Genomic DNA, 144,179 nt, shown 5'->3' with positions numbered 1-144,179 from the left:
AAACAATTTACATTCAAATATGGGGAAATTATACAAACCCTTATCATCATCAGGGGTTGTAGAGATAGTCTAATTAGAAAGTTGGTCTAAGTGTAGTTTTATTCTGTTTTGATTGAACAGATGAATGAAGTATTGTTAAAGAACTTAGTAGGTACAAAGCACAGCACTAAATGCTGGTGCAAATAGAAAAGCCGGGCATTTCTGCTCTCTAAAAGTTCACATTCTAAATATAGAAGACAACAGATATCTAAGAGGAAGAGTGGAAAGAGAGGGTAAGAGGAATGCAAGGGGTGGGGAAAGGAAAGAAAGGATGTGGAAAATGATATCAAATAATCATGGCATACAAATTGAAGTCCACACGAAGAGGAATGATAGTCCTTGAACCCCACTTTCATTTCAACTTGCCAAATTGGAGACTACATACACAGAGTTGGGTACCCAAATACATTTCATTCAATAGAGAAATAGCAGGGAAAGAGTCTCTATGGTGGGACTGGGTTTTGTTCTAAGCAAAACAAATCAGAAGGATGTACAAATGTATTTTTAACAGCTCTTTCTGTAGAGGCAAAGAATTGGAAACTGAAGGAGTACATGTCAATTGGGGAATGACTGAACAAGTTATGAAATATAAATGTGATAGAATGCAACTTTGCTATAAGAAATGTTAAGAGGAAAAGTTTCAGAGAAATCATTATCTCATCAGCAAAATGTGAGAATTTCATTTTTTCTTTGTCTATGCTTATTCCCTCAATGAATTATTCTAATCTTAATGCCAAAATTATTATTTCTAAATTATATCAAATAGTACTGGTGACAAAGAATTTCTCTTATCTCATTGTAGATGCCATTTCTGCTTTGGAGATATTGGTGGCTAGTGGTTTTGGATAGACATTATTTATCATATTAAGAAATTTAATCCAGTTTTTCTTATAACAACAAAAAGGTAAAAACTGAATGTGGAGGTCATGAAATTATGATTTATTAGTAAATGCTTAGTGTTTTATATACCTACATACTTAGGTATATGGGTATCTCAAGCAAAAAGGGACCACAAATGGAAAAAGTTTAAGAAGCCCTGGTTTAGAGAACCCTAAAGATTCAACTAAGAAATTAATTGATGAGAATTTGGATAGAAAATACCATTCACATCTAGAGAAAGAACTATAGAGGCTGAATGTGGATTGAAATATACTTTTTTTTTTTTTTCCTGAGGCTGGGGTTAAGTGACTTGCCCAGGGTCACACAGATAGGAAGTGTTAAGTGTCTGAGACCAGATTTGAACTCCAGTCCTCCTGAATTCAAGGCTGGTGCTCTATCCACTGCGCCACCTAGCTGCCCCCCAAATATACTATTTTTACCTTTTTGTTGTTATTATGGTGTTTTTCCCTTTTATTCTGATTTTTCTTTCTCAACATGACTCATATGGAAATATGTTTAAAAAAAATTATTGTACATATATAATCTATGTCAGTTTACTTGCTGTCATGGGGAGGGGAGAGGTAAGGAAGGTAGAGATAAGGAATTGAAAAAAATTAGAATTCAAAAATCTTACAAAAATTAGTGTTGAAAGCCTTCTTTATAGTTGGAAAATTAATATACCATTAAAATGTTTTTAATTTAAAGAAATTAATTGAAACCATGGCTTAAGCCATAAAAATAATATAATAATATAAAAATTAATCCATAAAAATAATTGATCCTTGTGTTACCAAATGAATACAGAAGGAAAAAGGCAGAAAAAGAAATTCCATTTAATTAACAACAGAATGCATAAAATATCCAGGAATCCAGACAAGACAAAATATAACTATAGTAATTTAACTACAAAACAGCCTTTATAGAAATAAAAACATGTAATTGATCAGTGGAAATTATGAAATAATCACATACATTGTTCAATAAATCCCCAAACTCTAAATACTGGGAAACTTTTGGAGAAACCGGAAAGCATTCTGCAAGAAATCAGTTCTAGACCAGTATCTCACACTGCATGCTACAATAAGCTACATACTTAACATACCTACAAATGATCATTTCATTCAGGAAGAGGAAGAATTCTTAACCAAATAGTAGAAAGGATCATGGAAGATAAAATGGTAAGATGGGTTATTTTATTTACATAAATTTGAAAAGTTTTTGCACAAACAAAAATCAATGCATTTAGAATTAGTAGAGAAACAGTTAATCAGAGAAAAAAAATCTTTGTAGCAAATTTCCCTTTTTAAAAAAAAATTATTAAAGCTTTTTATTTTTCAAAACATATGCATGGATAATTCTTCAACATTAACCCTTGCAAAAGTAGTCCAATATATGTTAAACATGTTAGAAATATATGTTAAATCCAATATATGCATACATATTTATACAATTATCTTGCTGCACAAGAAAAATCAAATCAAACCAGAAAAAATGAGAACAAAAATAAAATGCAAGCAAACAACAACAAAAAGAGTAGAAATGCTATTATGTTGTGATCCACATTCCCACAGTCCCCTCTCTGGGTGCAGATGGCTCTCTTCATCACAAGACCTTTGGAACTGGTTTGAATCATCTCACTGTTGAAGAGGGCCAGTCCATCAGAATTGATCATCATATAGTATTATATGATATAATAATCTCCTGGTCCTGCTCATTTCACTCAGCATCAGGTCATGTAAGTCTCTCCAGGCCTTTCTGAAATCATCCTGTTGGTCATTTCTTACAGAGCAATAATATTCCGTAATATTTATATACCACAATTTATTCAGCCATTCTCCAATTGATGGATATCCACTCAGTTTCCAATTTCTGACCACTACAAAGAGGGCTGTCACAAACATTCTTGCACATACAGGTCCCTTTCCCTTCTTTAGTATTTCTTTGGGATATAAGCCCAGTAGTAGCACTGCTAGATCAAAGGGTATGCACAGTTTGATAACTTTTTGAGCATAGTTCCAAATTGTTCTCCAGAATGTCTGGATTAGTTCATAACTCCACCAACCATCAGGGTCTTAGTTTTCACAATCCCCTTCAACATTCATCATTAAATTTTCCTGTCATCTTAACCAATCTGACAGGTATGTAGTAGTATCTCAGAGTTGTCTTAATTTGCATTTCTCTGATCAATAATGATTTGAAACTCCTTTTCATATAAATACAAATAGTTTCAATTTCATCATCTAAAAATTGTCTGTTCATATCCTTTGACCATTTATCAACGGGAGAATAGCTTGGATTCTTATAAATTTTAGTCAATTCCCTATATATTTTAGAAATGAGGTCTTTATCAGAACCTTTAACTGTAAAAATGTTTTCCTAGTTTATTGCTCAGGTGAAGTTTCTTATTCAAGTTATACATTTAATTAATACAAATATATAAGAATAAAATCCTTTATTTGCCAACAGATAAATGATAGTGAGACACCTAAGTCATGTAGTGACCAGAGAGAGAAACTTGGAGTCGATTTCAAATCCATCCTCAAACAATACTGGTGTGATCTTGAACAAATCACTTAACTTCTCTCAGTCCTAGTGTCTTCCTCTATAAGATGGAGACACTAATAGCACCCAACTTACAGGGTTATTTTAAGAATCAAATAAGAAAATATATGTGAAGAACTTTGTAAACCTTACTTGGAAGAAAAATGTTTGAATCACATATAAGGGAAATGTAGATACAAACAACTCTGAGGTCCTACCTCATGCCCCTAAGATTGGCAAACCTGCCCAAAAAGGAAAACTGTTGAAGATGACATGGAAGGACAATTAGTCAACTAGCATTTATTAAGTGCTTACTTACCTAGCACTAACTGATGAATGGATGGTTGCCTCAGTCAACCCAGGAAAGAGATAGCTTATAAAAGCCAAGTTCTCCCACTGTGTCCAGGGCCATCTCCAGATATCCTGATCTAGATCTGGCTACTGAACCCACATGGCTCCAGAGGGGAAGTGAGCAGATGACCTTGCCCAACCCTGCCTACTTAAAATCAATTTATTTGCATGTGATGCATCATTTCTCTGATGTTATAGTCTTCTTCAAGAATGAAGGACAAACAGCTATGTACAAGGGACACAGTAATGTGCTGTAGGTAGAGCTATGAATTAATCCAATCACTGAATAAAGCAGTTTAGAACTATAACTAAAACGCATGTACCCTTTAACCCAGGGCCATTAATCCTGGGCATATATTCATTAAAAAATCAAAGAAAAGGGAAAAAAACCTATATATACAAAAAATATTTATGGAAGAATTTTTTTGCAGCAAAGAACTGAAAATAAACCAATTGGGAAAAGATTGAACAAAGTACAACTTATGAATATAATAAAATACTAAGTTGTCACAAGAAATGACGAAAAAACATAGATTCAAAGAAACTTTGGAGGAATATAAACTGATACATAAAGAAGTAAAAGAGTCATGTGATTTTTTTTACAATAACTATAATGTAGTGAATAAAAACTTTTTTTTAAAAAATTAAGAACTCTGTTCAATGTAATGACCAATCATAATTCCAGAAGTTTGACGATTTATCATAATTTCTATTTCTTGTCAAACTCTTGGCCAAATGAGACATACATAGTCAATGAGTGAATCTGTTTGCTTTTTTAATATTTATCACAATGGAAAGCTTTTAATTTGAGGGTTTGGATTGAGGGAATAATGAGGGAACAAGTACTGATAATAATGACCTCCAAAAGAAGAAAGAAAATAATATGAATAAAATATATAAAACAAGTATAGAAGAGATCAATTAATATTATACATGCCAGTGTTATTAGCATTATATATGGACTACTATGATAAAATTACTTTAAACTTAAAAAATAAATTATATGTAATATTGATTTATAATTTTAATATGGAATCTTCTTCATTTATATTTTGTAAATAAAAATGATTGTGTTGGGTGGTATTTATTAAGATCATAATAAAAATTGTGGATTTTTAAAAAATAAGATTTAAAAATATCCTTTAGGTACATTCAGCACTAGTCAAGTGCTAGAATCTTTTAATAGTTTCATAGAAACTTTGGAAAGAATTCAGAGAAAAGAACTGAAAATAGACCCACACTGTATATCAATGTAAAAGCACAGGAAGGGATTGCAAAATAGATGAAACAAATTCCCCAGTGATCTTGAAGATTGAACCCAGAAGAAGCCCATTTTTTGAAGCAAACCACATTTCTGGTCAGCTGAATTAACTATTAACTTTTCTAAAATAAGATAGAGGAAATGAATGGGTATAGTGAAACTCCATTCCCTTATACCACCTTAAAGCAATGACAAACTAGCCAAATACAATTAAAAAACATAAGGTATTAGGAGAAAAGTGAGGGGGGGACCTCAAAGAAGAAAATTCTGTGAAAAATGAACAGAAATCAAAAGTATAAATAAGCTATGAAGAGTCCTCAATACAATGAATAAATATTATAGGATAAAATAAAGTGATGAGAAGGCCCCAGAAAGAAATAACAATACTGGAACAACTTTTATATCTCTAGAAATGAGAACTAAATGTCCTTTCAGAATCTCCAAAATAGTTTAGAATCACAGAAAGCAGCAGAAAGGAAGATTAAAAAATCTTTAACATATCCATTATCTGATGGAAGGATTTCAAAGATGAAAATGAAGACTGACAATATAGAAAAAAAAATTTGGAAAGTTTCAGGAAAACAGTAAACTCAGAATTAGAATGAAAAAGCAATGACTGAAGAACAAAGACTAGAGGAAAATCTATAAATGGCAAAACTTTATTATCTATAAATGAAAGCAACAGAACTAGAGGACAAAAGTTTGATAAGACAATTGAAAATCATTTGTTATTCAGAAAAAATGCAAGAAACAAAAATCCTGTATGTTATATTTAAATAAGCATGCAAGAAAATTTATTGGTAATATTGGAAACAAAGGGCAGAGTGCAGAACAATATAACATGTAAAATACTGATAGCGACAGAAACAATTAGCTCATTCAGAAATATAATCATTAAGTTTCAGAATTTCATTGTAAAAATGAAGTTTCTTGAAAGCAGACAAGAGCAATTGGCCTATCATACATTCAGAGTCAGCAAGACTATTCAACAAGGACAAAGGAAAAGGCAAGATTGAAATATTACATGTTAAAAAGCAATGGAACTTGACTTGCAAGCCAACATTACCTGTCTTGAACTATTAAATATATGTATCACAAGAAATTGTTTCTTCAGGAAGGTTGAAAGTTTTGATTCGTATCTGAAGAGAATCCAGAATTGGGAGGGACTTTTGTAATATGTATTGAGTGAGACTAGTTTATTTGGGCCAGAGGAAGGTTTTCTACTATAACCTAGATTTTCAAACCTAACTCAGCAAGTAGCATTAACTAGAAATACTAGGAGACTACAAATGAGCATCTGGAATTGGATTGGTGAACCTTCAACTAAGTAAATTGGTGATTCCATTCTTTGCTTTATAAGACAAAACAATGTATCCCAAGAAATGCAAAATAAAAATCTTTTCTTTGTTAAAAAAAAAAAAAAAAAAAAAAAAAGTATTGAGTGAGTAGATGAAACTTTAAAAAAGTAACCTAGAATTTAATGTAACTAAGAGGTAAGGTTGCTTTCATATTAACATGGAATAAGGATGTCATAAATTTACTGTTTTTTATGTATTAGGACCACTAAAAAGATAAAAGCTAGGTATTCAAAGAAAGAATTTCCCCTCATGCTGCTATTTCAATGAAAAGATTGTACAATATTAATTACTATTACTATAATAGTAATAGTAAAAATTATAATAGGTAGCACTTAAAGGTTTTTAATATGTTTCAATACATACATATAGTTATATAATTTGTAAAAGAGAACTCCCAAGATCATGGTGTGGATATGTGGGTATGTTGGGAGGTTATGATTAAAATTTTATCATTACAAAGCATGATAACTATTATGAGTTTTCAGTATTGGCAGTAGAGGGAGGGGGATGTGCATCATTAGTTCATGGAGTAAGACTACACTACATGGTTTCAGGTCTAGAAATGCTATTCCTCTTCAATCCTAATCTCTTAACTATTTCCATTGATATTCCAGATATTTTGTTCCTCCAAATAAATGTTGTGACTATATCAAATTCTGTAAAGATTTCCTTTGACAGTTTGATTGTAATAATCTAAACAAGGCTTGGTGTGGTTTAATGAATGTCCAGATCCCTTAAGATGGAGTCTGTCTGAGAGAATCCATGCTGTTCCTCTCTCATGAGGGAAGGAATAGTGTCTTTTTTTTGGCTGAGGAGCTGGAACAGGCTATATCTTTAAAACTTTGAGATTGGGACAAACATTTTCACTTTCCTTGAGCACTCAAAAAAGGTAAGGTTATTTTCTCCCAAAGCAAGGGTGCTATGAGTTAATTTGATGAAGGGAAAAACTACCTTTTTCTTCTCTCTCTCTTCACCCTGTGGCCCCAGGATTCAGGGTTGGGATGATGTTTAGATCTGTTCTGTTTCATTTGTCTTTTGCAGTTCTAGGCATAAGTAGTGGAATCCCTACTGGACCCAGAAGCTTATATCCCAGGTAACTTACTGGGCTGGCTAGCTGTACATCCTATCTGTAATTCTGCCTCCACGGTTGCTTTGCCCCTGACTTCTTATTCCAAAGGACACCTCAGATTCCTCCCATGGATCCTTGCTACTGCAAGAATAAACCCTATGGAATCACAAACTCATCTATCAGGACAAGATAATTAGGATTAGTTAGAGAATTATCTAGAGAATTAAGAAATTAAAGAAGAATGTTAGCTATTTGTCGATTTTAAGCATTATTACCCTAAAAAATTATAGGACATTTTTGTCTTGCAAAATGGCAAGCAGCTTGTCTTTTTAAATTAAAAAAACAAAAAACAAAAAACAACTAAAAACAAACATTTCTACTAGACAGTAGCAATCTGGTGAGTCTACATTTCTCACATTAAATCAACACATACAAATTCAATGATAAAGCATCAGTATTTAAACACTGAAACAAGTAATAAATGAAAAATTTGCAAAATTAAATCAATAAAACTGACTTAGTGAAGGAACACAGAAGAAGAAAAACGGATCATGCAATTACAGCCTAGGATTTTTTGTTGTATTTTGTTGGGGGGTTTTTTGGGGGAGGAAGGAGAGATGGTTGCCACTTTCTCTAGGGTCTCAAAGTCTAGAGAATCTTAAATTAAAAATCCTAGGTAGAAAATTTATACAGAAGTCCCTGCATTTAAATGTAAAGAGTCTAGTTTTATCATAGTTGAGCCCCTACATGTAAGATCAATTATCCTGGCCTCTGCTGCCTAAAGGTCTAGTGTATTACATTCACCCATTCAGTATTTTTAATGGGGTTTGAGGGTGTTGAAAAAAAAAAAAAGTTGGATTTAGATTTACTAAAAAAAAAAAAGTTAGAAAAAGTTGGATTTATTAGATTTACCAGATCTACACAGACTTCTGAATGGGAATCATAGAGAAGTGTTAATATCTGATGCAATGAAAACTTTAATGGATTTGGCATCAAAGGAACAGGTTCAGTTCCCAACTCCATTATTCACTATTCTGTATGACTGAGCAACTGACTTGAGTTCCCTGACTCTCAATTATCTTTATCTATAAAATGAGTGGCACGAACCAATTGGTCTCTGAGGCTCCTTGCAACTTTACACTCTGACTTTTCAGGTTCCGAAGGGATTTAAATAAAAATTATTCACATGCACAGAAATTATTCACATGTACAAAGAACTCATAAACGTTAGAAAGGCAGAAATAATGACTCACTTATATAGCACTTAAAAGTTTGCACAGTTCTTTTCATAGATGATTTTGTTTAGTCCTCACAGCCTGTCTGTGAAATGGATGACCAGGGATCACTCACAGAAAGGAAGATGTGTGGCCAGGGAACCTTTATGAAAGGAACAGAGTCCAGGTTCTTGCAGGCAATGTCTAAAGGACGCATGCATAAAGATAATTTTTTGTCACCACAAAAAGTTCTTCGGGAAGGGCAACCAATGCTGCCTTGTGGTTATTTCGTCAGCTTGTAGGAGGCTGAGCTGGAGGTTTCCACTTTTCTCTTGGTGTTGCATTTGTGGCTGCATCTCTGAGGATCTCATGGTAAGTGACCTGCTCTCTGCTACCATCTCCTGGTCCTTAGCTCCATCTGATCTGTGATCATCTGCTAGAGCACTAGACATACTAGACTCTCACTGGGAAAGAAAAGCTAAAATGCTTTTCGTGCACAGATTATGGCCATAAGTGACCCCCGTCAGCTAGGCAGTTAGCAGATGCCAGCAGAATGTCCCAGTCTGACCTAGTCTGTTCTTCCATCTCCCTAATGCCCCCTGCCCCATGTCAACTACTTTGTATATATATATATATATATATATATATACATATATATATATATATATATATATATATATATAGTAACATGTTTAACATATATTGAATTGCTTTCCATCTAGGGGAGGAGGTGGGGGGAAGGAGGAGAAAATCTGAAACACAAGGAAGACTATGCAAAGGTCAGTGCTGTCAAATTATCCGTGCATATGTTTTGAAAATAAAAAGCTTTATTAAAAAAACAAAACCAAACTACTTTGTATAGATGCATTGAGGCAATTATCCCTTTTAGAGTTTAGAAAAATTTTTCTTTTAAAAAAATATTTTATTGGTATCTTTTTGAGACCTTAATTTCCCTCAGTATCCATCCCAACTCCATTCCCTTCCCAGATAACCATTCCATATAATTAATAGTATTTTAAAGAAAAAAAAATAAATGAAATAAAAGAAAAATAAGGGAGAAAAACCCAGAAAAAGCTTGGAAATATTTGCAATGTACAATACTTATAGACAAGTGGGGTATTTGGGGGATGTCATCTCCTTATTTATTCTTTCAAGTCATGATCTTTCTTCATAGTTTTGCTACATTCATTTAAATTAAACCAATTAAGTTAAAATAAGTTTTCTTGTTCCATTATCAGGCATATCTACTAGCAACAAAATTAGTGACATCTATATTGCATTCTGTTCTGTGCCAGTAGTCCAAGTGTTTATTAAATTACACTCACAGATAAGTGGCCGAGCTTAGATTTGAACCTAGGTCTTCTGTCTTTCTGCTATGCTATTGTCACTGTACCCATGTCGTAAAAGGTAAGTTAAACTCTTTCTAACAAAATAATACTAAGGAAACCACTTCTGTCATATTTGCCACTCTGCTGTTCCCCACGAGGGACACTAGTATGCAGTTAAAATAGCTACTTGGGGGTTAAAACATGAAAATGATTTTGATAAACTGATTGTTATGCGTTGGAAAACAATATGTAGGAATGACTGCTACATGAAAATCCAGTATTATTAGCACAATAAATATTTTTTTTTAGTTCAAAACAACTAGAATCAGAGAAGAATCAGAAGAACAGATTGTGAAACAGGACCTGGTTGCCATGGTATGTGAGTGACATGCCAGTAGGAGTTCCAGTAATTCATTATCACAATTGTAATTTTAGAAATGTTGTCAGGTAAAGCTTATCCTTTGATACTGTCTAGCAGCTCTATAGTTAAATCACATTTCCTTATCACTTTGTTTTTTTACTAGTACTATTGCTAGTCAGTTCTCCAATTTTATCATGTTTGTCCTAGCTTTCCTCATTAATAAGTTAAAATCTTGTAATATCTATAATGTCTTTAAAGAAAGATTTGAGAGAATCAAGTAGAGATTATATAATACTGGTTGCTACAAATAGTGAAACTCAGACTGTGTTGACATTTAAACTGGAGAAGTTGGAATAAAGTAAAAATAGCTTACATTTGGATTCCCTAGGGAATTTTGGTATCTTGGAAGTTTACAAGAACAGTTTTTCACTTCAAACTAGCTATGGTAAAATCATCTGAATTTCTGTAGAAGGGCCAAGTGGAAATTTTTTCTCTCCCAAATTGGCCAAATATTTCATAGATATAAACTTTACTTTTTGCTTTAGATTTTGTTGTTTAGCAGAAGTTAGGAAACTTACTTCACCAACAGTTAATGATCTTAAGGGTTTTTTATGACTTAGTATTATGTTAACATAAAATGAAACAAGCAAGTAATAGTATAAATAGATATTGCAATGTTTAATAAACTTGAAGAGATGAAAAAATACCATATTCATATCTAAAACCTTGTTAAGATACAAAACTACTTCTAGAGTGTTTATAGTTTTATTAATTGTACAAAGTATATATGAATTGTTCAGTGAAAAATGCAAACAATACTGCTTTTAGTTAATGAGGTAATAAGTGCAAAATTTTTGCCTTCCAGTAAAGTTATACTGAAAGGGGTGAATCAGAAGTATGAAGCACAAAATATAATAGAAATAGATCTTGAAGATCATCAAGTACATACCACTATCCCTTACATTTTAAAGATCAGGAAACTAGGACCTAGAGAAATTAATCAATAATTGCATAAGTGGCAGAGCTGGGATTTGAATCCATGTCTCTCTACTACTGTTGCTGTTATGCTCTCCTATAGAAGAGGAAACCCAAAAACTCTGAAAAATCCTCCTTGGACTCAGCCTCAGGGAGGGGACTCCACCCTAAGCACAAACAGTTTTCATCTTTGTTATCGGGCTCAGTCCGGAAACCCATGGAATTCAATTCAAATTCTAACCCTGGCTGAAACCCAGCCTAGAGCCAACCTGGGACTCCCCACCCACAAGCCCCCTTCAGCTTGTAGCCAAAGCCTCCCTATTATAAAAGAGCCAAACTGGAGTTGTCTCTTTGCAGAGGTCCTAAACATGGCAGCCTTATGCCTTCCATGTCAAAGGATTTCTGCCCACTGGAACTCTGATTCTGGTGCCTTTTATCTCAACCTTCAACTTTACTAACTAGACTCTACTTCCAAACCCCATAATAAACCTCTTTTATCCATCTAGGTTTCCAGGTCTGTAAATTCCTTTACAGGGGACTCTTGCGACATTTCTAGATCTCATTTAACTCTGTATCCTTGTGCCGAATCTGAAGGGGTTGCAGGAGACTTCCACTTGACTCCCTGTACCCCGAATCTGCCACTAGACCTCAATTAACCCTAATTAGTTACCCCTTATCTATATCTCATCACTATCCTCAGTATTTTATTTTGATGTAAGATGTTACTGATAAAATTTAATCTCTTTCAAAGTGTGTCATGAATTTTTTGGGGGATTAAAAATCCTGTTCCCTGAAGGAGTTTGGATTTCCAACTTGGCTCCTTGGGTAAAGGAAAGGGAGACCTTGGACTCTGTTCTCAGCTTTGGGAAAAGGGCCTTAGCACAATCACATACTTTCCAGTCTCCAGAAGAGAAGGGATTAGAGACTCATTTCTCACCAAGTAATTTTTCTACTTCATTAACTGCTCCACACGTCTAGCATCATATCTTTCCCCTTCCTCCCTTTCCTCCTTTTACTTTTTTTTTTTTTTTTTTTTTTTTTTTTTTTTAATGTACTGTCTTCATCCAATAGATTGTAAATTCCTTGAGGCAGGGATTATTTATCTTACTTTTTCATATCTGTATCCTCAGCCTTTAGCTCAGTGCCTGGCACACAATAGGAACTTAATAAATGTTTATACTATTGACTCACTTCTAGAAGTGGAATATAGCCACAGCATGTTTACTCAGATCCCTAATATTGACTAAACTAAAAAAAGTAAAAAGCTATTATTGCTTGCAGAAAACACACACACACACACACACACACACACACACACACATGAAACAAAGATTTAAACAGAATCTAAATAAGGAATTAGGACAAAATCTACTTGGTCCAAGCTGAACTAAAACAACAGTAGCAAAAACAAAACCATAGAGATAAGTGTCATAATTTCAGATTAGACAATTACAAAAAAAGACTTAATTAAAATAAGTAAAAAGGGAAATTACATTTTGCTGAAAGATATAATAGGTAATGAATTCATTTCAATACTTGCTATATATGCATCAAATGGCATAAACATTTAAGGAAAAAACTAAACAAATTACAGAGAAAAATAGTTAACAAAACTATAATATCTGGGGAATTCAATATAACCCTCTAAGAGCTTAAAAAAAACTAACTAGAAAATACATACGAAAGAAATTGAGAATAGAATTTAGAATTTTAGAAATATTATAAATAAATCCCTTGGGACTTCTAGATGGAAATAGAAGGGAGTATATGTATTAGCTATGTTTAGTACTTTTACAAGTACTATGTTTAGTATGTTTACAAAAAGCAAGTCTATATTCACGCAGAAAAGCATTAATATTAAGCATATCATTTACTAGTCAATGCAATATAAATTACATTCAATAAAAAGTCATTTAAGAAAGTTCCATTTAAGAGGTGGAACCAAGATTGTGGAGTAGAAGCAGAAACTCAGCTAAACTATCTCAAAGTTCCCTTGCAAACAACTTGGAAATAATCCTCAAATCTAATTTTGGCCTGGCAGAATCAACGAAAGGTCAGGTTCAGACTTTTTTTTTTCCCCAACTTTTGAATACTTAAGAGGCCAGTAGGAGAGATCTGAGTCTTTGGGATGGGAGCTGGCCCAGAGGTCACATAGCACCAGCACCAGCAGGGGCCTTGGAGGTAAAAACAAGAGCATCAGCATCAGTAGCTTTGGGAACTTTCATTCCAAAGATGGTAAGGAGGTTGGACAACTAATCAGATAGAGATTATAGGGGACCCTTTGCTGACATTGGGTGCAGCTGTAGCTGATCAACAACTATACTGCATATATGTAGTTCTGGGTCACAGTTCCAGGATGGAGAGCAGTGATCAGTTATAAGGGACCAGGGGCCCTGGTTGCAGTCCCACCATAGAAAGGAATTCTGACACTTGCTACTATAAGAGAACAAAGATTCTGGTCACAGTTTCAAGGCTGAGAGGAGAATTAGTGTTTGTGACTGCAGAGGAGCAGGGGCCCTTTTTAGGAAGGGACAAATAGAGAGCAGGAAATGCTTACATCTCACCTCTTATCAGAGAGGAAACATATACACAAACATACATTCAGTTGGGTATAGAAATCTATCTTACTCAACTGGGAAATAGGAGAGGAAAAGGATAATATAGTAAAGGGGTGTTGGTGATTTAAAAAAAAAAGGGGGGTAGATTAAGGGAGGCAGTGGTCAGAAGCAAAACTTTTGAGGAAGAACAGGATAAAAAGAAAAAATGAGAAGGTAAAGATCAATCCATTATCACTTTCTCATTGATCCTATTGATAAGTAATTAATCTTGTTATGTAACTGTTTTTGTCCTATCATTGCTTAAAGCATGATTCTCTGTCTCTGAACTTAGTTCAGAGGTCAGTTGCCATGTTGTGGGTTAAGTTTTAAAATCCAGCTCTCTTTGCCTCAAGGAATTCTGCTTCCCTTGGGGAATGTGTGTGAAAGAAAGGGAGTCAGACCTGATACTTTTACTCCACCAAGCTATCCTTCCAGGAGGTCTGGTCCCCTGTCCAAAAGTGTGGGCTGCTATCTTGTACTTGGACTCAAACAATGAGCTGGGAGGGTCATTACTGGCCTCCCTCACCAAACTTTAGGCCAATCCTATTCCCAGCTTGGTAACCAATCATATTGCCCTCAATCCTGTGGTGAATGAAAGCAAGGATTGCAGCTCGAGAAATTCTCTCATGAGAATGGCCATGATTTCCCTTTTTGAAACCCTATTCCTACAAAAATGATTCAGAATATATTGCTTGGGATTTCTGCCAGCAATTGGTTTTGTAAACTGAAATCCAAAATATCCTGAATTTCCATGTGCCCTTTACTGTGTGCACAGGTTTTCCATGTCTATCTCCTAATAGTTGACACCAGGGGATCTCTTTCAAGTAGACGCATCTATTTGACAAAATACCTTCCTGTGAGAGTGAAAATTAGAAAGCTGCAGTTCAGATGCAGATAAATAGAAAAGGGAGAATTCTATCACAGCCAGAGTCCTAATAGAGAACTTTCCTTCTGGAGAAGTTTTTTGTTAAGAATCTAGAGTGCAAGACTCCAATTCTTTCATGGTGGCCATAACCGTGATACTTAAAAAGGTTCAAGTTTCTGAGTAATTTAATAAGGTCCAAGCATTATTAATAAAAGGATGGTCATTTAGCAGTCTCTCTTAGACCAAAGACCATCATACTGACATGCTCACAGTTTATATATCCTTCGGTGGAGGTTTTCAAAAAGGGGCTGACAGTGACACCCTCCAGTCTGAGCAGTTATTTCAAGAATTTATTCCCCATCCAAGGCTGAACCGAACACAATGGCTACTCCATTAAGTGGAATCTGAACAAGAAAGCTAGTTCAATCTCATTAGCAGCAATGTCCTTCAAGAGATTAATTTTTTTTTTTTAAATCAGGACTTTAGAAAAAAGGGAAAACTCTGGCTCTCCCCAAATCATTGATTATTAATAATCATTTCTCTCAATCTCATGATGTCACATACCATGTGCTATTTTTTGTTCTGAACTCCCCAAACCCTTTAAAAAGGTTTCGTTTGGAGTCTTTGGCATTAATGTAGGCAATCCAATGATCCATTTATTGACATATAGCATTCCCTTGGTATGAACTTTTACTTGGTTGGAGGTCTTCCTCAGTTTACCCTTTTGTTAAATTTCAGTTACAAAAAAAGGATAGGCAAAAGAAAATGGAATGGACAAAAATACATGATCATCATAACTGTCAATGTTCTCTGAGGTAGTACCTCACATCTGTCAAAAATAAATTGTTGGAGATGAGAGAAAATAGGTAAAATTCTTGTTTTTGTTGTGTACAGCACTGATCATTCTGAAATACAATTTGGAACTAAGTCCAAAGAGCTATAAAACTGTGTGCTGTTTGAAGCAGCAATACGATTGCTAATTCTATACCCTAAAGAGATCATAGAAAAAGAAAAAGGACCTATATGTACAAAAAGATTTATAATAATTCTTTTTGTGATGGCAAAGAACTGGAAATTGAGGCAATGTTCATCCATTGGGGCACAGTTGAAAAAGTTGTGGCATATGACTTTGAAGTGATATTCTTATGCTGTAAGAAATGAAGGGAATGGTTTCAGAAAAAACATGAGAAGACGTATGTGAACTGATGCAAGGAGAGAGCGCTGTTGCAAAGAGAGCAAAAATAGATCATTGCACACAATAACAACAAAATTGTAATAATGTTCGACTGTGAATGATTTAGCTGCTCCAATTATTACAAATATCCATGACAATTCCAAAAGACTCAAGATGAAAAAATGCTATTCATATCCAAAGAAAGAAGTTATGAATTCTGAATATAAACTGAAGTATAATTTTCTTAGTTTAAAATTTTTTGTTGTGATATGGTTAATATGAAGCTTTGTTTTACATGATTTCATATGGAAAATTGATATCATATTATTTGCTTTCTCATTTGATGGGGGAGGAATAGAAGGTAGGAAGAAAATTTGGAACTCAAAATATAAAAAAAAGAATGCTGAAATAAAGGAGTAGCTAATAGCAACAAAAAAAATAACAAATTTGAGACTAAATAACTTACTTCTAAAGAATTAATGGGTCAGTTTAACATATATGATTGGACTACTTGCCATCTAGGGAAGGATTTGGGGGAAGAGGGGAAAGTTGAAACACAGGGTTTTGCAAGGGCTAATGTTGAAGAATTGAAAAAAAAAATAGCTTTAATTAAAAAAAAAAAGAATGGGTCAAACATTAAAACTTTTATATAATTTCATTAAAGAAAATTTCAACAATGAAAGTATATCAAAATACTGAAGATGCAGCCAAACTAATATTTAGAAAAAAAAACAGGCCAATGAATTGGAGATATAACCAAAAAAATCCCACAATACCCTAGAACACAATTTTTTATTCTAGATGAACACCAAAACAAATTCTGATCATCAAAGAAAAAAAATTAATAAAGTTTAAAGCAAAAACCCATTAAATTAAAAATAAAGCTATAAGATTAAAAAAAATAGAATACTTAAATGATTAATTAGTTTGGTTTTTAAGAGAAAGAAAAACCAAATTATAAGCATCAAAAATAAAAAAGAATTCAAAACAAATGGAGAAGAAATAAGGGAAATTATTAAAGATGATTCTGATTATCCAAATGCCAATAAAATAAATAACAATGAAATTAATAAATATTTATACAATATAAAATTCTATAATAAGAGGAGAATTTAAACTACTAATTCTTAGGAAAAAAAACAACAACAGAATGAACCATAAATTAACTCCCAAGAAAAAAATAACCTGGGATTATATGGATTTACAATAAATTCTAACAAAAATCCAAGAATGTTTTCAATTCCAATATTAAACACAATTTGCAAAAAATAAGAAAAGAAAAATCCTATAAAAGTCCTTCTGCAAAAAAATATGCTCTTGATACCTAAACCAGGAACAGTAAAAACAGAAATAAACCAATATCCCTAGGATACATTAACACAAAAACTTTAAAAATATTAGTGAAAAGACTACATCAAAATATCAAAAAAAGATTATACACTATTGCCAAATTGAATTTGTAATAGGAATATAGTATCAATTCAATATTATGAAATACATATATACATAAATATTCATGTGATATTAAAATCAACAAAAATCATGATTGTATTAATAGATGCAGAAAAACTTTTTGAAAAATATGGCACCCACTTTATTAAAAAATCTTTTTAAGGAATCATAGGAATAAAAGGATCTTTCCTTAATAATGATAAGTATTATCTACCTAAAAAATTAAAAGTCAACATTATATGTAAATGAGAATAAACTGTAGCCTATTCCAATAAGATCAGGAAAGAAGCAAAGATGTCACCATATTACATATTGTCCCTGTAGTGATAAAACAAGAAAAAGAAATTTATTGAATACTATAGACAAAGAGTCAATAAAACTCTCATCTTTTGCAGATGATATGATGGTTTACTTAGAGAATTCTTGAGTAGTAACTAAAGCATTTATTAAAATAACAACTTTAGCAAATTTGCATGATATCAAATAATCTACATAAATCATCATTTCTGTATATTCCTAATAAAACCTAGCAGGAAAACTTAGAAAGTGAAATTCCATTAGATATTAAAATAATTATAGAAGTTTTAAAATACTTGAGAGCTTTCCTACAAAGGCTTGTACGCCCTCCTCCTGCCATCATCCTGGCAGCAAGCAGCAGTCTTCAGTTCTGCCCACTCACATGAATAAAAAGTAAATAAAGGATAGTCATGGATAGCATGCTAAGGGCAGCAGTGCTCAGCAAGAGAAAGAATTGTGTGTGGAGTTATACCAGGCCTGAAGGAAAGGGAATTGGCATATATCTAAGCCAGTTCTGTCACACAAAAGCCCTCTGAGGGAAGACTGAGGCTAGTGAAAAGTGAATTTTCCAGCAGAGGAAAAGGCTGAGATGGTTTTGATATTGAGCCCTCAGGGATTTGCCATCAAAGGAGAAGTGAGTGATCACATAGCATAAAGAAAAAATTCAAATTACCAAAGATTTTTGGAAAAGGAAAACTTAGTTCATGCAGATAAATCATCATGATTAAAAGTAATCATGAGTAAAACAGAGGGGGAAGTAGCCATAAGAACATCTGAATGACTACAAATATCTCTAAATAAATATAATACAAAAGAAACTGAAGCAATATCTGATCAAAGAGACCTTAATGAGCAAAAGAACATAGAACTCCAGCAGGATTTTTCAAAATGGTTTGAGAAAAATCAGAATTTTAGAAAAATAAGTCAAAAGGGAATAAAAGGCAGAATTTATGGCCTTCAGAACAGAAATAATTAGTTTAGGAAAAATGTATAGTGTCCTCTCTTAAGAGAGAACAATTCATTGAAAAAGTAAGATAATCTGGAAAAAAATAAGAAAAAGCAATAATATTAAAAGAACATGTGTTCCCAATAAAAGCAAAATGCATTTGTTTTAAAGATAAATGGAAACAACTTAATAGGCCCCCTGGAAGAAAGGAAACATGTATTTATCAAGCACTACTATATGCCAGACTCTTTATCATGCTCTTTACAACTGTCTTATTTGATTCTCACACTACCCTATAAGGTAGTTGTAACATTAAGGAAACTGAGGCAAAAAGAAGTTAAATGACTTGTTCACGGTGACACGGCCAGCAACTGCTTGAGGCTAGATTTTTTTTTTTTTAATAATTTTTATTTACCAGATATATGCATGGGTAATTTTACAACATTGACAATTGCTAAACCTTTTGTTCCAATTTTTTCCCCTCCCTCCCCAGATGTCAGGTTGACCAATACATGTCAAATATGCTAGAGTATAAATTAAATACAATATAGGTATACATGACCAAACCAGTTGTTTTGCTGTACAAAAAGAATTGGACTTTGAGGCTAGATTGTAACCCACATCTTTATGAATACTGGCCCAATTCTTTATCTACTTGGACATTTAACTACCTTTACATAATCAAAATTCAAAAAAAAACCCAAAAAAACCCCATGAATTAAAAAAAAAAAATCCTGAAAACTGCAATGCAAAAAATAAGGGGCAATTAGTGGATGGAGTACTGGTTCTAAAGCCTATATGCGTCCCCTCTAACCTTTGAGATCTCCCAGGAAGTGACTCCTTCCTGCCTTTCCAGGGAGCTCTATGTCAGCCCACCTGTGGCTGCAGGGCCGCCTTCTATGCGCTAAAGGCTGTTTCTAGAGCAGATTCACCTTGAATTGCCAGATCCTGCCTCCTGTCCGAACTTGAGTAAGTTATATAAGCTATATTTTTCCTGCTCTTTCCTGCTATGACAAAGATACTTGTCTTCATAGATCACAACCTTACCACTGGGATATGAAAGAGGTTCTTAACCTGTTTATTACTTGCCTCCCTTTCTCTAGCCACTGGACTCATCCCTCGGTTCCAATTGCAAGTGTCTTCTGAGATTGCCTCCTATTTACACAGTATATATCTTGCATATACATCCTTTTTTGTAAAACATATAGCCAATTAGACAAAGCCTGAATTTTTGCCTTTCTTTAAATTCTCAGTTTTTAGCATAATGTTAACACAATAAATATTTACTAAATGCTTGTTGATGGACAATGATGAAGGATGCTACTGATAGCCTGGGGAGTTCGCATCTTGTGGCTTAACCTCCAGATTGTATAAGGTAATGGTGGGTGTCAGTACAGAATGGCTTGCTCTATCATGATAATGTTAGTACAATATGATTCCACAGGGTCAGTTTGTTCCTCTCTGGGACCCACTGGGTTATTACCAGGGATGTGGCCTTTTTCTTGAGTCCATTCACCCCATTTTTTTCCTTTTGTTTTGATTTTTCTTTCACAATAAGACATATGGAAATATGTTTAACATGTATAACCTATGTCGGATTGCCTGCTGTCTTCCGGAGAAGGGAAGGAAGGGAGGGAGGGAGGGAGAAAAATTTGGGAAATTTTTCATATAATTGAGTTATCTAGACAAAATGATTTGTCTCTGCCCAAGCTTAAGTAGAACATATTAAATTCCTGGTAAGAGTGAATAGGGGCTGAACAAGATCAGGAGAACTAATTCAATGCCCTTCAAGAGGACTTAAAATTAGATTTTAGGAAGGAGAACACTCTATATCTCCCTAAAATATTATCTCACACTCTTGGCAGAGCCAACTTGCTCCAGATAGAATTGCGCCTTCAAATTATATTGTCTGCTGTATTCTCGAATGAATACATTCTTTGATTTCTGTTTTACTATCAATTTGGATAAATGGGTGGATTTCTTTGCAATTTGCTGTGTGCTCATTGTGGAGTCTGGCATTTAGATACAAAACTTGGGACTTCCTTTCTCTTTCCCCCCCTTTTAACAGTATTTTATTTTTTTCTAATTATATGAAAAGATAGTTTTCAACATTCTTTTTTGTAAGATTTTGAGTTCCAAATTTTTCTCCCTCCCTCCCTTCCTTCCCTTCTTCTGAAGACAGCAGATAATCTGATATAGGTTATATATGTGCAATCATGTTAAACATATTTCCATATGTCTTATTGTGAAAGAAAAATCAAAACAAAAGGAAAGAATGGAGTGCATGGACTCAAGCAAAATGCCATGTCCCTGATAATAACCCAATGGGTCCCAGAGAGGAACAAGCTGACCCTGTAGAATCATGTTGTACTAGCATTATCATGTATAGAGTGAGCCATTCTGTACTGACACCCACTATTACCATATACAAGCTGGAGGTTAAGCCACAGATGCTAACTTCCCAGGCTATCACTATAATAACCAGGATGGCCATAAAAACTAGAAGATTTACTGATATACATAATTAACATATTTTGCAACCTGGTTCTGAGGCCTTTCTCATAAAAGGTCCCACTTCTCCCCTTGTTGTGAGTTAAGAAATTTGCAAATATGTTTAGAAATGCACAGGTTTAAACTATATTGGATTACTTGTCTGTGGTGAGTGTAGGAGGAGGGAGGAAGAAAAAAAAAATTGGAACACAAGGAACTTTGTGCTTGTTAAAAGCATTACAATAAAGCTTTGCCCCTTAACCTGGAGATGGATTGAATCTGTGAATGTATTCTGGATGACTCCCCCACCTTTGTGACTTGTTGGACTTCTTCAAAACCTTGATAGACAAAAGTTTTTTTAATTTTATAATTATAAATTTTTTTGACAGTATATATGCATGAGTAATTTTTTTTATAACATTATCCCTTGTATTCATTTTTCCAAATTTTCCCCTCTCTCCCTCTACTCCCTCCCCTAGATGACAGGCAATCCCATACATTTTACATGTGTTACAGTATAACCTAGATACAATATATGTGTGTAAATCCAATTTTCTTGTTGCACGTTAAGTATTAGATTCCAAAGGTGTAAGTAACCTGGGTAGATAGACAGTAGTGCTAACAATTTACATTCACTTCCCAGTGTTCCTTCTCTGGGTGTAATTGTTTCTGTCCATCATTGATCAACTGGAAGTGAGTTGGATCTTCTTTATGTTGAAGATATCCACTTCCATCAGGATACATCCTCATACAGTATCATTGTTGAAGAGTATAATGATCTCCTGGTTCTGCTCATTTCACTCAGCATCAGTTCATGTAAGTCTCTCCAAACCTCTCTGTATACATCCTGCTGGTCATTTCTTAAAGAGCAATAATATTCCATAACATTCATATACCATAATTTATCCAACCATTCTCCAATTGATGGATATTCAATTCATTTTCCAGTTTCTAGCTACTACAAAAAGGGCTGCCACATTTTGGCACATACAGGTCCCTTCCCCTTCTTTAGTTATTTCCTTGGGATATAAGCCCAGTAGTAGCATTGCTGGATCAAAGAGTATGCACAGTTTGATAACTTTTTGGGCATAACTCCAAATTGCTCTCCAGAATGGTTGGATTCTTTCACAACTCCACCAACAATTTATCAGTGTCCTAGTTTTCCCACATCCCCTCCAACATTCATCATTATTTGTTCCTGTCATCTTGGCCAATCTGACAGATGTGTAGTGGTATCTCAGAGTTGTCTTAATTTGCATTTCTCTGATCAGTAGTGATTTGGAACACTTTCATATGAGTGGATATAGTTTCAATTTCCTCGTCTGAGAATTGTCTGTTCATACCCGTTGACCATTTATCAGTTGAAGAATGGTTTGATTTCTTAAAAATTAGGGTCAGTTCTCTATATATTTTGGAAATGAGACCTTTATCAGAACCTTTAACTATAAAAATATTTTCCCAATTTGTTACTTCCCTTCTAATCTTGTTTGCATTAGTATTGTTTGTACAGAAACTTTTTAGTTTGATGTAATCAAAATCTTCTATTTTGTGATCAATAATGATCTCTAGTTCTCCTCTGGTCATAAATTCCTTCCTCTTCCACAGGTCTGAGAGGTAGACTATTCTCTGTTCCTCTAATCTATTTATGATCTCATTCTTTATGCCTAAATCATGGACCCATTTTGATCTTATCTTGGTATATGGTGTTAAGTGTGGATCCATATCTAATTTCTGCCATACTAATTTCCAGTGTTCCCAACAGTTTTTTTCAAATAATAAATTTTTATCCCAAATGTTGGTATCTTTGGGTTTATCAAAACTGAGTAGCTGCCCCAGAGCTTACATTCTTTTGGCAGAAGATAACCCGAGAAGGGGAAGGGGGCAAAGTCCAGAGTGTTTCATTTCAAATTTAAAATTGCCAAACCTGATTACATTCTTTGATGTCCTTTAATAATATTAAATTTAAATACTTAACTATTAATGTGTAATGTCAAGAGTTTAAAATTTAACAAACATTATTTTAATATTTAATAAAATATTATAATAGAATTATAGTTCTAGCCTGGCATTTTCTCTCTCTGAGGAGCATAGAGAAGCTCTCTTCTGGACCTAATTTCCTGTTTCCCTTCCTGGCAGGAATCAAAGTCTTCTTTGGAGAAGCTGGGAAAAAGGAGTTGCTAGAGAAGAATGTTGCTATATCTTCATTTGGCCTTCTTACCTCTTTATTAAAGTTGTTTTGAGAAACCTGTAATTTCATTCAGTGCAGGGAGCTTCTGGTGGAAACTCCCATTACTTAACCATACCAGAACCTTAAAACTCATGTTTTAATAGCTTAGAAAGTTGTTTGGGGCCATAAAAAGTTCAGTTGTTTGGTACCATCAGGCTGGCCCAGGCTAGCTCCATAAACAGTATTGTGTTTCAAAGCATTTACCTACCATGTGTCAGGAACTGTGTCCCACATACACACAAAGCAAAACCAATCTCTGCCACCCAGGGAGCTTATCTTGTATTGGGGGAGATAACATAGGGATATAATCAGGATCCAAATAGAGGTGTGAACATAAATAACTATATACAAGCTAAAATGGAATAAAAACAAGAAAACCTCAGAGGAGAACCTCAGAGCTATTAGTGGCTGTGGGCTTCTAGGAAAGGCCTTCTGCAGAATGGGTTAAACCAAGTCTTGAAAGAAATGAGATTCTACAGAGATCCTCTGTGGAAAACACATAGGAATATTATTGTCAAATTTCAAAATCTCCAGATCAAAGAGAAAAATTTGCAAGAAACAAACAAGAGGGACAAATAATTCAGATTTGCTGGAGCTACAATTAGAATTGTACAGGACTTACCAGCCACAATAAAAAACCACAGGTCCTGGAATAATAAATTCCAGCAATCAAAAGAACCAGTCTGTCGCCAAAAATATCATATCCAGCAAAATTATCCATAATACTGGATGGAAAAAAATGGACATTCAATAAACTTGCTGATTTTCAGGAATCTGTCTCAATTAAACTCATACTTAATAGAAAATTTAACATATAAGAGCCAATATCAAAGATTAATTTCAAGTAACTCAACATGGATAAATCATTTGTTTCATACATGGAAAATATACCATATATTTAAGATTGTCATCAGTAATTGGATAGCTGAAAAGAAAGATTGGGTCAGAGTGTTATCTTAGTCTGAAAAGCAAAACTTATCTAGGTAAAGGTAAAAATAGTAATTATTACAAACAAATGAGGAGCAGAGGAGTCATGAGAGAGGGGAGGAGGACTTATAGTTCTGAAACTTACATCAGAAATGGGTTAAATAGGGAACACTGTGTGTTTGTACATATACATACACATATACTCTGTCTCTGTGTCTCTCTCTATATATATTTATATATATATAAATATATATATATATATATATATTGTAGTCTGTTGGGGGTAAATGAGGATGAGAGACAAAAGGAGAAAAAAATAATAAAAGTGCACAGCAGAGAATTAAAAAATAACCTACAAGGAAGAAAAGATGGATACTCATGAACATAATCTTTTCTATTATATATGCTTTCTTGAAATGAAAATTTATTGTTATATATTTTGAATCTTCCCTGATGTTCTGCTGGGCTCATGAGGTTTTATTTTTTTATTGTTTTCTTATTTTTGTATTTAGTTCAATTTTTAAAAATCCTTAAAAAAGAAAAGGATATGAAAAATTCAAACAAATATATAGAAGTTGGAATATATTAAGCTATTCATGGTGAACAATGAGAGTAATGATTTTAAAAAAAAAACCCTACTTGATATCAAACTTATAATTTTAGCATATGAAACATATAGGATCAAGTGGTAGCCCTGGAATTAGGAAAATCTAAATTCAAATATAGTTTCAAAAAATTACTATATGTATGACTGGGCAAATTACTAAATCTTTCTGCCTCAGTTTTCTTGTTTTGCTGTACAATGAGAATAATAGCAATCCAAGGTTGTTGTGACGATCAAATTATATATTTGTAAAGTGCTTTACAAACTTTTAAGTGCTCATTTCAATGATAGATCATGAGCAAAAAATGATGAAATATGTTACTCATTTAAAAGATTCATGTGGTTTTGGACATAGCATATGTGGGAGTTTATTTTGCTGGATTGTATATATTGGAGAATTTTTTAAATTTTGCTCAATTTTTTTTTCTTTTTTTTTGGGGGGGAGGGAGAGAAAGAGAAGTGATGGGTTCCTGGTCCTTGGAATTTGGAAGCCAAAATACTCCCAGAAGAAAGCAGAGAAGAGTACTGATAGCATTATAAAACCTTTTGTTATCCTAAGGTCTTTATTGTTGTAGTCTCCTGGTTGAGGCCCCAAGGTTAAATTCCCAACCCAGTTTGAACTGACAAAAATCATCATAAAGCTACAGTTACTGTATCTAGTCAGAAAGCCAAGTTATGATGTCAACTCCTCAGGTTATTTTTCTTTGCTAACTCCTGTAAGGAATCTCATGATGAGAATTATGTAAGGGGTAACCCCTTTTGGTTTGGTGCAAAGATACATATTTAAATGCAGTCTAGTGACAACGCAGAGTCCCCTGTAAAGGAATTTACAGGCCTGAAAACCATGACTGATAAAAAGGTTTATTGTAGGGGTTTGGAAGTAAGGTTAAAAGTAGAAAGAAGCCAAGGCCAGAGCTGGTCGCCCGGTGGACAGGAACCCTTACATGACCAGTATAAGGACACCATGTTTGGGCTCCTGCAAAGAATGAGCTCCAGGGTTGCCCCTTTTTATAATGGGGGCTCTTGGTGATCTTCTAGGTGGGTGAAGTCCCAGGCTCCGGGTGGGTTTGGGCCAGGGTTAGCACTGAATAGAATTCAATGGGTTTTTAGATAAGGAAGAAGCTGTTTGTAGAGTTGGAGAAACCAGAGTGGGGGGCTGGGAAAGCCCAAGTTAGCTCAGATCCCGTTGGGGCTGGGAAAGCTGGGATATCATTGGAAATCAAAAGGATGCTTTTTTTCTTTTTTTTTTTTCCTGAGGCGAGGGTTAAGTGACTTGCCCAGGGTCACACGGCTAGGAAGTGTTAAGTGTCTGAGATCACATTTGAACTCCTCCTGAATTCAAGGTTGGTGCTCTATTCACTGTACCACCTAACTGCCTCGAAAAGGGTGCTTTTTGACCAGGATTTGTGAATCAAAGATCCTAGCTTCTTCAGCCATGGGGGGGTCGGGAATCAGAAAGGAATCTTAAAGGGACCTCAACCCACATCACTCCTTTTAGGGTTAGCCTGCCAGTCAATGGCAAAATCTCCAAATTGTATGCTATTTTATTAGGAACTATCCATTTTATGGCAGCAAATTAACTTTTCCAGTCTGATAGGTTTCCCCCATGCTTAATTTTGAGTTCTGCTAGGGAATTTACATCTTGCTCTCCCCCACCCCTTGTTAACTGCTAAAATTTCCCTTTGGAGCTTAAGCCCACCAGTCAATGGGGTAGTAATAAAATCTTAACCTCTTGGAGATGGTCTAACCTTACAAATCCTTTTGAAATACCTCATGACACTACCTACAATCCCAAAATACCTTTAGGTCTCAACCCCTTCTCCCTAACATTTTGTGGTATGGATGGAGGAGTCCTGAAATCACAACATTTTGGGGGATTCAGTATCTCTGCATACTCTTACCTCATTATTTTGGTGGCTCTCTTCGGGGAGAGTCTGGCTGCATCTTTGTACTTCACCAGAAGGGCAGAATTTTTTTTTCAAAGCCCCAAAAAGAAACCCTGAAAAATAATCATCTCACAAAGATCAAATTAAAGAGCAAAGATGAAATTAAATTCACACAGTCCTAAGCATTAGTTGCCTTCCCTTTGTAGTTTTTTTGGGAGGTGATTTCGGGTATTGCTTTAATCTGTCCACTTATTGTTCTGATAACTGGTTCTTCCTTTAGGAATCTGTTATTCCCTAGAGGTGAGGGTTCTCTCATTCAGTCACAAAATTGTTCTCTGATTAAGCTGGGGGAAAAAAGAATGTCTTTGTCCACTAATGTGGACATCTGTGTATTTGTATAAAAATAGAGGCAAGCCTTGATTCAGTGAGAGTAGCAGAAAGAACATTATACTTGAAATCAGGAAGACCTAGGTATTAATCCTAGCTCTGCTGTTGTCATTGTCCTTTATTCTCAACATAGATTTGACTTGAGCATGAACTGGATTTAAATGAGACAGACACAAAAAGTCCTCTGCTTCACTCTTACCTTCAGAATCATCCAAGTCCATGGGCAAGACAAGGCAAAACAATTGCCTAGGATGCAGTGAGTGGCCTTGGCCTTTTCCAGATCTCAGTTTGTCTGATCCAATGCCTAATCAATGATTATGGGCTAGGAAAGAACTGAAACAAAAGATTACCCAATGTGCCATCAGAAAATGATCAATCTGGAAAGGGAAGACTTTTAAGAGTTTCTGACCAGAACAGAAAACAATTGTTATTTACACTCATTCCAAGGCATTGATGAGGAGTAAACTGAGGTCTAAACCAAGATGGGTCAGTTCCTTTTCTCTCTCTCCTTCCTTCCCCAAAGTAACCAAGGGCAGGTCGGCAGCACATGAATTTGCTACTTAATGCTGTATGGAAACATCGTCTTTATTGATTAGAATGGAAACACCCCAGAGCCAGTGGGTGCAAGGTACAAGGCCAATTTTGCAAAGAATAGATTTTTGAGGACTCTGTTTTATACAAGAGCACAATCATTCAGATGCAATGATGTAAGGAGGTTCAGGAGAGTGATGTAAATAAGATAAGGATTCTCTTATTACCTTTTGGGGAGAGACAAAAGGAATTTCCTGCTGGCATTTGGTCTATCTGAGCAGATTAGAATGGGGGCTGTAAAACCCCAGCCAACTCAGATAGCCCAAACTAGTTTGACCAGATCTTGTATCAAAGTTCCAAGTCCCAAAGGAAGTTGGAGATCAAACAAGGAATATCAAGGGGCTACAACCCCCAACATTACTGATGAGGTGTGAGAATTGATGGTAAGAGATCCTCTCTGGTCCTTTGTGAGAAAGAATTCACAAACCCAAAGTTTGTGGCAAAAAAAAGACAGCCTTAGCAGGCAAATTCCTGATTAGGAATTTAACAAAGAGGGCTGACACTGAGAAGAAAATATCTTCATCAGTGGGCTAAATTCCAGAAGGGCATTTACTTTATTTAGTAAAGCTTTGGGGTTCAAAATTGTCTTTTATTAGCCTTCTGAGGACTGGGGCTTCTTTGATCTTTGGCCCCAATCTCTGGATGAATCCTAGAGACTGATTTTCAATTCAATTCAATTCAATTCAAAATTGAATTAGATTACTTATCTTGGGAGTTGTCTGGGAAAGGTGTGCCCTTCCCAGAGGCCAGGAGGGTTTGAGAGTCAGGAGAACCCTTGCCCCCAAAGGGGACACAGTTTACATCAGGGCCCCCCCAAAGATTAAAGGGGACATAATTTACATCATTACCATCACTCAATAATACCATATAACAATCCTATGAATATAACTTTAAATATCATGTAACTTCAGTAGATCTTTTGTTAGTAGGGTGGGGAAAACATACAAGTGATGGGGGTTGAGGTCCCTTTAAGACACCCCCCCCCCATGGCTGACCTTTGATTTACAAATCCTGGTCAATGGGCTTTCCCCATCCCCCACTGGATCTGAACTAACTTGAATTTTCCCAGCCCCCACAGCTCCCCATTAAATTCTATTCAATGCTGACCCTGGCTGAAAGCCCACCCGGAGCCTGGGACTCCACCCACCTTCAAGATCATTGTAAAAGGGGCTACTTTGGAGTCCACATTTGCAGAAGTCCTAAACATGGCATCCTTATGCCAGTCATGCCAAGGGTTTCTGCCCATCGGACCTAATCTGGTGCCCTCTTATCTCTACCCTCCACTTTACTAACTAAACCTTACTTCCAAACCCCTACAATAAACTCTTTTTATCAATCTAGGTTTTCAGACCTGTAAATTCATTTACAGGGGATTCTGCGCCTTCATGTGACTATCTTTGCTCCGATCCAAAAGGGGGTTCCCTCTCCCTAACTCTCATCACAAGGATGCAAATAACAATTCATCCAAGTCTTCTGATCTTGTATAATTGTTCCTGTCTTCCCCAAACTTTGCCACAGAAGGTTCACAGCACCTGTGAACTTCTCACCTCCATAACTCCATGTGGTTTGTTTATATCCCTCCTTAGCTTCAGCCTCTGGTTTGAACTTTTCCTGTTTTAACTGTAGTAACCTAGTTTTTTCTTCTTTCTCTATCTCAATCTGCAGTTTAACCTGCAATTCTAGCAACTCTTTTTTAATTGTTTGTCGTTCTATTTTTAACTCAACTTCTAGTTGTCCCATTTTATACTCTATACTGTCATACAAACACATTAGCTCTAGGTTGCTCTCTCCAAGCTATATTTAATGGGTGTGGGGGTAGCCGTCTCAGAGCTTGATTACAAGCTTCCTGCTGTTCTTAAGTGGTGATCTTTGTTAAAAGATCTTCCATCTGGGTCTTTAACCTATTTATATAAGCATTATGTTCAGCTGTATCCTTGAGCCTGATCCCAGAGTTACCTGGGTCCCTATTGCCTCTCTGCCTTCCCTCCTAGGCGACGTTTCTACCGGATCTTTCAGAATCTTAATTCTGAATATTAAATATTAATTTTCAAAACCTGATAATTTCTGATGTACCACGTTCAGGTGCCATTTGTAACATGCACTCCTGGCAGTTACAATTACTAGTGTGTCTTAGGCCCAACGGAGTACCTTTGACCACTGACCTTTGCAGTGTCAACTTTACCTGGCTCGCCTCCTCTGAGGCCTTCGAAGGTCTCTGGCCACAATCTCTTGAATCTATAGTTTAATAACCAGTAGCGTGCTCAAGAACAGCCACATGTAATCTTAAAAGCCTTTATTATACCTACTCACATAATGCCCCGACTTGTTAGCTCCCTAGTGAACACCTGGTCTGAAGACCCACATATTCAGTACCAAACTCTTTACCTCTTGGCTATCCATCAGCTTGGCTCAGCTACCCCAGGCTAGGGAGCCAGGTTAAAGAGAGAGACTAGCTGCAAGCAGTGGGCTTATAAAAGGCCTGTGAGGTCATACACACAGCCAACCAGTGAGAGAGCTGTCACCCATTACGAAGTTATCTCAATATGGCCAGGATCCCACCCACAGGGCAGTCCAATATCCACAGAGATTACTTCTGGGCCACTCAAATCTCCTGTTGCACTGTGGCCACCCATTTAAAGGACCATTATACCTAGAGAACTTCCAAATTTAGTTCTCTATACCATTAATTTTTAAAGTTTTGACAAAGATGCACTGGCTCCGGCAGACAGGTTTTATAACCCACCGGAAGGGCAGTGTCTAGTGTGAGCAGCTCCACCATCTTTAGATAATCTCCAGGTGATATGGAGAGACCCAGAAAGTGGTGAATGGAAGGGACCAGATAGATTAATTGCTTGGGGGAGAGGATTTGCTTTCAGCTCCACAGATGGAGAAGGAATCAGATGGGTGCCAATGAGCCGTATTCACCTTATCCATCGGAGAGAGACGGAGCAGACCCTTGAAATGAAGAAGAAAACCCAAGAAACATCGGGTGGTTCCATTGCTGACTGTGCCCACCACTGAAAGAACCTGGCAGTTATGGCATTTGACTCGTGAACATCAAAAACTGTTGGACTTGAAAATCCTCAGAAATCATTGGATTCTCTGAGATGTGATAAGACTATTGTAGGACTGAAAGTCCTCAGGAATCATTGGATTCTCTGAGGCATCATAAGACTGTTGCGGGACTTCAAAACCTATAGGGATCATTGGATTCCCTAACATATAAAAAGACTGATGCAGGACTTCAAAAACTTGTGGGGATCATTGGATTCCCTAACATGTGAAGCAATGGACAATAGATTGGTTTTGGACAATCTCCTGCTTGCTGAAGAAGGCGTATGTGTGACTGATGTTTCCATACCCTCCTTCTAGGACTTCTGGAAATCTTTTACAAAACCGTGTTGATTTATATTGTTTGTTATATCATTACTTGCATGTACAATTCCACACCACATCGAGTCTGCACTGACTCTGGGGAGAGTCATCACTAATAGCCTCTGCGTTACTGCTATGTGCTTGTGTAATAACTCCCATGCTGATGGGTTTGTGCATACTCGTCTCTAATAAGGCCCTTCAACCCAGAAACCCGCTAGCAATCCCCACTTCCCTTTGGTGCTTTTCATCTCCCTTCCTGAGATGTTGGGGAGGGTGTGATTATCTCCTTTTTAGTGCTTTCATCTCCCCTCCTGAGAAGTCAGGGAGGGGCGTAATCACCTCCTTTTTGGGGTTCTCACCTCCATGAAAAGTCAGGGATGGCATGACCACCTGTGGTCTAAAACAAAAGAAAGTGGGAGATGTAAAGGGCTAGAACTGAGCAAATGCACTTGGATAATGGAGCACGTGAGACTAATTGCCAATTGGATGGTTCCATATTAACTTGTTTGAAGGTTGACCCTCCCCAGCTGTTCTGTGCTGACTTGATTGGTGGGACAAAGAGGGGGAAGTGACGTGTGTGGGAGCAGTAGGAGGAAGAAGAGGAAATTGAGTCGCTCACCCTCAATCTCTCCTGGTGTTTGAGGGAGGAAGGTGTGTGTGAGATTGCTAGACCTAATCCCCTGACCTTGACCGTAAAAGATCAAGACGTTTAGTGATCCTGACTCCGGCTGATTTCTGGTTAGACAGAGTTCCAGCAGTCCAAGCTGAATGAGACCAGGAGAGATTTCTTGGAATACTGTTGGATGGACTAGGTCAGGCCTTAGGTCTAAGTGTCAGGAAGTAGACAGCGTTGTTGACCATTGGTCAATAATTACTTCCTTTTTGTTCATCCAATGAATTGAAAATTCAACAGGAAGGGGGTGTGTAACCCCAGCTTTTCTGCTATATAATCCATTCTGCCCTGCGCCACCCATTATGCTGGACTGCCCAGTTGATGTGCTTGGACCTCTCCTTGCAAGAACCAAATAAATGCTTTCTGTTTATATCTGGAGAAGCCTCTGAATGGTCAATTTGGGTAAGGGGAGGGGGGCAGGCCTAGCACATCGACCCACAGAGTTTGTGGGGATTCCTTCCAGGATTATGTGACTTTCCTGAGATGGCCAGGATACTAGCACAGGCACCCAGCTGAGTTTTCACCAACCATCCTTAAGATGGGACTCCCGGTCTCTGTCTGTTAAGTATGGGCTCTATAGAGGCAGAGACATACAACAAGTAAAGTTTCCGAAGAATCCAAGGACAAGAGGGCAGTCAAGAAATTTATGTGATCATAATCCAGAGGTAAGAGCACTACCTGTGGGCTTGGGCCGTCCTTAGGCTTAATGGGGACCCTGGGACCACACTTGGTGATCCAAGCTTAGTGATTCAAGCAAGACAGAAGTACCAATAAACAGCACAGAAGAGGGGTGTTCTGAGCCACTGCTGGATGGGAGGACCTCATCAGAGTGGGGATGGAGTGGAGAAGTCAGTTCTGTGCTTTACATCAAGTCATTAGATTAGAGCTGATCTCCGTGAAGGGAAACCTTAAAGGGGAAGGAACAGTCCAAAACGAAATCTTCGGAGCAAAAATCTAAAATATGAAATGCTAGAGTATAAGGAGAAATATAAAAAGAAAATGATGATATTGCTATTTTTATATGGGGATGGGACAGTCCTCTTCCATGTCATTTTTTCTGTGCAGAATATGTGTCATATCTGTTCTGTGAGCTAGATTTTGTTACCTGGAAAGATTTAAAATGCAGCTAACAAGAAGAAAAAAACTTCTATGCTGTAGTTATAACACTGGGAAAAATTTAACAGTCTTGACTCCCATCTTAAAACAGGAGAAAGCCTGAATTTTCCATGAGCCCCAGCTCTGGCCAAGCTGGGGGCTTCAGAAATACATTGATTAGCTAATTAAAATTATAGAACTGCTAAAATCACATCTTAGCAGATTTTCAAACTTTTTAAAACAATGCTTGGAGAGTTTGGCAATTGGTCATTTAAGAATTTGGGAATTTCAGGAAAACAGAAAAGCAGTTCACTGGTACCTTAAAAATGCTGGCAACAAACAGCTTGTTTTGAGTTATAGAGAGACTTCTGAGGGGCCTTGTCAGTAGAAAACTGGCACTTTAACCCTTTACTGACTCACAAAAGAGAAATGGTTTGTGTGAACTGGAAAATAACAAAATGGCAATTCAGTCTGCCTGGAACATTTAATTAGAATTTAGGGAATCTCATGAACTAAAGTTAAGCCAATTTTTAAATCTGTTCTATTTCAGTTTTAAGAATTGTTTTTTCTCACTTAAAAAAACCCAAAACAAACAAAATCCCAGAAGGATTGATGTGCCTGGACCTCTTTTTGCAAGAACCAAATAAATGCTTTCTGCAGATGCCTCTGTGTAATCAATTTGGGTAAGAGGTATGGGTCTAGTATCCTAACCCTCACAAGGCCATAGGTCATCTCACTGGACTGAAGCAGCAGTGGGATTATCAGCCCCCTGGGTGTCTGAGCAGTCTTTTTGAAGGAGCACCTAACTTACCACTTGGTGTGAGGAAGGGGCTAGAACAGGTACCCTAAAAATTATCTGCTTCACCCAACCCTGCTTGCTTGTTGTGGCAAGTGGGAATCCCATTCTACTATTGAATCACACGCTAAAAAGTACAAAAATGTTTGCAAAGATGATTCCATTTACAATTGGAATTTGTATATTCTTAAGGACAACATGAAATCCAATAGACTTGAAAGACAAATAGCTCTTCTGACAAGAGGATTCAGCAGGTAACATATCTAAATAACAACCTTGAGCGAAATAAAGATGACAAAAAAAAAAAGCCAGCTTGCCAAAGTTGGAGCTGGATACTTGGAGTGCAGTGGCTAAAATAAAAGGAAGTGAAGTGAAGCTGGTATAGGTTTTTGCCATCAAAACTAAGCTATTCAACAAGGTTGTATGTCTACCAAAAGCAGTAAACAAATAGTCTCATGACAATGTGATTGCTAGTTGGAGGAAAGCTCCATACTGCCATTAATGCTTAGTATGGAACCATGATGAACATTTTAAGAAGATCTGGAGAACTTCATCATCAAGGTGCTGCAAAGGGACAAACTCATAATTCGGGGTAACTTTAATGCAAGAGGAGGCACAGACTATCAGATATGGTAGGAAATTCTTGAGAAGAATGGAGTTGGAAATAAGAGTAATGGTCACTTACTACTGAAGACATTTGCATCTCATGACTTCATTACTGACACCATCTTTCGTTTTCCTAAATGCAATAAGACTCACTGGATATAGCTTCATACAAACACTGGCTTGTAATAGATGATGTGATTATAAGGAGAAGAGACAAGCCAGAACATGAGAGTGATGGAGGTGATGTATAGTACAAAGTGCTGGACATCCTCTCTAAGCTAAATATTCACATTCAATGAAAATGGCAGCCTCAAGGCAAGAAGTCTACCAGAAGACTTTATACCAATAGAATAGCAGTCCAAGTCAGAGCAGTTTGTTACTACCTTAAGAAGGAAAGCTGAGCCAAGACATGGCTGGCAAAAGTGAAGAAGAGTGAGCAGCTTTTAAAGATTGTAGAGCATTCCATTTATTCAAGTAAGTTAGAACACTCAGAAAAATGAAGGTTGGTTTGATGAAAATGTTGGGGAAATTCAAAAACTGCTAAATGAAGAATAAGAACTCCTCAGGCTTTATCAGTAGCATAGTTTATTCATTTTAAGAAAGCAGCATTTAACTTCATCAAAAGTAAATTATATACACACATATACTGTATCTAGGTTATATTGTAACATATGTAAAATGTATGGGATTGCCTATCATCAAGGGGAGGGAGTAGAGGGAGGGAGGGGAAAATTTGGAAAAATGAATACAAGGGATAATGTTATAAAAAAATTACTCATGCATATATACTGTGGAAAAAAACATTCTAAATTAAAAAAAAAAGTAAATTGCAAGCAAATCTCAGAAATGCATTCTTGGCTCAGTAAAAAGGCAGATTAAATTCAGTTTTGCAAAACTACAAAACACTTGCCACAAAAATAAAGTCATTTAAATAATTGGAAAGACATTAAGTGCTCTTGGATAGGCTGAGCGAATATAATCAAGATGACAATATTCCCTAAACTAATCTATTTATTTAGTGCTATACCAATCAGACTCCCAAGAAACTATTTTAATGGCCTAGAAAAAATAACAACAGAATTCATATGGAACAACAAAAGGTCGAAAATTTCAAGGGAAGTAATGAAAAAAAAATTAAATGAAGGTGGTCTAGCTGTACCTGATCTAGAACTATATTATAAAGCAACAGTCACCAAAACCATTTGGTATTGGCTAAGAAACAGACTAGTTGATCAGTGGCATAGGTTAGGTTCACAGAGCAAGATAGTGAATAAAAATAGCAATCTAATGTTTGACAAACCCAAACATCCCAACTTTTGGGAAAAGAATTCATTATTTGACAAAAGCAGCTGGGAAAACTGGAAATTAGCATGGCAGAAACTAGGCATGGACCCACATTTTACACCACATACTAAGATAAGATCAAAATGGGTCCAAGATTTAGGCATAAAGAATGAAATCATAAATAAATTGGAGGAACATGGGATAGTCTACCTCTCAGACTTGTGGAGGAGGAAGGAGTTTGTGTCCAAGGGAGAACTAGAGACCATTATTAATCACAAAATAGAACATTTTGATTACACCAAATTAAAAAGTTTATGCCCAAACAAAACTAATGCAAACAAGATTAGAAGGGAAGTAACAAAATTGGGAAAACATTTTTACAGTTAAAGGTTCTGATAAAGGCCTCATCTCCAAAATATACAAAGAATTGACTTTAATTTATAAGAAATCAAGCCATTCTCCAATTGATTAATGGTCAAAGGATATGAACAGATAATTTTCAGATGATGAAATTGAAACTATTTCCACTCATATGAAAGAGTGTTCCAAATGACCATTGATCAGAGAAATGTAAATTAAGACAACTCTGAGATATCATTACACACCTGTCAGATTGGCTAAGATGACAGGAACAAATAATGATGAATGTTGGAGGGGATGTGGGAAAACTGGGACACTAATACATTGTTGGTGGAGTTGTGAAAGAATCCAACCATTCTGGAGAGCAATCTGGAATTATGCCCAAAAAGTTATCAAACTGTGCATACCCTTTGACCCAGCAGTGCTACTCCTGTGCTTATATCCTAAGGAAATACTAAAGAAGGGAAAGGGACCTGTATGTGCCAAAATGTTTGTGGCAGCCCTTTTCATAGTGGCTAGAAACTGGAAAATGAATGGATGTCCATCAATTGGAGAATGGTTGGATAAATTATGGTATATGAAGGTTATGGAATATTATTGTTCTGTAAGAAATGAATACAGGATGAATACAGAGAGGCTTAGAGAGACTTACATGAACTGATGCTAAGTGAAATGAGCAGAACTAGGGGATCATTATACACTTCAACAATGATACTGTATGAGGATGTATTCTGATGGAAGTAGATATCTTCAACATAGAGAAGAGCTAATCCAATTCCAATTGGTCAATGATGGACAGAATCAGCTACACCTGGAAAAGGAACACTGGGAAATGAGTATAAACTGTGAGCACTCATTTAAAAAAAAAATTAAAATTCAGTTTTGGATAGATAACAATAATTCAAAACACTTTTATGAAACCCTGAAGGATGTTTATGGGCCAAAGACTTTTGGAGCTTTACAACTACTCAGACACTTTGATTAGTGATAAGGAGATAATCTTGGAGAGAGAAGCTGAACACTTCTTTTTGTTTTGTTTTGGAAATTCGAGTTAAGTGACTTGCCAGAGTCACACTGCCAGGAAGTATTCCATGTCTGAGGTAGGATTTGAACTCAGCTTTTCCTTACTCTAGGCCTATGCTCTATTCTATGCGCTATCTTGCACAACCTAGCTCCCTAGAACACTGCTAGTGTTCATAACAGAATACCATTAATCAATCCTGAAGCCACTTACCATTTACCTTAGGTTCAAGTCAAATCCTCCCTAACCAAATTTCCAATTGAATCAGTTTTGAATGCCCTAAGACTACTCTCCTTGATGTGGGTTGAGGTCCCTTTAAGATCCCTTTCTGATTCTCAACGCCCCCCACCAGACAGAGCTAACTTGGGCTTTCCCAACCCCCACTCTAACCATCTGCTCAGGTTTCCCCAACTCCCACGACCCCATTATAAAAAGGGGCAACCCTGGAGCCCATTCTTTGTAGGAGCCCCAAATATGGTAACCTTCCTGCCATGTAAGGGTTCCTGTCTGCCCAGCGACCAGCTCTGGTCCTGGCGTCTTTCTACCTTTACCCTTACTTACTTCCAAACCCCTACAATAAACCTTTTTTTTATCAATCTAGGTTTTCAGGTCTGTAAATTCCTTTACAGGGGAGGGACTCTGCACGTCACTAGACTGCATTTAACTATGCATCCTTGCACTGAACCAAAAGGGGTTACCCTTACCTAATTCTCATCATCTTGTGGTGAAGCAATGGCGCTGATTCTATTCCAGCTGAGATTTACAAGATGGGGTCCACTGTTGAAACAAAAACTGATGAACATTTTCTGGGTTGTATGGGAAGAGGAAGTTTCCCCCTAGATTCAAGGATTCCTGCATAATACATTTCTATAAAGGGAAAGGAATAGATTTCTGGTGACAATGACAGAGGAGTCTCTTGCTTGCTGGAATTCTCCATAATAGACTGAATCTTGATTGAAAGACAATTCTGACGCCAGTGTGGTTTTGGAAAGGGCCGAAGAATGGATGATATGTTGTCTGCTTCCTGACTCCAGAAGAAATGCCAGGAGCAGAACAAGGGTGTGTACATAGACTAAGGCCTTTGATATTGTCACTTGTGGGGTCTTGTGGCAAATTAGGACAAAATTTGGTTGCTTGGAGAAGTTAATTCATTTGTGCAGTCAATTGCTATCTTTATCACCTCAAGACTTAATTATGTAAGACAAAAAAATACCAAGTAATTTGCCAGAGAGAAGAACCAAGAAGGTAGATTGCCATCATTCAATCAATCATTGATTTCAAGTTGATGAGGTGTGAGAATTGAGGGTAAGAGATGTCCCAACACCAATGGGATCCCCTTAGCAGGTTGCACAAATTTATACAATAAAGCCTTTAAAAACAGGCTCCAGATTTGTGGCAAAGAAGGGATTTATTTACATTAAGACAGCTTTTTTAGTAGACAAGGTCCTGTTAGGACTTCTGCAAAGATGACACTGAGAAAAAAATATCTTCATCAGTGGGCTAAATCCAGAAAGGCTGATTAGGAATTAGCAAAAGTGGATTAACACCTCCCTCCCCCCCTTATAATCCCTCCAGTCTTGGCCTTTGAGCTGGGGGCTCAAACTTCAGGTTTGAGCCACTCAATATGCCTCAGGCAGAGATTTCCAATTGTTTACTTGCTGTGGTCTGGAAAAGATGAGCTTCTCCCAGGGTTTGCAGAGTCAGGAACGCTGCATCAGGGCTTCCCCCAAAGGTTAAAGGGCACACAATTTACATCAAAGTGATTCAGTCTTGGACCCAAGGCAGATAAAAAACCATAAAAACAATTCTTGCTCTCAAAGAATTTCCATACTTATATACATGTAAATAAATAGATATAGTAGCAGAAAGGAAATTATAGAGGAAAAGGCTCAAGTGGCTTCCGGGACACACAGAAAATAGCATTTGAATTGAATTTTCAAAGAAGCCAAGAGGGAATGAGCGAGAACATTTAAAAGTTATGGGACAGCTAGTGCAGGAGGTTGGAATATTCTGGTACGCAGTTAAGACCATAGAATGGGTAAATGTGAGTGCTCTGGAAGGTAGAAAGGGGGCAAAGAGCCAAACGGAAATTCACATTTTCTCCTGGAGGCACTAGGAGGCTCAGTCTGCCAAGAAACCCTCTTTAGCTTTTCACTCGGCGCTTTTCTGGGGACGAGAAGACAAGGGAAAGCTTAGGTTCATCTAGAGACATTCATTTGAGACACATGCGAAACGTGACAGCACTGGAAACTCTGGTTGACGGGGAAGACTAGGAAAAGTTTGGGTAGAGAATGGCACTTATGCTGACGAAAATCAGGGCTTCCGAGAAGCGGAGATGAGGAGGGGTCCATGATAGGTATGGGGCACGGACGACTAAAAAACAGCACTTGTGTGGCACACGTGAGTGTGGGCAGGTGACGAGCCTGCCTCACGAAGCCGGTCACCATGGAGGGGGATGGGTGGCGGTGGGCTTTCACTCCACCAGGAGAGCGGCCAACTCGAGGGATCCTCCTGCTTGAGGCCCTTTCCAACTCGGGATCGTTCGCAAAAGAACTCCCCCCCCCGCCCTTCCTGGGGGACCCCGTGGACGCCTTCACCGGAACAGAAGCCGCAACATGAGAAGGGGCCCGGCTGACTCAGTCCTACAACGTGGAGACGAGATCTGCGGAAACTGACTGAGAGCACTAAACTGGGACAGCCACAGCCAGGGCCGGGACCAAAGACACAGCCTTCGCGCGACCAAACGGACTGATAATACAGGAAGGAGGGCTGGAGGCGCGTAGGGGGCCGCGCTAGGGCTCCTGGGCGCGCCTCACTCGTCCTGGCGCGCACGTACGTGCGGACGCACGCGCTCTAGCACCACCTAGCGGCCCGCAGCCCCCGCCCTATCCCGTCCCGTCCCACTAGGCTCCTTCCTTCCACCCTCCCCTTCCCCCTTTTTTCTTCTCTTTCCCCACCCCACTCCTTTCTTCCCTCCTCCCTCCCCTTCCTTTCCCATTCCGCCGGATCTCAGTCCTTTCTCTCTGTCTTTCACTCTCTCCGCCCCTTCATATTCAGCTTGTTCTTCCACCTCCTCCTTGCCTCTCTTCCATCCCTTTCCGCTTCCTTCCCCAATCGCTTTCTTCATCCTTACTCCTTTTACACCTTCTCCGCCTCTTATTCTTTTCTCCCCTCCTCTTCCGTCTCCTCCCCGCCTTCTCCATCCTTCTCTCTGATTTACTCCTTCCCCCTCCCTTCCCCGCTTCTCTCTTTCCTCCCCCTCCCTCTTCCTGGCGCTCTCCCCCTCGTCCCCCTCCCTTTCCTCCCCCCTCCCTCCCGAGTTCTCCTCCCCTACGATCTCCTGTGCCTGGCGAACGGCGTGGTGCTGCGTCATCGTCAGGGGCCGGTTTGAATGAGACTCAAGAGTCGCGCCGGAGCCGCCGCCGCCGCCGCCGCCGCCGCCGGATCTCCAGCCCAGCCCGAGCCGCTACCGCCGCAGCCTCTCCTGCTCCTCTTCATTTTCCTTCCCTTCCTCTGTAGTCCCCAGGCCCGGCCTTCCTGTGCCGTTGCTTCCCTCAGCCATGCCGCTCTTCTCAGGTGAGCTCCGGCCGGGGCCTCTTCCTTGTGCTTCCTTCTCCAGGCAGTTCCCCGGGGCACTAGGCCTCCCTCGGGCGGAGGCAACATCTGAGCCCGGCCTCTGGGGCGGGAGAGAGATGTGGAGCAGCCCTTGTCCTGGGACGCCTGGTCTCCGCTCGGGGCCTACGCAGCTCGTCCGGGACCCGTCCGGGGGTGGCGGAGGGCGGCCCTGGAGGCCGAGGTGAAGAAGGAGCGGGCCTCGGCCTCCCCAGCGAGGTGACTTTGCAGAACGCTCTTTGACGTTTGTCACACCGCGTGTACACGCGCGCACACAGACACACAGGGACACCAGCCCTTTCCTTTCCCCTCTTCCCCCACGGCCACATACACCAAACATCACCCTGGGCGGTTGCAAAGGGAGCGAGGCTTCATTGGAGGGTTGTTCCCGGAGCGAAGCGGCGACTAGGGCTGGCGAGCCGCAGGGCGTGCCGGAGCTCCTGGGCTTTGCCTTGCCTTTTCCTTCTTTCCCTGCCCCCCTCCCCTTTCCCGGCCCCATTTCATACTCCCAACGAGAATAGTTGCTATAACATTTCTCAATTTTTCATCTTCCTCTGGTCATTGGCTGGGCCCTATTGGGTGATAGTAGTAGTTCTTCCCGGAAAACTGCACTCCTAGGAAGTGGTGGCAAGTGATAGTGTTATTTTCTGTCCGGCTTTCTCTTGGCAGGTGTAAAAAGCTTCTTTTCTATGGCTTTTTCCCGGTTGTGCTCAATTCTTAGGGTGTTTCAATACAGTTCTTCAAGAATTTTAAGAATTTGGTCTCTCTTTTGGGGATGTAATATCAGAATCTTAGATTGGATGGACCTTGGAGGTCATCAGGCCCAAACCCCGTATTTTACAGATAAGGCATCGGAAGCTGGGGAAGGTTGTGGGGTAGGGCTCAGTAAGCATGAATGAATGCCCACTTCCGTACCAAGTACTTTACAGGTTTCATTCGGTCCTCTTAACTCTCTGGTAGGTGCGGTCACCATCCCAGTTTTAGAGTTGAGGGAACTGACTTGACTACAGTCTCCTGTGCAATCTCTACAGAGCAACCAGGCTGCCTCAGAGCCAAATTAGGATTTGGACCCAGATCTGATTAAAAGTTCAGCATTAAGGAACCCTTTCTTTACTGTTCTAATTTAAATCGTTGCCTTATCAAAGACTTTCTGAACCAGAGGACCTGGCAGCATCTCAGGATAATTTTATGCTGAAGAATGTCTTTTCTTTAGAGAATGACTGTTAGGGGACTAGAACCTTGAATCCTGTAATAGAGATTTCCCAATTTCTTTCCTATATCACTGTAATTTCTGTGTATTGCATGGAGCGCATATAGACCTAAAAATACTAGAGTGGTATCATTTATGTTGGAAGATGATGGAAGGGTAATAATAAAAACTGACATCTTAATTTGCTTTTGAAGTTTTACATACAGTATCTTATTTAATCTTCACAACAACCCTATAAAAAAGGTATGATAATTTTAGCAAAGTGAGGCTCAGAAACAAACTTTTGCCCATCTTTACCAGCCTTCCCTGGCTTTTCAAGCCCAGAGCTTTCCCATTGCACTAATTTGTTAGGTCTGCAAGTCTATTTTCTGGTTTTCTTTTTATTAGGGGTTTCTTAATTATCTTTAGTTGCATAATAATCTTTAGTTGTCAAATTGTGTCCTTTGAAATCTTCTAAAGCCTATTTTAGTTGATTGGAATTCTGAAGTTAGATGACATAAAAAGCTTTTTTATAAAGATTTTTTTAAAGTAAAAGTAATATCATAAAGTTTCTTTATAAATCTTTTTTCACACAACCTTTTTTTTTTTTTTTTGGTAATAGCTTTTTATTTTTAAAATATCTGCAGAGATAATTTTCAGCATTCACTTTTGCAAAACGTTGGTTTCAAACTTTTCTCTCTCCCTTTCTCCTACTCCCTTCTCCTAGACAGCATGTAATTCAATATAGGTTAAACCTATAAGCAATTCTTATTTTCACATATATCACGATGCACAAGAAAAATCAGAGCAAGAAGAAAAAAATAAGGGGGGGGGAAAGCAAGCAAACAACAACAAAAGGTGAAAATACTATGTTGTGATCCAACTTGGTCCCCATAATTCTCTTTCTCGATACAGATAGCTCTCTCCTTCATAAGTCTATTGATTGAAATTGATCTGAATCACCTCATTGTTAAAAAGGGCCAAGTTCATCACAGTTGATCATCACATAATCTTGTTGTTGTATACAATGTTCTTTTGGTCCTACTTATTTCACTTAACATCAGTTCATGTAAGTTTCCAGGCCTTTCTGAAATCATCCTGCTGATTATTTTTTTTTACAAAACAATAATATTCCATTACATTCATATAACATATTCAATCATTCCTTAACTGATGAGCATCCACTCAGTTTCCAGTTATTTGCCATTACAAAAAGATCTGCAACAAACATTTTTGTACATGTGGGTCCCTTTCCTGTTTTCATGATCTCTTTTGGATATAGACCCAGTAAAGACACTGCTGGATCAAAGGATATGCACAGTTCTATGGCCCTTTGGACATAGTTCCAAATTGCTCTTCAGTATGGTTGAATCAGTCCACAATTCCACCAACAATGCATTAGTGTCCCAGTTTATCAACATCCCCTCCAACATTTGTCATTGTCTTTTTCAGTCCTCTTAACCAAACTGAGAAGTGTATAGTGATACCTCAGATTGTTTTAAATTGCATTTCTCTAATCAAGCCTTTTTATAAAATCATATGCAAATATATCTCAGGGCAACTGAAATGAATAGAAAGCCACTTTCAAAGTATGTAATTGCTCTAATTTCAGTTTCTCCTAAAGAGGATGATCAAATCAAATAGCTGCTACTCCCTATGATGATTTTTTGAAGGACTAATTAGTATATTCTGTAGAAAAACTAGTATATTTCTGGCATGTGAAAAATAAATGATTCTTTGTTGATTTATTTTATCCACTGTTTTTGCTTCATACAGAGTTTCATCATTTACATTGTCAGATCATTCAAAGAATTTTTTTAGAAGTCAGATTTTATACTCTTCTGACTTTCCACTGTAGAGGGTTTTTTTTGGTAGGTACATGAACTATTTAAGTTTCTTCAATCTTTCCCCCTGCACAATTATTCTTTAATGATCTAAAATACCATATTGTATAAAACATGATTTCCCCTAAGATTCTTCCTTACTCTTTTTTTACCTTTATCAATAATATCTGCTGTCTTGTAATTTGCAATACTCTTAGAAATTTCTATGGTAAATACTATAACTGAATGAGTTGTGTGAAGTCAGTTTAATATAGATAGAAAAGTATTTGACTTAAGAGTCAGTAGATCTAGATTTTGACCAACAGTTCTCAAACCTTTGGTCTCAGGACTCCTTTTATTCAGTACCCTTGGAAAGCTTATATGAACATTGACTAATTACCTTGCAGACTGGAAAAATTAAGATTTTGAATTTTCTTAATCTCATTTTTTTGTTCCAAAATTTTGTGATGTTGTGAATCAATACAATCATATTTTCACCTGCAGTTAATGTAAAATGGGGAAAAGAGAAGTTTGATGGTGTGGAACTGAATACTGATGAACCTCCCATGGTATTCAAGGCTCAGCTTTTTGCATTGACTGGAGTCCAACCTGCTAGACAGAAAGTTATGGTGAAAGGAGGCACTCTGAAGGTAAAAGTCAAAACTTTTTTCACCCCAATACATAGTAACAATAATTAGTGTTAGTTTCTCTGGTATATGAGTATTTGTTATACATTTCATTCTGGATATATATGTGTAAAATGTATAGTTTCCTTTCTGGATTTATGGTGATGGTGAACAGAATTATAGTTAATCCCAAATATACCGTACAAGCATTATTTTTAAATTTTTTAAAATTAAAGTATAAATTGACATTTGTCAATGTTGTAAAATTACCCATGCATATGAATCTATATATGAAGTTACTTCAGTTTTTTTCCTAATATTAATTTGCCTTTCCTGGACCACCAGCAGCAAGACCATAGAGAAAAAGCAAGTGGTACTTTGCTAGATCTGTGAACACATCCATGTGAAACTAGCTCTGTCATGTACATCATAACCCATCCATGACTTTTTATCTTTGTGACTCATTTCCATGTATTTCTCTTAAGTACTTCATAGAAAATCAGTGTACCCAAAGGACATTCTTTAGGTCTTTTAATATTTCATAGATACTAGTATAATATTCGGACAACAATCTGCATGCACTATTTCTCCCTTTTATGCCATGAACAGCTCACTTTCTTAGCAATAAATCATTGTTGATAATGTGCTTGTTTACATGTTAGTTACAATATTTTAGGTATTTCAGAGCACATTTTATGAGTCAGCATAAATGTAATATGGAATGGTACTTATTTAGCTCTCTATATTCTTCCTTTGACTGCTCATAGATTGCTATATGGTGCACTTGGGCTGTTCATTTGTTACTTACTTTTGACCATAAATTACATGGTGATTGTTAAATTCAAGTAGATGATTAGATCTCAAGAAATTTGAAAATAATGTTAGAAATATGGATCACTTCTTAAGTATATTAGATGTAATGGAGAGGGCTCTGCTACAAGATAAATAAGATCATTTTCTCTTCAAGTATTCTACAGTATAATGGGTAACTTATAACAATCTATGAACAAGAGAAATAAAATTTTAAATCATTGTAAAAATGTACATTAATTCAGAAAATATTAACTGAGCATATTGGATATTACAAGGTTCATTTTTTTCCCCCCCATATTGAAAATTGACGCTTCAGTGAATTGATGTAATGTTCAGGCTAGCTTTCTGGAGGTCCTTGGGATCAGCCCGAGTCTTTGGTCTCAGCAGAGAAGTGGTGAAGGCAGGACAGCCACCACGAGGCTGCTCAAAGAGTGAATGTCTCATTTCCAGTCCTTCTCAGCCCTTAAATACCCCATTACAATTACATCATAATTACTATGTGTGAACTAGAGAACCGTTATATCACATGCTAAGTACTAAGTATATGTATACTAAAGAATCATCATCTCATCAATTCCGCTGAGTTAACACCTTGTTATAAGTATCCTTGTTACAAGTATACTTCTCCAGAGTTCCAGCCCTCTACAAATTGGTTTAAAGGGAATAGTTACATTTAATTTAAAATTTAAACTTGTTTATTTGGACCTCTGATTTTATTGGTTATTGAACTCTCAGTAAATAAATTCTTTTTACCAATGCATGTTGGCCAGTGAGTGATCTGCAACCTCTGTAAGTTGCTTAAGGTCAATGAGAGGTTAATTGACTTTCCTAGGATCATATGGCCAGTACTTATATGTGAAAGGGAATTAGAATCCCTGACCATGAAGCTATTCACTATACATGTCTTCAGAATACATAGTGCTTAATACAGGGGCAGTTAGATGACTCATATAGTAGCTAGGTGGCTCAGTGGATAGAGTGTGGAGCCTGGAGTCAGGAAAACTCATCTTCCTGGTTCAAATTATTAGCTGTGTGATCCTGAACAAGTCACTTAACCCTGTTTGCTTCAGTTTCCTCATCTATAAAATAAAAATGGAGAATGAAATGGCAAACTATTCCATTATCATTGTTTAAAAAAACCCAAATGGGGTTATGAAAATTCAGACTGAAAAATGACTAAACAAGATGATTCAGTGTATACAGCACTGAGCTTGGAATTAGAGAGACCAAGTTCAAATCTGGTCTCAAAAACTTATGAGTTGATTTACTTTGGACAAGTCATTTAACCTTTGTTTTCTATAAACCATTGGAGAAGGAAATGGCAAACCACGCCAATATATTTCCCAAGAAAACTTCATGGATAAGTGTTGGAGTGCTTTGGTCCACAAGGTTGGGAAGGTTGGATACAATTGAATAACTCTGTGTGTGAGATTTTTTTCAACATACCAGTTTCTTGATTAATGGTATGAAATTGTGAAAGTGTTGAGCTTGGTTCCCAGAAGTATACTTGTAGTATATAAGAAATTTAAACATACTTAGGGGTGGTGTAGGGAATTGGGGCAAATCAGGACCATACTTTTATTAGCTAGGTTCAAATCTTTTAAACAGTTAGCTTTTGGAGTGGTACACATAAGCACAATTGATTAATTTGCTAATTTTTATATTTTCCCTGTGGACATAAGCCACTTACTAGCTATGACTGTTCAATTATCTTTTAAAAATCTTACCTCTGAGTTTTCTTAGTGTTGGGTCTTTTTATTCTTGGTGTTAGTAGTGCTGTCTTCTACATAAGAAGCCAATGAAAGGGGGATATATTTGAATTTAAGGAATGGGGTAGAGGAAAAGATAATTGGGTGAATAGAATCCCATCAAGAGGCTTATAGGTTTTTGTTATCTCATTTTAGAAAACGTATTTGTAGAATTAATAGTTAACAAACCAGATATTAAGGAGTTGAAATTGGACATTGTGATAGACACAGATGCTAAAAATTAAAAATAACTTTTTTTTTCTTTAAAACAGGATGACGATTGGGGGAACCTCAAGATAAAGAGTGTAAGTACTAATAAGATTTAATTTAAGAAAAGGCTTATTTCATTATTAATCAGATGATTGAGGTACAGATATAGAAGAAAACCATAAGAATCATTAATCTTAATCCCCCATTCCATTTTTCATATTAAGAAATTGAAGTTCAGAGAATTGAATAATTTACTTAGTTACAAAACTTAGTGTTAGAGCCAAAATTAGAACCTAATTTTCTGGTTCTGATAATCTGAAAAAAGGCAGAGAAGATATGAGAGAAAATAGTAAAAAAAAAAACTTGTCAGAATTTCTGATGTAATTTTTTTATCCTTACAATAAAAAAAAAATTCACCTAAATGTTCAGTATAACTATAAAAATTGAGATAAATTTCTGATATGCACATAGTCCATGTTATTTCTTTAAATTTATGCCAACTAATCAGTTTCCTGTTAGAGATCCTTGCTGTGTGTGGAATACAAGATGCTTAGAGTAATGTACTGTGACAAATCAGCTAAAAAGGAGAGGAAAACCTAGGTAAATGGAATATTTAAGAGTTGGTAATTGGATGTGGAGATGTAAAAAGGCAGTCTTTGAATCCATTTTAAAGACTAATGGTGTCAGATGTTGAATCTGATTTCCTGATCATTAATTCATTTATTCTACCCAAATGATTTTCAGTATACCACCCTAGTTTCTCTCTGATCTGGCATAACCACCTGGTTATTGGACATATCAAAATTGATGTCCTAGAGATATTTTCAGTTCAACATGTCCAAAATAGAACTCATCTTTGCCTGCAGTTTCCTCTCTTGGACTTCCCCTCTTACTATGAAGGGTACCACTATCTTTTCAATTGCCCAAGTGTAAAATACTGATGTCATTGTTCCCTTTTCACTCATATTCCATGACTGCTCAGTTGCCAGATTTTTTTTTTTTTAAATTTCCACAACATCTATTGTATATATCTCCTCTCTACTCAAGCAGCCAATGATCTAGTTTAAGTCCTTTCATCTAAATTATTGCATTAACCTTCTAATTGGTATCTTTATGTCATCTATTGATATCTGCACTGCTATTAGTAATTATCCAAAAATCCAAAACTGACCATTTCATTCTCCTAAAGGAGAATGATTCCCTTTTGCATCTTGGGTTAATTATAATTCTTTGACATTTATGGGTTTTTACAAGCTAACCTTTTCTTATCTTTCCAGTCTTTTTATGCTTATTTCCTTATACTCTTTGATCTACCTATACTGGCATACTCAATTGTCTGAAGATTCAGTGTTCAATCTTCAGATTCCATGCTTTTTCACTGACTATCATGGACTTCCTCCTCTCTTCCACTTATTGGAATCCTTATTTTTCTTTAGGATTCTTTCCAATCACTACTTTTTTCATGAAGCTTTTCCTGATCCCTTCAGGCACCCTCTCTCAAAACCATTTTGTATTCATTTTGTAATATTCTTTATTCATTGTGTTTGTTTTCTCTCCCATTGGAATGTAAGTTCCTTGTGGTTAGCACAGTGCCATAGTATATTTGTTCATTGACTAGCTGAATTGAAGAATTTTATGAGATAAGCCAGTAGTGCATGAATAGGATAAATGACCATAGAAAAAAATGACATTTCCCATTTGTAGGTTATAAATCGATTCATTTGATATGGTTTAAATATACTGTGTTATCTAGGATGAATTAGGTGCTTAATTATTATAATAATAAGTACTCTGCAGTTAATTTGCAGTTGCTATTATGTTCTATAAAACTGAAGAAATACCTTAAAACTGATGACTATGTAGTGTTTTTTTTCAAGTTGTCAAAGTACTTTATATACCTTGTTCTGTTTTAACCTTATAACAATTACTATAGGAATTATATTTCTCTTTTTTACAGATAGAGACAGACTTAGAAAGACCTGTTTAAAAAAGCTAGTAATTATCTCATGCAAGATGTGAGCCCAGGTTTCCAAGTATAGCACACTTTTTAGTCCACTAAGCTGCATTTCCTGAGGTAGATTGTAAAAATTAATGTGTATTTTTAAAATAATTAAAATTAAAAAAAATTTTTTTTGATAGAAAAATTATAGCAAGCTTAACTTCAAGTATCATAACTCTTGATTTAATTTGTTTACTTCCTAGATTTAATTTAAAATATCTATGTGTATAGTTTGGTCTGAACCTGTGATTTCATCACTGTCTGGAACTCCTGCTAAGGAGCATATCAGCAACTAATGCATATCAGTACCTGTTTTCCAGCTTTATTCTTGTAGATTTGCTACTTGTAGGCTCTAAAAGGATAGTATTTGCCCCAGGATCACACAGCTGGTTTTTGTTAGAAATGTAACTTTCGGATTTCAAAAGAAGAGTTTGTTTCATTCAACTGGTCTTATATGACTTACATGTAACATTGTTCTAGAGACAATTCTGAAAAAAGAGTTTCAAAAATATTTTAAATGATGACAACATTGTTGAAATATAAGTGTTTATTTAGTCTCTTAAGATAGATGGTTCAAAGAAGAACAATATTTTTGGGGGTGTATAAATTCTGATATGCTTGTTTTAAAATGAATAAAATTAAAGCCAGTCTTTACTTGTAAGGTACATCTTTATAGAATCATTTTATGTTTTGTCAGGCTTATGAGCTATGCATGTTTTATCCCTCAGTAGAATATAAGTGTCTAGTATTAGTATAGTGCTGGTCCATAGTAGTCACTTCATAAATGCTTGTTGGATTGGCTACAATGGGAAAGTAGGTTTAGAAGTTTATGTCTTTTATTTTTGCATTTTATATATGATTTAAGTATTTACAAATGAATATTAAATCTTTAATTCTGGGGAGGATTTAAAGCTTTCCTTTTCTTTAGAAATGCCAGCATATTTGGTATTTTTATGATTCTAAAGGTGAGATCCCCTTTATTCACTTAAAATGTTTAAGGGTTACGAATATTATCATTGTCATAGCCTTTAATGTGAGATAATTGTCATAATTTTAATATGGCAATAAATTGCCCATTTCCCAGTGAACAATTTTAGAGTTGATATGTAGATAGTCTTAGTGGCATAATTGTTTGGACCATTTAGGAGTATTAGACATATTTTTAGAAGTTGTGCTCTTAAGGTCAAACAAGTTTTTAAAAAGCATGATGCTTTGGCATGATGTAGTTTTATTTATGAGTGATACTTGATAAAAGAATTAGTTAATCCAGATAAGTGTCTTTAGATTGAAGGGCAGGCAGTTCATTCTATCCATATATAGGATTGTAGTTTTTAATTTTAAAAACAATTTAAATAACATTCTTGCGTTCTGTTTCTAAAACAACTGCAGGGGACCTGTTGAGTATGTTTAGAGGTGAATACTTTCTTTGAGTTGTTGTGTTAGTTAGGTTTTATTTTGTATGTATATTTAAGTTTTATTGTTGTCTTATTTCTATAGTTTTTTTTTTTTTTTTTTTTTTATTAAAAAAACTGTTCCCACATTGATCCCAATCTTGTAACAAAGGAAAAATCCAATAGACATAGGAATTGTTGGTCTCATAGAGAATAATAGTACATATTTATACTCTCCTCTACTCTTGAGAAGAGCTAGGTATATTTCATCATCAGTTTTTTAGAATCCCATTTTATCATTAGAATTAATGAGCATCCAATTGCCTTTTTAGCATTGTTTCACATTGTTCTAATTAGCTTAGTTTTAGAAAATAATTTTCCTATGAATTACTATTTTCTGGTTGAGTGGAATACTCTTTTCTTGCCCTTAATTTAAGGAGTTTCATGTAAAGAAAATTATTGTTTTACTGGGAAATGAGTATGGACCACAACATACCATTTGCACTCTTTCTGTTGTTGTTTGCTTGCATTTTTGTTTTTCTTTCCAGGTTATTTTTACCTTCTTTCTAAACCTGACTTTTCTTGTGCAACAAGATAACTATATATATGTAAATAAATAAATAAATATATATATATATATATATATATATATTCTTATTTTTTCTTCTTTATTTTAAGAGATGCTCTCTGGGATGGCAAAAAGGGAAAGATGCTATAAAAATAATCAATAAAAAAAATTTTAAGCAAAAAAGATGAAAAAGCTTTGCTGCACCAAAAGAATTCACAACTAGGTAATTCCTCAATCAGTGTTACCTACTGGAAGCCAAATAGAATGACTATGTATATACACATATATATGTACACACGCACACATATATATAGTATTTAACATATACTTTAGCATGTTTAACACATATGGGACTGCCTGCCATCTACGGAAGGGTGTGGAGGAAAGGAGGTGAAAAGTTGGAACAGAAGTTTTTTGCAAGGGTCAGTGTTGAAAAAAATTACCCATGCATATGTTTTGTCAATAAAAAGCTATAATTAAAAAAATTGTTTTAACATACTAGTTATTTTTCTAAGAATGTGGAAACCAGAGTCATTCTATTTGGCTTCCAGTAGGTAACACTGATTGAGGAATTACCTAGTTGTGAATTCTTTTGGTGCAGCAAAGCTTTTTCATCTTTTTTGCTTAAAATTTTTTTTATTGATTATTTTTATAGCATCTTTCCCTTTTTGCCATCCCAGAGAGCATCTCTTAAAATAAAGAAGAAAAAATAAGAAGTTAACAACACATCAACCAAGTCTGACATATTCAATGTTATATATTTATATAAGTCTTCCACCCCTGCAAAAGAGGAAGCAGGAAGGCAGATGATGCAATAAAAGTTTTACTAGAAAATAGTTAAGTGTTATATATGGTACAGAAATACTTTTCAGCTGGCAAATTTTAGTGACATAATTTGGTAGATAAATTTTTTTATATCACAGATTTTACTAACCAAATAAGAGTTGGGGAAATTTAGTTTCATATTTATGTTTTAATGTAAGACTTGGTTGAGGTTCAGTTAAGAAATGAGCAAAATAATTTCCACAGGTTTTTGTGTATTAGGAAAAATACTGTGTTTGTCTTACTCTGTATTTTCCCATTTGACTTATTTATATAGTAGCTTGGTGAGTATTTTAGACTTGTGAAGAATGAAAATCACTTTATTGTTTTAAAATTTTTGAATTTGCATATATGAAAATAACTTCAAAAGCCTTTAATTCCCACATTTAATCAAGATGATTTACATTTGAGTTCATTTCTGATCCTAAGAGAAGTAATAGGTATTTTGGTCTTCATTTCCTGTCTAAATGTTTACTTGGGCAGCATCACATATCTTATAATCTGCAAAGGCCCTGGTGTAATTAAGAAATGATTATGGATGCATCACATGCATTAAAAGTGTTCTAAAGTAGTGAAAAAAAGAAATACATTTCTGATACATTTTATAATTTGATAATTCTCATTCTAATTGATTTATATCATAATATAAATGTTATTGATGTATAAAATTAATTTGGTAATTTTGTGTCAGACAGTGGTCACAAGAAAAACTGACTGGGGTTTTTAAAAAAAATTCCTTTCTTTTCACATTATAGTTGTGGATGCGTGAGATAGTATCAATTTAGATGTACTTGGATCAGAAATGAACATGCTCTGGGCAACAGGAGATGTTTGAAGAGATATTTCTGAACATAGACATTTAAAGTGAAAATCAATTCAAAATTAGTTTGTACTGCAGAGAATGTCCTAAATAAAACAAAATCTAGATGGATAAAGAATATAGAAGGAAGAATAATAAATTAAGCCCACTGTTATCTGTATACATTCCCTTGAAAATATGTTATTTTGTTTAATTTTAAATCCATTAGGAATGAACCATTCTATGTTTTTCAGCATTTCCCTTTTTCCTTGTAACTTTTAATAAATTTTTGTGGTGATATTATTTTTTTTATTCTGGGATTTCTCTAAAATTCTAGATTTATCCTAGTGATTCTGCCAGACCCCTTGTGTTTTCTTATTTATGGAATTAATATTATTAATCTTATAAAGATTTTTTATTTTATTTTTTAAAGTAATTTGGAAAATATTTTCATCAAAAAATAGATTTTTTTTGTGTAGACTATGCTTATTTCTGGTATCATAATATTTTTGACAGAAAATATCTTAGATACTTGTGGAAGAAAATTCTATTCTTTGTATTTTAGGTTCACACCATAGAAACAATTTTTATTGATTTAGATTGCTGTTATTGAGTTCTTTTAGTTATGTTTGACTCTTAATAGAGTTTTCTTAGCAAAGATATTGGAGTGGTTTGCTGTTTTCTTCTCCAGCTCATTTTACATATGAGAAACTTGAGGCACACAAGGTTACTTACCTACAGTCACATTGCTGGTAAGTGTCTTGAGTTTAGATTTGAACTCAGGAAGATGAGTTTTCCTGACTCCAGACCTAGTGTTTTATCTACTATGCCACCTAACTGTCTTATTCATTAATACTTTGCTCTGTCAGATAGAAAAATAAATTTGTTATAGTCACATTAACTTTCTGCTTACACTGGTGAGTTATTTTTCTAAAACTTTTTAATGCTTTTTCAACTATTGTTCTCAAGTGTTCTCATCCTGTTGGTCAGAAGCAAACACAGAAGATACTTCTGTTAATCTAAATAATAAAAAATCTTTTCCATCTTATAGTCTCATCATGGCCCTCATCTCTTCAGGAAGGAGTCCTTCCTAGACAAATCTGGACATTGGGATGTAAGAGTAGGTTTAAAATTTGTTAGCATTTGGCAGGTAGGTGGTTTAGTGGATAGTGTGTTGGGCCTGGAGGCAGAAATATCTGAATTACTTCATTAGTAAAGTGAAATGGAGAATGAAATGATAAATTGCTCTTTTATTTTTGCCAAGAAAACCCTAAAGGAAGAAGTATAGCTTGACTTGCCTACCATATTTCTTCCACAAAGAATGGAAATTACTCAGAATTGAATTCTATGCAGGAAATTGAAGAAAAAGCTACAGTGAATCATTTTACTTGATCTGGATTGCTTTGGGAAATAGAATCCAGGGGTCTGGTCAGGAGCATACCGAACGTTCTAGCACCTAAAGACTGAAAGAGGGCCAAGACTGGACCCTGGGACAGGAAGAGATTCCTAGGGATCTCTGCACTAACACAGGGTTCAAAAGTGGGTGCTGTCTTCCACTACCTTTAGATCCAGGGCAGACTGAGGAGGGGACCTGAGTGAGAAACGAGTTCAAAAGCAAGCAGTAACTGTATCTGATCATGGAAGCAGGGTAGGGTCTTATTTCTAGCTTCTAGCTCAAGCTAAAGTCTGTAGTAGAATAATCAGAATATCCTGTAGCTTTGAACTTGGAAAGCCTCCCAATTACTGAGTTGAGCAACAGTCTACTGAAACTTCTAGACAGGGACAAGCCATCAGATGTAAACCTGGGTCAGGAATTTAGAGAGCTTAAACCAGGAGATCATTGAGTAGATTGGTGAAAGTAAACAGAAAGATGCAAGAAGACAGAAGCCTTATCTAGTTGTTCCCTTCAGAAGTTCATAGAACTCAACCCTAATATAAAATTCAAAGTTAAGAAGAGGATTGGAAAAATGAGCAAACAAAAAACAAAAGTCCACCATAAGAATGATTGTGGTAACAGGGAAGCTCAAGCTACAAACTCAGAAGAAATTGATTCGAAAACATTCATAGGCATTGCCTTTAGAAAAAAAAAAAAAGAATGCAAGCTTGTACACAAGTCGAACCAGAATTTCTGGAAGAAATAAAATGGGGTTAAAAAAAGACAAAAGGTGATGTTAAATGACATTAGTATAGGAAAAAAAATGAGAAATGAGAACTCTGGAAACCATGAACAGAGCATTAACAGCTGTTAATTTTGTACTTACTTTGCAGTAGGCACCAAACCAAACTCAAGAAAATAACTCCCTGAAAATTAAAATTGATCAAATAGCAGGTAAAAACTTCATGAGATTGATGTCAAAGAATGTTAAAACAAAATCCAAAGATTAATTTAGGAGGAAATTTGAAGTACCTTGTAACAAAAATCAGTCAAGGAGAAATAATTTAGTAATCATTGAATTACCTCAAAACTATGACAATACACATATATACACACCTTATAAGAAATTGTAAAAGAACATTGTTCAGATCTCTTAGAATCAGTGGGTGTCAGGGGAAATTTAACAGAAAAGTAAACTGAGGCAGGTCTTCCAGCAAGACATTAACCAAGGGTATGTTGCTTGTCAATAAATTGGTTTATTATAGTTTACCTCATTGTTAAAAACTGAGCAAAAATAAAGTTCCCCTTTTATAAGTTGTAGGGGGTATAGAAAAAAAGGGTAGAAGATATGGGATTGGGGAGAGCATGATGATTACTTGTACTACTAGGGCACAGAGGACAATTGGTTAAAAGTTTGGTAATGAAAGCTAGTAATAACTTTTTTCTTCTTCTCTCCTGAGACTAAGAAGTGTTCACTTGAGAACAAGTACAATTTCCCTTATTCTCACCTTAGGAGGTCAGACTTTTGAGCAGCAAATGAAGAATGGCTTGGTGGTATTAGCCCCAGCTCCCTTGTGCTCAACAAGCATACCCCTAAAGTCAGCTAAATTCATTCAGGTAAAAATTAGCAGGAGAGCTGGATCTTTAAACAAGTCATTGCAGACCAGCTGAAATAATATTACTTAAGTTCAAATATAGAGAACTATAATTTGAAACATTTTTAGAACAAAAAGATTGATTGTAAATAAAATCAATAAGGAAATGATATAGGATCAATCTTAAAATCTCAAGAATAAAGTATAAATAGGAAGAATCCAGTAGTTATCTTCCAAATAAAAGCTACCAGAAATGCTATAGCCGAAATCCAGAGCTGGGTCAAAAGAAGAAATTCTTGAAACATCCATAAAAAAGGAATTTCAAGTACCAAAGAATCAGTCATACAAAATTTAACAGCCACTATAATAGAAGAATAGAGAATTTGGAATATGATACTCCAAAAAGATTTATGCTCACAACCAAACATAATTTACCCAGTAAATGAGTATAATCTGTTTTTCTTTTAAAATTTTTTTTATTATAGCTTTCTATATACAAAACACACATGGGTTATTTTTCAACACTGACCCTTGCAAAACCTGTTAAAACTTTCCCCTTCTGCCCCTCTTCCCCTACCCTACATGGCAAGTAGTCCCATACATGTTAAATATGTTAAAGTATGAAACAGTATAATCTTATATAGAAAATAGATAATAAAATGAAAGTGTTTATGTTTCTCATTCAGATAGATTGATAATGTTTGCTGTGGGCCAGATATTGTGCTCAGTACTGATGCTACAAATACAAGAAAATTGAGATGGTCCCTAATCTAAAGAGCACACATTCTGATGGGGGAGAGAAATCAACCACTTTGGAAAAAATGGGCAGAGGAAGGGTCCCTGCACTGGTAGACCAGTCTGGAGAGGGAGTGAACTGGGGACAAAATAAGAATGACTGGGGTTCCCCAGTAATGGTAATCCTGGTCTGGAATTCACCAATCAGGACAATAGTTAGGATTGAGTCAGATTAGACTAATCAGGTGTCAGGTTAGAATACTAAAAAGTGTGCTTATTTCAAAAGAGGGAGGCTAAATGTATTTCTACACTTGTAAAAACAAGAGAAAGTAAAATGTGAAAGCATTAAGACCGTTCCATGTACTAAAACTTGATATGTTCATTATGCTAAACCCTTGGGATATGAATATAAAAATAGTGAGTGTTAGTCCTTGTCCTTCCTCTGTCTAAAACCATTTAACAGAAGAGACCGCTTCTGAGAGCTGAGGAGGATTATTTTGATTTAGAATTTATAGAGATGGAGAACAGTCATAGTGATGTGGACTGATTTAATTATGTTCTAGAATTGGGAATGGTTCAATAAGAGATAGTGGAAGGGAGCTAACTAGATATATCTTGGAGTAAACTTGACTAGAGCTGGCCTAGATGTATTGGGAGTTGAAATGGTTCAGACCTCTAGGGGTTAGATGGGAGAATAAATGAAACTAATGAGAATTAGAGTAAAGACTAGACCAGTGATATGATTTATATGCAAAACCTATACTGGTTTCTAATTTATAATCTTAGTTACTTAGAGCAGGATCACTACACCAGGCATGTGGGCCTATTACTATATGGCCTTTGAGCTAAGATTGGTTTTTAAAATAGTTGAAAAAAATTACAAGAAGAATAATGTTTTGTGACATGAAAATTACATGAAATTTAGATTTGTACCCATACATAAAGTTTTATTGAAACAGTCATGGTGATTCATTAATGTATTGTTTGTGACTGCTACAATGGCAACATTGAGTGGTTGAGACAGAAACCATATCATGCTTACAGTTTCACACTGCTGCACTATGAATTACAAATCACTAACAGTTGTAACTATTAAGTGCCCACAGGTATCACTGCATCATGACATTTAATTACCAATCATATCAAAAACAAGAAGAGAACTCAGACATGCTTTTAAGGCACAGTGAAGTTTGGATTATTATGAGTTAGATGACAAAGTACTGTGTTTATTCTGTGGTGATAGTATAACTGCTAAGAGAATACAATATTTATTGATATAACCAGAGTAAGCACTTACCACAATATTCCCATCCACCAGAAAACAACAATCAGGAACATTAGGATATTAAAAATGGTATAGCTATTGCATCACAGCAGGATTCTTGAAAGAAAAAAACATTTTTTTTTTAAGTGAGCCTGCAACCAAAATAAGTTTCTGATTGACTCTTTAGGTAAGCAAGGAAAACCATTTACTATAGAGGGCTAATTAAGTTGTGTTTGAAGCAGTAGCAGAAGAGAAAAATAAACATTTTGACAATTAAAATCCTATGTTCATGGATTGATACTAATATTTGGCAGTATCTAGTTGAGTAAAGACACTATTAACTGACAGTTGTGATCAACAAATAGTTGATGATAGAGTACCCTAATTTTGAATCCTAATTAGTCAAAATGTTTTCTTCCTCACAATTCCATTCTTTTCATTACATTGATATTACCAAAAATTATATTTAATGATATTTTAAATTTCATCAGTTAAAAAAAAATATTTGTTTTGTTTCATTTAAGTACCTACACAATAGCCTTGATTTTGCCTCTTGGCTCACAAAGCCTAAAATATTTTGTTATTTGGCCCTTTACAGAAAATGTTTGCTGACCCAGGCCTAGAGCACTGAGATGTTAAGTGGCTCAGGGTTAGACATAACCCCATGTGTCAGAGGCAGCACTTGAACCCAGGTCTTCTTGGCTCCAAGGTCGGCTCTCTATCCATTGTTGTACTTTGCCTTTCACTTAGTGAAACTTAAGGAATAAAACAAGGGGAGAGAAGTGGGGAGATTTTGACGCTTTGATTTATGTCTGTCTTATAGTTATCCCTATCTAGCTATACCTTCATTAGTGGAAGGTATAGTGGTTGTTGCACAGTGTGTCCATCCTAATTTCACCATAAACAAATTTTAATATCAATTGTGAATGATGGGGAAAAATAGACTACTACTAAGAGATATAGAGAAAGTTGAACTTAATTGTTTATCAAAAAAAATTGCCACCCAAATAGATATTTTTTGACATAACTACAAACTCTTTATTTCATAGGATTATAGATTTAGAACTGGAAGGAGTATTAGAGATCATTTAGTCCCTTCATTTTACTGCTCTCAAGTATACTGCTCTGCTTTAATATTTTACAGGGGAAATATTGATAGCATTAAAGTTTTTCATATTTCTCATAGAAGCAACATTCACAATATATAGAGAACACTTAAACACATTAATATTAGGTATCAATCAAACGAATTTAGGCAGACTTAAACTACCTTAAATATCTACCATCTGTACTGCTTTTGTGCAATCTTCCAAAAAAATTAGTTTCCAGATATAAAAAAAATGGCATGAGGAATGATTTTTTTAAAAAAAATAAATTTTTTTAAATATTTTGAAATACGTGCAAAGATAGTTTTCAACATTTATCCTTGCAAAACCTTGTGTTCTAAATTTTTGTCCCTCTTCACATTCCCCCTCCCTTGGAAAGCAAATAGTCTAATATAGGTTAAATATGTGCAATAAGAATGACTTTTTTGATATTGAAAAATTGTCTTATAACTCATAATATGATATTTTATGTCTAAATTTTTTTTCTATTTTTATATCCTTTAATCTTTTACTTATCCCTTGACTCCATTTCTATTTTGCTGTTTCACTGAACTTTGGTTTTAGCTTTCACTGTTTTGCAGAAGTTTTACTTCTTTCACTTAACCTTAAAGAAATATCAAAATTAGGGGCCTTAATATATGTGGGGTATATAGGTTTTGTGTATAATATTATGTATCTTACTTTTAGCTATTTATTGAATAGAAATGTGCCCTTAAAAGTTTAGGAACCATATGTCAGAATTCCCTAGATAGGTACTTAAAATTATTTCCCTTTATGTTGTCTTTAAATGTTATATATAATACAATTTGTGACTTTATAGAAAATGATTAAATAATTATTAAATTGTTAAAATTTAGGTTTCCCCAGAAGTAATCTATTAGTCTTATAGAAGTTGAATTATCTACAGAAAATGATGTTATTCAATATTTAATATTTAGAGAACTTCCCCAAGAGAAACTAGGAATTTCATTTTTATTATTATTATTTTTATTAACAGGGAATGACTCTGTTAATGATGGGATCAGCAGATGCTTTACCTGAGGAACCCGTAGCTAGAACTGTTTTCGTAGAAGATATGACGGAAGAACAGCTAGCATCTGCTGTAAGACATTTCAGATTTCATAATCTATTTGGATCACTACTTATCAACAGACATTTATTAAAATGAGTTTCAGAAAAATGACTTCTGACAGTTTTGAAGTTCTGCTTGGGATCTAATAGTTAACGGTCAGTATATGTGTATTCAATAACCAATAGGATTTTATTGCTTGTAAGTTTGGTTTAAGGCAGACCTATGTTGTCAGATGTTTTATGAGCTCAATCTGTTTCTCTCCACACCTCAATAATTTTTTTTTTTTTTTTTTTTTTTTTTTAAAGAGTTTCATAGGGGGCAGCTAGGTGGTGCAGTGGATAGAGCACCAGCCCTGAATTCAGGAGGACCGGAGTTCAAATGTGATCTCAGACACTTAACACTTCCTAGCTGTGTGACCTTGGGCAAGTCACTTAACCCCAGCCTCAGAAAAAAACAAAAAAAATATAAAGAAAAAACAAGAGTTTCATAAAACTCAGATTTATAGATCAGATTTATAGTTTAAATCTATCTTTTTATCCATAATTTGAAGTTCAGTTCTCTTGACAGTTTTTCTTACAAAATAATCATATATATTTTAAAATATATTTTAAATATCCTGCTAGACATACACATTTATTACTATCTAATTTTTTATATTGTGCTTTATGTTTTTTTGAGTTTGCATCAGTCTATTATTTATTTTATTTTCTGAATAACCTTTTAAGACAGGTAACATACTAGGAAACTGAGGCACAGAAAGTTTTTTTTAAATAGGCATTAGATGATATATCTAAGGTAAGGGTAAATTTGCACTTAGAATCTTAGGTTTTCTAACTTTTCTTCTAGACCATATATCACATTTAAGTACTCTGGTTTAGAAACTCCCTACCCCAAAAAAAAAGTGGAATATAACTGTAAGATGTGATTATATGGAAAAATGTGTTCTGATAAATTAAGGTATAAAGAAAAAGTTAAAAAAAAACCCTAAATTTATCTTTCTTCCATTTTGCATTTTGAAATTAGAGAGTTTATGCTGGGAGAATAGTTGAATTGCTAACTTTAGGCTATGCCTCCTCACTGCATTCCTGGGAACATGGCATTTTCTGTGTTTCTCTGTATGTATTCAGATCCCAGACCTTTTCTTCATTTTGTCTGGATATTTACAAACTGATAAAATTGGCTTGCATTATCTGGAAGTACCATTGCTGACATCTAACCATGGTAAATTTGTAGTCCAGAAAACTGTTAAATGCATTTTCTGATTCTTTAAAACAAAATAGGATCCTATGTGATCAAGCTTATAATTTCTAAGGCATTTGTAAAATGATCTTGATTTAAAATGAAGTATGCATATATTGGCTTAGCCAAAAAAAAAAAAAAAAAAAAAAAAAAAGCCTGAAAAACCAAAACCTTTAACTCATCCTTATCTAAAGGCATAATGATGCTTTTTAAAGAATAGGAAAGTAGCATTTCAGGTTACATGAATTTAAGGGAGAAGTGCTTCATGCAACAGGATCAGCATAGGGTCCCTGATGCAGTTTTCTTAATATTCTCTATACTACTTACTATGTAGAGACATTTAGTGAGCAAATGATTTTGCAGATGATATGCCCATTGCCTAAATAATTTCACAACTAGGCCCAGTTTTTAATCATAAAAATCTTGAAGATAATAGCCATTTATTTGTGGGAAAGATGCTAATTTTTTTTGGACAGTTGACAAATTATTGCCACTGGCATGCTTTATAGACATTATATTTTGGAATGGGGATTACATAATTATTATAGATTGGTAAGTCTTTGATCTTTATCTCAGGTTAAACAATAGTAATTATTATTATGGATATTGCTTATGAAATTAATTTAATGCCTGTCTCATCAGATGGAATTGCCATGTGGATTGACAAATCTTGGTAACACTTGTTACATGAATGCTACAGTTCAGTGTATTCGCTCTGTGCCAGAACTTAAAGATGCCCTTAAAAGGTAAGGGTAAAGTTAAAACCATAATTTTTAACAACAAATATTCCCTTTATATAAACAAAAATATTGATATTTTTCGGGAATGTGTAAAACATTTAATTAATTAATTAGACTAGTATTCTATTACAGTACAACTTAGGAAGAATGAGAGAGAAAAATTTTATGCAGAAATTTACCCATTGATGTAAAATTTTCATCTCCCAAGGAAAAAATAAAATTTTACATAGTTGGGTCTTTTTTATTCATTACTATATGAAAGAGGGCTAAGAACAGGACTGAAAATATTGAACACTTTATTGAGACTATATTTGATTGAAGTCAGATTCTTCTCTGTCTTTCGGCTTTTACAAAGAACTTTTTTTATCAGCAATATTTGGTTGGCAGTGTCTGCTCAGATGGTGGAATAGCCATCAATGCATTTATTAGCTATTTGGCATACTTACTAATAAAGTATATTGCTCATCTCTTGAAGTAGTTTCTTATTCAGTGAATTTCAAAGTGGGAGATGAGTGGGTGAGACATTCCTTTAAAAAGATTAGTCAGCAGAACAGAAAGGAAAGAATAAAATACTAATAGTTTATACTGAATATGTAATGAAATATTTTGGGAATGTTAGAGAGAGGGCCAGATTGTAGCGAGGAAGAAAGAAAATAGATGGAGCAGAAAGGTATGCAGGACTGACCTTTAAAATAACTATGCATATGGGAGAGGTTATAGTTATAGAAAATTATAACTTGATATGAAATATATCAGGGATATCTTCCAGGGGAAGATCGATAGTACTGACTTTAATGTGTAAAAGCCAAGAGAAAGATGTTTGCAATTTAAATTTCATAAAGGAGGAAAAAAAAATATTCTTTAATATGCATGTTTAAATTAGGATAAGTACAACTATTTAATATAGAACCATTGCAGCTTATGCTTTGTCCTGTCATTTTAGTCAGCATTTTCATGATAAAATATCATTGCTCATTTTGATCCTTAGAAATTTAAGACTAAAGTTAAGACTTTTCAATTAGTTTCTAACATTTAAAAATTTATATATTCCAGATATTGACAGGTGATTTTCCATGTAATTCTATTAGTTTTTGATATCTAAATAATACTCAGCTATAGATAGCCAGATAAAAGAAAATAGTTCTCCCTTAATTTTATTTTATTTTTTGTCTTTAATGGTTCCTTGATGCTACTGGTCATGTAGTACATGGTCGGTCTATCTGTCTGTCTATCTATTTCTGTGTATGTATACACACATATTTAAAACATGTTTTGTTTTCATAGTTATATGACTAATTTCACATCTTTCTGCTATTATTTTAAGTCACCTATTAGAATGTTTGCCACAATCAGAGCACTCATTACATAGTGTGACTAGTCCGGTGAAGAGCCTTTCCATGCTTAGCTAAGCTCATGCTAGAAAACCTGACAATCTGTTGGTAGGACTGTGCTCTTGACTTTTCCAGCTTCAAAGATCAGCTAGAACTTGTGTCCCACTAGTGTGTTCTTTGAGAAGAACAAATTACTACTTCAAAACCAAAATGAAATGATGGTAGATCCTCTTTGAAAGATTTTTGAAAGGAACTGGGAAGGATGGCATCTGTACCATATGTATTTATTTAAATATAAGATTATAGATTTATTTTGAAATGCATACTAGTAAGCAGCTCTAGAATGCCAAGTGTTTTTGGCTTCAAGCAGTAGGACTTCTAACAGTCTAAGGACACTTAGGTTTGTTTTTTTTTTCATAAGATTTTTAGTGTGTCTTTATGTCTTGAAACGAGAGAGAAAAATAACAACCATATTTTTCATCTGCTATATCTTTCTTCCACTATTTACACAATGCATTGGAGTAATGAAGTAAAAAAGGAAGAAGAGAAAGAAAATGAACTAGGATCCAAAGGGGAAGGGGAAGGTGGAGTGGCTTGTTAACTAAATTGCCATAATTTTTAAAATTAATTTTCATTATAATTAATTGATTTTCATTGTGAGTGACAGAACAAATTAAAAACTGCTGTTTCTATTGTTTAACACTTGTCTTAAATGTCTCCACAGGTATGCAGGTGCCTTGCGAGCTTCGGGGGAAATGGCATCAGCACAATATATCACTGCAGGTCAGTCTGGAGCATCTTATGATGAGGAATTTCTTTGAATACTTTCTACCCTTTCTGTACATAGCATGGTGACATCCATAAAACAGTGCTCAATAAATATATTTTATTTACCTAATTATATTAACAGAGGAAACACTATAGTTGCTTGTTGTCATAGATAATACTTAGACTTTTAAAAGTCATTCAGATTATTGTAATTGAAAGTATTTTGCCTAATTTCTATACCAGTGGTTTCTATACTATTTTACATAACTTTTCTTTTTAGCAAGACATAAAGGGGCATTTTGGTGTAATTATATTTGGGGAATAAAGTATCATGATAGTAACATAGTACTTGGAATAATTTTCCTAAATCTGAAAACCCTAAAGAGCTCCTTCTCGATGGCTACATGTTAGAACTCACCTTTACCCTTTTTTCTGTCAAGGGCACCATCATTATCCCAGTCACCCAAGATTGTAACCTTGGTGTCAATGTCTGTTCCTCACTTTCATCCCACATGTACGGTCCATTGACAAATTTATTTTTCCTACCCAAATGACATCTCCTTGAGCGTAGGACTGTTTTAATAGTGTTTGCTAGCATAAGACTTAATAAATATATTTTGAGTGATTTATTTTTGCTGCATAGGATTTAAGTTCAGGAGTTAGTTCTAATTGTTTTAACATTAAAGATGTTCATGTGTTTAAAACAAATGTCTGTATATAGACATATTTGTGTGTGCATATACAGATAGTTCTCAGTTACTATAAATGGACTGTTCTGTGAAACTTCCCTTCATACCCTTGGGGTGATCATCGGGGCCCCAGCCCCTGTGCTGTGCTTTGCCTCTACAGCCAACACTGGCTTCAGTGTTTTGAGTCCCTGTAGTCAGAGGGACTTCAGTGCCTAGAGCAGAGGATCTCTGGTTTGAGTGCTGCTGCAGCTGCTGCCATCCTGGCTATAGTCTTGAGTTCCAGGGGTTCTGCTCTTCACCTGCAGAGGAGTCAAATTTGTGTGATATGAACTTACAGAAAGTGAGTGGGTATATTAGATAGTTATGTTATGGTTTGATGTTTATATAAACTGAGAAAGAAAGCAAGATTGTTTCTGCAATTTAGTTTTAAATTAGTGTACTCCTGTTTTCTACATTTCTAAGAATATTTTGTTTTTGTTTTTAAGCCCTTAGAGATTTGTTTGATTCCATGGACAAAACTTCCTCCAGTATCCCACCTATTATTCTGCTGCAGTTTTTGCATATGGCTTTCCCACAGTTTGCAGAGAAGGGCGATCAAGGACAATATCTTCAGCAGGTAATTAGTATAAGGTGGTTGTGGTTTTTCAGCTAGTCAATTTTTGAAATTACATTACTTAAAAACAGCAGAGCGATATCTTTATACTTTGATACTATTTGAGTATGTTTGATAAATATCAGACGATCTGACATGATCGAGAAAGTTATCTTTTTTCCTTAAGGTCACAGATTGAAACATAAACTTTATTTTGAAGTTAGAAACACCATTTTCTAGAGAAAGTGTACAAGGTTTTGTGAAGAAATCATGAGAAGATAAGACCACTTATTGTATTTCCATTTACAGGATGCTAATGAATGTTGGGTACAAATGATGCGAGTACTGCAACAAAAACTGGAAGCTTTAGAAGGCGATTCTGTTATGGAGGTAATTGAATTGTAGAAGTGATTATCATTTTTCTTGATTTCTGATTTTTTTTTTCCTCCAAAGTCTTTTAAACAAATTGTTTTTTTCATCCATTTTTACATTTGAATAGACATTTGCTTCTTTATTCTTTTAATTCCTTGTTAACTCCATTCAGAATATATGCCCCAGAGATGTGGCCAGTTCTTGTTTTCAACATTTTTCACATTTTCCATTCCCACGTATGTAGTTCAGGCTTTCAAATTGCTTCTTACCTGGATTATTACAATAGCTTCCTGGCTTCTCTCTATTTCTAGTCTTTCCATATTCCATTCTTATACATTTATTCTTAAGAGTAATCTACCTAAAGAGTAATTTACCTAAATCATAGCTCAAATTACACCATTACCTAGCTTCAAATTCTTCCTGTTTTTTAATTATTAAAGTTCAAAATGTTATTTAAGTGGTTATAATTTTGACCCACCTGTGGTTTGCTTTCTTCTGCAGCTAATTTACATGCTTGTACCCTTTCTCACATTCCTTTGCTTACTTAAAGCTAGTTTATTAATTAGCAGCTTTACCTGTTTTAATCCTTAGAAGCCCCTCAGTACCTCTTCTTCCACGAGACTTTTTCTGCTTACTGTCAAAGATATAACACTCATTACATTATTCTAATTTGTAATAAAATTATTTACTACTTCTTTGTACTCTAGTATCTTAAATACAGGGGACATTAAGGATATTCATCTTCAAAAACTCAGCCCTTTATAATTCTATTCATCCAATTTCTGCTTATACATGTTTGTTCAAGTGGATAGAATATTAAATGCAAAGTATTTTTCTTATCTATATTGAGTAGATAAGTTGAATTGATTCTCCTCACCTTTTGGTATTTTAGTCCTTTTCATAGATAGTGTAGGTTGGATGTAGGTAAAAAATTCCTGTAGAAAAATTACATTTAGAATTAGTATTATTAAACATGGTTGCATAGAAGAAAAGTGTATTTTAGTGTAACTTATGTAAAGTAAATAGAATGTGATTATTTTTGGTTATTTTATTTTCAGACAGAAAATGCATCATCATCTGCAGCCCAAGCACCTACTAAAAAGAAAAGTTTAATCGATCAGTTCTTCGGTGTTGAGTTTGAAACTACGTATCCTTAAGAAAGTTGAGGCCAAGATTGATTTCAGAGATAGTGATTTACAAATATAGATCAGATGAAGGGAGCATATCTTGAAGAATAAATATTGGGTGGTTTGAAAAAGGCAGTTTTTTTTTTTTTTTTTTTTTAATAGTTGACTCTTTGTTTACCTGAAAGAAATCACAATAATGACAGGAATTTGGAAAAAGACAAATATTTCAAGCATATGAAGTTTTGACAAAGTTCATTGAACAGTAATAGCCTTTTAGATGATTTTCCTAAAGATCTTGGTGAAAAATCCATTTAAAATGAGCATAAAATGGTTTGGATCAAAGTAGGTAGTAAACTAAAAGTTTCAATTGAGAAAAATACTTTTAAAATTCTTCAACACTTTTTGGGGGGAAAAATGGATATTTTGTTTTGATATGTCTATCACTTTCCTATTTAAAAGCAGTCAAACCAAACTCTGCTTAACTTGGTTATGCAGCTGATAAGTGCATGTTCCTTGTTATTTTGTTGTGTGCTTTAATTTTATTGATAGTTGGAGTAGCAGAAAGTTGGTCTTGGAACAGTTTAAAGTTTATGAACATTTTAGCAACTTTTACTTTGTTCTAAATTGTGTAAGAAAATATTTTTCTCTTGAACCCTAAAAGATTGCTTTTTTCTTTCCTGTTATTATGGCTCATGATTTAAGAGATGCATAATGATTAAGCTGATAATAGGGAGTTGAAATATGAATGAACTAGATTAAGAAAGGAACATTGGATATGAGACCTAAAATGTTGGATTTTTTTTTTTAATGGTGATATTCTGTCTAATGCTAATAATATCAAGTTTAATAATTTTATGTGTGGAATGGGATAACTTAATTTGGAGTCATACATAGATTCTTGTCTCAGCTTTGTGATTAACTGGCCTGTAATTACTCACTTAACCCTTCTGGGCTCTAGTGTCCTCACTTGGAGAGAAGATTCCCACTTCCAAGGATAGTTGTGATAATTGAAGGAAATAGTGTTTGAAAGGTGCTTTGTAAACTGAAAAGGCAGATCAATGTCAATTATTTGATGATCTAACAGCTTAATTCATCAAGTAACCAATGGCATGTGCCTTAACTCATTCCATAAAGCATGAAATGTACAGAGGCCGAAGAAGAGGAAGCCACCAAAGGGAAAGAAAACCAGCTCCAGCTCAGCTGTTTTATCAATCAAGAAGTCAAATATCTGTTTACAGGACTTAAATTGGTAAGAAAGATCTTTTAGCAGTGACTGGGCCGACTCTACCACATTTCTTAATTATGTAGACAAAACATTTCACATATCTGGGCTTAGGGAAATTTTGATGTAAATATTGTAAAATAGGCATTAATTATAAGGCATATATCTCAGGTTGAAATGATACCTAAAAGCCTCTGCAGAGAGTTCAACTTTTTATTTATTAAAAAATTCCTTCTAATCATATGCTTGACATTTGAATAACCAGCTTCTGCTTTAACAAATTTTGTTCTTTGGCTACAACCAAATAAATCAAGTGGTAGCTTTTTCCTTTATTTGCATAATTCTTGTTATTTGGAAGGTTACTTAGGTTAAGATAAAATTCTGTTCTTTGAAGAAAGAATTGTCCTCCATGCTTCTGAGATTGCCCATTTTATTCACTCTTTCTATTACTTAATTCTATTACTATCTTCAATAAACATCCCTATGTTCTGCATGAACAAAGGTCTGCAGTATAGAACTTTAGATTTAAAAGAATCTTAGTGAGCATCTCTTTTCTAGTTCCTTCACTGAAGACTTGAGGGCTAAAGACAGGGTTGCAGCAACTTATAAATTTTTCAAAAACAAAAAACAAACCCCCAAAATGATCATATTTAAATACCTAAAAGACTGGTGGTGAGAAGTTAAATATAAAGTATTAATTGGTGAGAACAGTCAAAAAATGTGTTAAAATGGGGACTGATTTCAGAGTGATTTTGCTATTTTCTTTTTAATTTTGTAATGTTAGGGAAAACAAGTCTGCTTGATACATTTAGCATATGATAGATTAGTGATGATAAATGGAGTACAAGAATGATAATCTTACATCACATTTTGGATGATAAGTTGGATGATATACTTAAAAAAATTTTTTTTCAGATATATACAAAGATAGTTTTCAATATTTGCTTTGGCAAAACCGTGTGTTCCAAATTTTTTTTCCTCCCTCTTCTCCCCTACCTAGACACCAAGCAATCTAATATATGTTAAACATGTGAAATTCTTTTAAATGTATTTCCATATTCAATGCTGTGCAAAAAAAAAAAAAAAAAAAACCAGAACAAAAAAGGGGATAAAAGCATGAAAAAACAAACAAGCAAGCAAATAACAATGAAAGGTGAAAATACTATGAAAATAAAAAGCTTTATTTTTTTTGCCCTGAGGCTGGGGTTAACTGACTTGCCCAGGGTCACAGCTAAGAAATATTAAGTGTCTGAGACCAGATTTGAACTTGGGTCCTCCTGAATTCAAGGCTGGTGCTCTATCTACTGCGCCACCTACCTGCCCCAATAAAAAGCTTTATTTAAAAAAAAAAAATGAATGTAATTGAAAAAACACTATTGAGAAAGAAAAAAAAAAAAACATTGTCAGAAAAAGTCATCCTTATTCTTTAGAATACATTTTCAATTATGTTCTTTTATAGAGACTTCAGGAAGAAATTACCAAACAGTCTCCAACATTGCAACGAAATGCTTTGTACATAAAATCTGTGAGTATAGTGGGTTTAACTTTATAACTTTTTGTAATGTTGATAGTTTTCTAGAGTAAGTAGTACTATGTTTGGGTAAATCTCACCATTAAGGAATAAACAATTTTTCTTTTAAAAAGTGAATGACTACTACAATCTCTTGAGATATAATACCATTTTTCCTTTTTCTTTAGTCCAAGATTAGCCGACTGCCTGCTTACCTTACTATTCAGATGGTTCGATTTTTTTACAAAGAGAAGGAATCTGTGAATGCCAAAGTTCTTAAGGTTAGCTAATAATAAATTATTTATATTCCTGTAATGCCAAGGCTGACTTAATAGTTGGGGGAAGAAGAGAATAAAGAAGCTTCCACTAAAGACCCTTTCCCTATGGAAGCAGTTTGTTTTTTGTCTTCCAGTTCAGAATACTCAGGAAACAATTAATTAAGAGTTGTAACCACTTTGTAGATGTAAAGAGTTAAGTTGAAAGGAATGAAATGGAGGAGAGAGATGGTATGTGTGAGTTTGGGTATATAATGTACATACCATACATAGACATAGTCTACCAGCCTGTCTTCTTCCCTAGTCATTCATCTACCTCTCATTTTGGGAATCTTTGATGCTAATGCCTGTTGAGCTCTGATTTTCATAGGTCCTCTTTAACTAGAAAACCTTCAAATACATTTGTATGTTTCTAGTCTTAAGGACCCAACTCACTGTGTTTATTATAGCAATTTAGAATACTGATTTTCTTGCTTATCATCTTAGTTTATATTGAGGATATAAAATGTAAAATGAAGAAAATTACTTATTTAAACAGGACAGAACCTAAATATTGCTTTGATTAATAACTCCCAAGAAAGTAAAATTCTAAAGAAAAAAGAATTATTTTCCCAATTACTTGTTCTTATATATTAGATTTATATTTTGTTTACTCTCAAAAGTTTCAATTTGAAAAAATTGGGTAAAGGCGAGCTCATATTACCAAAACTTTTTTTTACCCTTCTTCCCCTTTAATCTCGTAAAAGATATTTCTATTGTTTTTTCCTCCAACAGTTTTTATCTCTACTCTGTCCTTTCTCCTTTTCTGTTTTTATATATAGGACGTTAAATTTCCTCTTATGTTGGATGTATATGAACTATGTACACCAGAACTTCAAGAAAAAATGGTATCCTTTCGGTCAAAATTCAAGGATCTAGAAGACAAAAAAGTAAATCAACAGCCAAAGACAGTAAGTTTATTCTGATAATTTTTCAATATTAGTTTAATATTTAAAATTCAGTAGTTATTTTTAAATGACATTAGGTGGAATATTTTAACTTACAAATAAAAAATTCTTACAGTAGCCACATTGGCAAATATATTTGATGTTTTAGTCCTTTAAGGTTTATTTTACATTCTTAAGAGATAAGAACTATAAATATGATCTTTGATCATGAGGTATATTCCATTCTTTACAAGTACAATATGCTTCATGTTTTTTTTTATTCCCATACCATATACAGTTTATAATTTATGTCTCCTTTCTTCTGAGGTTCTCAAAGCACTTCACAGAAACTCACTTAGCCCTTTCAACATGCCTGTAAAATAGGTATGTTATGCTGTTTTTCCTTATACAGTATAGGATCATCCCCATTTTACAGATAAAAATGAAGGCATAGAAAGTCAGTTCAAGGCCACTTGAGTTCCATCTGTAGGAATGCTATAACTTTAAAATCATAATTCTATAAGACATTAATTACAAAGTGGCTTTTTTTTTTTTCTTGGTATGTCTATAGTTGCATAGATATTTTTATATGTTGTAACTATGTCTATATTTTGTTCTTGCAGTTTTTGTATCATGAAAATATATACTTAAACCCAAGTCTTTTAAAGGTAGTATCATATATCAACTGAACTGAAGCAGATTGTGCAGATAAGAACTTTGCTTTCTTGTGATATAAAAGAACATTCCATTGATATTTCCTTCAGTGTCTTAAAAGTTTTGAAGAAAATTAAAAACAGCCTTCAAATTCGATTTGGCTGTGAGGGATTTTGTTTTGTGTTTCTATCAGTTATTGATTTAGTTGGAGTTTTGGAGCATGTTCCACACCCCAATCCCACTTGCTTACAAGTAAATATACTGTGCCTCTTCCAGTATAAATACAGTAAATTTGGGTTTCTTCCTTCCAACAAGTGGCCATTGATATGAAATAACAATTTAAGTGCTTTGAGTTCTTGGATGAAAGGTATAAGAGAAGTAGTTTAGGTGCATCCGGTGTGTTTGTTTCCATTATTAAATGAACCCAATTTTACTGCTGAAAGGAGAACTTAGGTTTTCACAGACTTAGTTTGAGACAGGATAGTTATGATATCTTAATTTATACTTTTTTTAAAAAACTACCCTCTTCCATCTTCTAGAAATACTAATGATATTCATTAAACTTTGGTTTCCCACTCATCTAAGTGGTTTGTTGCTACATAACAGTATTCTTCCGTTTTAGACCATTGGTTATATTTTGTTTTTAAAATAGAGACTATAGACTTGTTCTGTTATTTGAGAATATTAATTGACAATTTATGATTCAGAACTATAGTAATATCTTTTTCTTTACAGTTTAGCAAAAGTGGTGGTGCACAGAAAGAAATTAAATATGAGCCATTTTCTTTTCCTGATGGTAAGAGAAACTTTTTTCCTGATTGTTTCTGTAAATTCATTATTGACAAAAGAAATTCTTATGAACATCAGCTATCTAGACTAAACTAACTTATTTTTGCTTATTACTTCCCAACTTGGATTCTGCTTTGCAGTTAAGCACATCTTCTTTCCTTCCCCCATGTCATATTTCATATTTATTTTCTACTTTTGTTGATATTAACAAATCAAGAGTAGAGCATATCTCCTTATCTGAACTTTTACATCTTCAGCACTTTTTTTTCCTTTCAAATAAATGCACTTGTATGTTATTGTTTGTAGTATTGGTATAGTAGGCATTAAGTGTTGCAGTGACTAGAGCCCAGGGATTTGAGTTTAAGAAGACTGAGTTCATATGCTGTCTCAAACATTTCCTAGTTGTGTGATTCTAGGCAAGATTCTTGACCTCTCTCAACTTTAGTTTTCTCATCTGCAAAATGTTAATATTAGCACATACTTCACAAGGTTATTCTGAGAAACATGCAAAATGCTTTGCAAAATTTCAAGTATTATATACCTATCCGCTGCTATTAGTATTTATAGTTACCTGTATATGTTATTTCCCCACCACACTATGAAGGAAGCTCTCATTGCCTTCTTAAACTTTGTATCTTTCCCCAGTTTCTAGCATAGTGCTTGTACATTGTAGTTCCTTTAACAGACATTTGGATTTTTATTGTCCAGTTCCTATCTTTCAGTTTAAGACCTCTTTCTTCCATGACTCCCTTGATTAATATGATGCCATAGTGCCCTCTTCCATTTTGGTGATGTTGAATGTGGGCTGTGGGTTATATGTGGATCGTAACACTCCCAAGTATGATCTGAACCAGATTAATATTAATTGGGAATAAATTAAAATTAATTTGACAAAATATATTAACAAAAAATAAATGTGGTCAGATATGTATCTTAACTATAGTTTAATGGCACCTGTTTCTATTTGAGATTAAGATTACCTGTCTATAATTTATAATTATGTGCTCATGTCTCTGTTGCTTTGCCCCAAAATACTTATGATCATGATGGTTATAATAGCTAACATATAGTACTTGTTACATGCCAGGCTCTGTGCTATAATGCTTAGAATAATCCCATTTGATCCTCACAGTGACTGGGAGACAAGATGGTATTTTGAGTGACTTGCCAAGGCTCACATAACTAATTTCTGAGACTGAATTTTAACTTACATCTTCCTGGCTTTAAGCCCAATGCTATTTACTATGCCACCTTGCTCCATATATTAATTTTTTCATCTATGTGAATGCACTTTTTTTTTTTTTTTTTTTTTAGATATTGGCTCTAATAACTGTGGTTATTATGATTTACAAGCAGTGCTAACACATCAGGGAAGGTCCAGTTCGTCAGGCCATTATGTATCATGGGTGAAAAGGAAACAAGGTAAAAAAAACCAAACAAATAAATAAATAAATAAATGAATAAATAAATAAATAAATTTATTTTGGTGAGAATCTATTAGTATCTATTTTCAGTGCCTTATTCATTAGAAAGACTTGTGTGGTAATAATTTTATCTCTTCTCTCTCTCTTATTTAGATGAATGGATTAAGTTTGATGATGATAAAGTCAGCATTGTTACACCAGAAGATATCTTACGGTTATCTGGTGGTGGAGATTGGCACATAGCTTATGTTCTATTATATGGGCCTCGCAGAGTTGAAGTAATTGAAGAAGAAACTTCTTAATAATCTTCATCTTAGCTATCTCTGACTAGGTGTGGAATAAATGTTGTTCGTTGATCATTTCTAAACCCCAGAGCTTTAGAAGAAATTTTAGGTGGTTCTACATGGTTTCCCCTCATGTGGAGCCAAGAGGGTGAAATCAGATTTGAAATTTGTTCCATGTATTAACAAAACTAAAAACAGGATACACAGAAAAGAGAGTTTATCTTTGGACTCTGCTGCCCCCTGTATCAAAGTAGCAAACAGGAAGACTTTTTTTTTTAAAGGCTTATTTCTTGTGTAATTTTTTAAAAAATTCTAAATGGAAATGCCTTTCAACCACTACCTTCTGTCCTAGTGTTTAATTTCTCTTTTTGCCTTTTCCAGCCCAAGATTCAGCAATCAGATATTTATTGCACACCTATTATTCCATCATTTGTTGTTATTCTTGCATGGTTCAGACCACCATTCGCGCTGCCCATCCTTTTGCCTTATCTAACAAAGTTTTGCCAGAAGGTGGAAGGGAGAATGTTGCCCTTGTTGTGTAACTCAGTGCTGCTGCCCATAGCCCATGGAAACATGGCTACAATCAAGTATTTGTCCAGCCTGACCTGCTGACTCAGTCTGTTCTGTTGCTGGCATTTCATGACTTCAAAATAAATTGTGATCAATAACAGTACCTCTATGATTATAGTTTTCTGTCTCTATAATGTGGCTATATAGATTTTTATTTTTAAAATTTTTTGAAAATTGTCTTATTTTCCTCTAAAAAAGGCGTTTTATTTATTCATCACTTTTCATAACATTTGACCATTGCCCCATCCACACCCTGATTGGAACCAGTTTAAAAAGAAAAAATAAATTAGAAATATTTCCACAAAAGATGACTACAAGTTAAAGATGTGAGTTCTTTTCTTAATTTAGCTTAAAAAAAGCCATAAACATGTATCTTAAATTTGTCCTGGCAATGATGTACCTTATACATTGATTTTATCTTCCATTTCAGTAAATTCAAATTAGCCTAGCCTGTCCTTGACTTTAAAATGTTTCTTTTGGAACCAATGAAACTGATTCCTTATATATATATATGTGTGTATATAAAATTTAACATTTCCATTTCTTTTAGTCTTGATTAGTCTCTTGATAAAAGATATTACATTCACATTTAAGCTACTTTTTCCTCAAAAGTATTTCCCCAAGACAGGTTCACAAATATATTCAGACACTGCTCTAGCCCCAACTGGAAGTTAATCACCCTTCTTAGTTGATTTAAGTGGGTAAGTGAGGGATTGAGTTAGTTGGCAGTTCTGAGGACTTTGTATTTGCCCAGGCCAACAACTTATATTCTCAAATGCAGCCAGTAGTAGTAATCTGCAGAGAAAGCATAAGCAGAAGAAAGCATAATTTTCAATCAGTCAAATGAGCATAAGAATAAAATTCCTCATTTGTCGTCTCCCATTGCTACAAAAATTCCTGCAACCAGCTCTATTCTACACAAGGATATTTTTTCCCCCTATTTTGTAGTTCATATTAATTACCCAAATATGAAAGGTGAGAAAATGCTTCACAGTGAAGGAAAAGTTAAATTTGTTTGCCTTCAAAGATGTTTTGGCTTTTCAGTTTTGTAATCTTAGTGGTAAGGTTCTCATTTGATTGTGAGAATAACTTTGTGTGGTTGATAAAAACAGTATTTCTATTTGACAAGCAGAATTCCTATCAGAACAGAAAGCACGTTAAAAGTAGTTAAGGATATCATAGATAGGTCTTACACCTTAGGAGACTACTTTTTACTTGACGATAAAGATTGCGCAAGGTATTAAGGTGATACTTGTTCACATCAGAGAATTTATTAATACACTTAACATGAAAATTGTTAATGTTAGCCATTAGCATTGTGTTTCATTTGATGTTTATCTTATTTTTGTTCAGGAGGTCAGTGCAGTTCAGCAGTGTAGATATAGGTATGTTTGTTAGACAAATTTAAAAATACCTCTCTTTTTTTCACTTTCTGTGAAACATTTAAGTTCATATAATGACTACTACTATCTATACTAGAGCTAGAGGATTTAAAAAATTAGCTCGCCTTCAAGACATTAAATATAAGCAAATTATGCTGCTAGAGTAAAAAGCAAGATTTAGAAAATCATCTTGCACTCTTTACAGATGAAAAGAGAATTTAAGTGACTTGGCTAAAGGTCACAGTAGCAGCCGAGGGATTGGAAGCATTCCCTGGAATAGTGAGAAGGGTCATCTGGAAGATTTCTACATTACCAGAAGGGCCTTTATATGAAAAAAAAAAAAAAAAAAAAAAGCATTCAAATGTGTACTGTTGTGTACTGTTTTGGAAACCATATTGAAAGAGCCAGTTAATTTTAAGAATTAAATCAATGTAAATGTTTACAGAATAACTCAAATAGCATTTTCCAGTGAAGATGATCACTAATAATCTATACTGCACAGGAGCCCAGATATTATGGTATAAATGTTGTCAAGTGGTATTTATTATGGGAATCCTAGAATGGTACATACATTAAAATAATCTTAAGATTTAACAAATTTAAGATTCTTAAAAATTAATTATCTCTTAACATTGCCTATTTGTTTGAGATTTTGTATTTTACCAATGAAAATGTGTTCTTACATGTTTGTTTATTCATTCAACTTATGAAAATTATACACTGTATTCCCTGCGATAGGATATCATATTCTCTTCTTGACCAATAGATAACTGAAATTAATTTTCCCCTTATTTTCGAAACTAAGACATTGGACGTTGTTTTATTGTCATTAAAAAGCGCTAATCAACATACACAAATGTTATAAAAAATGTTTATTGTTTACCAAAACAAGTGAATCTCTTATCAAATGCTGCTTGGTAACAAAATCTTATCACAGTTTTAATTAAAAAAATATAATAAGAAATAAGTTAACTACTTGTTTCAGTGTCATTAGTTAGACTTTCTGCAAGGTCGCTTAATCCAGATTTATTTAATGCATTTATGAGATTCTCAGGTGTTGCATGTATCCCCTCTTGATCCTGCCATGCAACTAGCAACTGCTTAGCTCTCATCTTCACATCCTCACTGTCAGACTCAATCTGTCTTATATCAGAGTCTTTCATTTCTAAGTATGGAGCCAGTGTTTTCCACTGTTCTCCCAGCTTGTTGGCATACAGATCTATTTGGTCTCCTGTTACAGGTTTGTCAAGCCGAACATCAGGACCTACAAAAGACAAATAGGGAAAGTTACACCATATTCTTTCTCTCTGCTCAAAATAATGGTAATGCTATATGATTGACTGATAGATAGCAATAGAGATACCACTATTCATTTTTAGCCTGCCAGGCACACAAAACTTTTTAAAGTTTAAGACAAAGTCTTAAGTTTTAGATTTCTAATTACAGATATTACATTCTCTGAAAATTCAAGCTTTTAATCCAAATTGAAATTTTGGGCAAGTAGTAAGTTGTATCTTAATCCTGAATAAAAATCAGGCTTTCATTGCTTTAGAAATAATTTCTACAATTTATTGCATCACAAGTTTTTTTTATGAATAAAACTTCTCAAAGATTCTTCGGAGTATTCATAATTTCCCTAGAAGAAATGAGCATATATTGGAAACAAAACTGATTAATTAAAAAGCAACAAGTTCAAAGAAAGATTTTTGAGTAGATGCAAAAGTTCAGTTTTTAACAGGAGTATGAAGAGAAACTAACACTTACTCTCATTATTTTCCTTCAATAAAGCATCATTATCTTCCTCATCTTCATCTTCACCTGTTTTTATTTCTTCAGAAGGAGGCTAAAATTTAAAAAAGCAATCCTTTTAAACTTTCTTTTAAACGAAATGTACAGAAATTTGGAAACAGGGAATACAGTTAGAAAATTAGAATGCAAGATCTTTACTCCCTAGTAATACACTCACTGTACCTCAGCAAAAAGAATGACTTTTGAACTGAGGAAGATTGAATAAAAATGGTCAGCATATCAAACTACCACAATCAGTTCAAGTTATTAGATCTGGATGAAGTATAATTCAACAGTACTCAAAGAACTGGCAGATATGACTTAGCTATCCACCCCTAAAAAATGAACATGTGAAAATCCCACCAAATTCTGTATTCTGTCTTTCTCAGACCATATATGGAACATTGTTCGTTCTGAATCCTAAATGAGAATGGCTAATGAAATGGTTTTACTTTAAAGATGTGAATATTTATCTTGAAAAAAACTTGAGAAAGGATTAAAAAGATATTTATTGAACTCCTATCCTACTAAGAGCGAAACATTAACTGGAATGGGGATGAATAAATAAATACAAAAGCTGTCTTGAAGTATGTGAAGGGCAGCTATGGAAGAATACAGAACTTCCAACCAGAGGGTAGAAAATGGAGATGGGGATAAGTTTTTCTTGAACAATTAAGAGCAAAACAACTAGATTACTTTGAAAAGTGGCTGGTTCTTGTTTATTGGGGACCTTAAAAGAAAAGCCTGAATGACTTAACACTTGATCATGTTTAGCCTCTAAGCATCCCTCCCAGCTCTTATATTCCATAAAAATGTGCATTAAAAAACGATTTTATATACAAAGGGATTAGCTTGCTTTTAAAATTGTCATTTATTTCTTGAAGAAATAGGTGAATGAAACTGAGGTTCATAATGTGTATGTAATTGACTGGTAATGTTAGATTACTGAGGATAGTATGTTTTTGCTATTGCTTTGTATCTCCAGTATGTGTTTGGCACATAGTAGGTACTAAATATCTGTTGAATGAATGGTGAATAGGAAAGCATGTGTGTGACAAATTAAGTATATAAATGTCTGTCATCTGAATGTTAAAGGCACAAAGAGTTTATGTGATAACCTTACCTGAATTTAAGGGGAAAAAAAAAAGTTATTTGGCAAAATTCTGCAACAGGCCCATAATAATCCTTAATGATTTTTACTAGGCTTTAAGGTTATGCTATAACAGATTTTCAATAAACATAAATAGCATATAGCTTAGTCATCAGCTAGGATCTTAAAAAGGAATTTTGAGGGCTTTGCAATTAAATGGTGCAACTGTTTTGCCCCCGCAGACAGTCTTAGGTGTAGAGGATAAACATTCACATCTTATGATGAAGTTAGAACCCACATGGAGGAAGTTACAGATCCTTCAAGCAAATAAAGTAAAAAGTAAAAAACAAAAATACTTACTGGCAACTCCTTTGCTAGTTTTATAACCATATTTTCTAGATATTCTGGCAAACTTTTAAACTGCTGGTTGGTTGGTTGGAAGAAGTGTGGACTACGACGTGCTAACAGCCTCAGAGCTCTCCATCCATAATTGGAGTTATTCACAGCCCTATAAAATACAAAATGGATGCTATTTTTATCATTTGTAGTTAAAATGCTAAAGTACATCAACACTCCTATCCTCATTAACGATTCTAATGCTGAGTTAAGCACTGCTATCTAATCTAGAAACATAAGTCTATAGTCTGTTATATTTATAACAATTTATAACGACAAAAGAAATCCAAAGACTTTAGAATCTACAGTTAGAGATGGCCTATATTTTCTAGAACACATTCAACAACATTATTTTCATTTTACTTAATCATAGTTTTAATTTAATACTTAGTTAACACCTCAGTTTGTAGCTGGAGTCTCCTTAGAGTCTCAGAGCAGGAATCACTAAAGCCCTCCTTCAACTGTCTTTGAGATAATCTTGAATTGGATGTTCACTTAATATATCTTCTATTCCTATCTTTTATTACTAAAGAGGGCAACACCATCCTCTCTGTTCCTCAAGTTCACAATCTAGGAGTTATCTTGGATTCTTCATTCTCTCACCACCCCCCCAATTCAATCTGTGGCCAAAGTCTGATGACTTTGCCTTTGCAAACATCTCTTAAATATGATACCGTCTGTGCTTTAACATTTCTATCTATCTAGTGCAGGCCCTCATCAAGCCTTCATTTTTGCAACAGCTTGCTGGTGGGCCTGCCTGCACTCCAATGCATCCTCTATTCAGCTGTCAAGCTGAACAGGTCTGACTACGTCAACCACTTCCCCACTCAATAAACTTCAGCAGCTTTCTATTATCTCCATAATCCTATACAAACTGTTTGGCATTCAAAGTCTTTCATAACCTAGCCCCCTTCGTTTTTTATTTTCTTACTTCCTGACATACTTTTAGACCCAGTAACACTGGCCTCCTCGCTATTCCAGGACCAATATATTCCATCTCTTGCTCAGGCCATTCCCTTTGTCTCCAGGCCTAAAATGCTCTTCCTCCTCCACTCAGACTAGTAACTTCCTTCACTTCATTTAAGCCCCAAATAAATTTCTCTTTTACTGAGAGCTTCTCCCAACCCCTATAATTTCCAGTGCTAGCTTCCCTATGCTGATTATGTAAAGTCTATCATTTATGTATTTGTATGTTGTCTCCTCCATTAGACTGTAAGAATTTTGAAGGGAGGAACTGCTAGTTTTTTTTTTTAAACTTTCAGTGATTAGCACAGTGCCTAGCACACAGTATGCATAATGTATATAATGTATGTAAGCCATAGCTATATTGCATTCGTATTTTTATTACAAATGTAATTTTAACTACCTGCAGAAGTGAACCATGCCAACTTTGAGAAATTCATATCTGAAACTGAATTTTGAATCCTAGTAATTTAAGCAGTGCTACTTAACTGTTATTATGTACAAAGCTGATCGACATAAGCTGCTTTATATCGTTGCCTTCCTCATTACCAACTTCATTTTTACAGTTAAACCAGGGCAAAATCAACCAAAAGTCATAAGCAGTTAAGCATAAATTTTATTCTAATCTCAAAGTCCATCAGAATATGCCTACTCCTTAATAAAAACATGCATTTCAGTGTTATATACAACAGTGCTCCTGAAATATGGTTAAGATGTAGCAGGAGAGCAATCATCCAAAGTACATTAAAAAAAAAAGTAATATTTATGTGGCAACTCAATTTGTTATGTTCTAAATGATTTCAATGGTTATAGAGAGACTCCAGCTAGGAACTGAGGTGGTTGCAGAAGCACATAAATATTCAATTAAAATCAGGATTAAGTGAAATGAAAATAATTTACTTTGATGTTTTCTTGAAAATATAGTGTATCTCTAACTGTACTAACACACTAGCTGCATGACCCTGGTAAGTCTTTTAACCTCCCTTTATCTTAGTTTTCTCAACTGAAAAATGGGAGTAACAACATTTATTTGCAAGTGGAGAATAAATGAAACATTTGTAAAGCTTGTTATTAATAACAAAACAAGGACAGTTTGGCTGGGTTATGGAGTGAGAGGGAGAGAAGTAATGTATAATAGGAATGGAAAAATGGGTTGAGCCAGGTGGGGTAGGGCTTTAAAAATTAGAGCTTATATTTGATGTTAGATGCTATTGGGAGCTTTTGGAGTTTGCTGCATTAGGAAAATAACATGGTCAGAGATTTCTTTGATAATTATCTAAAAAATGGATTGAAGAGGTGACAAATGACATAGAATAATAAGTTGCAGAGTCGTTACAGATGTATACTGACAGAGATAACAATTTCCTCATTGAGATTTCCCTATACCAACAAAATCACAGGTTTGGAACAAGAAAAAAAAAAAAAAAAAAAAACATTGCTAGAAATATATCTCTAAATCAAATCTGAATTGATCTAACTTTTTATCCACTGTTCTTCTAACTTTCTAACATCACTCCAACCAGAAAAGGATAATCCTGCTTTATTTGACAGCTCTTCAAATACTTGAAGAGCCATATTATCCTCCATTTTTATGTCCTTTTTCTTCTTACCAAGTACCACCTAGAGGGCTGAATTTAGTCCACCACCTGGTTTTAGATGGCCTGTCAGGTGAGAATTTTCACATTTTAAAGTAAAGTTACATCGATGTTAACTTTAAAAATGTAAAAACCATTCTCAGCATGTGGGCTATAAAATAATCAGGTTCTTGGGCCATTATTTGCCCTAGTTCCTTCAAATAATCATGATATGGAATGTCTTGAAGTCCTTTATCATCATCTGAACGCTTCCAACTTCTCAAATTTTGAATTATGGTGTCCTGAACTGAATAGGATATTCCAGATGTGGTCTGATGAGGACCAACTGTCACTCCTCTGTCCTGGATATTCTTCCTTTCTTAATGTAGCTTAACTCATGCTAGTTCTTCTGACTGCCTTATTACAACACTGACCTTGCAATTCACAAACATTTCTCCAATCTTTTTTTTCCCCACAGACTACTTGTTATATAGTCATTGTACACCCAATTTATACTTTTGAGGTTGAATTTTGAATCAAAGTCTATAATTTTCCTTTTACCTGCCCTGGTTTTTACACTCAGTTCTGGACACATTAAAGGATGGACACTGATAAACTGGAGAGCGTCCAGTTGTGAAGGGGACTGGAAATCATAGCATAGAAAGTTCAATGGAAGGAAGATACTGGGACTATTTAGCCTGGAGAAGAGAAGAAGAAAGGATTAGGGAAAAGGGAAGAATATGATGACTATTTTCAAGCATCTGAAAGGTGGTTATGTGGAATGGGAAGTAAATTTGTTATGTTTATGTCCCAGAGGACAGAACTAGAAGCAAAAGATTGCAATAAAGCTGATGTAGGCCTAATTTTAGGAAAAAACATATTGATCAATCATGATTAATCAATCCAAGGTTTGCCTCATGAGATGCTGGGTTCCCCTCACTTGAGGGTCTTCACATAAAATCTTGTTATTTGTTGGGGACATTGCAGAAGATTCTCAATCAGGTATGGTTTGAGTTGGAGCTGTGTACCTTTTAACTCTGGGACTGGATGACGAGAGAGTGAATAATGCTGCTGCTGTTAAGTTTTAAGACTTGGTAATTGTAGGATTTGGTTTTTATGAATTCAGAAATTAAGGCAGCTGCTATCAACATAGAATTGTTGGATATAGTTGGCGGCTTAAGAAGATGGAAGGTCTGTGGAAAATGAGAAGGGGAATCTAAGAGAACAGCAGAATGATCACTGGGTAGAAGTGATAGCACTTGGGAGGTTTCACACTAAAATTTGAGAGTAAAATTAGCAAATGTAGATACATTTGGGAGTGGTCAAAAGTCTTAAATATCAGAACCAGAATGATCATGATTTGGAGTTATGTTCCTCAAACTGGTGCCTAATTCAGCCAAGTAAAAGCTACTCTCACTTAGGCATTAACTTATCACCTGGGCATTTTCAAAATTTCTAACTGTATCCAGAAAAAAAGATTATTTTGTAGTATTTTGTCAGAACCAGTTCTACCTTGCCTATAACAACTGCAAAGAACTCATCTTATTAAGAACATGAAACAAGGCTGACACCCAAGATAACATTATTCTGATTTACATGATGGAAAGATTTTTTTTTTTTTTGATCTAAGCCTTTCTAAAGATGGAAGGAAATTAAAAAATATAGTATGAGAAACATTACTTACTTATATTCATTTTCAACCATGTTCTCTGGGTCTGCCTGCTCAATGGCTTCTTCAAAAAATTCTTCCAAAGTTGGCATGTATTCCCTGAAAATTGGAAAAGAATTCAAGATTTCATATTTGTAATTGTTTTCTTCCTACAGCTGCCTTATTCTTTTTCAAAGGGCATCTTATCTTAATGAGAGACTCTAGATTTTCATTTTATATTATCTCATAGTCAGGGGTCTGACATTCTCCCCCCCTCCCCCAAGGTTGGGGTTAAGTGACTTGCCCAGGGTCACATAGCTAGGAAGTGTTAAGTGTCTGAGACCAGATTTGAACTTCAGTCATTCAAGGCTGGTGCTCTATCCACTGCGCCACCTAGCTGCCCCCTAGGGGTCTGACATTTTAAAAGAATATTTTGATAATTATATTTCAACACAATTGGTTTTCTCCACAATTCTACATATAAGAAGAGGTCCAGAGGCTTCACCATTCTGCCAAAGAGGTCTGTGGAACAGAAAATGTGAAGAACCTCTACTTAAATGTCTCCAAACAAGCATTCCACTGGTTTAACAAAAATATATGTACACACAGATATATATTTGTATATATATTTTTTTTCCATGGCAGGGAAAGGAAGGGAAGAATGGAGCCCAGAAGGAGGATTAAAAAAAGGAAGGAGGAATCTGGTAATCTTTTTTCCTAAATCCAGATTTTAAATGGTACAATGAATAATTCAACTCTTATATAAAAGTTGTAAAGTTTCTCAATTCATATCTTGCCATTCATCAAAAGAAAGTTGTTCAGATTTTGTGGTAAGATACCATAAAATATTTTCCAACCTTTAATTTTTTTTTTGTTTACAATTTAGATTTAATATTAATTTTAGACCTGTGGAAGAGGAAGGAATTTATGACCAGAGGTGAACTAGAGATCATTATCGATCACAAAATAGAAGATTCTGATTACATCAAACTAAAAAGTTTCTGTGCAAACAATACTAATGCAAACAAGATTAGAAGGGAAGTAACAAATTGGGAAAATATTTTTATAGTTAAAGGTTCTGATAAAGGTCTCATTTCCAAAATATATAGAGAACTGACCCTAATTTTTAAGAAATCAAACCATTCTCCAACTGATAAATGGTCAAAGGATATATGAACAGACAATTCTCAGATGATGAAATTGAAATTATATCCACTCATATGAAAGTGTTCCAAATCACTACTGATCAGAGAAATGCAAATTAAGACAACTCTGAGATACCACTACATACCTGTCAGATTGGCTAAGATGACTGGAACAAATAATGATGAATGTTGGAGGGGATGTGGGAAAACTGGGACACATACATTGTTGGTGGAGCCGTGAAAGAATCCGGCCATTCTGGAGAGCAATTTGGAAGTATGCCCAAAAAGTTATTGAACTGCGCATCCCCTTTGATCCAGCAGTGCTGCTATTGGGCTTATATCCCAAAGAAATACTAAAGATGGGAAAGGGACCTGTATGTGCCAAAATGTTTGTGGTAGCCTTTTTCGTAGTGGCTAGAAACTGGAAGATGAATGGATATCCATCAATTGGGTAAATTATGGTATATGAAAGTTACGGAATATTATTGCTCTGTAAGAAATGACCAGCAGGATGAATTCAGAAAGGTTTGGAGAGACTTGCATGAACTGATGCTGAGTGAAATGAACAGAACCAGAAGATCGCTGTACACTTCAACAACAATGCTGTATGAAGACGTATTCTGATGGAAGTGGTTATCTTCAACATAAAGAAGATCCAACTCACTTCCAGTTGATCAATGATGGACAGAAACAACTACAGAGAAGGAACACTGGGAAGTGAATGTAAATTATTAGCACTACTGTCTATCTACCTAGGTTACTTATACCTTCAGAATCTAATACTTAACGTGCAACAAGAAAATTGGATTTACACACATATATTGTATCTAGGTTATACTGTAACACATGTAAAATGTATGGGATTGCCTGTCATCTAGGGGAGGGAGTAGAGGGAGGGAGGGGAAAAATGAATACAAGGGATAATATTATAAAAAAAAAATTACTCATGAATTTATACTGTCAAAAAAAATTTCATAATTATAAAAAAAAAAGATTTAATATTAATTTTAATATTAACCACACTAAATGTGAAGGGTTTAACTTTAACTCTTACTTCAAACTTATATTATGGTTAAAGAGCATCATTTGGGCATTTAATTATAAGTAAAATTTAAAAATGCCAAATTATCAAAGAAAATTCTAATGAATACATCAGGTAACTAAATAAATTAGATCTCAGGACAATAACTTATCTTCAGAGATAGTAAAAAATTGAAGTCTTCAATGAAACACTCTCCTCTATGAATCAGTTATAATTCAATAACATCAAGTCCCTAACTTATAGCTTAAAAGATTTCGTGAAATCTATTTTGCCTACCTCAACAAACAAAAATGGAAGGATGTGATATAAACGGTTCTGAAAACCTAGCTGTTCCTATTTGTTTTTTTTTTTGTTTTTACTCCTAACATTTAAAAATTTTGTTTTTTCATCTGATACTAGTAGGAAAAAAGTCATGACTATTATTCTTAGTTAAGCTCACATAGAAACAGAACAATCTTTACTTGCCTGGACTCCGATTTACAAGCTTCCATATTATCAGGACAGAGATTCCAAAGCCTTGTTAGTTCTTCACTGAAAAGCAAAAGATAAAAATACCCTAAATTTTCCCAGTCAAAAACACAGTAATGTCAATGAAGCATTCATTTCTATAAGCTTTAGTCATTAAAATACTCATTAAAAAATAAAAAAAATATATATATAGAAAGTGATGGTTCATGCTAAAAAAAAAAAAATTACATGGCTTTTAATATATTTTTACACTAATCAGTAAAAATTTTCCACATGCCACCTTTTGGGAGAATAGCAAAGAGAAACACATTCATGAACATTTTCTTGTTGGGAACCAGCAAAAAGCACAGGGATTATGATTAGCTGGCATAATTGGAGGTGAGATAGCTCAATGTGGCCCAAAATTTATCAAGATGACAGGGTATACAGCAAAAGAATTCTGGGAGATGACTATGAACCACTACATAGAATTCCCAATCCCTCTAATTTTGTCCACCTACATTTTTTGTTTTTCTTCACAGGTTAATTTCAAAGTCCGATTCTTTTTGTACAGCAAATTAACCGTATGGACATGTATACATATATTGTATTTAACTTATACTTTAACATATTTTATATGTATGGATCAACCTGCCATCTGGGGGAGGGAGTGGGGGAAAGGAGAGGATAAAATGGAACAAAAGGTTTTGCAACTGTCAATGCTGAAAAATTACCCATGCATATATCTTGTAAATGAAAAGTTATTAAAAAAAAAAAAAAAAGACAGGGTATAAAGAAGCCACAAACTTTCTAAAGCAAACTCTAAAATAAGGCTTCATTACTTGCAGAAGATAGCATAATAAGGAACAAGTGGCAGGTTTGGGGCCACTTTATAGAAACAAACAAATGACATTTGACAGCAGCAAACTTTAAAAATTCTATGACAGTACTTAAAAAAAAAAAAAAAAAAAAAAAAAAAACAAAAAAACTATCAAATACACAGTTACCAATTCTGGCCCAGATATGAAGACAAGCTGACCTACTTTCCCATCAGAATTTTTTTGTTGGGTCCTTTCCCCAGGAAATCCTCCGGTGCTGTTCTCTTCCTTACGACTCTTGTAGGCTTGGCATCTGAAGGTCTACGGCAAATAGAACGCACACTATTTTTGGAATTATATGTGGTTAGGAAAGGTGAAGGAATTTTAGATCTGATAAGGAAACAATTTTAAAACACTTTTCTTAAGATAAATTGTTTGACATTAAATAAGAAGTACCAAAATTTTCAAGAAATTACATTAAGTAATTCAATTAATAATGTGACAGCTTTGTTTTGGGAATATCTCAAGTGGGGAGTAACTAAATGGGCAAGAAGAAATGAACTAATATTAAAATGAATAGATAAGGATGCACACATATACCATTATTCCCATCTCCCAGCTTCATATCCTTGGTGGTATCATATTCTTCTTATTCTCCCTCATGCCACATATCCAACCTACTGTCAGATCTCAACATTTCTATCTCCACAACATTTCTGACATTTGATCCTTTTTCTTAACTCATACAGGTACTACTTTAGTCCAGGCTCTTATCATCTCTTGCATAAACTATGGCCTCCTAATTGGGTCTTTTCTCTTCCTACTTCCATCATCACACAGCTGCACATATTATTTTCTTAAATGCAACTGTATCCCTGCAACTATCCTACTCAATAAACCTCAATGGCTCCTTATTACCTCTAAAATCATATAAAAATTCCTATCTGGCCTTTAAAGTCCACCACAACTGACCTAGCTTTCTTTTCCTCATTACAGATTATTTCCCTCTTTACATTCTAAAATTTAATCATACTAAGCTTTTTTCCTTGCACTCCCTCTCCCATCTCTGTGGCTTTGCAATTCCATTCTCTATACCTGTAATGCATTCCCTTCCTACCTCTGCCTCGCAGAATTCCTCTCTTCAGAACAGAGCTCGAGTATCATTTTTTAAAAAAATGAAGCTTTTCATGATCCCCCTGACTTCTAGTACCTTCCTTCCATAACTACCTTATACCCTGGGCTTTCCTCATAGGAACCTTGGACTGTACTCTTGGAATCAGCCTCGGCTCTTAAAGGTGAACATTTCCATTATATAGCATAGATCTAGGCTTCTATCTCACTTCCCAGCCACCAACTCCAAACCTCACCACTGTACTAATAGCCCTTCATGAATATAGAAAAGCATGGAAAGATTTGCATGAATTAATCCAAATTGAAGTAAGCAGAACCAGGAAAATTCTGTGTGTACATATATGTACTTTTGTATAATGATTACATCAAAGTAGATGAGGAAAAACAAAACAACCATCACAAAACAGTTGAAGATGAATGCTGACAAAGTATAAAGAACAATCCTGGCTTCAAATAAGAAATCAGAGTCTATCTAGGCAATGTAAAAACGAAGATATTGATTAAACCCTATTAAATTTTAAAGGATGAAACTCCCTGAGGGTAGGGCCTATCTTGTTTGCTTGTATTTATATCTCTATCTCATAACACAGTAAACACAATAAATGCTTATGTGTATGCTTTCATGCTTTTTCTCTCCACTCCACTCCCCAAGTTGTTCCTTTTCTTCCATCTCCTTTCCTCCAAAAGAATGTAAAAGGAATGATGCTTTGTATTTGTATTCCCCAGGACCAAAGCTCAATAATTCACATAATAAATCTTTGTTGACTGAAACAGAAAATTCTGCCACATATGCCAGTTATGTATGTCTGTAAGAGTTTTGCATCCATTGCTTTAGTGGGAAATGTAGACAATCCTGATTTCTCCCTATGCTAGCTGAATACAAGCTTTTGGTGGTTTTATATGGTTTACAGGCTTTGAGTATATAAGTCCTAGTAACAGACAATGCTTGTTTTCTGACAACCAACCTATTTAAGTACAAAGATTTACAAGAAGTAAACTGATCATTAGGTGATAAATTCTCTTATCGTGGAAACACATGAAACAAAGAAAAATACAACATGGCGCTCAAGTTCTGTGCAACCTCTTTTAAGTTTCTGTGGCAAGTGTGGCAGGATGGATGAAAAGGATTAAGAGAATACTATGTATTGTAATTTTTAAACTGTTTATAAATATGACTGTTAACTGCCAATACACTAAATACAAGACCCTTGTCTGATGACTAACAAATGGACATTCTATTAAAAGAATGACTCATAATACCGTTTAACTGTCTTGCTACAGTTGACATAAGAAAACAAAAATAAGGATGCAGTTAAGAGTGCCTCATATGTTGTTTTCTTTTGCAAAGCAGATAAGTCTGCAAAATCCAAAGCCAACAAGAAGCAAAATTTCATGCTATATATTTCCATATTTGTAAAAAAGACCGTGCTGGAGATAAATGTAGTTTATGCACATCTGTGCGAAAGGATAAGTTAGAAGAGAAATTCTAGAAAGAACTTGATTAGGACCCTCTCTAAATGAAATCAACCTATCCTTGAATACTCAGTTATATAAATCATATATCTGAAGACAGAAAATATGGTTTAAGATTAAGAATTGAAAGAGGCTAACAGTGTGTAAAATATGTAGAGCAACAACTATGCATCATGAAGACAACTGAAGATGTTAAACATATTATAGAGGCTTTTCACATTTATTCAGTTATAGACATGAAAAATGAAATTAACTGTATTTCATCAGACAGGTTATCATCAGACTGGTTATTGATAGCCACATTCTAATCCACAAAGTATGTACAGTTAGACTCCTGATATGTTAAAACAAAGCTCAGATCATAATCAAATTAGAAGTGAGATTAAAAGACAGAAAATATACCATACAAATAAAAACAGCAACCTTATTTGTAACAATAGTTAAGACTAAAAAGGTTAACTGCCACACTTATACATTTATGCATGTTACCAAAGCTGATAATCATCAGAGAAATGTATTGATTTAGTAATGGAAAAAAGTAAATAAAAGGACAGACTACACAAATTACCACTATTTCCTATGAAATTTAACTTAACCAGGGGGGCAAAAGAGCTGCCTCAATCAGCAAAAGCTTGGCATTACTTATAAAGTGGCAACATGCGTGAAAACATACAGCAGCTAGGACATTGCTGTTTAATAATATAAAATAATCTGTAAATATTTGACAAGGGAGAAGATGCAAGATAATGAGTATAAAACATTAAGAAATAGTGGAGAGAAAGACAACTTTATAAAAAGCTTGCCAAGACCGAATTAAGCTAAATCATATGGAGAGTAAGATGAAACTGGAAACACATAAAAATGGAAAAGATCTGTCAAGACTGTTAAATTATCTTTCTTCATCTATAACAACCATCCAATCTGGACAGGACAACTTTTAAATACCAATATTCTTAAGCCCATCTCTATGGCTAAGAAACATGGAACACAGTGGTCAAAAGAATTAGAATTGCAGATTACTTTGCAATTGAGAATGCATAAAAAATTATTTACCAACAAGATGCATAAAAGATCAAGAGATTTATGACTAAAAGAGGAAGTAGTCATAATATAAGAAATAACAGATGGATACCCCATGTGTTCTGTTATTATCAATGTGTTAAGACATCTAGAAGACAAGGCCCCTGGCATTTTGGGTGAATGTTCTGCAGAATTGATGAGGAGAGGTGAATTTTATATGAGAGTCGTACAGAATGAGTAGATATGGATGGGTTAATCTGTCTTGCTGGTGGGAATACTTATACTGATAAGAACACATACATATTATAGGAGTACTAAAATACAGGTATTTAAAAAAATTAAGCATAATGGAAAAATTATTTTAAACTATCTGAAAATACCTCTGAAATTTCTTATTGTGGTTTTTACTTTTTTGTCTTATTTTTTTCAGCTTATCTCTTTTTATTTAATGTGTACATTCATTTTTAATATATTTCCCATGGTGGGGAAAAAAAATCAGAACAAAAAGGAAAAACAAAACAAAGAAAAGAAAAAAAAGATGAAAAAATAGTATGCTTTGATCCATATTCATCTCCATAACTCTCTCTGGACACCGATGGTATTTTCCTTCTAAAGTTTACTGGAATTGCCTTGGATCACTGAATTGCTGAGAAGATCCAAGTCTATCATAGTTGATCATCACAAAGTTTTGCTATTGCTGTGTACAGCATTCTCTTAGTTCTGCTCACTTCACTCAGCATCAGTTCATGTAACTATTTCCAGGATACTGAAATAAGCCTGGTCATCATTTCTTATAGAATAGCAGTATTCTATTACATTCATATACCAAAACTTATTCAGAAATTCCCCAATTGATGGGCACCCACTCAGTTTGCAATTCTTTGCCATGAAAAAAGAGCTACTACAAATATTTCTGCACATGTGAATCTCTTCCCCTCTTTTATGATCTCTTCGGGATACTGACTCAGTAGTAGCCTGTTGGATCAAAGGGTATGCACAGTTTGATAGCCTTTGGGCACACTTCCAAACTGCTCTCCAGAATGGCTGGATCAGTTCACAGCTCCGACAATACATTAGTGTCCCAGTTTTCCCACATCCCTTTCAATATTTATCATTATCTTTTCCTGTCATGTTAGCCAATCTGAGAGATGCAAAGTGGTACCTCAGAGTTGTCTTCATTTTCATTTCTCTAATCAATAGCAATGTACAGCATTTTTTCATGACTATAGCTGGTTTTAATTTCTTCATCTGAAAATTTTCTGTTAATATCCTTTGACAATTTATCAACCAGGGAGTTTACCTTTCTTTCACAAAACTTGGGCAGCCTTCATTTTTCCATGAGTTCCAATTTTCTTCTGTGTTTAATATATGCTGGAAAAAAATATACAAAGATGTTTGACATCTGAACAATGGAAATATTTAAAATTCTGTATAGTAACAAAAGTGACAATAACATAAGATACATACCTCTACCATTTTTGAAAATCTCTCTCCATCAGGGGGGTTTTCAGATAGTAGCTGTGATCAGAAAGCACATACTAAACTTTCAACAACTTTCTGCATCATATGAATGGTTTACAGGCAGAGACCCCATAAAAGTGTTTGTGGTTCCCGTACCTGAGCTAATGTTATCCTTATTTTCCTATATGAAGCTGAAACTGTTAAATCTAGTTCATAAACAGAGAAAACGCCAAATTTCCAAGTTTTTTGATCACTGATGTCTTGTACTGAACTTACTTGATAGACTGATTTTGTAGTATCTTCAATCCACAGGGATTGCTCATCAGTTAGAACATAGTTTGAACTGGAAAAGACAGCAAATAAGAAGACCCAAGTGTCAAATTCACAGTTCACAGCACTCTCTAGTGAGGCCTAAACAAGATTAAATGTAACTGAGAAATATTTAATTACAATAAATAAAAATACTTGGCATTGAAAACCCTTTATTAATATTGCCTGTTTTACTAAGTTAATATGCACTCTGTGGGGATCCCTTATGTTCAATTTAGTGACTTCTGTTGCTACTTGAGTTTGCTACTACAGGCTAAGACAGAATTTCCTTTTAGAGATTCTGGAGCAGTTTGCCATTTCCTTCCCCAGCTTATTTTACAGTTGATGAAAAAGAGGTATACAGGTTTACGTGACTTGCCTAGGGTTGCATCACTATTATCTGAGGTCTATTTTGAATTTAAGTCTTCCTGATTCCAGATCCTGTGCTCTATTTACTGTACCACCTAGTTGCCCCGTGATAAGCAAATTACTTATTTATTGCTTATTATTATTACTTCTTAGTACCACCAGGAAAAATTTTAAAACTTAAGTTACAAATGAGTTGCTTCCATGGTTGTTTTTAGTATTGGAGAAAGAATTTCCACACTAGAACTTCCTTACAATGATGACATTAAACATAAGCCCAACTACTGCATTCTTAAAATAGAAAATAAAATTTAAATAGTTACTATATATTTGTGAATACTATATTTTATTTTTACTTTTCTGCATTTAATTCATAGCCATTTACTGCTAAAATACCTAGAGAAGCAACAATAGCATAGATTCACAATTCATTTTTGTGGCTTTATGCTACTATTGTTATTTAGAAGAAATCTGTTTTTCCTCTTTCCTGTAGGAATGAAAAGAAAATATATAAAAATCCTACCTACCTCTGATAAAAGCCCAAGCTTGTTTACCAGAAGCTCAAAAATAATAAACATTTCATCCATGACAATTTCAAGTACAATCTTACTAGGTGGAAATGGTTACTAATTCCTAATGGTAACCTTGATTAGTCAGGGAACTGCTCATTTGAAGCCAAACCCAGACATTTAGGCTCCTTATCAATGCTCACAATAATACTACTAGACTCTTACCTGCTGTACAAATAACTGTGAATAACAATTTTCTCTCATTTCAATTACAGACATGACAAGAGAGAATTTGTTTAATTACAGTTAGAAATAATTAGGAAACACTTCTTGATTAAGTTTTGTGAGAGACTGAAATGTAAATATAGGAAGCTACCCTTTCTGAAGGTAATTAGAGCACATTTTTCTGGCTATTTGGATTGCCAAATTCATGACTACTGAATTAGAACATGACTTGACTTGGGATTTAAGGCTGAAGTTGGTATGGAAGAAGTCTGAATGACAAGAGATAAGTTGAGATTTAAAAAAAAGTGACATTCAGGTCTAAGTAGGATAGAAGAAGGTACGGGATACAAGGCTGCTCCTTGAGGCTAGATCTAGAATAAACATTTCAATAAAAAATGTACTCTCCCAGAAAATTTGGAAATCTCCTTTGGCCAGGAACGATATGAATAGATTACATTAAAAGACAAGTGTAAAAGGACATTCGACATTCTTAAGAGGAATATATTTGGCCTTTGGTTCCTGAATCTACCCATTTAATGATGTAATCTTTTTCTGAACTGTAAGATCTTCATATATAGGACTCATAGGTTCTCCAAACTAAAAGTGGTCAACTGTTTCTATTTTGCCCTTCATGGAAAAAAAGGAAAAGTAGTTCAGATCAATCACCTATATAACTAGCTCTAGAGAGAGAGTTCCCAAACCATCCAAGACAGGAGAAATAACCCAAACAGAACATTAACATACATGCAATATAATCCAATCCTTACAAATGCATTTCCTTATAGCAGCAATAGTGCTTTGGATAAATAAATCCCTGTTTTCTAGTTTTTCTGATTTGACACCCTCAACTCCTAAGATACTAAGATAAAGCAAATATCCCTTGAGGCCCTTTGATATAGTGGAAAGAAGAAAACACCAGACAACATAGGACCAGTTTTACTTATAGCTAGACACAATTTGTAATTCTAGCTATATTTCTCAAGCTTCTACTAATAAGTACTTTAATAATTATAATAAGCTTACCTTTTGAATTTTACTTGCCCTTTGAGGTATTGAAATAAAATGAGATATTGCAGAAGGATGTGACGGCGAAAGTTACTATCACTCAGTTGTAGATCCATAAGCTATATGCACATAAAAGACAAAGGAGAAGAACATTTATTTTATCTAGCATAGTGAAAGTCAAACTTAGTCTAAATTTATAGTTTTCTACTACAGAAAAATAAGATGCAATACAGGAATAAAAATCCCATTATGAAAATATTATTGGCCTATTTCTTAAAATGTACATTTTTCAATGACTAGTAATTTTTTATCCAGTATACTAAAAATTAGGCACATACTGTGCACAGACCTTATATTTTAGATAAAAATCAATAAGTATAAACTTCATCTTCCATCAAAAAAGGAAAATCTTTGTTTTATGCCAGGTAAAAAACAGTATCACCTACATAAATTTTCTAAAAAAAAAAAAAAATCTGTTCCTAGTCAGAAGGACCTGAGTTCAAATCTGACCTCAAATACTTCCTAGCTGTGTGACCCAGGGGAAATCACTTAACCCCAATTGCCTCAACCAAAAAAAAAAAAAAAAAAAAATCTGTTCCATTTCTGGAGCTTTAATTTTTAAATAGTTTTTTTTTTCTTCTGATATCAAACCTATAATTTTCCTCCTTGTAGCCTCCTCACATTGCTCTTAAGTTTTAATCTAATAGGGTCAACAGAGAACAGATCTAAACCTTTCTATACTTTACAAGTCTTCAAACATTTGAAGATAGCTCTCATTCTTCCTATACTCACATCTTTTGCAGCATAAATATCCCTGATCAATCTTTATATCTTATGAACTCAAAGCCCTTCACCTTTTTTTGACTGCATTCTTTTGGAAGACCTGTATCTCTTACAGGCAGTTTAAGATTACTATTATACTAGATATACTATTATATGACCTTCAGGAAGACTTATACATTGACTTCTCTTCAGTAACAACAGAATTGTAACAGGTCTGTAATGTCCCTTCTAGCTCGGAAATTCTATCAATTATAAATTCTTGTGTTTCTGGCTTTCTATTAAAACAAGTATACTTAAAAATCATTTCCCCCCCCCAAATGAAAACAGCAAAGCTTCATTACATAAATTTTGTGATAACTTTTAGAACATAACTTGGGCTGAAATTTAGCTATACATTATTTGTGAATAAGGCTTGCAAATTAAAAAATATGTAAATAAGATTAAAAGGAAAGTAAAATTAAATGACCTAAAATTATTTTCAAGCACTTGAAGAACAACCACTTATGTTTAAAGGCAACTTCTAAATAGAAAATATTCTTATTTGTTTATTTATTTAGTGTAGAGTCCTAAAGACTTTCTTAGCTTAGTTTAATGAGGAGGTTCAAAAGAAATTAATGCTAAAATGTTTTCTAGTCTAATTTAAAAAATGAGAAATCAAACCAAGCTTCCCTTGATATATTCATTCTACAAGTTCAAATGAGAACTATTTATATAAGATAGAAATTGTAGCTTCCTTCAGAATGTACTCTCTAAACATGGTCAGTTAACAAATTTAACCAATTTAAAAAGCAGCAAACATCATTAATTATATAGCATGAAATAGTATTATCTTTTAAAAGTTGGATATTTGTGAAAATGAATGCTTTGTACCTTTTCACTTGTTAAAAATTTTGCAAAATATACATGTTCTCCTCCGGTTTTCAATTCTTCTAACTTCTTTCTTGAGGCCTGAGTATCATCCAGTTTATAACTTTTAAAAACAGCTAACACCTCCTCAGAATACTGTAAAGAGAAAACATTAATTTTATCTTCCCAAGTCACCAAATAATGCTTACTTATACCCATTTACTAGTAATTGACTATTTATATGTTATGCCCTAAGTATGGAAAAATATGAATGAAATACTTTATCAAATAAAATTTCTCACTATTTTAAAAGGCTAATTATTCCTCCTTTAGTCTTTTAAAAAATATATGATATATAATTAGGATATAGGACAAATTGTAGAAAAGCTTTCACATTTTACACACAACCTTTGATTAATTATTTGAACAACTGCAGAAGTAGAAGAGAACCCTTCATGTGGAGTTAGGAAGACCTGAGTTTAAATGCTGCTCCAAACACTGAATAGATGTGGGATGCTGGGCAGATCCCTTAGCCTTTTAGGAGTTTATACTCCTCATTTTATGACATTTGTCCAACTCAATATCTAGTATGTGATAAACTATTTTATTCTAATATTTTTGTGAATAAAATATAAAAGGGAAAAATAAATAGCAACATCAAATCATTTCTAAGCATGGTAAAGATGTTTTTGAATGATCCCCATCAGTTTAATTCATCATTAAAGAATCTGAATGGCTAAGTGTGATTTAAGAAAAAAAAAGACACTGCATTTAAAGTAATTTATAAGATAGAATATGCCACCTTTTCAATGCAATGAATCATCCTAGCCTTTGCCTAAACAAAGATAATTCTGATTTTAAACAGAAACAAAAGGAAACAAAGAAAATGTCTTTTGAAAGGGTAGCTATGATTATTTCTTTAAATAGAAAAGACAGTGTATGTATAGTAAAACATTTCTTGAACAGCACCATGAAGATGCTAAGTTATATTTGAACAGTGCTTTCTAATATTTAACTTTCATATCCACTGTCTTGTATGAATGACCTAACAAGATTGTGATCTAGACAGAGTACATATTACTATCTTCATTTTTCCCAAAGAAGAAACATAGGAGTAAGATGATCCAAGATCATAAAACTAATAAATGTTCTTATCTAGCACTCTTTCCATTATATTCACATTTTTGCTGTAATAGAAGCTATAAATCCAAAAGAAATTAAAGTTATTCCTTAATATATGTCATATGAACATTAGCTCAAATAGTAACAATTTAACATCTGAAAACTATAAAATTGAAATTAATGAAACAATTTACCTTGAGAAAAGTTTTCCATGAAATCTTCTCATAGCACTGCACAGGATTTCTGAAGTAATCCTGAAGTGACCAGAATTTTCTATACAAGTTGTAATCAATTGGAATGGAACTAATGAAAACAAACAATACATTCATTATATCATTTTATTTCTTTAGAAAGTAAGTAAGGCACAAAAAATGATAGAATCAAAAATCAATCTCAAGATTGAAAAGATTATGGAAGTCATTTGGTCCAACTAGTTCCTGAATAAGTTACCCTCTAGAAGTCCCTCAAGGGAATGGGAAATTTTCATAGCTTCTCAGGGGAGCTGGTTTCACTTTTGGTTAATTCTACATTTTAGTAAGATTTCCTTTAAGTCAAACCCTAATATGCTTCTGTGTCTCACACTGAATGCCCCATTTTATAGCTGAGGAAATTGAGATTTAGAAAGATTAAATGACTTACCTGGGGTGACAGCTACTAAGTATCAGAGCTATGGCTTGACTGAGTTTTCTAACTAGTGATGTTTCTATTACATCACTCTGTCCAGATTCTATGATTCTGATCATAGTATCTAAGTTTGGGAAATGCAGCAGCTATCTATTTGCAAACTTTAGCTCAATGCAAATCTTCTTGACAATATCACTAATGAGAAGCCCTAAACTACTTCAAGATCATTTCCCATTTAAAATTCAAAGACAGAATAATGACAAAATTAAGATTTTACTTTGTCTTTTAAAAAATATATATTAATACCAATTCTTCCCTGCATTTCTGAAGTGTCAAAAATGAATTTACATACAATTCCTTTAAATATGTGGTGTAATAACATTAAGTTTTAAAATCAAACATACCAGAATTCATTCATCCAACTGTTGTCCCTTTCAAAGTAGTTATCTTGGAATACCATGCACTTACTCAAATGCTGCTGATATTGCTCAAAACATTTTCTAATTTCCTCTCCTGATGCTTACAGAGCAAAAAAAATTTTTTTTAAATAGTTTTTTTCTTTTGAAGGTGAATTGTTTTTGGAAACAAATTCTGGTGAATACAGTTGTTCAAATCAAGTGTTGTCATTTCCAGTCCAAAATGAGAAGTGACTATAAAGGAATGAGAATGAATTTCTTGTGTGGTTCTGAAGGCAATCCCAAAAGAGGAACCTCAAAAATGTTCTAAGCAGTGGCAGTGTCAATATAGTAAGTGTACAGCCTCCCCAAGGTGATACTCAAAAAGATTAATACTCATTTGGATGTATACATTTTAGTATTTCATTTAAAAAAACTCCATATCCTTAAGTTTAAAAAAAAAAAAAAAAAGTGAATTCATACACACATACAAAACAGCAGAATTTCATAGCCAAATTCCATAGTACCAGAAATCAAATTTTTAATAATCTCAACTATCCAGAATACAGTTGTAAGTAATTGAACATAATTTATATGCTGGAAGAATGCAATTATCATGAAGTCTCTGCACTTTACTCTTTAGGAAAGTTATAAAGATTAGATTCTGCCCCAGAGCCCAGCTGTTTAGAATGAAGTGTAAATTAAGATAAACAATTTAAGAAATTTGGTTGAAGAAGAGTTCTCATTGAAGAGGTAGGACACAAAAGATAGAGAAAAAAAACTATAAAAACTCAATAGAAGAACTACTTTTTAAAAAAGCACAACAGTTTGTAGTCATTTACTGAACCTTGAAACCTTGTATTAATTACCATAGGTCATTATAAGAAAAAATATGGTAAGAGCTGTAGTCATGATGCACCTTGGTTTAACACTTGCTATGTGATCATGCCAAAATAAATTCATTTCTTGAGGTTTGAAGTTTTCTTATCTGTAAAATTGGATTATAATGCCTATAGAATCTATTGCACTGGGCTATTTATAAGAATCAGATAATATTTTGCAAACCTTGAGAGCACTATATCAGTTATAATGATGATGATCTGTCTTGGAATTTTTAAAAGTTCAATTATAACATGGGACAATGAAAACAGAAATTAGAGGACCTGGGTTCAACTTCTGGTCTTGAAGCTTACTACCTGTATGCCTTGAACAAGTCATTTAATTTCCATGAGCCTAGTTTTGTTTTATCTGTAAAATAAGGGGTTTGGATTGGATGGTCTCTGAGAGTTCTTCCATTTTAACCCTCTTTAAGAAAGGTATAATACATTTTAAAGTATTTCATCAAAAATGCTTATTAAATAAGTTTTGACATAAATAGTAATTTATTTTAAAATTCCATTTATATGCAATCTACACCCTATGGCATATAACTAGTCTTGGCTGTGATAAAATACTACTTAGGAGAGAAAGCACAAGAGCTTTAGATAGAGGAAGAATTATGAAGGTATGAAGTTTTCTGAAATTGTGAAGGAGGCCAGATTTGGGGGAAGGGAAATTTGTGAGGGTCACAAGTCATTCTTAAGGAGGAAGAGGAAAGAAGAGCTAAAATTGAAAAAAAAAAAAAAAAATCACAGTTTAGAGCTGGACATATTTAGTTCAATCTCATTTCACAGATGAAGAAACAGAATCCCACAGATTAACTGACTTGTCCAAGTTCACAATGGGATTATGTGAAAGAAATAGGATCTTAGTTTAAGTCACAGTGTAACAGCTATATCTAGAAGAGAATTCAGGTTATAGAGAATAATTCCATTATTTTTGGATGAGGAAACCGAGGCACAGAGAGGCTAAATAATTTGCCCAAGACCATAAAAAGGCAAGATTTAAACCTATGTCCTCTTATTTCAAGATCTGCTCATTCCCTGGAGTACTGTGTTGCCTCCCATGACCTCAGATTCCAGAACTGGGGATCCATTCCCCCGAAACCCTGCTGTTGTATCAAAGACGAATAGAAAGGACTCAAATAGGAATATAATTGTCAAGTATGTTGCTCAGGGTAAAACTCTGCAAAGTAAAAGATGGGGAAACCATAGCACAATACTAGTTCCCCTGAAAAAGGTCTGAGTGCTTTAGTGGACTGAACTCAGTATGAGTTAAGAGTGTGCTATCAAAGTCTAAATCCAACTCAAACCTAAGTCTGCATTTAGGAAGTTCATGTCTTTAACTCTACATGATGTTAAGATCACATCAAAGAGTACTGAGATTAGTTCTGGAAGACAATTTAGGAAGAAACCTATAGGCTATGCTAAGTTAAACAGCATTCCGAACAGCAAACAAGATAATGAAAACATGCCAGCTGATGATCAGCTGAAGGAAATAAGTATATTTAGCTTTCAGAAAAGGTGGCTGTCAAAGTATCTGAAGTCCATTATATGGAAGAAGGATTACAAATCTTCTATTTGGTCCCAGAAGACAGAGGAACTATTACAGAGAGGTATAGATTTAGGCTTGACATAAGATAAAATTTCCAAATGATTAGAGATATCTAAAAGTTGATTTGGTTCTTAGGAAGGTGGTGATTTCCATTTCAGTGGAGGTTATTAGAGAGCAAAGGCTGAGGGAGCATTCTGGTGAAATTCTTTATTAGTGTGAGTTAGAACAAATGTTTAATTTCCTTTAATTTCCTGAAGTCCTTTCCTAATCTTAGATTACTCAGAGATTTTTAACTGATTGGTAATAGAGTTGGGAATGAATTCAAGTTAAACTTTCATTTTTATTATACTATGCTGCTTCTCACAGAAGAAATGGAAGAGAAGACAAGCTTTTTTGCTCCTTACTAGTAAAAACTCTCAATGGAAGAAAGAGATTGAAATGATTGGCTAAAAAAATCCCCCTTTGAAGAAGCTGCATAAAATCAATTTTCCAATCTGCTCAATTAAGGATTTGGAACAGATGATCTCTCCAATTTCTCCAAAAGCTAGAATTCTATGATTTTATGGCTCTTTGACCTTATTTATTCATAATCTTGTGAGCAAAAAAAAAAAAAAAAAGAGAGAGACTGATGGGAATGGGGACAGGAAAGAGAGGGTCATCACTCCATGTAATTTACCAGAAAAACTGATGCAAAGTAAAGTATCAAAAACTAGCCCAATGGCAGACCCACATAAGAAACTAACTTATGGCAATATTCCTGTAACATTGGGGAGCTAAAAATGCCTTACATCTTTTTTTGGACCCTTTATAACCTTGGGTTATAGGAGTTCTTTTGAAAATGCAAAAAAATCTTATGAAGGGACACACATTAAGCAATTATTAGCGCTCAAATTATCAGAATAAGGGCAGAGAGTGATGAAAGGTAAGAATTTGAGAGACTAAAGTGGCAACTTTTGGAAGTACTTTAGAAAGGTACCAAAAACAAATCTCAGTTACTTTACAGTAATGTTCCAGTGGCTGGGCCATGACACTCAAAATCTTGTCACAAATACCACAGGCGGTCACTCCATTAGTTCAGTACTAATATTAGTACAGAATTTAATCCCCTTTTAAAACAACATTCCTATGGAAACATATGTTCATAGAAACGGGGACTCTAAGAGAATATATCTTCCTAGTCTATAATCCCAGAAGTGGGCTTTCAGACTCTATCCCTTGAAATTATTTGTGATAGCAGCAGAACTCTAGCAGGATAGAAATTTCAGAGGGTCGAAGAGTGAAGAGTTGGGATAGAGCTCTGGGGTGAATGTGCAAGGGACTGAGGCCAGGAGGAGGTTTTCTTTTTCTTTCCCTCTTCTAGAAGCCTGTCCCAGAACTCAGAATCCATCAAATCCACAACTGAATCTTTTAACATGGGAAAAAAGAAGAAAATGGAGAACAGCTTGGTTTTAAAAGTGTGGTATATATTCTGATGCTATATACCATAAATGCTGAAGGATTTCTTAACTGAATACGTGTGAGTAGTAAATAAAAATATCAAAGATATTACTATTCCTGACATCCACTACTATGGCTACATTGAGTTACAAAACTTTAAGGTCTTTAACTCCTGCCACTTACCCTAACAGCAACATTTTCCTCCTCCCTGGTCCTATATCCCTCCTAATAATTTGGCAAGATGTGAAGATCATCTATTATAATAAGACAATAATAAAAGTTTCCCAAACTCACCAACTTGTTGGCGCTTCATCATCTCCCATTTCTCCTTCCTCTACTTCCATTCCTTCATCTCTATCCTCAATGTGCTTTTTAAAAACAAAAGGACAATATTGGTTTTTAAGGACATGAACAATTCAAGAATTCTAGACCTCTAATATTTCATAGGTAGCCATTAACATATCAGTTTGGAGATCGTGAAATAGTATAAACTACTGTAGGTACCATTGTTAGACATATTAATAATACCTGACACTTTAGGGTGAAACAACCTTTGATGTGTCATATCAGCTCAGCATTCTAAGGCTAAAAATGTAATCATGAAGATAATTGAAGTGATACTGAATCCAGACTTGTATGTTCCCTCTTACCCCAAGTTCAAGACCCAAATCCATGATATATATAAGTCATTTTTAATTTAGGGGGTTTCATATGGGCTGATTTAAGAAATGCCCAGTTGTCCAGTCTACAGGCACTTCTTCCGTCCTACTTTTACTGTTGGGATTCTTCTTTTATTTTCTTTCAAACTTTTCTAGTTGCTTCTTACTTTTGTCACCACCATCACCCCTATCTTATCTGTCTAAGGTAGTGATTTTAGTGACTTTAGAGCTAGAAGCATGGGGGGAACTATGAAACTGATTTTTGATTTACAATACGAACCAGGGTATGACAGGGGAAAAAAAAAATCTCAGAGCTAGCTAGGTGGCGAAGTAGATAGAGCACCAGCCCTGAAGTCGGGAGGACCTGAGTCCAAATCTGGCCTCAGACACATAACACTTCCTAGCTATGTGACCCTGGGCAAGTCTCTTTGCCTCTGAGGGGGAAAAAAAATCTCCACTCAAAAGCAAAAGATATTAGAAATCAAAGGGAAAAAAAGATGAAAGAAGTAATCAGTTATCAGCCAAGAAAAAAGGACTATTGGTCTGGAATTTACAGTGGGAAAAGGCTTACTCTTTTTTTTTTTTTTTTTCCTCTTTCATGGACCTTTTCAACCTCCAAAATGGATCCAAACGCATAAGGAAGAATTTCTGGTTTCCTAAGCTGGAGTAGTAAATTTTTTTTTTTTTAAATAGGTATACTGTAGTATGCTTGTAACTATTAGTATAATCATACATTAGGCTCCAAGCTATACATTAAAATCAGCTTCAAATTTCTGATTTGTTTCAGAAATGTTTTAAAGTGTTCCTACCTGAAAAATAAATGTACCAGAAATTCCCAAGTCAAAGTCAAGACTAATGTGCTATAAATTTTTAAAAATTTGCTAATGCTTAATGCTTTAAGCGCTCAGTAAAAATGCAAACAAACTTGCAATAATATCAGTAAGCAAAATTTAATATAGTTCTCACCTTCTGACCCAAAGTGCTCTCTTGTTCATTTGTGTTGAAAACAGTGACATTTTCAAGATTAAACTGACTTTGTAAATTAAGACCTGTTTTAAAGATAAACAAAAATATGCATGCCATAATGAAAGAGCTAATTATTAGTATCAAAAGACTCAAAAGATCTGAAATACTTGCAGTTGGAAGAGCAATGATATAAAGTTAAAGAAATAGAAAATTAATCTAAAAAGCAAACTACCATCTTTACATTGTGGACAAAAGTAAAATCAAGTCAATGGTTTGCAAACCTTTTTGAAATTCAATTTATAAATAGGTACCTTCAATGAGAACCTGTTAGTTCTTTAACTCTATAATTAACTTTTAGATGGTGGATAAGCTTTAGAAAACCAGAGAAAACTAAAAGTAGTTTTCCTATGTATATTACCAATTCTGGAGTGAAAAGAGATTGTGAAATATCTTTGAAATGCATTGGAAATAGACTGCAAACAAGTACAAAAGGTCAGAGAACAGCATGATATTTAAACCCTACTTTCAATTATCTCAAAGGAAAAAAAAAAATCCCTCTCTCAAAGACAAATACTTAGCTGCATTTCAAAGATGGTAGTTGGCTGAATCTATGATTTGTATTCAGAGAAATGGACCTTTACCACAAGTTTCCTGTCACAACTAATTTGTCACCCTGTGTGATTCTTATTCAAGTTTTTTTTGTTAAATCTTGCACAGGTTTACCCAACATGCCTAGAGTTTCTCACCCTACCCACTTGTAAGTGATTTGGAAAGTATCAAAGAATGAGTTGGGAAGACACATCATTTGAAAGCATATAATCCAACCTTTGTTTAGCCAAGAATCTCTTCTTATAACACACAACTGGGCAATCAAGCCTTTGATTGAAGACTTTTCATGGAAGAAACTTATTATCTTCCAACCCAGTTCATTCTATTTCTAGAAAATTTTAATTCTTAGGAAACTTTTACTAATATCAAGTCAAATGTTAAATCTGAAAGTTTTACTTATTCCTAATTTCATCCACTGGGCTAAGCACAACAAATCCCAATCCATCTTTGGCATAATAGTCTCTCACTCACAGACAGCTGTTATAGTTCCCAATTCATTTTTTTTTTTTAAATAGGCTAAGTCTATCAATTTCTTGAGTTGATCATTAAATAAGCACAGTCTCAAGGACACTCATCATTATGATCAAAATCTACCCTTTATCATGATTATTCTTGGTATCTAGATCTAAATACAGCAATCCACATATAGTCTATTTGAAGAGACTACAAAGGGCTCATCACTTCCTTAGTCATGATTTTTGTAATGCAGCCAAAGTTCACATTAGACTGTCATGTTACTATATCACTCTATTCACTCAATAGTTTGCAATCTACCAAACCCTCTCAAATCTTTGGATGAACTATCTTATCATCTTGTACTTGCGGAGATGATTTTATGAATTGAAGTATAAGAATTAATATTTACCTCTTAAATTTTAACTAGTAAGGCTGCAGGTATAGTGAATAAAAAGTTAAAATTTGACACCAGAAAGAATTTGGTTCAGTTCCTGCCTCTGACACATACTATAAGTTGTGTGATTACAACCAAATCACTTAACTTTTCAAATCCTTCAGCCATCTAAGACCTTAGGTTAGAGAGCAGTTGGTCATCTCTACTGGTAGGAGTTTCCCTACATGGGAAATCATGTAGTCCCTACATGGATGAAATCATAAATCTAGACAAAAGCCAAAAATATTTCACCTCACAAGTTTTGATTGAACATTTTTGCCTATCCAGGTATTTTTAGATCTTGACTCTTCTCATCCAGCATGGTAACTAACCCAGTTGGTATTACTTGCAAATCTGATAACCAATGCAAGTCAATGACAAAAATATTAAGTAGTACAGGCTCAAATATGGGGCACTTCTTCAGAGACACTAAACTATTCAGTCCAGTCATTCAAATATCACCTAGATTTTCCATATCAATCCTTTAAGAAACTTATAGAGAACTTGTTAAACGCTCTTTGTGTATTGAATATACAGCATTCCAATGACCTAGTAACATGCAAAAAAAAAAAAAAAAGTTATTTTACAGTAATCTATACTTTGAGAAGACATGCTAGTTAATTATAACCACTACTTCTTTTTAAAAATATTCAAAAATGAATCCCTTCTGGTCAGAAATTGAAGTCAACTTTGGTAGACTACAAGTTGCAGAATGTTTTCTTTTCTTTGAAAAGAAGAATGTATGCCCTTCTAAGATATTTCGAAGATCACTGACAAGAAGTAACTGAATAATCTACTGGTTCTTTTAATATTTTAGGATATGGGTCATCTACCTTTGATGACCTGAACCTATCATGAATATCTATGGTCTCTCTATCTCCCTGTTATATTTAGCAATGGGTTTCCTATTAGCCATTTCTGTTGTCTTTTTCAGTATATTTTTCTCCTTTGTAGCGAAAATAGAAGCAAAATTAAGAGATACTTCTCCAACACACAAATGTTTAAAAAAATTAAAAAAAAAATTTAAGTTGGTCCATGAATTCTGTGTATCCATATTATCTTTTTCTGTCCTTTCACTCTTCACCAGCACTGATCCTTTTGTGTCTTCAGAATGTATTTCTTGAGAACTTCCCATTCCTCTCAGATTGGTTTCCCCTGTAGATTTTCCAAAGAATCCTATCTTTTGAAATGTACTTGTTTTCAAATTTAGACCATGTCTAGACTTCCTCTTCTATTACAAATTCTGAGATGGTTTAGTAACAATTTTCCACCAAGTTTTCCATGATGTTCACCCCAGTTTATCCCTTATGAGAACCAGATTTAGAATACCACTTACTCTCATCAGTGCCACCCTTTTTAAAAAGATGAAGTCATCATTTAAGAAACCATTAGCAGTTTTGTTTTTGCTGGAAATAATGAAAGTATTCCAACAGCTATCTGTATAATTTAGGTTTCCCCCTAATTGTTTATTATGCTGCCAGGCCAGTTAAAGATCTGTTTACAGACCTTATACCATATCTATGAACTAATTTATCTATGTAACTACATACCATAGTTTTCATCTTTTTCATACAATTTGTTTTGTATCTTCAAGCTTTCATATTCTTGTGTATTCCACTCATGTATCTTTGTAGTTGCACCAGGTAAAAATACACTTAACAAGGATGGAAACAAGACTATCTGGAGGGCCCTGCCATTAGAAGTCAAGTCTGTTCTTGAACCATACAAAGAAAATCTTCCAAAATGCTGGAGAATACTTTTGAGCGAATATATAGTTATCTGTTTAATAGCTTATCTTGTGTCAACACGCAATAGACTGTTGTTGAAAGTTTTTTCTATAGCCAAGTCAATCATGAGACTTTTAGATAGTTATGATATACATACAAGAATGTCTCATCTGAACAAACTATTTAAGGCTGTATTTATTTCTAATTAAAATGGTGGTTTTTTTTTTTTTTAAATCCCAGTTAACAAAATAGTATCTTATTCTCTATCTCAGATAGTTTTATTATTGCAAAGATATAGTTTTCTGTTTTTAAAAGAAAGGTGGGGAACTATATGGAATATTGCTTATGTTATCAGATATGGTTCATATATTTTGCTCATCTGCCTTTTTATGTTTTAAAAAAACCTGTTGTTTTAAGGGATGGCTTGTTGGGTAGGAGAGGGAAGAGGATTACATTAAAAAATGTGTGACATAAAAATAAAAGGGAACAATAAAAATAAGATAAAAAATGTAAAAAGTTGCTATGTTGTGTCCCTCTTGTTCAGACTGTTGAATTAAGTTATTTCTTCTCACATTTTCATTGAAGGTGCCTTCAATATCTGTGTAGATGAATCTCAAAATGATTTTAGGCCAATAAGGATTTAAACAGACTGCTCGTTATCAGTCATAGTGAGATTTTTTTGGGGGTAAATACGGCCTCAGATTATTTCTTTTCTTTTAAGCTTTCCTTCTCCTTTGAGATATCTTGAAAACAGATCCTTATGTGCCTTTAAAACAGTGTCACTCTATAAGCACAGATTTCTTCTGAGATGAAAATCTAATTGCCCTTCCTTAATCCATCTGTTGAAGTGTCTGCCACTTCTTCAAATATCAAACTGAATACAGAAGGGAATAAAGTCTAAGAGTAGTGGATTCCACTATTATTGTGACAGCAACTCATAAAAATGTTGGCCTGTTTGTTTTAATTTCACTTCTTTCTGTTGTTTTAGTTTTAAGTATTCTTGGCATAAGCTGGTCTACCTGATATCACCCCTAGTTCTCTGCTGGTTTCAGGATATGCAAATGTTTTTGTATATTTGGATTAGCTCACAAGCATTTCTTAAAGCGAATAAAGAAGCTGTCAGATGAGTTCATTACATAGCCCATGGAAATAAGAAATAACTGTGCATGTATATTAGGCTATCTTATTTTTGAAATGCTTAGGTCAAGCATGAAGAAAAAGAGGTAGGAAGACAGCCCATTAGATGGAGCCATGTAATCAAGATGACCCAAGTTCAAATCTTGCCTGAAATTCTTATATGATTCTAGGCATGTTACTTAACTGCAACATCATCCTTTGCCAAGGAGAAGTGAGTAGAGATGTTCAATATAGAATGTAATAACGACTCTAAAGTACTTAATATATACTTTCGTCCTTAATGATAACAATGGAGAAGGAGGGAAACTATGTATGAAAATTTGGTTCAATATTTATGAATATAAACACTGACAATTCAGATGCCTCAACTACTTAAGTTTAAAAAAAAAAAAAAAAAGTACTGGAGGGAAAAATCATTAAATCACAGATATTGTGAAAATATAAGATAATGGATGTGAAAATATTTTGGAAAGGTCAATTAAAATGAAAATATTACTAACTAAAAACTTCAAAAAAAAAGGAGCCAAAAGTTTTATTTTAGTATTTTTTTACTTTACTTTTCCCTATAGGTTTTATCTATCAGTAGGATAGAAAGCAATAATTTTCTACAATACCTTTTATAAAAGTATGTAATTGTGATCAATATGTTTGTTAAGATTCTATTATTAGGAATAGCAGACAACAATCCATTTAACAAGTATACAAGAGTCAGATGTTAAGTCCTTTGTTCCAATTTATAAAATCTCACCTGATTTCTCTGACAATGGAAAAAGTCTGGCCAAGAAAAGCTGAATCCTTCCACAGAACACAGTATTCTGGGATTTTGATAATCTTCTAAGGAGATCTAAAACAATATATAGAAATGAAAGCAAAACAGAAACAAGAGGACCTTGTGTTTATCAACCATATTCAAGTGCTTTAACTACATAGTCAAAAAATACAAACAAAAAAAAAAGCAGTAGTTCTCCAAGTGTGTATAAGGTCTCCCTATTAATTCTTCTCTAAATAATATGAATGTTTGCTTTTAAGATATAATTACTAACCAATGGTGTCCTCTCATTAACTTCATCATTTACTTAATAAAATTATATACAATGCATTCTTAGTACATACACAGGAAAGATATAGCCCCTGTCCTCAAAGTCATTTTACCTTTTCACTTTTCCCTTTTCTCTGCTATTTGCAGAGAGAAAGGACTGGAATAAATGGTCTGTGGAACACTTTTCTCATAGACTAAAAATGTTTGACAACAACTACCCTAAAGGATTTACTCTAAAATCTACTGAACTCTTGTGGCTGCCAAATTTTTTTTTTAAACAAACTACAATAATAATAGTAAAAGTTGATATTTTATGTAGTGTTTTATATATGTTTATATGACTCTCAAAACAACACCATGAAGTAGATATTATTAACTTCATTTATGGTCACAAAGGTAGTATAAAAGCAAGATTCAAACTCAGGACTTTCCTGCCTCCAAATCTAAAACTATTTCCTGTATATGCTGTTGCCTAAAAGTAAAACTATACCAACTATACCACATTTTGTATGTCAGTTATCAAAATTTCACAGTGTAAATGCTAAGATTTTTGTTTCTTGTATTAAATAATTCTCATTAATCTAAATGCAACCATTATAAAGATAATATATTTCTACTAGTAAATATTTTTACTTACCATTGCACATACGCAACAAATAATTTTTTCCAGCAGAATAGAATGTATTCTGTAAATAAAAGATTTTATTATTATATGGAATTTGTAGCACATTCCATTATCTTTACAGTATTCTTCCATAAATGCAGCAAGAGTAAGAAATTTAGTAACAAACTAAGTTTGCTCTTCTATTACAAAAATTTAATTTCGAAAATACAAGAGAGATGAATACCTGATATTTAACAAGTGTTTCATTTAACTGCTTTTGCATGATCAAATTTCCTATTTCAGCTTTCTCCAGGGATATGATTCTCACATGACTCTCTAGGAATCTAAGAGTAATTCAAGTCATCTTAGGACACCCAATACAATTTACAACGGGATAATCCTTTCAACCACTAGCAAATACATGATCTTTTGTCTCAAATTAGAGATACAGGGAGAATTACATGATATATATATATAGTTATGATACTGGAGGATTTCCAGAAAGATAAATAAGAGAAAAAACAGATTTAACAAAAAAGAGAAACAAACTTACTGATTTCCAAGTGGCAACATTTTTCTCCACAAAGGTGAAGATTGTGTCACATTGATCCAAAGGAAGACAATCCAAAACATCTCCCAATAGTACAAAAGGTGTAGATGCTGTACAAATACCTTTAAGTGGGGGCATATTTCAATTAGAAAGTTTAGAGAATTGCATGTTTATATAATCTATGAAGAATAATGCAGATTTTTTTTTTTTTTTTTTAAAAAGGACACTTTAAAATGCTCTTTTAAAAAAGAGCACAGGGAGATTTACTTCAGTTTAAGAAAAGAATAATGGAGATCAGATTCCATGCCACTTCTCAGCCATCTCTCTCTCTCTCTCACCTATTCCTAATGCACAAACATTATTTAAATAAAGAAAAAACTTTCCCCCCAAGAAATCATACTAGTTATATACAACATGGGAATACAGTCCAGTCCAATTTCAAGTCCCAGCTTCACCTCTTACTAGTTGTGTAGCCCTGTAGCAAATCACTTAATCTCAGTTTCTTTATCTGTAAAATGGAGATGAATTTATATCTATCTACACAATGGATGCAGACATGGATATTTTATGTGTACACACACACACACACACACTCTCTCTCTCTCTCTGAACAATTTTAACTGGACCTGTGAGCAAACGGTTTCTAATAATCCAAACTGGCAGTGTCCTGAAATTTCCATTTTAAGAGTTGCCTTGGATATTTAGAAGTTAAGCAATATGTTAAAGAGCCCCATTGTCTATGTTTTGGAGGTAGGACTTCTACATAGGTTTTCCTAACCCCTAGCCTTATTCTATGTACTAAATCATGTTTTTCTAATACCATTTATATTATCTACCAAACAATGATATTGTGAGAAATTTTAAAAATCTAATTAACACTATGTAAATATGAATTACTATTACCTTTTCCTATCTATCAGAAATTACTTATGTACCATTATGGGCACACTATTTGTTTTACACTATATGAGGGACTCTTGTAGTTAGGTGATCTGGATTTCTGTTCAAGACCCAGCATTTACTGGTTATGTAAATGTGAGTTACTAATTATATAAATGTGAGTTATTATAGGGTAGTATGGGAGAAACAGAAAATGTGTTAAGACATAGTTGTCCCTACCCTTGAAGAATTTATAATCTAGTTGTGAAGAAAAGTTCAATATGTCAGAATCAATCAAGGGAAAAAAATATAAGTGATATTATATAATTTATGAATTAATTGCAAGTTGATAGAGGTATAAGAATTGAAAGAGATATATTGGTTAACACATATGAAAACATCAAAAAATTAGACATGATGAATAATTCTGAAAAATATTGTAGTATTGTTATTTTTACCCAAGGAAACACTTTTTTGCCTTTAAATTACAACTAAATTTTACACAATCCTTCATTTAAAAAAGTCTTAAGTTTTCAAGTCCTGACAAAAGTGAAGAAATTAATTAAGAGAGCTGATTTGGTAGAACTGCAAATAGAAAAAAAATTAATGGGTCATTTCCCCTACAAAGAACACATGAATACTAAAATACACATTTACTTCTTAACCATCATTTGCTAATTTTTTGATATTGGACTTGATGCTTGTACTAATCAAGTCAAGTTAAGAAGTATTTATTGCTACTATGTGCCTGGTAACAGTTCCTGCTCTAAAGAAGTTCACAGTCTAATGGGAAAAACTATACATAAACCATATACCTATTTGTAGAAAGAGGGAAGGCACTAGCAGCAAGAGGGAAAAAAAAAAAAAAAAAAAAAAATTTTCTTCCAGAAGATGGGATTTTAGCTGGGATCTAAAGGAATATTTTTCAATAAACACATGAATTGGCAAAAAACACATGTGTAAATTTAATATTATTTAAAAAAAACAACCAGAAAATATACATATATATAAATTCAATATTGCTAAAAATGGAAAATATTAGTTACACTTGATATCACAAATTTAGTTTACTGCTTTTGTTAAATACCATTTTCCCCTACAATACTTCAATTCTGTGATTAACACTTATTTAACCAGTTAAAAACAAAAATTCCGGGGAGTTAATTGCTGAGATAAAAAAAAAAAATGGGTTAGTGAATGATTATTATTTCACAAACATAAAGTGCCATTTTGCCATTCTGCATAAAAAGACAACACAATCAAATTCTATTCCTCAAAGAGCTTACACTTAATTGATTTTGAATGGACATAGGCACACAGATACAATACTAAATTTGGAAGGACAGACAGAAAGTCCTTATCTCAAAGGAGATATCCAAGAAAAATCTTTGAGGAAAATTTGAGGAAGAAGAAACAACTTTTGGTTTGTGGGGAGAAAATCAAGGAAAACTTCACACAGGAGATGATATCTGACTTATAATTTGAAAAAAGAAAAAAGATGTTTAAAGACAGATAATAAAGAAATACATTTCAAGTGTAGAAAATAGCTTAATAGTTCATAAAGACTAGAGATGGTATGCTGTTATAAAATAAAAGTATTAAAGTGTGACAAAAATAAATGAATGTAAAAGCCTTTATTTAGTATCTGTTATATGCTAAGCATTGCACCAAATACTCAGAATACCCCCCCCAAAAAAAGAGTTGATGCATTGGTGTCATGCCTAAGAGCAAGCCCTAAAGGTAGGAAGACCTATATTCAAGTCTCATGTAACCATAACAAGTCCCTTAATGTATCAATTCTTTAGGCCACTCTTTAATACTATAAATACTATAAAGTTGCAAAGAAATCTGCACTCCTCATTTGGGAATTTTATATACTTTTTATCAATTAACAGGCCCAATTTCAGTTCCTATCCTATAATTAAATGCTAAGTATTATTCAAGGTTCTAGAGCAGTGGTCCTCAAACTTTTTAAATAGGGGTCCAGTTCACTGTCTCTCAGATTGTTGGAGGGCCGGACTATAGTAAAAACAAAAATTCACACTGTCTCCGCCCCTTAGCCCATTTGCCATAATCTGGCCTCCATATCTGGCCCTCGGGCCTTAGTTTGAGAACCCCTGTTCTAGAGTTACAAAAACAAAAGCAAAAAAAGTCTCTAGCCTTAAAGAGCTTAAAGGAAGACAACACACTTGGAAGAAAGGTGACTAGTAAGGGTCTGAAAGATATAGAAAGAGTGAATGAGGTCATGCGATATTAGATTGATTTAATCTTTCTACAAAAAAAGGGCAGAGGTTTGATTTTATCCTAGTTCCAAAAGTGAAGGGGAATAATGTAAAAAATTAAGCTGGGAAATATAGGTTGAAGTCAGAATAAAGGGGTTCTGAGTGTTAAGACATGGAGTTTGTTTGAGCAAGAGCAATATCATCATCATTCCATTTATATAATAATTTAATAAGTTTACAAAGAACGTTATTTTATCTCGCTTGACCCTCACAAAACCCCTAAGAAACAGATGTATTCAAACTCCTTCTTGACATTCTCTTTTCTTTAGATTGTTTTAAGGATATTCTCTCCTGGTTTTCCTTCTATAATCTCCATTTTGTAGATGAGAAAACTGAAGCTGAGAGAAGTTGTATGAACTAATAGCCCAAACTATTACTAACCTCTGCCATCTACTTGCCCCAAATTTATGCTGTATAATCTCAAGTGGGCTCTCACTGATGTTAGACAATCTTTTTAATGCCTTTCTAATATTAGCTCACTCTCAAACTTACCACAAAGGCTCTTTCACCCAGATGCCTCTATCATTATTTCTTCCAGATTCACCTGGATCTTTTTATCCAGGTTAATCTCTCTTAAGATGTCCAACTGACTTCATTCCATTGCTTCTTTCAACAAGATGTCTTCCACTTAACATTCCTACTCTCCCATTTAATTTCAACCTCTTCCTGTCTACAAACATGCCCATGTGTCCCCAGTCTTCAAAAAACCCTCAACCTGATGCTTCCAATCTTGCCTATCATCCCACATCTCTCCCCATGGAGTAAAATTACAAGTCCATCTACAATCATTGTTCTTCTCACACTTTTCTGTCTGGCTTATAACCTTTCAACCTAAATTGCTTTTTTTCTCACCCTTGTTAAAACTGTTCCAACACCTTCTTGATACTTTCTTTTCTCTAGATTGGGATATTCTCTGGTTTTCCTTCTACCTATGATTCTCAATCTCCATTTTTAGATGCCATTCAGATCATACCTACTAACTATGAGTGTTTCCCCAGACCTCTGTTCTAGGCCCACTTTTCTTTTCCTTCAATGCTAGTTTACTTGGTGATCTCATCTGCTCCCAAGGATTTAATTATTGTACTCATGCAGATGATTCTCAAATCTATTTAGCCTTACCCTCTCTACTGATCTTCAGTCTCATACCTGCAGCTGCCTATTGGGTATCTTGTACTGAATGTAGACATCTTAAATTCAACATGGCTGATTTTTCTTCTACTTGGTTTATATGATTTTTAAAAACTTTTTTGAGTTCTTTTAGGAGGACTTTTTGGGACCGAGACCAATTATTTCTCTTGCCTGAGACCAAATTCATAGTTCTCTTTGAGGCTTGAACATAGGTGTTCTGATATTGTTGTCCTTTTCTAAGTTTATGTTTTGATCTTCCTTGTTGCCACAATAGCTTTCTTTGGTCAGAACTTTTTTGTTTGCTTATTTTCCAGTTTATTTTTTGACTTTTAAAAATTGAACTCTAGTCCTGGTATAAGCTTTTTGGGCTAAGGGGCCAGAGGCCTGGCCAATGGCTCACTACACTAAAGCGGAAGGGCTGGAACACAGCTGACTTTCTGAACTGGGGTTATGGGGCCTTTGGTTGTTGGATCTCTACTGAGGCTGGGGTCCTCCCACTGGCTTGTTTGGACACATCCTGCATTGGAGGGGTGGGGGGAAAAGGTGCTTTTATCCAAGTAAAACAAAGCTTTCTTGCAATCCTTCTAATTTATCTTAGGACTAGAAAATTTGTTCATCCTATCCTTTTATGTCACTTCAGAATTTGTTCTGAGGCATGATTTAAAGTTGATTTGAGGGGAACCAGGGAGAGCTCAAGCAATTTCCTGCCTTTTCTCTGCCATATTAGCTCTATCTCTAAGCATATCTAAAACTGAATTCAGTATCTTCTCCCCTACTCCCCCCCAGCTCTCCTTCCATTCAAACTTTTTTATTTATTGCCATGGACACTACCATCTTTTCAGTCACCCAGGCTCACACAATTTGTGTGTCATCCTCAACTCCACACTCTCACCACTCATATCCAATCTGTTGCCAATAACTATTGGCAAAAAAAGTTAGGAATCTTACTCTCCTAACATTTTTCATGAGTACTCCCTTCTCTCCTCTGATACTACCTCCACCCAGGTACAACAGGGTGCTGGCAAGTTTTTCTGTGATAAATCTTTCCTCATTCCAGCAGATTCTCTACTAGGTAGGCAGAGTAATCTTTGTTTTTGACCATATCATTATTCTCACCTCAATAAACTTTAGTGGCTTTCTATTATCTCTAGAATTCAATAAAAAATCCTGTTTGGCATCTAACGCCCTTTCCAGTCTATTTATACCTCACCCTTATGCATTCTACTCCCACTCCCCACCTCAGTACACACAATATTCTGTGATCCAGGGACATTAGACTCCTTGTTGTTTCTAAAATAAGATACTCCATCACTTATCTCAGGGAATTTTTACTGGCTATCCCTCAAACATGAACTACTCTCCCTTGTTTATCTTTGCCTCTGGCTTCCTTCAAGTCCTAGCCAAATCCCACCTTCTGTGGGAAGCCTTTCCCAATCCCTTTTAATTCCTTCTGCTGATTATTTCCTGTTCATACATAGATATTTGCATGTTGTCTCTTCTATTAGATTGTGAGTTCCTCAAAAGACATGTACTTCACCCCCCACACCCAGCCAAATCCCTAGCACTTAATCCAGGCCTGGCACGCAGTAGGTACTTAGTAAACATTTGTTGACTGATTATTGCCCAAACTGATATGCAGTTGGATGGACAATCCATAGAGCACATCCATCAGAACATATATCTTTGAAAGATACTACAAATGGACAATAAAGTGGATTTAGAATTAAACAAGAGGAACAAAATGGATTGAACTTTTTCTAATCACCTCAAGTTTCTCTCAGAAACAAAGGCCTATCTTTTCAATAATAATATTCTTCTGGTGATATTGTGCAGCTGTGAGTTATGGAACAGTAAAAGTAATCTCATAAATTGATTATCACCCAAAGGAAAATGAAGATATACATAGTGAGCATGAGCAGGCTGCCACATATTACAAATGAACAATTTCTCAAAAGTAGTGTAAAGGATAAAGTTGGAGACATATGACCAGAAAGAGATAATTGAGATAAACCCAATAATAGCCACATAGTGCTAAAAGAATATGACAAATCTTTCAAGAACATTAGTTAGATTTTTCTACCATGAAATTTCTGCTATTCCTTTTGTAGATTTACAAGAGGGTATAGAAAGAAGTTGCACAGGTTGGGCAGGCATGGATAGTTTCTAATCTGTATCCCTAAAGGAAATACCCACACTGATGAAATCTCAGATTCACTGGAATATTAGAGAACTTTATGTTCAAGATTATAAGAAGGAAAATGGGACCAGGAAAGTGAAAAAATTGGTTGTGGTGAAGACAAAGATCTTATTTAGGAGTGTTGACACTAGAAGAGCCAAATAACAGAATGTTGGTACTCAAAGCATTAAAGCAGAAGTTTAGGGACAGATCTACAGATATCTCTATACTTTGTGGGTAGATGAAGTAGACAGTTTGAGGCTTTTTAAAGCAGACGAACTGGGAAACTAAGAATCAAAGATTCATCTGTAGAAATACTTGAGGGACTGAGGATGACAGTGGGGTTTGGGATAGAAAGTAAGACTATGAAACATGTACTGAGTACATGGAGTTCATAGGATAACAAAAGAAGAATCTAGGTAGGGTGATATAATAAGAATTTATTGTGTGCCCAATACCATTCTAGATATTATGGGATATGCAAAAATTATATAAATCATACATTTTACTACCATAATGCTTACATTTTACTTCAGGAGGCAAGAATTAAATACATAAAATAATTTTAAAAACTGGGTAAGAGAAACATGATTAAGTACTAAAAAGTGTCACATGGGATTACACTGAAGGTCAGGAACTGGAGAGAGATCAGTATTGCTGGGAGGAGCTGATGTGGCTTTTGAGATGAGCTTTGAAGGAAAGGCATAAATTAGAAAAGACAGAGGGAAAGGAGGGGAAAAGAAAAAGGTTAAAATCAATTATCTCACTCATCTGATTAATCTATGAAAAATACTTACCTTCAGTGACTCCCCCAATAGCAAGAGAAATAATAGCCAAAACATTTTCACATGATGCACGGGTTATCTAACAAAGGAAAAAGTTGAAATCAAATAGGAATGTTTTGCAATAATTTGATAACTGCAACTATTTTGTTTAAAAACTATCATTTCTCATTATAAGATTTTAATTATAATATTTTTAGTTACTGCCTAATGTATAAATTGGGACGTTTCTGCCACTTCCCTACAAGACCAAATTATCTTCATAGATTATCTTTTTACATTTGTATTAAATGATTTAAACACTACATAATTTTATTGATTTATTTTGTTGAATCATTTTGTCCAACTAGTCCTGATCCCATCTTGAAAAAGATATTGGTTTGCCATTTCTTTTTCCAGCTCATTTTACAGTTGAGGAACTGTGGCAAAAGTGACTCAACAAGGGTCACACAGCTAATAAGTGTCTGAGACCAGATTTGAAGATGATTCCAGGCCTGGCACCACATTTCTCACTGAGATACCTAGCTGCCCCTTCATTAACTAACTTGGCTATTAGCACAATAGTGCAAAATGCTGAACTTGAGAATCTGAAGATATGAATTCAAATCCTGCTTCCACAGAATACACAGCTACATGAATGGACATGTTATTTAACCTCTCTGAGAATGTTTCCTCATCTGAAAAACAAAGATAATACCATCTATTGTACCTATCTCACATAATGGTTAAGAAACTCAAATGAGCTTTGCTAACTTTGAAGTTCTATATGAATGTCAACTATTATTATTCAACCCCACAAAAGAATGGTTTTATTATTATTTTATAATAAAAAGTTATGCTAATCAAAAGTCAGTAACATACCAAAAGACAAAAATCTTGAACCATTTTGGTGTACTGAAGCTCAACATTTTCCCATTAAATGATTTTAAAAGTTAACAAACACTCATATGTTAAAAATCACATAATATAATCTCACAAAATATATTAATTTATAATAAAAGATTATTTTTAACTCCAAAACTATGAAATGACATATACTATTAGTCACAATCATGTTATTTAGGATCTTTGCTTAAACATTTACTGTGCTTTTGCAGAAGTTTGTTAGAAAGTGTCTGTTGTTTAAAACAAAATATATTATGTTCAGTTCTGGGTTTATTAGGAAAGACCCTGAAAAGCTGGAAAGAATCCAAATTAGGGCAATGTGAAAAGCTGGAAAGAATCCAAATTAGGGCAATGGAGTTCATGCCATTGTGGGGCCTGGATGAAGGAAGTAGAGCTTGGAGAAGATCAGACTCCTCATGAGGACATGAGTGTCTTCAAGTCTTTGAAGGGCTGTTACATAAAAGGAATTGGACATATCCCATTTGAACCGGGAGGGCAGAACTAAAGGCAATAAGCAAATTTAGGCTTTACATAAGAAAAAACTTCCAAACACCTAAAACTATCCAAAAGTGAGATGGCCTGCCTTGGGAAATAATAAGCTCTCTCCTCAATGGAAAGCTTCAAGCATGGATAACCAATTGCTGAGTATGTGATAGTGAGGATTCCTTTTCTAACAGATTTAATTCTACAATCAATGAAAATTTTTCTAAAAAAATTTTTTTCTAAGAAACAGTGTAGCAAAGTAAGAGAGCTAGTACTGAAGTCAGGAAGATCTGGATTCAAATTCCAGATCTGACCCATAGTGCCTAGATGTGATCACTGAATAGGTATTTGTTCTCTGAAATCATTGGTCCAGTCCCCATTTTTTTCTTATGTCTAACTGAATTTTCCTCCCTACTTTAAAGCATTTGTCTCCAAGTTAAAAACACTGAAACATATACTACTAAAACACCCTAAGGAACAGTTTGTTAGGTTTTTGATGATTTAATAAAGTTTATCTTGTTTCTCACTATGTAACTCCATATTCTCTAACGTTTATGTCACATAGGGATAATATACTAACTTATTCTAATCTGAAGTTATACAATTTGAATACTCATGATTTTCTAAGAAAAGGGAAAGGAAAGCAGGTTAAAATACTTGCTTTGGGATTGAAATAAACAGCTGTGCTATATTGCAGTCCCCTTCCTCTTGAACAATATTAAGTGAATGGCTACTGCAGTGTAGAAAAGGCTATATCCTGGGGAGGTAGACCTATATAGTCTTTTGTGACCTCCAACTTGGCTTTTTTAGATATGTCTAAACAAAAATAAACTGTTTCTTTGAAAATAAGCTAAAATAAACTTGAGATGCTATGTTCACAGAGGTAACAAAAATTTATGGTTTTAAACCATATTAGTCATGTTGCAAAAGATGACACAGACCCAAAAGAAACACACACACACACACACACACACACACACACACACACACACACACACACACACACACACACACAGAAGGTGAAAATAATATGCTTCAATCTGCATTCAGACTCCATCAGTTCTTTTTCTGGGTGTGCACAGCATTTTTCATTATGAGTCCTTTGGAATTGTCTTGGATCATTGTGAGAATAGCGAAATCACTAAAAATTGATCACTGTACAATATTTCTGTTACTGTGTACAATATTCTCCTGGGTCAGCTCACTTCACTCTGCATTAGTTCACATGTCTCCAGTTTTTTTCTGAAATCAACCTGCTAATCATTTCTTGTAGCACAGTAACATTCCACTATAATCATATGTTCCAACTTGTTATAGATTTATAGTTGAATAATATCATTCTGACTTCTCTGGGATTATGTAGCCACAGTTTTTCCCCTTTTTACCCTAACAGCAGTAATTGTAACACAGTTACATAAATCTGAGACAAACTGTTCCAAAATTAAGTGGGTCTTATGCAGATTAGAAGCTTACTGTGAATCTGTATTAGCACTTGATTTGAATCACAACAGGTCCAAGATCACAAAAAATAGGTGCCTACTTGGAAAACCATTGAAACAAAAGACAACAATGCTGTAATTAACCATTAAAGTTCTTAGTTCACAATAAACATGAATAAAAATACCAAAGAAGGGTTTTTACTTAATAAAATATATTTGGGCAAAACATAACATTTTTGTTTTTTTTCTCTACATACATACACATGCAGATATTTAGATAGTATTTTAAAAATATTATGTAAATAATTTTCACTATTCCTAACAGGTATCTACTAGTAAGAACATCTTAGAATGACTTTTATTCTAATAGGAAAAAAAAAAAAGTTACGTATCAAAGATCAGTTGGACTTTATTGGCTACTATAACTCGTTCCAATACAAGTATCATTGAATGAGATACCCTTTCTTTAACTACATTCTGGGCTATATATTGATTGTCTTTGTATATATTTAAAAATCTAAGTTTCCCTTGGATGAAGTATTCTTAATTTATTGTTTTAAGTTTTTACAATGCCTATGAAACATTTAATGGGTATTGACTTAAACTAGTTCAGAAATAGCTATGTCAATTATAATACAACAAATGGCCTAAATATAAAATAGTAAGCAATAATCATCATGGATCTGTAATTTCATTAATATGATAATTTTATTGAGCCAGGTCACATACAACCTATTTATAATATAGAATCAGAACAATGCTTCAAGTCCAGAGAAGTTAAGTTACTTGCTTAATGCTCATACAGGTGGACAGGCTATGAACCTGGATCTTTCTTCTTTATTCCATGTACAACACTCAGCACTGTATCTACGACACAATGAAGCCTCTTCTCCTACTGAGTTATTCTTTAAAATGGTTCTTATTTTAAATTATTCATTTTAAGAAACAGAAGTAACTTTTAAATGACAACTACTTAGTTTGACAGCAAAATTTAAAAATATGGTAGCAGAAAAGTATACTTACAATTTCCTCCTCTAGAATAACTCTGAAAGCTTGATCAAGGGTACATTTTTTCTCATTTTCACTATCAAAAACAAAACAAAACCTGTATTTTGTTAAGAGTTCAGACAAACACAAAACTTTGGTGTGAATTGTTGATGGAAATGGATGCTCTTACCTGCCAGCTAATTGGCTAAAGGTGCTCAATAATGGCTTGATATTTTTGTTGATCAAGGCGTCTCTGGTAGAATTCTAGGAAAATAAAAGTGATAAATCTGTGGAAAGATTTTGGTGGATGATTGAAAAACAAAACATCTCCACATATAGCTTCAAATAGTTGGAGGAACATTATGTTGAGTTTTCCTTCAGAATGTTTATTATTCATCCCTTTTCTTCTTTACTATGCTGCCTCTATCTACCACATAAAATTATAGCAAGGAACATGTTTTGTAAAACAAAGTACTATCCATTTGAATCTTTTTTTCCTTTCTAAAAGGGATATCAACTCAAGGAGGATTTAAGAAAATTATAACTATTTGTGACTATAGAAGAACACATAAGAGACTAGTATAATTGCATGGAGTACTGGCAAGTGCAAATTTTAAAAGGACAAAAGATGACAAGGAGGTAGATAACTGGGAAGGGTTAAACAAATAAGAAAAGCACAGTCCTATTAAATACATCAAGAAAGCTCAACTATAGCATAACCTGTGGCTTGTTATAAATGTTGAGAATAAAAATGATATGGTTTCAGGGAGTGCTATATTGAGACAACAAGAAGAAAATCAACTTGCTTCTTGGAAAGCTGCTACCTTAGATAGAGGGCACAGTGATACAAATGACTAAAAGAAGGAATAACCACTCTAACTTCATTTTTTTCCCTTTAAAAGTGATTTTTTTCAGAGGGAGAAGTATATGATTAGAGAGTAATCAAAATCAAAGTCAAGAAAGAAGAGGAGTAGAAGAGTAACTTTTCTCAAGTTCAAGTTGAGACTTAGATTTTACAACCTACAATACTCACTGACCTTGTTGGTGACTGCTGAACCTCTATCAATGACACATAAGTAAAAACCAAGAAGAGTTAAGTTCTCTAAAATTAGAGATAATGAAACAAGCTGATATTTTAAAGAAGTGAAAAAAAAAACTTTCAATTTATGGGCCAGTAACCTTGATGATGATTTATGACAAAATTCTACAATAATTATTTAAGGGATAATTTGTTTGTGGGCATTTAAAAAGGCAGGTTATGAACACAACTGACTAATTGATCTTATTTCATTTTACTCTTCTTACAGGATGACCAGCCTTCTAGATCAGAAAAAATAAAATAGCTGACAATACTTTTAAGGTGTGAAAAATGTTTTATTGGCCCTATCTCACTTAAATCTCAAAACAATCCTGGGAAACAAATATTAAAGGTATTAATATCTTTTAAACTCACTTTCTCTCCTTCCCACCTCCTCCACTCATTAAGAAATGTTTAAAAAAAAGGAAAAAGAAGGGAATTATTATTCTCATTTAATAGATGAGGAAACCAAGGCCCAATGATGCTAAGTGACTTGTCTATGCTCATACAAGTAGTAAATATCAGAGGTGGAATTTAAATTTTAAGTCTATAGTTATAATAGAAAAAACCTTAGACTCAAGAAGTCCGAAGAACGTGGGTTCAAAATCTACCTCTTGACATTCATTATTAGCTATGGGACCTTGGTTAACTTCCTTAATATTTTTAAGCCTATTAGGCTATTTGTAAAGTAGTGTTAATAGTATTATTTAGCTCACAGGGTTATTAAGAGAATTAGAGGAACTAATGCATATAAAATATTTTGCAATCATTAAAGCACTATATAAATGTTAGTTTATAACTATTTGTTATTACTTTTCGTTACACCATGCTGCTTCTCTGTCCACAGATGAATGGTAATATACTAGGATTTGAGGAAGGCACTTGAAAAAAATCTCAGTATTTTTATGGATAAAATACAGACATGGACTACATAACAATACAGTTAACTGGAAATAGGATTGACTGAGAACTCAATTCAGAAAATAACAACTATCAGTCTGAAGGGAGATTTCTTTTTTCTTTTCTTTTTTTTTGCTGAGACAATTGGGGTTAAATGACTTGCCCAGGTTCACACAGCTAGGAAGTATTAAGTGTCTGAGATCACATTTGAACTCAGGTCCTCCTGAATTCAGGGCTGGTGCTCTATCCATCTTAGCTGCCCTTGAAGGGAGATTTCTAATGTTGTGCCACACAGTTTCTTTCACCCTTTTGGAAAAACAAATAAACAATTTATCAATAACTTGGATGAAGATAGAGAACACATATCAAACTTGCAAGTGGCATAAAACTGAAAAGCATATCTAATACAATGGGCAACAGAATCAGGATCTAAAGAAATTCCAATAGGCTAGAATGAAAAGCCATGTAAAATAATGTAATAGGGATAAATGTAAAGTCTTAGGTTTTGAATCAGAAAATTGATTATTCAAATACAAATTAAAGAGATGTAGCAAGGAAGCAGATTTTTAGTAGATGGAAATCTAATATTATTCAGCAATTTAAAAAGGTAGTCAAAACATTTAATATTATCTTAGAATGCATTTTGGAGTCCTTTACCTTGTCTTCAGACCACACCAACAAAATTATCCAAATTTAAAAATGAAACATTTTAATGACAATGTGAAACAGGAGTGTGTCTAGATGAGGTTAATCATATGAACAAACTTGAAACCAAGTTAGAAGAATTAGTAGAATAAATAGGGGATATCTGACTTGAAAAAATGAAGATGGTTTCAGTCTTCAAGTGTCCCAAGGTTCACAGAAATTAAGATTCTTTTTGTTTTGTTTTGAAGCTAAGACCAATGGATAGAAGTTACTAAGATTTTTTTTTTTTTTTTTTTTTTTAAAGAAAGAACTTCCTAACTCAGGAATATCTAGAAATAGAATTACTATGTTGAAAGGTAGTGGAGCCTTCAATGGAAGGCTAGATGATTGTGGGGGATTACTGAAAGAATTTATATTTCTGGTCTCTACCTGATAATACCAGGGTTCATTCCAATTCTTTAGAGTTATTTTTTCAATGTAAAGTACATAGTAGGCCTAGGTGCCAAAGCGAATTCTACAACTATCTATCTATGATCTTGGGCAAGTAATTTAACCACTTTATGTTCTGTTTTGGACAACAGAATCACAAAAATCTCTTCCAGATTTAAAAGTCTATTTAAAATATCATAGAATCTCAGAGTTGAAAACAACCTAGTTCAACTCATGTCTGAATAAGAATTCCTTCTCCAAAAATGATTATCTAGCTACAAGACTTCTTGTGAAGAAGCCATTACTTAATGAAGCAGCTCTCATTTTTTGGAGGTTGAGTTAGCACAGTTTATCAGTTGTTAGTATAGCTTCTCAGGTACTTTGTTCTCAGAGAGAAAAAGCAATAATTGTGATATAGTTTGGGAAGATCATTTCTAATCAAAACCATAGAATAGATTTAAGTGGCAAAAGCATTAGACATAGTGATTTTTTTTTGAGGGGTGTGTGTGTTTCTGTATATGATATAATTTCCAAATACTCTAATTTAGGATAAGCTGATGTCTCCTAGATACCTCTGGAACAGACCAATTAGAAAGAAGCTAGGCAAGGCTTTACACAAGAGTTGTTCAAATTCCTTTGATGTTGTCGGGACTTATGGATTCATTAGTTTTTAAAGCTGGTTCTGTCTAACTGCATCCATAAGTCCTTCTGGGGAAAGGGAATATTTGGCCAGACAGTACCATTGCATTTTTTTGACTGATTACACAGGTGTATCCACTGAGGCTCCTTCCAAGTCTATGGCATTGGCTCTCTAAAAAGCAGCCAACCTCCCTAATACTGAAGCAAAGCAAATCCATTAAAGACATACAAAATACATCTGAAGTATTAACAGTCATTGCTGTTAGTGCTCTTAGGAATTACTTCCATTACAGCTATTGTCTAATTCAAGCTGTGGCTGTCCAGTGTTGTTCATGATCCTCAGTTTCTGACAATGGAGGACCATATTCTTCAAGGAGAAAAGAACATACACCAGGCCACCTTAACAGAAAAGAGTTAATACGTAGTCAGCCTTTTCCCCACACAAGGCTGTGGACCTAAATAGGAATCCTTCTTCAGAAAAGAGGTGGGAAGAGTCCAGACCAATGGTCAAAATAGTTAACAAATTGTTTAATTAACTCCCTGGTAAGATGATACCAATCTCATTCCTCACTTCCTCAATTGAAGATTATTCTTCCTGTGACCAAGTACACCTATCCCTGAGTATTACAGAAAGAATTTACCATGAATAAGAGGATCCAACTCCTATCATGCTACTATTATCACCATTTTTCTCCAGATAATTTAGATACATTTACTGTTCACTACCTTTTCCTTTAACATGGTGACATCTGAGGCAAGCCTGTTCCCTATGCCCCAGAGTCCAGAAGATTCAGCACCTACTTTAACACTCATGGTGAACAAATTGCAACCAGATGCTAAAAGTAGGAAAACTACGGAGAATCAGATTGTTTTATGTTATATGGGCAAACTCTAGAAAGTAGAACTGATCAACTTGGTACTACTGTGGGACAATTTTCTTGCAGGAGATATTGTCTTTGCTTTTTGTCCCTTGTCACCTTCCAAGCCAAGCCCACACAACTGCTGGCCCTTTATAGATTTTCTGCCTTTGCAGGAACAAGGCAATCCTAGTCTTATCCATTTTAATGTGAAGGGAAAAAAACCAAAGCAGTCTCAGGGACTTCCCAGCTGAGTTTTAATTGCCTGGCAAGGCCCTGGCTTTTGGCTTAGAATAATTTAACCAGACTGAAGTAGCCATGAAGACAAAAAGTGACAAGGAAATCCAAAGGTTGCCTCTTGACTCCATTCCACATCATAGCTTTGGTTTCCTCCAAGAGGCTCTTAGAGGATCAGCTATCCTAATCTTGGATGTGACTCTTTCAAATCGTAGCCGAGAGAAAAATATTATCCTATGGAGTATTTCCACTATCCAAATTATAAAAACCCAAATGTATTAAGGGGGCAGGGAATTGGAGGAAATTCAAAACAAAAAACAGAACTGTTGTTATTCAAATATCATGTTATTTATTCTATTTTAGAAAATCTCAGGTGTTCTCTTCTTCTAAATTCCCACTCCAAGCTAAATTTGGGAATTTCCCCTAAAATGATGTCTCCTAGATCTTGTTGGGGTCACTCTTCTAGAGTGACTACTCTTGAGGTTTCTAGACCAAGACTACTTATAATCTGTAGACAGTGTCTAGCTAGAAAAATGGATTTCTATCTATGTCTATATGAAATCATTTATCTAATCTTAAATGCTTCCATTTTCTTAGGTCTGGTCCTACTGCTTTATCATTACCCAGAATAGAAAAGGAATTCAAAAAGTTTTTTTTTTAAACAGATTTTAATTTCTTATTTATTTTGAAGTGGGGGAAAATATTAGCTATTACATTTTCTAGTATCTCCACCTCTTCCTTGTCTGACTCTTCATCCCCTTTTCCATTATCATATATCTGGCTAACAGAAGCTGGCTATTCAAGTGATACCACTATTTAAGTGGGGCAGATATTTCAGTAAGCTACAGAATATAAAAGTCAGATGATAATATAAGAGCTGATGAAATGGCTCATTCTTCCCTTCTAAGAGGCTGACTGAAGGTACTAAAAATGTGAAGACCCTGTCAATGTCCAGACTATAGGCCCAATCTTCTTGTATTCTAACTGAAAAAGTAGGATTGAGTATATATGCCCTAATTAGAGGCAATCTATGTGGAAAAATTAATTTTAGAGCTCTCAATGTTGTAGGTCAAGCAAAACCTCAACAAACTCAAATATTAATACACATGAAAAAATTTATAATCCTGAAAAGATAGGAATAGACAAGGGGGTTTCTGATGCTGTCTGAAGCTAACTTTATCATGAGGAATTTATTATCTTTTGCACCCCGAGACCTCTTGGTCTCAGTGGATCCCTTACCAACTTTGGAAAACACCTTGTTACGGAACACTTAGGTAGATGGAGGTTGTCCTACAAATAATGTCAAGAATTTAAAGTTTAAAGTTAAACAGATAGAGAGGAACATCTTTAAGATAGAATCAACTGTGTTTTTGTTATAGAATTATATATACATCAACCCCAAATAATTCTGGTTATGAAGTATATTAAGTACAGAAGGATCCTGATCAAATAGGCTCTTTTCCTGAATTCCTGTTGTTATATCATCTTTGTTCCTTCAAAACCAAAGGGAAGGCCAGATCCAGCACCTCCCCCACGATAAAGATATTAGAATTATATTAGTTTCCCATTTCTTTTCCATTATAATTTGCAAATCACCAAATATTGAATAAAATATGCCTGTAAAAAAATAAAAATGAAATAAAAGGTAATGTTTAAAAAAAAGTTTAAAAAATCAGATCTAGGTATTTTTTGAATCCTTGCTGAAGAAGTCATTTATACAAATCCATCTGTATCCCCATGTATGCAAATGCACACATGCACACACTCACACATCCCTCTCCTATAACACTGAGACTTGCTTCCACTGAAATTTTGTAATCCATAAAATTACCAAATTACAAAATCTAATCATTCATCTTTTACCTTTTTTTTCACTTGAATACAGTTCATTGAAAACTATCAACTTTTATTTGCTCTTCCATATAGAATCAAAGCCTGATATGTAATTTTCACTTTACAATGAACAAAAACAATATTCTTCAGATCATATGAACTCAAGTGTACATATCCAGAATGCAGTCACACACTTTTTCTGAAAATAGGTAAAAATAGTTTCTCAAACTTCACTGGTTTTAGGAAGCTCCTTCAGACTTTGAAAAATGCCTTCTTACACAAAGTAATTTGGCAAACCTTCCCTGAGTAAAATTTTCAGTGATTCCTCCAAACCCCCAATTCCTACTCCGATCATCCATACAAAAGGGCATTAGAGATCTTACCTTTACATTTCCCCCTCCCCCCTATTCTAAAGCCAATTGTGCTCTGCTCCTTTTATCTTTTATGGTCTAGTGGAATCAACAAACAGAAGTCCTAGAGCTTGGGCTTCTATTGCAGCTTGGATTATCAACTCTACACTGAACTTTCATTATTTTTGGAGGAGGGTGATTTTCATTTCATGACCTACATACTAAAATTCTCTAATTTAAATTGCCCTGTAAGTAAATGTCAAAAGCTTTTAGTCACTGTTAAAAGCAGAAATCTCTATTTGTCACCCAGTTCCCTATGTTTACTACTGTTTTTCCTTTTTCCCCTAAGCCATCCTCTTTCCTACCACTCCTTGGCCTAGAATCCCAAGGATTCTAGAAAACTCTTCCCCAACCTGAAATTCACATTGATGGCTTAATGATTCCTGTTCTTATATGAACACTTTCAAAATGAGGCAACTAAATCTATCCCAAGATATACAAATGAATTAGTCCAATTCTAGAATTCAAGGAACAAATACACAGGTGCACACTCTATAATCTAATTACAGGACTTATCCTATCATGTCTGGATCACACCTTCATTTTTTCCCAGTTTGAATCCCTAGTTTTCTTCAAAACCCAGCTCAGGTTGCTGCTTTTTTCTTACCCAAGGCCTTTCTTGTTTCTTCTCCAAAAAACCTGTTAGCACCTTCTTCTATATCTTCAAATTACTTGATATACTTTGTAACTATCTATGAACATGTATCTTCCCAGATGGAAGCTCTTTAAGATAAAAGATGATTTCATTTTTTTTCTTTGCATTTTCATCACCTAGAACAAAGCTTTGTACAATTTTTGCCACCCAGGCCTGTAAAGAATTCAACATCTGGAATCTTGAGCCAAAGATTCATGAATCAGATCTAAGGGTAGAAGGAACCTCAGAGGCTACTTAGTCCAAAACTTAATTTACAGAACTGAGGCTAAAAAAGGTTAAGAAACTTGTCCAAGCTTATATCCCAGAGATCTTAAAGAAGGGAAAGGTACCTGTCTGTGCAAGAATGTTTGTGGCAGCCCTCTTTGTAGTGGCCAGAAACCGGAAACAGAGCCCATCAATTGGAGAATGGCTGAATAAATTGTGGTATGGAATATTATTGTTCTGTATGAAATGACCAGCAGGATGATTTCAGAAAGGCCTGGAGAGACTTACATGAACTGATGCTGAGTGAAATGAGCAGGACCAGATCATTATATACTTCAACAACAATACTATATGATGATCAATTCTGATGGATGTGGCTCTCTTCAACAATGAGATGACCAAATCAGCTCCATTTGTTCAATAGTGAATAGAACCAGGTACACCCAGCATAAGAACTCTGGAAAATGAGTGTGAAACACTACATAGCATTCCCAATCCCTCTATTTTTGTCGTCCTGCATTTTTTGATCTCCTTCACAGGTTAATTGTACATTATTTCAAAGTCTGATTTTTCTTGTATCTAACATATACTTTAACATATTTAACATGTATTGGTCTACCTACCATCTGGAGGAGGGAGTGGGAGTAAAGAGGGGAAAAACTGGAACAAAATGTTTTGCAATTGTTAATGCTGAAAAATTACCCATGAACATATCTTGTAAATAAAAAGCTATGATTAAAAAAACCAAAAGAAACTTGCCCAAGTAGGACATATCATAGCCAAAGATTGGAATCTAGTTCCTTTGCCTTCACAATCAAATCTATTTCTACTATACTAAGCTGACAAAGAATGACAACTCATTAACTTGAGAGTTTAAGGGAGCTACCTTGGGACCTTAAAAAATTAAATCATGGTTTAATCATGATAGCAAATGAGAAGCAGGTCTCAAATACTGGTAGCTAAGTGTCAGAGCAGATAGTAAGACTTTAAATCCTCTCTAAGACATCAGCTGTGTGACCTTTGAGAAGTCATTTAGCCTATCTTTCTCAATTTCCTCTTCTGTAAAACAGGGATAATAGCACCTGACTCTCATGGTTGCAGTGAGAAGAAAATGTAATAAAATGTAAGCAACATTGCTTAGCACATAGTAAATGCTTGAGATGTTTATTGATTATCAGCTTCCTCATTCTGAGTATTATTCCTCCATTAATACAGTTAAGAATTCATTAGCTTTTTTGGCTGCTGTATAGGCTCCTTATATAGACATCATGAACTTGACAATTACCAAAGCCTCATAATCTTTTCAGATGAAATGCAATCTAAACACACTCCCTCACTTTGTTTTTTCTCCCCCATCTTAACTTGTGAAGTCGATTTGTTTTGAACCTAAATGTAAGATTTTTTTCACTTATCCCTCATATGTAATCTCAGCAAATTAAGTCCTAGATTGACCAGTATGAAGATCTTGGATTTCTGATCATTTAAAATATTCATTTGTTACTAATTGGAATTTATATAGCATTTTAAGATTTATAAAATCTTTATGTAAATTTTCTCACTAGATCCTCCCAATGAGAGGTTAAGTGGAAAAAGCAGTGAATTTGGAGTTAGAAAATCTGAATTCAAATCTTGTCTCTGATACTACCTATATGACATTGTATGTTCAATCAAGAATCACTAATATATTCACTAGATTATACTTCTCATTTTCATAGAAGACACTTAATAAATTTTGGAGTGGCTTAAAACTTATTGGTATTATGAACATACCAGAAAGACACACATACCAATAATTACTGCCTTAACAATTTCTAAGCTATTTTTTCAGATTTCTGGAGAAGAAAAGTAGTTCTGTCCAGAATCATAAGCTAGGTCTCAGTAAAAACAGAAGTCAAAGATGTAACTGTTTTATGCTCAGGAGGGAAAAGAAAACTAGAGATCTTTTTGAATACTTTACCTGTATAGTATATAATTAATCTCAACACTTAATAGTATAGCAAATACCCTAGATAGCTTTGGAATACTAGCAATCATGAGTAACAATTTGACAAGCATGTATTAAACTCCTAAATTTTATAAAAAGAACTATTACCATTTGTATTGTGACATAAGGACAAAAATCAAATAGTTCTGTTCTCAAGAAGATAAAGGGTTCAAAGAATCCTTTGGTGGTATGGGTCAGGCATTGTGCTGGGAATATACATATAAAAAAATAAAACATTCCCTGCCTCCAAAGCATTTATATTTTACTGGGGTGATAACCTTGCAATGTGTATATGTATTTATAGATCTGCACATACAGAATATGTAACATATACTGCATATATGCAGTATATATTACAGATAGGTAATTTATTTCAGAGAGATAAGGTTACTTAACTTCCCTGGGCCTCAGTGTCCTAAAACTATAAAAGAAATGGGGAGAATCAAAAGCTCTCTGAGATCCCATACAACTCTAAATCTGTTCCCAAAATTTGCCCACATAGACAATTAAAGATCTAAAGTGGAATCTGAAATTAGTTTTCTTTTGATTTATGTCTTATGGACTTTCCACTATACCTGTTTCTCAGCTTATGTCCTCTGAAAACTTAACATGTGTATGTGTAGACATACATATACATATACTTATACATATACATACACACATATATGCCTTTATGCAAGTCACTGATAAAAACATTAAATGCGCTGAAACAAAGACATTATTTTAGGCACTCTACTAGAGATGGTCTTGAAAGATGACCATGAACCATTAATGACCATCTATCTACCTATTTAGTCATTCAATCAGATCTGGTCACCTAAAAACTTTATCATCTGGTCCAGAAATCTCCATCTTATCCACAGAACAGTATGAAAAATACTGTCAAATACATTGCTAAAATCTAGATAAATTATAGTTAAACTTCCCCTAATTTACCAAGCTAGTTACCTGTCTAAAAAGGAAATGAGGCCAAATTGGCATGGTACACTCATTTTTTTATGTATTCACTAACCATCTTTTTAATAATATATTTCAAGTATTTTTCTAGGAGTCTAAGTCAAAGTCAATAGTTTGTAGTTTGCAGTCTCCTTCAATTGTTTTTTTTTCCAAAAGACATTTGCCCTTTTCCATGCCTGTAGAACTTCCTCTATTCTCCAAGATCTTAAAAAAACAAACAAACAAACAACTTTTATTGATTTTTATACATCACAGCCATTCCTGGATAACTATCTCTCTTTCCTTTCCCTGTAACAAATAATTAAGCAAAAACAAATGACAAGATCACTATGTCTGACAAGATGCTCTCTAACTTCTCTTCATTTTCAACTTCCCATTTTTGTTTTGTTATTCCAGGCCACATAACATTCTCCTTGGCATAGAAAACAAAAGCAAATTAAATGCTGGGTAGTCCTGATTACTCTGTCATCATTACTATCATTCCATCTCTTCTGAACAATGATATTGCCAAAGGAGAATACAAAAGACCACCTAAACAGAAGGAGCAATTAGATGAATTTGGGAAATAGATCAAAGTTTGGCACTGATATACAATATAGTAGTGATGGCAGACTTCAATTATCAGGACATCTTCAGGCTGTTTCTCTTGCTGTCCAAAAGATAAAAAAAGTCAATAAATTATTGGTGCTTGACCAATAATTTCCCCAATCAACATGAAGAAGCAAAATCGTACTGCTATTCTGGACCTGAATTTGACCCAATAAGGAGTCTGTTGAAATAGAAAGGATGGTAACTTTTTTGTATAGATTATTTTTGTAACTCAAAATTTCTCATAATAGAAAGCATACCAGACTTTCATATGAACCTTAGATTTTGAGAAACCAAATTTCAGAGTTCAGAAAATGAAGGCCATGACCTAAAATTCTACAGAGAAAGTCAGCTCAGAAAGGACTAGAATTTCTCATGCTGAAGACACAAAGAGAAATGATTCCAGTGAGGAGGAAAAGGAATTGTCTAAAGAGACTATTGTGGATTCAAAGGAAACCAATTTATCTTTTAAAAACTTGTAAAGACTGATGCAAGGATGGTAAATGAGAAAATAAAATTATGACCTAGCTAAAGTACAGAATGAATTATATCTGGCTAAAGGCATATGCTAAGGATTACACAAAGGGTTCTTTAAAAATTGTAGAGAAAAAGAGGATCAAATAAGGGAAAGGACCACTGATTAGGGTAGATAAGATGATGTTACAAAATCACAGAATTTGAGAGCTGGAAGTGACATCTAGTCCACTTGATAGCAGAAAATAATTCCTACTATCAGCTACCTGACAAATGGTCATTCAGCCTTGGTTTGAAGACCTCTTAGAGGGTTCCAGGTGTATATGATTAACAGTTGTTCCTCTTAGAACTACAAAGGACTAGATCAATTTAAAATAGTAATCTGGAAGAAAGAATACATGGGAAATAATACCAATGTAACATTTTCTAAATATTCCCCCCCACAAAAAAAAAATCATTTTGGAAAGAAAACATCCACATTTAAGGAAATTAATATAGTGACAACAAAAAGGACTAGTTTTTTCTTCAGAGCTCCGTTTTAACATTATCTTACATAGTTGATCATGGAATTAAGTATGTTAATTATTCAATCATCCCTTGTATAACTTGTATAAATGAGTCGTCTATAAGCCTTAAAAGAATAAGACAACTAATTAAGCAGTGGGTGGGAGGGGAAATCACCCTGGTTCTAGTAAGCATAAGACTTGGGTTTGAGATCCAGCTCCACCATTTACTATCTATGTGATAGGGAACAAGTCGCTTAACCCGAACCTCGGTTTCCTCACCTGTAAAATATACCTGCCAATCTTCCTCGGTGGAGGGAGTTTCCACACCGGGAGTTCCCTTCAGGGATGAAATCACAGGTACCGGAACGAAAAAAAATATATTTTACATATACCTGCGCCAAGCCCCTCCAGGGTCAGGGTGTGTGTAGGTGTGTGTGTGCTTAAAAGCAATTCTATAAATGTTAAATTATAAAGTCAGCTAAGGGATAGTAGACGTTAAACCACTGTCAAGATGGAGTTTGCGAAAACAACCTAAGCTGAACATCAGTGAGGCTTTTCCCAAACGGTCTCCTCTCCACACCCAATTTCTCTCCCTGAGGAGAGCTACCATAAATTTTTGCTAGGGCACTGTGTCAAGATTTGCTCCTTTCCCCCCATTTCACATTTTAATTTTTATCAGTACTTATTCGTGCCCATCAGGGACTAAGTCGTTTTCCATCCAACCCCGGCACTTTGCACAGTGCCTTAGGACACATTGGATGTTTAATCAATTTTTTTTTGAATCATAATTTACACTTGATCTTGGCCAAAAGGCCGAGGATCAAAAGCAAGGAAGGAAGGAAAACAGAGTCGAGCTAACAATTACTGTAGGCGAGGTGGGGACGGGACCTCTGGGACTCCCAGATTCATTTTTGAAGTGATCCCCCCCTCCGCCCTTAACTGCCTTCTTTCCTCAGGGACCGACTACCCGCGCCATGCCTTTCCCGCGTCCACCCTCAGTGGGTGAGGGGATTCTTCGCGGGGGTACGGGCGTGGTGATAGCCGCGAGGGACACGCGGGCAAGTGGAAAAGCGGTCGCGATTGGGGAGACAGAGACGCGCGCGCAGAAGAGCCAGGTAGCCATCCCCTCCCCCCAAGAGCCCGTAGAGAACGCCGCGGCGTACACACGTCCCCTGCCCTGGGTTCCGCCCCGGGGAAGAACCAGTGTACCACAGAGAAGGTAGAGGAGAGAAAGGGAAGAAAGTGGCTCCGGTCAGGTCGGCTTTCGGCCGCCCCTCCGCTTCCTGGATCTCACCGTAAACCGGGTCCGCGCTTCAGGCAAACTGAAGAGAGGCGGCGACGGAGACATCTTCTCGCTTGCGCGTGCCCGCTAACGCGCCGCGGCGCCCCCTGATGACGCAGAGTTTGAGGCTTACAGCTCGCTCCTTTGCGCGGTTAGAACAGTCCCTGGGTGGACATTTAGGGTACATGCGCAGTCGACGGAGGGGGGGCGGAGCTTTGGTGACAGGATCTGTGTTGCGGCCGCGAACTCAGAGGGGAGGGAACAATGTGACTTCGTGTTTTGCCAACGATGGTGGCGCGAGGACTCGACTCCCTATAGAACACCTTGTGGCAGTCTGGCGCTTGACCGATCGTAGTGTGCGGGATTTGGGGCGCCTGAGCAGTCCTAGGATAGTGTCTCCCTCTCGCGTTGGCTCCCCATAGATGTCCCACCCTCTCCAGGCCCCGCCCTTTTTTCCCTTCCTAAGCCCCAGGCTGCCGCCGGGCGATACCCCGCCCAGACGCGGGCCGAATGCTCGCTAATCCCCCGACCCTTCATGCTTTCCCCCTTCCTGCAGGGGGCGACACTCCCTGCTGACCCTCCCCTTGTCTCCGCCCGCCCTTTCTCCATTGGGCCGAGAGGCGTGGAGGATTATTGCTTAAGTGTTCTTCCCGGAGTTCTTCCTGGGGCATGGAAGGGGCCCCGGGCTCTCGTAGGTTGTCACTAAAGCACAAACCCTCCCAGGCGCCAACAAGCTGTGAAAACCTCCACTTCGTTCATTAAAGGCTACCCGCGATGTTCTGAGAGGCTTATCATCGGAAGCCTGACCACCAAGAAATGGAGTTTTGGATGGCTGCAACTAATTGTTTATCCACTAAGACATAGCCGGCTTGCAACGTGCTTGGGTGGAGTACCATCCTGGATGAGATCACGGATCTTTGATCTTGTCTCCGGCACACGGGGTGATAAATTGAACCTACGTCTTTGTGTAGTTGCTTTTTAATTCTCTCTCTCCTGTTGCTTCAGACGAGCAAGGGTGAGCAATTTGAATCAACCAGGAAAAAGGATGGGGAAGTATTTTGCTTGTAACCCTCCAGCAATTCTGTGGTGACCAAAATAATGCTTCTATTTCAGAGATTTAAAAAAAACAACACTGATGTGTTGTTTTTATGCGTCCATTACTTCCCAGTAAGCAAGTCCTCTTTCCACCTCACACCATATTGTCATTCCTTAAAAAAAAAAAAAAAGTTAAGCAAAGAGACCAAAACCATCTAGTGTAGCATCATTACTTATCAATTACTTCACTTTCTCTCTCCCTTCCAGAATCCGCCCCCATATCCAATCTGTTGCCAAGGTGTGTTGATTTCACCTTTGCAGCGTTGTCTTCTCTGACTGTCACCACTCTGCTGTAGGTGCGCATCACCCCACACCTTGATTATTGCAATAGCTTGCTAGTGGGTCTGCTATTCCAATGCATCCTCTATTCAACTACTAAAGTGACCATGTTATAATGGGCCCCAGCAGGGCTCTTGTTAGTTTCTGGGTAGGCAGCTGATTACAGGGGGATGCTGCTGCTCTCTCAGGCAGGTGTAGGAAGTTTGGTTCATGCTGAGTGTTTCAAAGTCTGGGGTTCTAGCCAATGATTAAAGGAGACAACCTTGTCTTATAAATATCAGGCAAGTTCCTCAGACCAGAGTTTCTGAATGCTGCTTGGTTGCTTTTATACTTTTACCCTTCCTCAGAGAATGAGTCTGGGCTTCCTGTAATTTTTACTTATCCAACCTGCTCTCCCACTTCAGTGTCACTTCTCTACTTAATCAATACACTATTGCCTGCAAGAATAAATACAAAATACTCTTTGATATTCAAAATCCTTCATAACCTAGACTCCTCTTCCCTTTCCAATTTCCTTATATCATGCTTCCCTACATGTATTCTTTGACTTAGTGGCACTGGCTTCTTGGTTATTCCATGACCAAGATGTTTCATCTTTTAGTTCCAGGCATTCTTTCTAGTTGCCCCTCATACAGGGAATGCACTCCCTCTTCGCATCCTGGCTTCTTTGAAGTCTCTGCTAAAAACACACTTTCTATGTGAAGCCTTCTCCAACCCCTCTTAATTCCAGTGCCTTTACTTTGCTAATTATTTCCAATTCATCTCATATAGATTGATATATCTATATATATTATAAACAAACACACACATATACTTGCATGTTGGTTTTCCCTTTAGAATAAGTTCCTTGTCTTTAGCCTTTTTATATATACTTAGCACTTAACACAGTGCCTAATACAGAGTAGAGCTATTGTTTATCATTTTCAAAAAGGGCCTATAACATTACATGGTGACGACTTGCTTGAGTAAGTGGATTTAAGTTAGGCAGAGTTGGACAAAGTCATCCTCATTCTTCCAGAGTCATCTAAGTCAAGTGGGCAAGACAAAAGTCAAGACAACTGGCAATGACCCGGATGCAGTAGATGACCTTCACTGCCCAACTAAATTCTAAGCCCTCCACAATGCCTGCTATAGCCACTTTCATGGTCGTTGGAACAAATTGTTGTGACTCATTTCTTCCACCAAGGAAAGTCTTCACATGTTTGGAATAGATAGTCTTCTAATTCACCAATAGGTTTGAGGTTATCTTTAATCTGCTGAGGCAGTTTTGCCAGGGTGTGGGTCCTGAATCATGCTATAGATTTTTGGAGCCTCCAGTGAGAATTAGGCGACAGGTTAGATAATAGACAGGCTCAGCAAACCTTCACTCCAGAGGTACTAGATATAAAGTAAATTATTAATATAAATTGATTGATAGATTGATTGCAGGGTGAGCTCACTGAGTAGGAGAGTGGAGAGAAAGAATATATTTGGAAATAAATGTATAATTAATGTGTAATGTGGTTTTTTTTTTTTAAGGTTAAAACAAGACCTTGTTTTGTGTGGAGTTTTGTTTTTAAGTTGGTAATAAAAATTGTTTTAAAAAAGAATTGTCTCACATTAAGAAATTATATGATAATGTTTCATTGCTTGGGGTACCTTAAATGTGATTTAACTTCTTTGTCCTTCCCATTACTTTCTGATTAAAATTCAGCTTTGTCTCAAATCATGACCCACTCCTGATTTTTTGGCACTTACTGGAGAATTGTAAATTTTATTTCAACTTCTCACTCTAAATCTGTTATGCTTTAAGTATGTTTCCTGTAGGCAATATACTGTGGTGTTGGAATTTTAAAAATGTTTGTAGTTGTAGTAACTTTTTTGTAAGGGAATTGAATCTAGGGATTCTTATTATTTTATTTATACTCATACATATATTTGTTTTGTTTGCACAAAACACAATCTACATTATTTCACTTGTATAAATCCAGTTCTGGTCTTTGTATTGAAACATATGCCTTACTAAGCACAGTTTCTAAGTTTCTGTTACTGCAGATATGAAATATTTGGAGTTTACTTGAACATAGGCTATGTTGAAATTACAATTTTCAAGGGTCAAACAACAGATAAACTTTGTACAGTCTAGATTGAGCAAGGATTCAGAGTTTAGATAATAGTCTTCATCAAATTAGTCACTTAATTTTTGGCATGTCTTAAGGAATGATTTGACTATGGGCAGTCCTATACTCCAGTCCACAGATCCCTTCATAAAGTAATTTAATGTGAATTAAATTACAATAAAGGGAGGCAAGAAAGGGGCCATGCACTCATGGAGGGAAGGGATCAGATCATGGTTCATTGGGGCAGGGACAGAGAAGGAAGAACAGGAGGAGGAACACTCAAAGCCAACCACAGTAGGACCTGGCTGGAAGGGGAGAAGGAGGGAGCAGATGGGCAGGAGCTGTCTGAGGAACGTTTTTTCAATGGCTGAGGGCTAGATAAGAATTGAGACAAAAGAAAAAAAAGAAAAAGATACGCTAGTGTGCAATATATTACACAAAGCACCTTCAGGTGCACATTCAAGTCAATTCTGTTATCTTATGAATATTCTTCATTGAAATTGTTGAGTTTTATTGTCACTCTTTTCTTAAAAACTTATTTTCAGAGGATTCATGAAAGATGGTAGAGTAGATCAGAAAACTTTCTGCCCTCCAAATTTCCTACACACACACACACACACACACACACACACACACACACACACACACACACACAAAGACAGAACATCACCTCAAAACATCAGAAATAAACAACAGTGTAAAGCATTTGAAGACCCCAGTAGTAGAGGTAAGGAATTGGTAATTGAGTAGATTCCTATCAATTAGGGAATGGTTGAATATATGAATGTAATGGAATATTATTGTTCCATAAGACATGATGAGCAGGCTGATTTCAGAAAAGCCTGGAAAGACTTACATGAACAGATGCTGAGTAAAGCAAGCAGAAGCGGGAGAACACTATATATACAGTAACACTGATGTTATGTAAAATATTTTGCAGGAGGCAGAAATATCAAGATTTGATATGTGGGGTGAAGAAGAGTAAAGTGATGGATGTGAATCTGGGTAATTGAAAAATATGCTGGTACCTGGCACAGAAATGTTATTTGTTCTTCTTGAAGAGGAATTGTATTTTTGTGATAGTAAATTAGCCCATCTTTTGTCTCAATTCTTATCTAGCCCTCAGCCATTGAAAAAACGTTACCTCAGACAAACTGAGGCCTGGGACAGATTTAGAAAAATTCAGAAGAAGGGAAGAAGGGTAAAGCGTGTGTGTGTGTGTGTGTGTGTGTGTGTGTGTGTGTGTGTGTGTGTGTATGTGTGTGAGTGAAGATGATATGTTCTATTTTGGATATGTTGAATTTGAAATGCTTACAGAATAGTTTAAAATGTCCAATAGGTAGTTGTTAATTTAAGGCTAGAACTCAGGACATTAGGACTAATAGATAGGTGGATAGATAGATAAAAGGAAAGAGAGAAACAAAGAAAAAAAGAGAGACAGACAATGACACAGGGACAGAGAGACAGAGAAATTTGGGAGACATTTAAACTCATGGAGTTGATGGAGGGTATCAAAAGAGAGAGAAAAAGAAGAGAAGTGGGCCCAAAACAAGTCTTTGGAGTATATCAATAGTTAGGGAGCAGCAAAGGAGACTGAGAATGAGAGGAAAAAGCAGCGTGAACATCATTAAAGAAACCCAGAGATGAGAGAATATCCTCGAGGAAGAGGTATTTAGCAGTGTCAAATTCTGCAGGGAGATGCCTTATATTATTTCCAGATGTCTCAACTGGATTCAGGTTTGTATTTATTAACATTATTATTATGAACTCACATTCCCTCTGTTTTCTTTCCCATAACCAGCTAATAATCAGTTACATATCTCATTGTGATGGTACAAAAAAAGGAAAATTTACTTAATAGAAAAAGCATAGAAAATAGCAGAAAGAAAAAATCCATTGTAACTACTCAATTCGTATTTCCCAAAACTATCCACCATCCCACTTCACATCTACATATAAGACAGAAGGTTGTAAGTCCAACCCATTTCTGCTTTCAGTCTGGTTGCTTAATCAAGAACATTGGACATGGTATTAAAGAACTTGCCCATTGCTGCAGGAACTGTGCAGCCTTAATGTCTGCAAAGCCATTGTTGCTAGCTTCAGGGATACTGAGTCATCAGAAATCTGTTTCGGGCATGGAAATACAGGTTTCACAGGGCAATTAGGCTGCCACTGCATGGAGTCCAAAATCTGGCTTCTGTAGTCATAGAACCTCTATTGTTTACAATAGGGCTGCATCAGCAGAAGCATACCAGAAACATAAATATCTGTGTAACAGGAGATAGGCACTTACACAATGATTTCTAATGTCCCTCTCCACATAGATAGGGTCAGGGACCCTGCTTTTGGGGAGTAGAGATGTGCAATGGAGGTTCCATAGGGAAATTGTGGAATATACATAGACATTTTGTAACTGGTTCTAGTCTGGCAACCATGTGGTTAAAAGAAGATTTTCAGGCCATTTATCTAGAATTGGGAGTGCCTGTAAAAGGCACTTGCAGACCAGAGTCATTATCTTCAGCTGTTTTCTTGTGATCTCTGCTTGTAGTTTGATATAATTACTGATAATATCTTGTGAGAAGAAGCATTATAGGACGAATTGCAGGGTAGAAAGGCCTTGTTACTTTTTCCTACTCATTTATTCTTTTGTTCAGGTAAAAGAGTAATTTGGAGAGTCTAACTCTGTGTGTTTCCAAAAGTCTGGAGAATAAGCCTTTAGTAGTCCAGACTCTGGTCTAAGATTCTAGAAATTCATGCTGGATTTTATTTGATCTTTTTCATAGATAGATCAATGAGCAAGAAGTGACCTTCAGGAGTGACCTTTAGGATACAATCCATTGATGGCTAAGACAAAAACCCATCTAGATGCTGCCTTTGGACTTGAACTTGGTGGGACTAACACTATGTGTTAACTGAGCTAAATCTAAGCTCATTCTGTACAAGACCAGGGTAGTAAAGGAGTGAATGTGCCTCTGAATTGTTGGAGATGGAGTTTTGTACTTTTGTTTCTTGCTATATTTTCTTTTTTTTTTTTTTAATATTATTCTTTTATCATATTTTGAGATCTGAGTTTTTCCCTCTTTCTCAATGCTACACTAAAGAAGACCAATATTTGACACAGAGATATAAGGGAAACCATACAATATATAGCTTCATATCAGTTCTTTTTCTGGAGGTGGATAGTATTTTCCTTCATAGATTCATTGTAATTGATTTGGATATTCATATTACTCAGAATAGTTTATTTAACAGTTACTCTTCAAACAATATTGCTGTTAGCATATCCAACATTCTCTTGATTCTACTCCTTTCACTAATTATTTCATGCATTTCTATGTTTTTCTAAAATCTAAAATCTATGATTTTCTAAAATCTAGTTCTAAAACTAGAACCATTCCCAATAAAATCAGGGGTGAAACAAAGTTGCTCACTATCATCATTACTATTCAATATTGTATTAGAAGTGCTAGTTTTGGCAATAAGAGAAGAAAAACAAATTAAAGGAATTAGGTAGGTAATAAGGTAATGAAATTATCACTCTTTGTAGATAGTATGATGGTATACTTAGAAAATCCTAAAGAATCAACTAAAAAACTACTAGAAAGAATTCACAACTTTAGCAAAGTTTCAGCATACAAAATAAATCCATATAAATCATCAGTATTTTTATATGGACCAACAAAGTCCAGCCTCAAGAGATACAAAGAGAAAAATCCATTTAAAATAACTGCAGATAATATAAAATATTTGGGAGTCTACCTGCCAAGGCAAAGTCAGAAACTATGTTAGCACAATTATAAAACTCTTTTCACACAAATAAAGTCAGATCTAATTAGTTGGGAAAATATCAAGTGCTCATGGGTAGGCTGAGGTAATATAATACAATACTACCTAAATTAATCTATTTATTCAGAGTCAAACCAATCAAACTCCCAAGAAATTTTTTTACAGAGCTAGAAAAAATTATAAAGTTCATCTGAAAGAACAAAAGGTCAAGAATTTCAAGGGAATTAATGAAAAAAATGTAAATGAAGGTGGCCTAGCTATACCAGACCTAAAATTATAAAGCAGTGGTCATCAGAACCATTTGGTACTGGCTAAAAAACAGATTAATCAATCAATGGAATAGGTTAGGTTCACAAGACACAATAGTCAATGATTATAGTAAGGTAGTGTTTGATTAACCCAAAGACCCCAGTTTCTGGGATAAGAACTCACTATTTGACAAAAATTACTGGGAAAATTGGAAATTAGTATGGCAGAAATTAGGTATTGACTCATAACTAACACCACATACCAAGATAACGTTGAAATGGGTTCATGATTTAGACATAAAGAGTGAAATTATAAGCAAATTCAAAGAACAAAGAATAGTCTACCTCTCAGATCTGCGGGGAAGGAAGGAATTTGCTGTTAAAAGAAGAACTGGAATTATGCATTATGGAATGCAAAATGTATAATTTTGAGTATATTAAGTTTAAAAGTTTTTGTACAAATAAAACCAATGCAGACAAGATTAGAAGGGAAGCAATAAACTGGGGAAATTTTTTTGCATCCAAGGGTTCTGATAAAGGCTTCATTTCTAAATTAATATTTCTCCAATTATTTGTTTCGTTTTGAGAGGAGAAGGTTGAAGTCCTCCACTGTTATAATTTTGCTATCTATTTCCATCTTTAATCCATTTATCTTTAAAAATGTAGGTGGTATGGCATTTGGTACATATATATCTAGTATTGATATTACTTAATTATGACATAATGTTTTCTTGTTTATCTCTTTTAATTACATCTATTTTTAGCTTTAACTTTGAGATCATGATTGCTACCTTTGCTTTTTTTTTTAATATTAGGTGAAGTATAGGGAGTGAATTCTACTTTAGCCTTTTATTTTTATTCTATGTGTGCCTTTCATTTTAAAATGTGCTTCTTGGGGGCAGCTAGGTGGCACAGTGGATAGAGCACCAGCCCTGAATTCAGGAGGACCCAAGTTCAAATCTGGTCTCAAACACTTAACACTTCCTAGCTGTGTGACCCTGGGCAAGTCACTTAACTCCAGCCTCCCCCCCAAAAAAAAAAAAAAAAAATATATATATATATATATATATGTTTCTTGTAAACAACACATAGTTGAGTTCTGATTTTTGATCCATTCTGATATTTATTTTCCTTTTATGTGTGAGAACCCATTTACATTCAAAGTTATAATTACTAATTGTGTATTTCCCTCCATCTTATTTTTCCTCAAGGTTTATCTTTCTCTCTCTTTTTACCCTGTCACTTCTAAGAAGTATAATTTATTTCTGACCATTGCCTTCTTAATCCATACACACGTCTAAGGGTCCATTCCTTATCTTATATCCTTGCTCTCCTATTTCTCTGTAAATTAAGATACTTTTATACTTTATTAGATGGATATACTATTCCTTCTTTAACTCAGTTTCTATGAGAATAAAGTTCTTGCACTATCCACCTTCCTCCTCCTTCACCCTTCCATTGTAACATGTCTTCCATTCACACTGTTTTTATATGATAGTTTGCTCCATTTTATCCTTCCCTACACAATTTTATTTTCTAAGATTATTCCATCATAATTCCCCATAATTCCATTTTAATAATAATGTATACCCTAGTAATGATAACATTCTTAAGCGTTATACATATTGTTTTCCCATATAAGAAATAAACGATTTGGGCCTTATTAAATCTCTTATAATTAGTCTTTCATATTTACTTTCTTATATCTTTCCTCTTTCTTATAAGTCAAGTTTTCTGTTTAGTTTTAGTCTTTTCATCAAGAATATCTGAAAATTCTTTAATTCATTAAATATTATTTTTTCCCTTGCAAGATTATATTCAGCTTTGCTGGGTAAGGTTATTCTTGGTTGTAAACCCAACTTCTTTATTCTTTAGAATATGTATTCTATATCTTTTGTAGAAGCTGCTAAATCTTGTATTATCCTGACTATAGTCCCACAATATTTAATTTTTTTTCCTGGATGTTTGCAATATTTTCTCTTTGACTTGGGAGCTTTGAAACTTAGCTATACATAGCAGAGAGCAAAAGAAAACCAACAAGGAAGCAAAGTTG

General features: G+C 34.7%; 2 protein-coding genes across 5 annotated transcripts; one reads left to right on the top strand and one right to left on the bottom strand.

Annotated features, from left to right (window-relative positions):
• The first annotated feature begins 39,662 nt into the window (after positions 1-39,662).
• On the top strand, positions 39,663-74,391 carry USP14 (ubiquitin specific peptidase 14). Of its 3 annotated transcripts, none has more exons than XM_074276231.1 (16): positions 39,663-40,605; positions 44,158-44,303; positions 47,113-47,145; positions 59,702-59,806; positions 61,658-61,761; positions 63,811-63,869; positions 65,029-65,159; positions 65,445-65,525; positions 66,566-66,654; positions 67,769-67,883; positions 69,316-69,381; positions 69,555-69,647; positions 70,463-70,591; positions 71,957-72,017; positions 73,325-73,432; positions 73,588-74,391. In XM_074276231.1, the coding sequence occupies exons 1-16, from the start codon at positions 40,590-40,592 to the stop codon at positions 73,734-73,736; spliced, it is 1,485 nt and encodes a 494-aa protein (XP_074132332.1). In that variant the 5' UTR covers positions 39,663-40,589; the 3' UTR covers positions 73,737-74,391. The 3 variants fall into 3 exon arrangements, with proteins under 3 accessions (XP_074132332.1, XP_074132352.1, XP_074132341.1); XM_074276240.1 differs by lacking the exon at positions 39,663-40,605 and adding an exon at positions 58,197-58,307 and having other exon boundaries at positions 44,202-44,303; XM_074276251.1 differs by lacking the exons at positions 71,957-72,017; positions 73,325-73,432; positions 73,588-74,391 and adding an exon at positions 70,895-71,007 and having other exon boundaries at positions 39,833-40,605.
• Positions 74,392-76,527: 2,136 nt separating this feature from the next.
• THOC1 (THO complex subunit 1) lies at positions 76,528-134,977 on the bottom strand. 2 transcript variants are annotated; one of them, XM_074276209.1, is made up of 21 exons: positions 134,632-134,977; positions 121,132-121,205; positions 120,978-121,038; positions 117,163-117,229; positions 109,904-110,022; positions 109,384-109,432; positions 108,456-108,551; positions 103,346-103,428; positions 102,015-102,088; positions 97,026-97,134; positions 95,734-95,865; positions 94,099-94,199; positions 91,943-92,009; positions 91,673-91,723; positions 91,506-91,576; positions 86,807-86,923; positions 85,782-85,847; positions 83,166-83,249; positions 78,909-79,056; positions 77,435-77,513; positions 76,528-76,934 (listed from the first exon to the last, which is right to left on the bottom strand). In XM_074276209.1, the coding sequence occupies exons 1-21, from the start codon at positions 134,683-134,685 to the stop codon at positions 76,639-76,641; spliced, it is 1,998 nt and encodes a 665-aa protein (XP_074132310.1). In that variant the 5' UTR covers positions 134,686-134,977; the 3' UTR covers positions 76,528-76,638. The 2 variants fall into 2 exon arrangements, with proteins under 2 accessions (XP_074132310.1, XP_074132319.1); XM_074276218.1 differs by having other exon boundaries at positions 86,807-86,902.
• Positions 134,978-144,179: the final 9,202 nt, after the last annotated feature.

The sequence above is a fragment of the Sminthopsis crassicaudata genome, chromosome 1, assembly GCF_048593235.1.
Source record: "Sminthopsis crassicaudata isolate SCR6 chromosome 1, ASM4859323v1, whole genome shotgun sequence".
Taxonomy (NCBI): domain Eukaryota; kingdom Metazoa; phylum Chordata; class Mammalia; order Dasyuromorphia; family Dasyuridae; genus Sminthopsis; species Sminthopsis crassicaudata.
This window is presented reverse-complemented; position numbering and strand designations above follow the sequence as displayed.

Bases quoted from the DNA above. Each gene is read 5' to 3' on its own strand.
- USP14 (XM_074276231.1), top strand. The intron at 61,762-63,810 runs GTAAGGGTAAAG...ATGTCTCCACAG, and splicing joins CTTAAAGATGCCCTTAAAAG to GTATGCAGGTGCCTTGCGAG. The intron at 73,433-73,587 runs GTAAAAAAAACC...TCTCTTATTTAG, and splicing joins ATGGGTGAAAAGGAAACAAG to ATGAATGGATTAAGTTTGAT.
- THOC1 (XM_074276209.1), bottom strand. From the start codon at position 134,685: ATGTCTCCGTCGCCGCCTCTCTTCAGTTTGCCTGAAGCGCGGACCCGG. The intron at 121,039-121,131 runs GTAAGAGCATCC...TGTTTTTGATAG, and splicing joins TTTAGCCAATTAGCTGGCAG to TGAAAATGAGAAAAAATGTA. The intron at 95,866-97,025 runs GTAAATTGTTTC...TTCTCTTTACAG, and splicing joins CATGGAAAACTTTTCTCAAG to TATTCTGAGGAGGTGTTAGC.